At 46.0% G+C, this 144,179-nt stretch overlaps 5 protein-coding genes and 4 pseudogenes across 5 annotated transcripts; 1 reads left to right on the plus strand and 8 right to left on the minus strand.

Annotated features, from left to right (window-relative positions):
• Nucleotides 1-1,579: 1,579 nt before the first annotated feature.
• LOC123126254 (probable cytokinin riboside 5'-monophosphate phosphoribohydrolase LOGL5) lies at nt 1,580-2,797 on the minus strand (annotated as a pseudogene).
• Nucleotides 2,798-43,343: 40,546 nt separating this feature from the next.
• On the minus strand, nt 43,344-44,453 carry LOC123123922 (probable cytokinin riboside 5'-monophosphate phosphoribohydrolase LOGL5). The gene has a single exon (XM_044544577.1). It carries the CDS (start codon nt 44,324-44,326, stop codon nt 43,580-43,582), a length of 747 nt encoding a protein of 248 aa, XP_044400512.1. The 5' UTR covers nt 44,327-44,453; the 3' UTR covers nt 43,344-43,579.
• A 6,521-nt stretch (nt 44,454-50,974) lies between these two features.
• LOC123123924 (uncharacterized) lies at nt 50,975-51,682 on the plus strand. The gene is made up of 2 exons (XM_044544578.1): nt 50,975-51,221; nt 51,304-51,682. The coding sequence occupies exons 1-2, from the start codon at nt 51,067-51,069 to the stop codon at nt 51,428-51,430; spliced, it is 282 nt and encodes a 93-aa protein (XP_044400513.1). The 5' UTR covers nt 50,975-51,066; the 3' UTR covers nt 51,431-51,682.
• A 563-nt stretch (nt 51,683-52,245) lies between these two features.
• LOC123123923 (receptor-like protein EIX2) lies at nt 52,246-55,320 on the minus strand (annotated as a pseudogene).
• Nucleotides 55,321-57,878: 2,558 nt separating this feature from the next.
• On the minus strand, nt 57,879-61,881 carry LOC123123926 (receptor-like protein EIX2; annotated as a pseudogene).
• Nucleotides 61,882-68,361: 6,480 nt separating this feature from the next.
• LOC123123927 (receptor-like protein EIX2) lies at nt 68,362-70,817 on the minus strand. The gene is made up of 3 exons (XM_044544579.1): nt 70,748-70,817; nt 70,025-70,429; nt 68,362-69,233 (listed from the first exon to the last, which is right to left on the minus strand). The coding sequence occupies exons 1-3, from the start codon at nt 70,815-70,817 to the stop codon at nt 68,362-68,364; spliced, it is 1,347 nt and encodes a 448-aa protein (XP_044400514.1).
• Nucleotides 70,818-72,328: 1,511 nt separating this feature from the next.
• On the minus strand, nt 72,329-73,149 carry LOC123123928 (receptor-like protein EIX2). The gene has a single exon (XM_044544580.1). It carries the CDS (start codon nt 73,136-73,138, stop codon nt 72,329-72,331), a length of 810 nt encoding a protein of 269 aa, XP_044400515.1. The 5' UTR covers nt 73,139-73,149.
• A 1,382-nt stretch (nt 73,150-74,531) lies between these two features.
• LOC123121241 (receptor-like protein EIX2) lies at nt 74,532-88,699 on the minus strand. The gene is made up of 4 exons (XM_044541142.1): nt 88,652-88,699; nt 88,401-88,535; nt 87,660-87,809; nt 74,532-77,160 (listed from the first exon to the last, which is right to left on the minus strand). The coding sequence occupies exons 1-4, from the start codon at nt 88,697-88,699 to the stop codon at nt 74,695-74,697; spliced, it is 2,799 nt and encodes a 932-aa protein (XP_044397077.1). The 3' UTR covers nt 74,532-74,694.
• Nucleotides 88,700-126,032: 37,333 nt separating this feature from the next.
• LOC123126255 (AAA-ATPase At3g50940-like) lies at nt 126,033-127,821 on the minus strand (annotated as a pseudogene).
• Between the last annotated feature and the right edge of the window lie 16,358 nt (nt 127,822-144,179).

A 144,179-nucleotide genomic window follows, 5' to 3' on the forward strand; every position in this document is an offset into this window, starting at 1 on the left:
TTTTTGTTAGGCTAGTCATAGTGGGACTAACTTAGCTAGTAACATAGCGCACTTCGAGAAAATTCTGCTTATGTGGCAAGTAATTAATGAGAGCTGGTAACACAATATGTTACTGTAACATAGCGTTTTCCAAGACAAGATGAGTCTACGAGCTAATAAATGAAGTCATCTATGATACTACTATTATGTTACTTTGCATCACGAAGGTAGTAACTTAGACTAGTGTCCCAATATGACCAGCCTTAAGGTGACATTCAGTTAAATGATGAGAGAGAGTGGATTGAGTATCATGATATGATACCGTATCATATTAAATGGTGTACTCCCTCCGTACCGGTGCATTAGTCATCTTAGATTGTGCACCGTGACCAAGACGGAGGGGAAAACGAGATAACTTAATGTTCATTTGCTAATTAATAATCCATCTATTTTTATTTAGTCCGCTTATTAACTTTGGTCAAAGTCAAACTTTGCAAACTTTGACAAAGTTTATAAACAAAAATATTAACATATAAACAATAACAAATCAATACCATTAGATTCGTTGTTGAATGTACTTTCACATCATATACATTTGTTATGGTAAATATTTATATTGTTTTCTATAAACTTGGTCAAACATTATGAAGTTCGACTTCGGCCAAATCTAATATGCAGAGTAAATAAAAACGGAGGGAGTACCATTGTATGCAATGAACCACTATATATATGCCGTGCTAGATAGTCTCAATTCACTGAAAGCATACACGCCCCACATCTCTTATTGGTTGATTCCTTTATTCATGTTAAGAAATAAGAAACGATGTGAGAGTTAATGCACCGCGCCTAAGTGTTTTGGGATTATTTCATTTTTGCAATGTGCCTAATCCATCGATATGGAGGGAGTACTAATATGTGTCATGCATGACAATAAATGATGCAGATATGATGCTACGAATTTATGATATTGTGCATTATATTGTGGAGGTAGTATCATATGCATGATATACTAGTTTATGATACTTCTCATTGTGAGGAGTCTAAGAAGAATTGTGAGGGTGACTTGAGTAGAGTGAGCATTGTGAGCCATGCATTCTTTGGTTTCTTTCCACGTCTGGCCTGTGTTGGTTGGATACTTGGATTGGATCAGATTTGACTGGACAGCACATGAACAGCAGTACCTGGTTGGTTGGCTGCATCCTATCTTCCACAACCCCAGAGAAGGTCCCCGGCCACTACCGTTTGCTGCCCGGTGGTGCATCCACGTGCGTGAATTGCTGACCTCTCACACACATGCATGCACACGGCGCCACACGGGTAAAGCTGCAAGTTGTAGCTACTGCAGGTAGACAGGGATATGAATGAATGACTGAATGGATCCACCTTTTCCGACTGTTGGGGAGGTGGCCACATCCATCATCGATCTACCTTTTTGCAATGCAACACATAATGTGTTGTAGTACATACGTACGTGTGTGGTTGCCAAGAACCCCCGAATGGGAATCAGCATCTCCCCCAGAAATGGGAACAAAAGATACCACATACTAGCACAAGCTAGCCAAAGCAGGCAAGAACACACATTCATATACAAGTCACAGAGTAATCATCAATTGATCAATATACCAAGTAGTCTATGTCTACAAAAAGTTCATGATATCAGTATGAATACGCGTACGGTTGGTTGGATGAATATATCATCTGATGTATAAATGTATGTCAATCTTAATTGTGTAGTTGAGCAGGTAGCTCCATCCTAGGCTAGTATACAAGCCAGGCTAGCTAGCTAGCGAGAGATATCGGGCTTGGATGGTAAGCAGGTCATGGTGTCCACGGACGACTCCCAGCTGAGCTTGACGGAGGAGGCGTCGTGGTGTGCGGCACGTACTCCTCCAGCGCGGCGAGCAGCTCACTGGGCGTGGGCGCCGCCACGATGATGTGCCGCGCCGCCGGCGCCACGAACCCCTCCTCCACCGCCCTGTCGATGAACGCCAGCAGCGAGTCGTAGTACCCGTCCACGTTTAACAATCCCACCTACAGTTCACAAAATTCATTCACCTCGATCAAACTCATCACGAAAGCCAACAAAATCATCACAATTTTGCACGAAACTATACAGAAAAATATGTTCTTTGCGAGTTCATAGGGTGAGGTGACTAACCGGCTTGTCGTGGATGCCGAGCTGCGCCCAGGTGATGACCTCAAGCAGCTCCTCCAGCGTGCCGTAGCCGCCGGGGAGCGCGACGAAGGCGTCGGCGCGGCGGGCCATCTCGGCCTTGCGCTGGTGCATGCCCGACACCGCCTTCACCTCCTCCCCGCCGGGCGTCTCGCCGATCAGCTCCAGCGGGAGAACCGACCGAGGCACCACGCCCGTGACGCGCCCGCCGCCGCCGTGCACGGCGCGGGACACCAGGCCCATGAGACCCACGCTGCCGCCGCCGTACACGAGGTCGATGCCGCGCTCCACCAGCTGCTGCCCGAGCTGCACCGCTGCCGCCTGGTACGCCGCCTTCCTCCCTGCGCTGCTCCCACAGAACACGCATACCCGCCTGAACCGCGACGCCTTCTTGCCGCTGTTGTTGCCCGCCGGCGCCAGCGTTGGCATAGCCAGCGCCCCCGTCGTAGACGTCGGTGCCTCCATGGGATCTCTATCCATCGATCGCCTTGACTGTGCCGGCAGCTGCGCGCACGTACTAGCTGCTTGATGCAGGTAGAATCTAGGTGGGCGGAAGGGAAGGGAAGCAAAAGGTAGCTAAGGTGCGGTGCATATATATAGGCTGGTCTAGCTTGGTCGTCTTCCTCCTCCTCCTAGCTGCTTGGATGTTGGTATAATAAGCCTACCTGCCAGCCCAACTTAATTTTTTGTTGCTAGTTAAGCTGTAGCTAGTGGCCAGAGAGGATTCTTGGCAATCTCCTCTCTTGTCTCTCTCTGCCTTAGCACTAGTATTTGATTAATCTCCTTGCTAAGTAGCCAGCTAGCTAGTTCAGAATTAGTACGACAGACTACTTGATAAATTAGTTATTTTTTCTGCTGTCCATTAATCAATATAAGTAATAGTAAATGCACAATAACATACTGTTGCATATCTACCTATCCAAGCGTGTTTGTGTAGTGCAATTAAGGCTCAGTCCTTTTCGCGCATGATTCTACAGAATCAAAATTCTGCAAAATGCTCCCAGAATATACTTCCCCTAGAATATGCCGTCGAGTTCATTTTTGATATTACAATTTGAGATTTTAGAAAGAGTTGTGTGCTGAGAATCTGCCGCCGCAGTTTGAGATGGGCTGCATTGGGAGTCAGGTGTGGCGGCGGCGAGGTCCAGGGCAGTGAGGCGGGGCTGGCGGCGGCGTTGGAACCCTAGCGCTGGCCCTGCTCGAGTTCAAGCGATGCAAACAGATAGGGCATTGAGGCCCATGCGCTCACTCATCTTCTTCTGTACCGGACGTGGGTGGCTCGGTGGCATTCTTGTCGTAATAACCTGTTGCAACAGGGGCACTCTTTTAACTCCAAACATTTTCTTTTGAGGGATTACCCAAAATCCTGAGATTATGGAAAAATCCAACTATTTTAAAGATTTTGGATTGCACTAGGACGAAAGTAGAGGCTTTGCCAACATCAACACCATAGATAAGATAGCATAGCCACCTCGAAACCACATATCCAAAAAGCCATATGTGACAACACTAGTAGAAAACTGGGCTTTGGTCACAGGGCAATATTCACATTAGTCCCGGTTCAGTCACGAACCGGGACTAATGTAAGCATTGGTCCCGGTTCGTGCGGCCAGGGGCCTGCCGGGCCTCATGGGGGCATTGGTCCCGGTTCGTCCGGCCCCTTTGGTCCCGGTTGGTGGGACAAACCGGGACCAATGGGCCTCGCTCCTGGCCCACCACCATTGGTCCCGGTTGGTGGCTTGAACCGGGACCAGAGGCTCACCCTTTAGTCCCGGTTCATACCACAAACCGGGACTAAAGGGTTGGTCCTAGTTGCGATCAGAGTTTAGTCCCACCTCGCCAACCGAAGGGCGCTCACACCGGTTTATAAGCCCGTCCCTCTCTGCCTTGTTGAGCTCCTCTCAAAATGAAAACAGATGCCCTTATACAGGGAATTTGACCTAAATTCAGAGTAAATTTCTTTGAATTTCATAGAAATTTATTATGAATTTAGGTTGAATTTTCTCTATAGGCGCATCTATGTTTATTTTTTTATAGTAAATAAACTAAATAAACCTTAATAAAATAAATAAAAATAAATAAACCTTAATAAAATAAAATAAAATAAACTATAGTAAATAAAATAAATAAACCTTAATAAAATAAATAAACCTTAATAAAATAAATAAAAATAGCAGCAGTAAAATAAATAAAAATAGCAGCAGTAAAATAAATAAAAATAAAATAAATAAAGTAAAATACATAAGTAATTGGAAACAAAATGGAATAAAATAAATAAGTTTTTTGTTGTAAGTAGAAACAAAACAAAATAAATAAAGCAAAAGAGAAAACAAAAAACAGGGAAAAAAATTATGCCACCTACTGGGCCACCACGGCCTGAATACGACTTGAAACCCATCCATGGGCCAGGATTCAGGCCCGCAGAAGGCCCAGTAGTCCCCACAGGCAAAGAGAACAGTTAGGCCTGAAAGCCTGCTGTTGAGAGGAGCTCGAGAGGGTGGGCGCATCAGCGCTTATAAACCACTCTCGAGCTCCCTCAACTAGCAAGGTGGGACTAAAATTTTGACGCGGGGCAGCACAAGGCCTTTGGTCCCGGTTGGTGCCACCAACCGGGACTAAAGGGGGGCATGCGTACCGGTTCGTGGTACCAACCGGGACCAATGCCCCCCCTTTAGTCCCGGTTGGTGCCACGAACCGGGACCAATGAGTTTCCTATATATACCCCATCGCCACAGCAGAGCACTCCACAGTGCTCTGTTTTTTCTGGCCGGCGAGGGGAGGGCATTTGGGTGCTCTAGCTCACCTCCTATGCACATGAGGTGTTCGATGAAATGTCTGAGCCACACTAGTTAATCTTTCTCCTCTCAAAACTCGACCTCCGAGCTCCATTTTCCCCGAGATTTGTCTAGGTTTAGCGGTCCGTCACGTCCCGTCCCCGTCTTCACCGCCGTCGATCGCCCGCGCCGATCTCGTCGCCAGCACCACCGTGGTGAGCCTCTTGTTCTTATCTTCTTTCTGAAAGAAAAAAATATTCTTACTTTAGATAGATACTTGTCTAATTTTGTTACTTTTATTATTCCTTCTTATTGCATAGTGCGATGGTTTTGGTATCCGCCCCCGTCGGCCCTCGTCCTGTCTATGATTCGGATGTGGTATATATTATCTTTTTATAATTATTTGGTTCATTTATTGTTTATGACAAATATGCCGACCAACGTGACATAGATTTTATTTATCTAGGAGGTGGTTGAACCGGAAATTCCAACCGACCCTATTGTCGAAAGGTTAAATTTAGTTGAAGAAGAAAACAATTACTTGAAGGAAAAAAATAAAAAAAAATGAGTTTACTTGGACAAATTGAGTTTCCTCTATATATACCCCATCGCCACAGCAGAGCACTCCACAATGCTCAGTAACCTTTCAGGACAGACAAACAAGGGATACCACACATACACGCACTATTTAGATGACACTGAAAGTATATACCTGGACAAATGCAGGAAGAATGTGTACCTGGGCCATCGTCGATTTCTTCCGACCAACCATCAATGTCGAAAGAAAGGCAAGCATTTCAAAGGCGAGGCAGATCACCGGAAGAAGCCCGCCATGCGTACCGGTGATCACATACTTGCTATGGTCAATGATTTACACGTAATCTTTGGAAAGGGTCCCGACGGACTAGCTGTTCCGAATGACGCTGAGGGACACGCACCCATGTGGAATAAGAAATCTATATTTTGGGACCTACCCTACTGGAAAGAGCTAGAGGTCCGCTCTTCAATCAACGTGATGCACGTGATGAAGAACCTTTGCGTGAACCTGCTAGGCTTCTTGGGCGTGTATGGGAAGACAAAAGATACACCTGAGGCACGGGAGGACCTGCAACGTTTGCACGAAAAAGACGGCATGCCTCCGAAGCAATATGAAGGTCCTACCAGCTACGCTCTTACGAAAGAAGAGAAACAAATCTTCTTTGAATGCCTGCTCAGTATGAAGGTCCCGACTGGCTTCTCGTCGAATATAAAGGGAATAATAAATATGCCAGAGAAAAAGTTCCAGAACCTAAAGTCGCATGACTGCCACGTGATTATGACGCAACTGCTTCCGGTTGCATTGAGGGGGCTTCTACCGGAAAACGTCCGATTAGCCATTGTGAAGCTATGTGCATTCCTCAATGCAATCTCTCAGAAGGTGATCGATCCAGAAATCATACCAAGGCTAAGGAGTGATGTGGCGCAATGTCTTGTCAGTTTCGAGCTGGTGTTCCCACCATCCTTCTTTAATATCATGACGCACGTCCTAGTTCATCTAGTCGACGAGATTGTCATTCTGGGGCCCGTATTTCTACACAATATGTTCCCCTTTGAGAGGTTCATGGGAGTCCTAATGAAATATGTCCGTAACCGCGCTAGGCCAGAAGGAAGCATCTCCATGGGCCATCAAACAGAGGATGTCAATGGGTTTTGTGTTGACTTCATTCCTGGCCTTAAGAAGATAGGTCTCCCTAAATCGCGGTATGAGGGGAGACTGACTGGAAAAGGCACGCTTGGAGGGGACTCAATAATATGCAGGGACGGATATTCTTGGTCTCAAGCACACTATACAGTTCTACAAAACTCTACCTTGGTGACCCCGTATGTCGATGAACACAAGAACAGTCTGCGCTCCAAACACCCGGAGCAGTGCGACGACTGGATTACATGTGAACACATCAGGACTTTCAGCAGTTGGTTGGAAACACGTCTCAGAGGTGACAACACTGTTTGTGATGAGCTGTACTCGTTGTCCAGGGGACCATCTTTGACTGTATTGACTTACAAAGGATACGAGATAAATGGGAATACATTTTACACGATCGCCCAAGATCAAAAGAGCACCAACCAAAACAGCGGTATCCGCTTTGATGCAGCAACCGAGAGGGGAAAGGACACATATTATGGTTACATAGTGGACATATGGGAACTTGACTACGGACATGATTTTAAGGTCCCTTTGTTTAAGTGCAAATGGGTCAATCTGTCAGGAGGCGGGGTACAGGTAGACCCACAGTACGGAATGACAACAGTGGATCGGAACAATCTTGGCTACACTGACGAACCGTTCGTCCTAGCCAATGATGTGGCACAGGTTATCTATGTGAAGGACATGTCTACCAGACCGAGAAAAAAAAAGATAAGGAAGCGAATACATCATACGATGAGCCAAAGCGCCACATAGTTCTTTCAGGAAAAAGGGACATCGTGGGAGTGGAGGGCAAGACAGACATGTCTGAAGATTATGAAAAGTTCCATGAAATTCCTTCCTTCAAAGTCAAGGCTGATCCAAGCATCCTGATAAACGATGAAGATTATCCATGGTTACGGCACAATAAGCAAAGGACACAAGCGAAGAAAAAGTGAAGACTTTCTCTCCACAACTATTATGATGATACCATGCCAACTTTCAACCTTTTTGTAGTTCATTTGAAATGCCTATTGTAACAGATGAGTTTTCGTCCGGAATCCTGATACTTCGAAAGAGATTGTCCATTTTGTACACGAAGTGCATCCAGTTTTTGCCGTAACCTTCTCAACTTTTTAGCACATGCTATGTGGGTGAAATGATGACACCATGCCAACTTTCAACCTTTTCAGAGTTCATTTGTAGTGCTTTTCAATTTCAGGGTCATTTATAGCTCATGAACTAATAGCAAAAAGAATGAACTAAAAATAATCAATTAAAATATGCTGTTATGATCAACTAAAACAAAACTATAATATTCTTCAATAGCCAAAAGAATCAACTAAAAAGCTTTTATAAAACTCCAATAGCCAAAAGAATGTTTTTGTTAGAAACTTTAATAGCAAAAAGCATTATCATAAAGATTTTTTTTGTTAGAAACTAAAATAAAAAAATCTGTTTTTGAATAGAATCATAAAACACAGTAATATTAAGTAGCAGGAAAAAGAATCACTCCAAAATCTATTTTTATAGTAAAGTTAATCACAAACAAGTGATTCACACAAATTTCAAAGAATTCAAATTTAAACTATTCAAATTTTAAAACTAATGGCACTAACAGAAAGTTTATAATTTTTGTGACCTAAAAGCAAAAGAATTAAAAAATAAACTTTAATAAAATAAATAAAAATAGCAACAGTAAGTATTTTGTTGTAAGTAGAAACAAAATAAAATAAATAAAGCAACAAAGAAAAAAAGTGCCATCTACTGGGCCACCACGGCCTGAATACGACTTGAAACCCATCCATCGGCCAGGATTCAGGCCCGCAGAAGGCCCAGTAGGCTCCACAGGCAAAGAGAACGGTTAGGCCCGAAAGCCTGCAGCTGAGAGGAGCTCGAGAGGGTGGGCGCAGCAGCGCTTATAAACCACTCTCGAGCTCTCTCAACTAGCGAGGTGGGACTAAACTTTTGACGCGGGGCAGCACAAGGCTTTTGGTCCCGGTTGGTGCCACCAACTGGGACTAAAGGGGGGCATGCGTACCGGTTCGTGGCACCAACCGGGACCAATGCCCCCCTTTAGTCCCGGTTGGTGCCATGAACCGGGACCAAAGGCCACCGCTTCCCGCCCTTTGGGCTGCTGAAAAGAGGCCTTTGGTCCCGGTTGGTGGCACCAACCGGGACTAAAGGGGGGCATTGGTCCCGGTTGGTGCCACGAACCGGGACCAATGCTCTGAGTATATAAGAAAACACTCAGCGTTTTTCAGATTCATCTCTGCAGTTGCCCCGCCCCGACGACGCCGCCAGGCTGCCCGAGCTCGCCCCGTCGACGCCGTCGCCGCCCTCTGCCTCGTTGACGCAGCCGCCCTGCCCCGACCACGCCGCCGTCGGCCCGCCCCGACCACGCCGTCGGCCCACCCCGACCACGCCGCGCGCCCCTGCCCCGACCACGCCGCAGGCCCTCGCCGTGCCTCTGCCTCGCCCTGCCCTGATCGACCACGCCGCCGTCGCCCCTGCCCCGACCACGCCGCCGTCGCCGCCCTCTACCCGACGCGCGTCGTGCCTCTACCCCTGCCCCGACCACACCGCACCTCTCCTTTGGTCAGGCCGGCGCCGCCCCCTGCCTCCCTATTTTTTTTCACATATATATGATGTTTTTTTCCAGATTATATGTATATGTGTGAGTATATGTATGTGTGTATATCTGATTATATGTCCTCTTTTCAGATTTTTTGTTTTTTGCATTTTTATAAAAATGTATATATGTATGTATGTTCTTTGTGTGTATATATGTTCATGTATGCAAAACATAGATTTTTAGAAAAGTTTTATCTATATATGTTCTCTGATTTAGTCCATTTTAGGTTAGTTTCATTTTTAGAAAAGTTTTATATATTTAGGAAAAGAAGGAAGAGAAGGAACAAGGAAGAGAAGAAAAAGTTTTATATATATGCAAAAGTTACATTTTTAGAAAAGTTTTATATATCTAGCTAGGAAGAAAAGGAAGAAGAAGAAAAAGAAGGATAGGAAAAAAGAAAATAAGAAGAGGAAGAAAGGAGAAGAAGAGGAGAGGAAGAAGAGGAGAAATAAACAAGAAGAGGAAAAAAGAAGAAAAAGAAGAGGAGAAGAAGAAAGGAATAGAGGAGAAGAAGAAAAAATTCTATTTTTTCTTCTTCTCCTCTATTCCTTTCTTCTTCTCCTCTTCTTTTTCTTCTTTTTTTCTTCGATCTTCTCCTCTATTCCTTTCTTCTTCTCCTCTTTTTATTTCTTCTTCGTCTTCTTATTTTTAATCGGGTATGTCGTTGTCGATATACCCCCTCCCCGATAACATTATTTTCCCATGTATGTATGTCGTCGTTGTCGATATATATAACTCCCTCCCAGATAACTTCGACATGATGGACGGTCGATATTTATACCCCCTCTCGACAATGATAACTTACACCACGGGAGCACCCCCCGGCCCTCTCGCTCGACCAAAACTCTCGAGGACACCCAAACCCTAGAAAAAAACGATTTCGGTCTCCTACCCCCTCCCGCCGCGCCCCTACCCTTGAAGCGTTGCCGAGGTCACCCCAAACCCGGAATAAGCTAGGTCTACGTTTGCACTAATATATCCACCTGCTGTCATGTTTGTGTAATAATTGCCATGTTGTAATATTTGCAGAAACAATGGAACACGGACGAGACGAGCAAGCAGAAGAGGTGTTGGGGGACATAATCTTAGCCGGAGGTGATATCTTGTTGTATCTTAACGACAATGATGGTCTAGAAGAACAGGGTGAAGAAGCAAGCTACGGTGATCGAAGAGTGGAGGAGGAAAGACATGATTATGATGGCTCCTGTGACCCAATGCTGGTGCAAGAAGGAGCTCGTGGTGACGGCTCCGGTGACCGAACAGAGTCCGGCCAGGTAAATATATTAGTTAAGCCTGTGCTGACTAGCTAATTGATGCATTCATTGTTTCGGTATGTACACATATTAATTAACTCTCGTCTTTCTTCTTTTTTCTAGCCCTCCGGATCGAGCACAACTTCAGTAAAGAGACGAGGCCCAAAGAGAAAGTTGCGCTCGGATGAAAGGTTTGAGATCACAGCAATTGCGCGCGACGGCCAACCGATTGAACCCATCCGGACAAAGGATGCATTTGCTGCTCAGTGCGGGGTTCTTGTTAGGGACAAGATCCCGATCAGCATCCACCAATGGTATAAGCCTAAGAAGGAAGACCCTGAGGTGTCTTATGTCAATGATATGTAGAAAGATGATCTATGGACTGAGCTGAAGGCAAATTTCACCCTACCGCCAGAGGAGGATCCAGAGAAGCCAGTTAAAGAGCAATTAATCAAGTCTCATGCTCTTAAGAAGATGGCAGACCTAGTCAGGAGGTGGAAGAATGAGCTGAAAACGTTTGTCGACAAAGAAGAGACACCAGAATTCATCGGCCGGTATGAGAAGATCAGAGATCACTGGCCCGCATTTGTGGCCCACAAGACATCGGAAAAGAGTAAGAAGATGTCAGCGACAAACAAGAAGAATGTTGCGAAGAAGAAACTTCACCATCGCACGGGGTCAGGTGGCTACCTCAAAGCCCGGCCTAAGTGGGCCAAGGCTGAGAATGATCTGCTTGATAAAGGGATCGAACCACAGACAATGAACTGGCCAGACCGTTGCCGAACTTGGTTCTTCGGGGCTGGCGAAAAATTGGACCCTGTATCAGGGAGGTGCGTTTGGACGGACGAGCTTTTGAGAATACCAGTCAAGAGGCTTCAGCACTATATCGATGCAGCGCAGGAAGGGACGTTCGTTCCAGAAAGAGAGAACGACGAGCTCACAATGGCCCTCGGGAATCCTGAGCACCCTGGACGGACACGAGGCACGCCAGGCTCCGTTCCGTGGAAGGCTGGTTTTCCGGACGCAGGCGGTTACAAAAGCCAGGAGAGGAGGAAAAAAGTGGAGCAGACCCAAATTCAGAAGCTGCACGAAAGGGTTCAAGCGGTAGAGGAACGAGACGGCAATCGACATGCCGAAACTACCCCCGAAGCTACCCCACCATCTTAGCGGAGAAGTAGCGTGGCTTCCACCGAGCTGCTTCAGCCGGAGCATGTCTTGACGGCTCCTGCTAGCTACCCCGTGGATGCTATCACGGAGTCTCAACATTGCCAGCTTATGACGCAATGGCAGAACTTCAAAGTCAAGGCGGCTGTTGGCTCTGTTTTACCTCCTGAACCCGGCGCAACCTACCACTGCCGGCCAATTCCAGAAGGATATGCTAGGGTGATGGTGGATGAAATAACGGAGGGATTTGAGGACCTCCAGCTTGACCACCCTACCGGTGAAGGTCAGACTCGGCTGGGTTCTGCTCTGAAGACTCCATGCCTATGGCGGAAGGAGCTCATCAACCTTCCGAACTGGACGCCTCCGGCGAGTAAGGGCACTCCGCCTCCTCCTCCGGCGAGTGATCAGGGCACTCAGCCTCCTTCTCCGGCGCGTGGCGGCACTCCGCCTCCTCCTCCGGCGAGTGATCAGGGCACTCACCCTCCTTCTCCGGCGCGTGGCGGCACTCCGCCTCCTTCTCCGCCTGCGCCGGCGCGCCAGAGCAGCCAGCCTCCTCCTTCTCCGCCTCGTCAGCAAGGGCGGAAGAGACCCGCCGCCGCTCCGGCTGCTCCGGCGGGTCGTAGTCCTTCTCCTCCGCCTCGTAAGCAAGGAAAGAAGACAGCCGCAGCCGCTCCGTCTGCTCAGCCGGTGTCTAGCAGTACAGCTGCCAGAGGCGGGAGGCAATACAGATTCGGTCCTTCTCTGAAGACTCCAGAGAAGTTACCATACGAGAGGACCCTGGAGGAGAACGCGAAGATCGTGCGAGCCGAAGTGACAAACTTCTTTCAAGGGGTGAAAGCAAAGAAACATCCACCTCCGGAGGAGAAGGTAGATCTGGTGAAAGCGAAGCGCACTCTGGCTGCCCTGACAAAACCACCAAAGTCTCCGCCGAAAGGCAACTATGAGCGCATTATTGCAAAGACATTTGTCGAAGCGGAGCGGTCGGGAAGTACTGTCAGTGATCAAAGGTTAAAAGAACGACGAGCTGGGAAAAAAATTGCCCAGCTCGGCGAACAAGCGAACTAATCGTGCCCCCCGCTCAAGGTGTCTAAAGACATCGTCGCTAATGATCCGAGGATGGTGGCCGGTTATAGCAATCTTGAAGATTACCTGCCCGACGATGTACATTATGAAATCATGGAGGTGGACGAACACAAATACCATTATGGGAAGCCTCTCGTCAGAGATGAAAGATCTCTAACACCGATGATGCGAAGATTACATGATTGGTACATGAAAACCTGCAGAGAGTCTGATGGGATGCATGCGCAGCTTCCACTATATTCTCCTACAGATTAAGCTTGAGCAGGGAGTAGTAACCGTCTTAGACTCGAGACGAAAAGATCCCCAGGACTATGCGGACATGACTCAAATGCTCGAGAAGTAAGTTAAATCGATCATTATCCACCATATCAGCAACTTTGTTCATTTCCTGATATCAAGTAATTGTTTTCTTTGTCTGGCAGGGTTTGGAGAAAATTCACCACAAAAGCTCCGGGACTGCCGAAGAAGCTGCAATTTAGACACCCGAAAGTAAGTACTATAATAGCATGTTCCGCACATCTCCTAGTGATTCAAGCGCTAGTTTCATCAATACCATTTAGCATGCTTGCTTATCAGTTAGATTGCCCTCTATTTCTTGTAAAGTGGTTGTGGCAGGAACAAGGGAATGATTTCTGTGGATACTACGTTTGCGAGTCTATTCGCCACACGACCTATGAACGGGGCTACTCTGACGAACAATATGAAGTGTGTAAGCAATAACATTCACAATTTTATTTTATTACCATCATTTGTGTCGAGTTTCATTTATTCATATATATATATATATATATGTATATATATATATATATATGTATATATATATATATATATGTATATATATATATGTATTGACCCCCTTCTTCAAATTAGATCTTTCGGATGCGGGATGAACTCCTAGCACCAGATCGTATGCGAGCAATTCAAGAGGAATTGGCGGCATTCTTCCTTGACCACGTGATCGCTAAAAACGGAGAATACTATGTGGACCCTGTGTTCTTACAATTTAATTAGGAGATTATATTGTAAGAGATAATTATTGTATATATGTAGCCGGTAGTGTCAGATAGATATACGAGAACTTGTTGTTCGACCAATCTCTCGGAGAAGGAGAGGTGGTCGATATCACTTCTCTCTGTATGCATATGTTCATGACGATCTTCTGTTTCCTTCATTTGCTTACTAGCTAGCGTGTCTACTCCTCTCCATACGTATATAGTACGTAGCGTCGACCAAGCACGGAGATAAGAGAGGACACTTCTCTCTATTAATTAGCTAGCTAACACAATATATGAAACACCTAAATTAACCCCCCAAAACCCCCCAACCTCCCCCCCTTAAAAAAAACAAAAACCCCAGCCCATGAAATGCTGACGCGTGGATGCCTATTGGTCCCGGTTGGTGACACCAACCGGGACAAAAGGCCCTGCCTATTGGTCACCAACCGGGACCAAAGGCCCCCTACCTGGGCTGGCAGCAGCGGCCACGTAGAGGACCTTCTGTCCCGGTTCGTGTAAGAACCGAGACTAAAGGGTTAGGGCTTTAGTAACGACCCTTTAGTCCCGGTTCGAAAACCGGGACAAAAGGCCCTTATCAACCGGGGTAAAGCCCCTTTTTCTACTAGTGCAACCCGTAGGAACCAAAGCTGTTAGAACGTCTATAGCCGGGCGACTCAAACCCCTCTCAAACACCCGGTCTAACTGCCCTGTCAGTGACCGGTCAAAAAAAAAAGGAACCCAGACGGGTGCCTCAAACCGGCCTCAAATGCCCGAGCTGACAGACACCCGTCATATCCAGCCCAAATCTGTGGCGAATATGGTGAGGCCGGGCGCATCTGCCACATCGGAGCCGGCCATGCTGGCCCACCACAACCCCACATATATTCATCCATATCCGATTGCCGGACCCAATCCTAGCCAGTCCACTCCACTCCATTTCACTCCCATCCGCCCCCAAGCTCACTTTCGGCGATCTCAGCCCTTCTCCGGCATGGCAGGCGGCGGATCAAGTCCTCCTCAGCCAATTTGTGAACTGGGACTACATCCCAGTCGGGTTTGAGAAGGAGATGACCGTCGGCACATCCACCGTGAGTAGAATGCCTGGCAGCTGTTGGACTCGATCCACTGGGAATCTACCACGTCCGCCCAAATGGTGCGTGGATCCAGCGCATGGCGGGTCGTCGCTGCCTCGCCGGAGGCTGTGCGGTCCGTCCGGCGTCCAAACACCATGGTAGACCTGCAGCCCCTTCATTGTCGCACCAACGACGAGGCCATCCGTAACCCGTCTGGTGAAGGTATGGCACGGCGTGCCCGCCGTGCGAGGGAGGCCGCGGCAGGCGTTGGCGTGGTGGAGTCACACTCTCCAGCATCGAGATGGATGGTCTACTACCCCGGGCGCCACAGCCGCATCGTGCTGGACATGTCGGCCTCCGACCACGACGGATCCATCGTTGACCTCACATCCACCGACGACGTCCCATGTCTTACTCTACCTTGCCGGTGACCAATGCTAACACTTCGAGGGGTGCGGCTGGCCGCCGGACATGGGCACAACAGAGCCGGAGGAACTTCGCTTAGATTAGGTTTTATGTTGCATGTAATTGTATGGATTTGAGATTTGATAATTGTGATACCAATTGTGAAATGATTATTTAAGATGTGACCTATCAATGCCCGCGGATGCGCCGGACGCTGGCACATTCGCGGTCTTTTAAGGGGTAACACTTGGTGTATCCTGCTGTAGATGCTCTTGGTGCCTCATCCCAGGGGGTCGATGCCGTGATGAGGTTGGAGCCAGAACAACACTAATCGTAGCACCATCCCCGCAGGCGCATCATCGAAGCATCACCATGAGGTCATACACTCATGACGAGAGCGGACTTGCAGACTTGTCTCCGTGAGGTTGAGTTTTGTGTGACCGTGAATGCCCTAAAAAAGTATCAAATAATGCTCACACCGAGTATTATGTTAGGTGCTAAATATTTTCCACACTAGACGTTCTACTGATTGGACGGACGAATTTAACAAGACAAGAAAGGTCGATCTCTAGCCAGCCTTGAATGTCTTGTCCTGGTGTACAATGCACGGTCAGTCAAGCCAGCTGTGGATCCCAGTCTATAAATATAAATTCTTGGCTAGTTAAGTGACCCCTCTCTCACACACATAATATAAGATACTACTATATTGTGCTCGATCTGACAGACCAAACTGTTGGTTGAATTATAGAAAGGAGAAAAGAAAAGAAAGAAAGCTGGAGCTGGCTATGTCGATTGGGAGAGGACTTGAAGCCTGTAGGGGAACATTCTACTACTCAATTATTTGGCTGACTTGGCTCACTAGCAGTGTATACAACTATACTACTCGGACACGTGGCGTCCTCCCATGGGTTCCTAGTGTATCTTCCACCACCTTCGAGCTCCCTGTCCAATCAATGTAAACTATGATCTCACTCTTGTCTTTCTCGAGTGCTTAAGGGAATTAGGTCAAACTACGCGGTTTCCTCTTACTGTTTTTCAATATACAATCTGCCAAAAGAACATGAATTAAGTAATCCTTGATGATGCATGCTAAACAAGTTTTGCCATCCCTTTTGGCAAAAAAATTATACAAGCACCGGTCTCTGTCAGTTTGAAACGTGTACATGTATACATGTTTAGAAGCATAATCATGAGGGTCTTGTGTTAGTGGTGTGTGTGCAAGCACGTCTACATTACCCGCAAAAAAGAAGCACGTCCACGTTACTTATAAACAAGTAAGGAAAAATCCCCTAGAAAAAAAACAAGTAAGGAAGGAAAAGGTTACACCCTTTCACGAAAAGGAAAAGAAAGAAAAAGGTTACATCAACACACCTCGTGAAAAACTAGCTTGATAACAATATAGAAATTACTCATCATGCAAATAAGATGTGAAACACTAACTAAGTTAGTTGCACTTGATTGTAAAAATTGTTCTTAATTGTTTTTTTTTGCGGGGTCTTAATTGTTGTGGCTCGATATTCGGTGATGGAAGCAAGATCTACTCTCCTATTTGTATCGATAAATCCAGTCACTATTTGGTGGACGGCTAGCGATGCCGTCCACGTCAATAATAAAAACCACACGCTTTGTCTGATAAATTGTTTCGATTTTGCTGTTGGGGTGCATGATGTGCTGTTAATCATCTGCCCGAAAGTAATCTAAGAGCTAATTACCATAGCTTAATTTTGGTAGCTTTATTAATTCCTCGTCAAAGATTCTGTTCCGTACCATTCCTAGTAGCTAGTGGGATTGATCAGCTCAATAATGCAACAAACGTGACTAGTAGTGGTCTACGCAATCGAAGCACTTGCATACACAGTTACCTTTTGCTTTAGAGGGACAGAGACGATTAAGGGGCATATCAACATGGACGGATGGCACAAAGTCACCTATATGTATGTGTGGCTAGATGCTGTTGTTGGAGAGGGAGAGGCAATCCAACATGATTCCATCGCATCAACAACTAGTATATTCCATATTGTCGATCCAGGAAAGCCAAAACGAATAATAAGTATCATTCATATATAAGAGCACCTCCAACAGTATCTCCATTTGTCTTTAAAAACCATGAGTTGGATTTGAAATAGATCGAGAGAAGACCGATCTAGGCGAGACGTCCACCATGCGCATATAGACCAAGGGCCTATAGTCACGCAAGGCCGAAAGTGCAGGCACCCAAAAAAATTAGGAACCTCCCTTTCTTCTCCATGAAAATTGACTTCAGACAACTTACAATTGGTTCACACAAATATATTCATTCAAGTGAATCTGAATATTAACGCCGCGTCAAAAGATACTAACTCCGTGGAAAATATATATGCCACGTCAATAGATATTAATATGAGTATCCTGTTGAAATATATTGCCCGCCTCCCTCCATCAGCTCGGACTTTTGGATGAGTTACTGGTGCATGAATTCAATATGGTATCCGAGCCAAGAGGTCTTGAGTTCAAGACCCTGCCAACGCAGTATTTAAATAAAACGATTCTGCGGCCTACATTGATCCCACGTCTAAGGACTAAAATAGCCTAGACGTGAGGGGGAGTGTTGAAATATATTGCCCACCTCCCTCCATCAGTTCGGACTTTTGGATCAGTTGGCTGGAGCATGAATTCAATATATCCAACTAAAACACATATACGCACTAAGAAAAGTTATGTCAACTACTAATTGAGTAAATACAATACTATGATCCAAGCTGATGTAGACTATTGACTCCACGGTAGCATGCGTAGGTGTTGCCCAGCAATTGGTTGAGCGGGCTGTAGAACATACGTACATGTTGAACATTAATTTAGCTTCGCCTAATTTGTTTGGTGTATTAGTAGTGTATATACTCCAGGTATGCTCCGGTAGTCCTTGTTTCTTGCTTGACCAACTCCGTGGAAAATGAGCTTGCTAATGGCAGTAATTAATTAAGGCAAGTTAAAAAAAGAAAGGTTGTCCATTTCAGGCGCTGCCTGCTCAGGCCTTAACCTCAACAATGTGTGTTGACGATTATAGACTCCTGTTCATACGATGAACCAAAATTTCAGCAAACAAATTGGTCCTAGCCTGATTAAAGTATAGATGGATCGGTCAATTCATGAGTAGTTGCACTAACTTGTTGCCAACTGGTACGACTTGATGTCACCAATGGGAAATTAGAAGCAAATTACCAAGGTAAAGATGATGAACTCTGTTTCGCCCGAGTTCCACTTTACTTGGATGTTTCCACTTTCCAGGAGGGGATTAGTTACTGCATCATCAGCTACGGATTAGTTACTGATTGATCTCACCAGAGCTTGAAGCATAAAGAGGGCTGGTCTATCTTGCCTCTTGGGAGACAGGGACTGCCACACAAGTAATCATGCACAACTAAACTCTGTAAAATTGTCTGGTGAGTGGGGTGCGTGTTTGGTGTTGGACTTCTGTTTCCTTATCTTTGATAGTGAAACCCAGGGGTGACTCATATGGGAAAAACATTAATATAAAATTTTCCATTAACATACGTTCAGTGGAACCCGACCCAGCAGATGACCTCATCATTCGCTGAGCCGTTCCAAATTTCACGAGACACTCGATGGCACATCTATTTCTAATACTCTTCCCTCTGTTCCGTAATGTAGTGCATATAGATTGTTGAAAAAGTCAATCATCACAAACTTTGACCAAATTTATGTAGAAAAACATTTACATCTAGAATACCAAACTTACATCATTAGATTCATTATAAGATGAACTTTCATACTTTATACATCTGGTATTGTAGATATAAATAGTTATCTCTAAAAACTTGATCAAAATTTTCAAAGTTTGACTTTTCAAAAAATTATACACACTACATTATGGAATTGGGGGGGGGGGGGGGGGGTACTTCTTCTTGTTGAGATGACAGAAGAAGAAGGAAAAAATATTCCTACTCAAACAGTTTACAAATCTTCTTTATATAATAATTCCACCTACTGCCCCAGATCCCCGTTTCCTAGGAATATGTGTGTGTGTCATCCATGTTAGACTGAGCTATGCCACTTATGGAGATAGTAGCAATTTGAGTGTTCCTCAAATGAATTCATGTCCAAAATGTTCAAGTTCTTTTTCATTTAGCTTAAAGAAAATTCCAATTCTTTTGCCACGAGTTTTGAATCGAGGAAGATTGTAGTAATTCAGGCCAAAATTACATGTATCATCGTCATCCTAGCAATAAAAAAACTCCCTATTTCTGAGCCCCTAACACATTTCGTGAGCCCCTAAATGCTAAATGGAGGTTACCTCCCATTACCTAATCCCCCGCCCCTCACCCTCCCGCGAAAATGCCTCCAACTCCAACAATAGTCCTCGTTTCTTTGCCTATAGTTTTTATGAACCCATGGGAACCACTCGCTAGTGACTTTTCTTTATCCCCCACCAGTTCACTACCGGCTCATTTATTGTGGGAGCCCAAAGGCAGCAGATCGATGTGCGATGACGGCATTTGGTAGGATGTGAGATCGGAAAGACGACATAGGAGAAAATGCCAAAAAAATATTCCCCTAAAATGTGGGGTAGGGGCGGGGGAGACAGCCGCGCTAAAACCGACGTGAAAAAATTGTGCAAAGTTGTTTACAGATTTAAAATGGCAGGGTTGGGTGGGAGTTGACGGTTGACCATCGACACCAAGAACCGATAGTTGAAAAAATGTAGGAAAAGAACGACGAGGTTGCACCAAACTTATCTGATGTTTTGAAATCTTCAATCGAAAATATGTTTACTAAACTAAAAATTCGGAGTGAGAAGTGCAAACATATTAGGGAAGGATAAAATGGGATAAGCAGAATTGCTGAGGGTGACTTTAGTAGTGAGCATTGTGAGTCATTCAATCTTTCCACGTCTGTCAATCTGATGTGATGGTTGGATTGGATAGTACTTGGTTGGTTGGTTGGTGTCTATCCATCTTCCACAACACCACCAGATCCCCAGCCACTACCCATCAGTGTCGTTGCCTCCACGTCGCGTGAACAGGACATGTCACATGCTCAATGTAACATCCCAAATTTTCAATTTGGAATGTTATACATTAGTTCATCACTGTATATCATATTTTATTGCATTGTGGCTTGATCCTAGAAATTCTATGCAACTCAAGGACCCACGGAGAGAGTTGGGATTTTGTTATTTTCATATTTGAGTTTTCTCGAATTTTGAAAAAAGGATCGTTTGATTTTAATTATTTTCTCTTCGAATATTTCTTTTATGAAAATAAAAGAGAGAGGATAAAATGACTTCCCAAAACAAAGAAATATTGGAGATTTAATATTAAAATCAAATAAGAATTTTATTCGGAGTTTTATTGCTATTTTATTTGAATTAGGAAAAATATGCGTTTTTCAAAATTGCATTAGAGTCCCAAATAAATGTTCAACTCGTCCGGTAGACTTTTAGAGGATGGGGAAATTTTATTTCAGGATTTTTGGAGTCCGTTTAGTATTTCTTTTATTTGTTTTTCTGCGCGGAATAATTTAAAAAAAATTACCGACCTAACCGGGCCGTGTCCGACCTGGACACTAGCCTGGCCGGCCTTTATAAGCCGCGGAGGCCCGAGCCGCAGCCCCGCCACCCGTAAATCCTAGCCGCCGCACCGCCCGCGCCGCCTCCCAGCACCGCCGCCCGTCCCGAGCCCCGCCGCCGCCGGAGCCGCCTCGCCGCCGCCGCCCGACCCAGCCGCCGGAGCCGCCCGCCGCCGCCGCCGTCTCGCCGGACCTCGCCGGAGGTAGCCGCCGCCGCCGTCCTCGGTTTTCGCGAGAAAGCAGATTGTTTTAAAAAAATCCTAGATCCCCTTTTTTTATTTTTAGATCGGTTTTTTTTGGTTTATTTATTTAGCGAACGCCCGTTCGTCAGCGAACGTTCGTTCGTTAGCCTGTTCGTCAGTTTTTCTTTTTCTCGGATTTTTTGCGATTATTTTCGATCGCGATTTCTGATCCGATTTTCGTTTTAGTTTATGTTTTCGCTCGTTTATCGGAATCAGGCGATTTAAGCGCCTAGAGTTTCGTCTCGAAGCCCTGTTTCTGTTTAATCAACTTAAACAAGTTTTTACTACTGTAAAATTTGACTTCAGTCCAACTTAGTAAACGAAGCTTGTTTCTTTCGCAGTTTGAGTTTCGTTGCTTCGTTTGTTTTGATTCTTTTTGCAAAACGGATTTCTTAAGTTGAACTTTTTGGTTAGATCTTCTTATTTGAGTTTACCCGTGCATCTTTGCTTGATTGTTTATTGTATGCTTGTTTGTTTGTGATAGAGTACCCGGAGTTCGAAGCGTGCTACTACGAGTCTCTAGGTTTCACGGATCATCAGCAAGGCAAGTAACACTTTGATCATACCTCTTTACTACCCAGTTTTATTGCATTAGGTCAATCCGCAAACAATTGCATGGTTAGGATCTGATTAAATTGTGGGTTTTGGGAAGTAGATGAGGTAGTACCTATTCACCTGTTTATTATCAAACCTATAGGAGTTACTTCTACGTTGCTTACATTGCTATGCTATGCTAGTAGACGTGGTTTGGGTTTGAGTGTATTCATGATAGATGTGTGTATTGCTAATTAATGGTTAACTTAAGGTGGCAACTTTAATACACATCTGGGTGGATTGAGGCACCTGGGGAACCCAGTGTTGTCTGTATTTTTGGAAATCCCGGGGTACCGTGTGATTCTCCTATGGACTGCCACCCAGGCTCAAAGGGATCATAAGATTATTCATGCTGGAAACTTCCGTGTGCAGCCACATGCCATTATGGGCTCTGGCATAGTTGAGTAAGTTGTGGGAAACCTTTCCATGATGGGCTAGCAGATGTAGGGGATTGTAGGTGTACAGGCCTATCTATCGGTTAAGGGGACCTCTTCGGAAAGACTGTGTCTCGGTCATCCGTTTCTCAAACATTATGTAGTGCGAGAAATCCAACGGAGGAGATCGAGTCTTGTGGGGAAAAGTGCACAAACCTCTGCAGAGTGTACAAACTAATCATGGTTAGCCGTGTCCCCGGTTATGGACATCTTGAGTATCTAGTTCTTGGATTATCATGTGGATCTCATCACTTTTAATATAATTTGATTGGGTTTAATAATGATGCTTAATTGGGATTGAGTTGGGTGAACCTTCTCAATGTTTAACAACTACCATGATAGTTAAATAAAATTTATTCCTTTGTTGTAGGAAAAAATTGGCTTTCCGCAAAACATATTAACCATACAGCCTCCACCAGCCATATATGCATGTAGTGATAGCTTTATTCTGTTCATTACTCTTTTGTGTTGCCTTGCCAGCATATTCCATGTGCTGACCCGTTTCGGGCTGCAACGTATCATGTTGCAGACTTTTCAGACGACGAGTAAGGAGCCATAGGTCGTTGTCTTTCACTCAGTGATGCCGTTGGAGTTGATGGACTCACTTTATCTTCCAAGCCTTCCGCTGTTATCGTATTAGATGGCCTTAAGCCATATTTATTGTATTAAGTTCTCTTTTGAGACATTCGTTGTAATAAGTGTGTGATTGCTACTCTGTTATAAATCCTTCAAGTACTGTGCGTGTCAGCATTACCGATCCAGGGATGACACTGATGCACAAAGATCAGACTGTTTGAGGTCTGGTCGCTACAAGATGGTATCAGAGCACACGCTGACTGTAGGACACGACCACTAAGCTAAAGCCCTAGATCACTACTCTCTTCTCATTTCTGACTCCTCTCCATTTTTCTACTCTTTAGGATGGCGGACGCAAGGAACAAGTTTGCACAACCGGATGAAGACACCCCCTTTGGACGACACTTGAAGGAAGTCACTAGATACCTGAATATTGGAATACTAAGCTTCACCGGGACTTACAACGCCACATTACCAGAAGAGGAGCACTGGATGATTCAAGTTCAAGTTCCAGGAAGGACATTCACGCCAGTCACTGAGCCCATAGAGTTTTCCTTTGATGCACCAACCTGGAGTTTAGAAAAGAGTATGGCAGCCCACATCACCATTGGACACATTGGAGAAGTTTACCACAAGGATCTCAAGGATACTATCTACCAGATTTGTGGGCGCCGAGATGAGCAATGGGAGATGATCAGCACCAGGAAGGATAGATCGATTGCAGCTTTCATCCAGGAGTTAAACTAGCACATTCGCCGCCAGGAGAATCAGATGTGCGCAGGCATGACAGATTTGAAGAAGGCAATGACACGGATCACGGAGCTGGAGGAAGAACTCAAGGCTACTCGTGAAGATTATGAGGAGGAAATTGTCATACTAGTGGAGAAGAATGACGACCTGACAAGGAAGCTGGGAGTATTCATGGGAGACCCCGCGCCAGGAGGAGAAGATGACGGTTCCACTTGCCCGGAGAACTACATCATCATCGACGACACCGACTCGGACCCTGACAATAGCGATGATAACTATGTTGATGAAGCTGGAGCAGATATCATGGAGTCTTCAACCGATCAATTTTTCTAGTCTACTACCATATCAGTAGTAGTATTCCACCATGTATATAGTATAGTCTGAGCACTTTTGTAACGATAGTTCTAGGCCGATTGTATGCCCTTGCTTGATTGATTGAATGATATGTTTGTAGTTGTCTCATGTGCATATGGGTAGTGTTTTCCCCTTAGACCTCATTCTACTCTGTTTTCTCATCTTTTCTAAACCCAGCAGATGCCTCCAAGACGCGACAATGGATTTGCTTTCCCACCGGAGCTCACCCAGTTGATCCAGCAGCAAAATGGATTGATGCAGATACTTGTCCAGAATCAGAATCAGGGGAACAACAACGACGACCACCCACCACCACCACCACCTGTTGATCACTTAGCCCGTTTTCTAAGGCTGAATCCGCCGGTGTTCTCTAGTAGCACCGAGCCGATAGTTGCAGATGATTGGCTCCGCAAGATTGAAAGGGAGTTGACCACTGCAGGATGCACAGATGCGGAGAGGGTGTGTTTTGCCGCACATCAGCTTGATGGACCCGCAGCATCATGGTGGGAGATTTCATAGTCACTTACCCCATCGACACTGTTACATGGGACAAGTTTCAACAGGCTTTTCGCACTGCCCATGTATCCACAGGAGCTATGGCCATGAAGAAGCGCGAGTTTCACAACTTACGCCAAGGAGGACACAGGGTTGGCCAGTATGTTGATGACTTTAGTAAGCTAGCACGTTATGCCCCAGATGACGTCGCTACGGATGCAGCTAAGCAGGAGAAGTTTCTGGAAGGACTGAATGATGAGCTGAGCATGCAGTTGATGGTGGCAAATTTCAATAACTACCAGGAGTTGGTAGATAGAGCTCTCATGATTGAAGGGAAGCAGCAGCAGATTGACAACCGCAAGAGGAACTATGGACAAGGGAAGTATAATTCTGGAGCTCAGCAGAGACGCCGTTTCACCCCGAACTCGGGAGGACCCCTTCAGCATAACCATGGAGGTCACAATCACACTGGAGGAGGTTCGCACAACCATAGTGGCTCCAAGAACGGGAATGGTAATGGAGGAAGCAACGGATAAAACCGTTCCAACCCAGCAACGCTCGCTAAGAAAGATCTAAGCCACGTTACTTGCTACAAGTGCCAGAAGACTGGACATTATGCCAATGAATGTCCTGAAGCTAAGAATGGAAACGGCAATGGAAGCTCTGGGAAGAAACCCAATCCTTTCACCAGGGGACAAGTGAACCACATTAACGTGGAGGAGGTTGAAGCCCAGCCAGATGCAGTAATAGGTAAGTTTTTGGTTAAGTCATTTACTGCAGTTGTTCTTTTTGATACTGGTGCATCGCATTCATACATATCAAGGGGATTTGTGGATAAGTATAAACTACCCACCAAAGTTCTTAGTACGCCTATGTTAGTGAGCTCGCCAGGAGCAGAGTATATGGCAAGCCAAGGATGTTTTCAGATGCCATTGACCATAGGTAGGCATGTTTTCCCCTCAGATCTGATAAATTTTGGAGTCGCAAGGTTTGGATGTGATTATGGGTATGGATTGGCTATCGATGTATGGAGGAAACATCGACTACGCCAGTAAGACGATTTTGCTCACAACCCCAGAAGGAAGAAGGATCAAGTATGTATCCCGGCATGTGCCGAGTAGGACTCAAGTAAATTCCTTATCAGGAGTTGTACAGGAGGAAGTACCAGTGGTGAAGGATTTCCCGGATGTATTTCCAGAAGAGTTGCGAGGCATGCCACCAGATAGAGACATTGAGTTTTTGATTGAGCTTTTGCCAGGCACAGGGCCAATATCTAAGAGACCGTACAGAATGCCCGCAAAGGATTTGGAGGAAATTAAGAAGCAGATTAAGGAGTTACTGGATAAAGGTTATATTCACCCAAGTTCGTCACCTTGGGGATCACCAGTGCTTCTAGTGGAGAACAAGGATGGATCGTTAAGGATGGTTGTTGATTATCGAGGATTGAATGAGGTGACGATCAAGAACAAGTACCCACTGCCGATGATCAATGATTTGTTTGATCAGCTGCAAGGAGCTAAAGTGTTTTCCAAGATCGATCTGCGATCAGGGTACCACCAGTTGAAGATTCGAGAGCAGGATATACCTAAGACAGCCTTTACCACAAGGTATGGGCTATATGAGTATACTGTTATGTCATTTGGTCTGACTAACGCACCTGCCTATTTTATGAACATGATGAACAAGGTGTTTATGGAGTTTTTGGATAAGTTCGTTGTGGTGTTCATTGATGATATTCTGGTCTACTCGAAGAATGAAGAGGAGCATAAAGAGCATTTGCGTCTGGTACTTGGGAAGCTCAGAGAACATCAGCTATACGCCAAGTTCAGCAAGTGTGAGTTTTGGTTGAAGGAAGTTGGATTCCTTGGACATGTTATATCCGGAGAAGGAATAGCGGTAGACCCCACCAAAGTTGTCACTGTGACAAATTGGGAGGCACCCACGTCAGTTGGAGAGATCCGGAGTTTTCTTGGACTCGTAGGATACTACCGAAGGTTCATTAAGAATTTCTCAAAGATTGCAAAGCCTATGACGGAGTTGTTGAAGAAAGACACCAAGTCCAAATGGACTGAGGAATGTGAGGCCAGTTTTCAGGAGTTGAAGAAACGCTTGGTTACATCACCAGTGTTGATTCTGCCAGATCAACGCAAGGATTATGAAGTGTATTGCGACGCTGCTCGTCGAGGACTTAGAGCCGTACTAATGCAGGAGGGAAGAGTTGTTTCATATGCCTCACGACAACTTAAACCCCATGAGTTAAATTATGCTACGCATGATTTGGAGTTAGCAGCCGTAGTGCATGCGTTGAAGACTTGGAGACATTTTCTCATCGGAAACCATTGTGAGGTATACACAGGTCACAAGAGTTTGAAGTATATCTTCACGCAAAAGGAGTTGAATCTCAGGCAGAGGAGATGGTTGGAACTCATTAAGGATTATGATATGAGGTTGCATTATCATCCCGGAAAGGCTAACGTAGTGGCCGATGCATTGAGCCGCAAGAGTCATGTCAATACACTCATGACCGGAGAATTACCCAAGGAGTTAGCAGAGGACCTTCGCGAGCTATATTTGGAGATAGTTCCGAGAGGCTATGTAGCAGCGTTGGAGATACAATCTACTTTGATGGATAGGATCAGAGAAGCTCAGAAGACGGACAAGGAGATTGCCGAGATAAAGGAAAGGATGAGCAAAGGAAAGGCTAAAGGATTTCGTGAGGATGAGCACGATACCTTATGGTTTGAGGACCGCGTATATGTGCCAAATGATCAGGAGATCAGGAAGCTGATTTTGCGGGAGGCACATGACTCGCCATATTCGATTCACCCAGGAAATACCAAGATGTGTCTGGATTTGAAGGATAGTTTCTGGTGGACCGGAATGAAGAAGGATATTGCGGAGTATGTAGCAGTTTGTGATGTATGTCAGAGAGTGAAGGCAGAGCATCAGAAGCCAGCAGGATTGCTACAACCATTGCCGATACCCGAATGGAAGTGGGACAAGCTAGGCATGGATTTTATCACGGGATTTCCCAGGACTCGTTCAGGCTATGACTCGATATGGGTTGTAGTCGATCGTTTGACGAAAGTAGCTCATTTCATCCCAGTGAAGACCACTTACACCAGTGCTAAGTTGGCAAAGATGTACATGACCAGGATCGTATGTTTGCATGGAGTTCCGAGGACCATTGTATCAGATAGAGGAACCCAGTTTACCTCATAGTTTTGGAATCAGTTGCATGAAACTTTGGTAACCAGGCTAGAGTTCAGTACAGCTTTTCACCCGCAGACAGATGGACAGACTGAGAGAGTCAATCAGATTCTGGAGGACATGTTGAGAGCTTGTGCACTAGACTATGGATCTAGTTGGGACGATAATTTGCCATACGCAGAGTTCTCTTACAACAACAGCTATCAAGCCAGTTTGAAGATGGCCCCTTTCGAAGCATTGTACGGAAGGAGGTGCAGGACACCATTGTTATGGGACGAAGTTGGAGACCGACAGTTGTTTGGACCAGATTTGATTAAAGAGTCTGAAGAGAAGGTTAAGCTGATTCGCAATAGACTCAAGGTAGCCCAGTCCAGACAGAAGAGCTATGCGGATTCTAAACACAAGGAGACTATTTACGAAGTTGGAGACAGAGTGTATCTTCGTGTATCCCCACTTCGAGGAGTGAAGCGCTTTGGAGTTAAGGGAAAGTTAGCACCATGTTTTGTGGGACCATACAAGGTTTTGGAACGTATGGGAGAAGTTGCTTACAAGTTGGAATTGCCCGAAGGATTGTCAGGAGTTCATGACGTGTTCCACGTTTCTCAGTTGAAGAAGTGCCACGCAGAGATGGCTGATATCCCTCTGAGGGATACAGTGCCGCTGGACGCGATTCAGTTGGATAGCGATTTGACCTACGAGGAGAAGCCAGTCAAGATTCTCGAGTTTGCCAGCCGAGTCACACGCAGCAAGGTTATCAAGTTTTGCAAGGTTCAGTGGAGTCACCATACCGAAGATGAAGCCACCTGGGAACGAGAGGAAGACCTACGGAAGGATCACCCTCACCTATTTTCTAGCCAACCCGAATCTCGAGGGCGAGATTCATCTTAAGGGGGGTAGGTTTGTAACATCCCAAATTTTCAATTTGGAATGTTATACATTAGTTCATCACTACATTAGTTCATCACTGCATATCATATTTTATTGCATTGTGGCTCGATCCTAGAAATTCTATGCAACTCAAGGACCCACGGAGAGAGTTGGGGATTTCGTTATTTTCATATTTGAGTTTTCTCGAATTTTGAAAAGAGGATCGTTTGATTTTAATTATTTTCTCTTCAAATATTTCTTTTATGAAAATAAAAGAGAGAGGATAAAATGACTTCCTCAAAACAAAGAAATATTGGAGATTTAATATTAAAATCAAATAAGAATTTTATTTGGAGTTTTATTGCTATTTTATTTGAATTACGAAAAATATGCGTTTTTCAAAATTGCATTAGAGTCCCAAATAAATGTTCACCTTGTCCGGTAGATTATTAGAGGACGGGGAAAATTTATTTCAGGATTTTTGGAGCCCGTTTAGTATTTCTTTTATTTCTTTTTCTGCGCGGAATAATTTAAAAAAAAATACCGACCTATTCGGGCCGTGTCCGACTTGGACACTAGCCCGGCTGGCCTTTATGAGCCGCGGAGGCCCGAGCCGCAGCCCCGCCACCCGCAAACCCTAGCCGCCGCACCGCCCGCGCCGCCTCCCAGCGCCGCCACCCGTCCCGAGCCCCGCCGCCCGACCCCGCCGCCGGAGCCGCCCGCCGCCGCCGCCGTCTCGCCGGAGGTAGCCGCCGCCGCCGCCCTCGGTTTTCACGAGAAAACCGATCGGTTTTTTTAAACCCTAGATCCCGTTTTTTTTAAATCGGTTTTTTCGGTTTGTTTATTTAGCGAACGCCTGTTCGTTCGTTCGTTTTAACGAACGATTTTCACCGTTTAGCCGCAGACAGCGAACGTTAGTTCGTTAGCCTGTTCGTCAGTTTTTATTTTTCTAGGATTTTTCGCGATTATTTTCGATCGCGGTTTCTGATCCGATTTTCGTTTTAGTTTATCTTTTCGCTCGTTTATCGGAATCAGGCGATTTAAGCACCTAGAGTTTCGTCTCGAAGCCCTCTTTCTGTTTAATCAACTTAAACAAGTTTTTGCTACTATAAAATTTGACTTTTGTCCATATTAGTAAACGAAGCTTGTTTCTTTCGCAGTTTGAGTTTCGTTGCTTCGTTTGTTTTGATTCTTTTTGCAAACCAGAGTTCTTAAGTTGAACTTCCTGGTTAGATCTTCTTATTTGAGTTTTACCATGCATCTTTGCTTGATTGCTTATTGTATGCTTGTTTGTTTGCGGCAGAGTACCCGGAGTGCGAAGCGTGCTACTACGAGAGTCTAGATTTCACGGATCATCGGCAAGGCAAGTAACACTTTGATCATACCTCTTTACTACACAGTTTTATTGCATTAGGTCAATCCTCAAACCAATTCATGGTTAGGATCTGATTAAATTGTGGGTTTTGGGAAGTAGATGAGGTAGTACCTATTCACCTGTTTATTATCAAACCTATGGGAGTTACTTCTACGTTGCTTACATTGCTATGCTATGCTAGTAGACGTGGTTTGGGTTTGAGTGTATTCATGACAGATGTGAGTGTTGCTAATTAATTCTGGGTGGACTGAGGCACCTGGGGAACCCAGTGTTGTCTGTATTTTTGGAAATACCGGGGTACCGTGTGATTCTCCTATGGACTGCCACCCAGACTCAAAGGGATCATAAGATTATTCATGCTGGAAACTTCCGTGTGCAGCCACATGCCATTATGGGCTCTGCCATAGTTGAGTAAGTTGTGGGAAACCTTTCCATGATGGGCTAGCAGATGTAGGGGATTGTAGGTGTACAGGCCTATCTATCGATTAAGGGGACCTCTTCAGAAAGACTATGTCTCGGTCATCCGTTTATCAAACATTATCTAGTGCGAGAAATCCAACGGAGGAGATCGTGTCTTGTGAGGAAAAGTGCACAAACCTCTGCAGAGTGTACAAACTAATCATGGTTAGCCGTGTCCCCGGTTATGGACATCTTGAGTATCTAGTTCTTGGATTATCATGTGGATCTCATCACTTTTAATATAATTTGATTGGGTTTAATGATGATGCTTAACTGGGATTGAGTTGGGTGAACCTTCTCAATGTTTAACAACTACCATGATAGTTATATAAAATTTATTCCTTTGTTGTAGGGAAAAAATTGGCCTTCCGCAAAACATATTAACCATACAGCCTCCACCAGCCATATATGCATGTAGTGATAGCTTTAGTCTGTTCATTACTCTTTTGTGTTGCCTTGCCAGCATATTCCATGTGCTGACCCGTTTCGGGCTGCAACGTATCATGTTGCAGACTTTTCAGACGATGAGTAAGGAGCCATAGGTCGTTGTCTTTCACTAAGTGATGCCGTTGGAGTTGATGGACTCACTTTATCTTCCAAGCCTTCCGTTGTTATCGTATTAGATGGCCTTAAGCCATATTTATTGTATTAAGTTCTCTTTTGAGACATTCGTTGTAATAAGTGTGTGATTGCTACTCTGTTATAAATCCTTCAAGTAATGTACGTGTTAGCATGACCGATCCAGGGATGACACTGATGCACAGAGATCAGACTGTTTGAGGTCTGGCCGCTACACTCAAACATATGCACACGACTAAGCTGCAAGTTTTAGCTAGTGTAGAGAGACAGGGATATGAACGAATAACTGAGTGGATCCACCTTTTCCGACTGTTGCGAGGGCCACATCCATCATCATCCAATCTTTTTTCAATGCAATCATTCATTCAACAGACGAACAAACATGTGTTTGCCAACCAAAATGGAAATCAACATCTCTCCCCAGAAATGGGAAGAAAAGAAACCACATGCTAGCACAAGCCAAATTAGCCAAGAACACACACATTCATATACAAGTCGCAGAATAATCATCGATTGATTAGTAAATCCAAGATATACTAAGTACTTCCTCCGATCCATAATAAGTATCGCAGTTTTGAACTACCTTTCCTCAGTTAGTTCAAATTATGGGTCGGAGGGAGTGGTATATATCTACAAAAATTACATGGTATCAGTATGTATACGCGTATGTTTGGTTGGATGAATATATAATCTAATGTATATGTATGTCAACCTTAATTGGGTAGTTGAGGCTAGCTAGCATGATATGTCTGTCTTGGGTGGGAGCAGGTCATGGTGTCCACGACGACTCCCAGCTAGGGATGGCACCCGCAAGGTTTGGGTACGGGAGTAGCCAGCCCATACCCTTAACCATCTCATTTAGTCATACCCATCACATGTACCCATACCCGCTAGTGGATACAGTTTTTTTCCATAACCATCATTCGTCAGGATTAGTGGGTACCCGTAGGTAAAAATACCCATGTTTGCATAACATCAATTTGAGCAACACATAATCATAAACAACAACATATAATCATAATTTATAAAGAGCAACCCATAATAACATCAATACATACTTATAAATATTAACACATCATAAACATCAACACTTTCTTGTACACAACAGCACATCAAAACATCAACACATAATCATAAACAATATAGCACATAGTCATACATTTTAAGTTCACAAACTCATGACAAAGGGTAGAGGTAATCTGCCCATACTTGTTTGATTCTATTAGGGGACATGTGTATGCGGGTATGGGTTATATAATCCCATACTGTACCCGCTCTACCCAATGGGTTTGAGATTTCCCTATTTATATACCCATGGGTAACTTTTTGTTCCATACCCATACCCTAATAGGGTTTTTACCCGCAGGGTACGTCGGTAATGGATACCCGTTACCATCCCTACTCCCAGCTGAGCTTGACGGAGTAGCTATCGTGGTTCACCAGTGCAAGAAACAGCAACGAATGAACAATAACATATCTACACATCCACCTTTTCTAAAACAAATCTACACATCCACCTACAGTTGGTAAGGCTGTGTGGATCACTCGATGCATAGGCTGAGGGTGTTCCCCTCTTTTAGAAAATAAAAATCCACCTACAGTTGTTCTAGGGATGAACATGGGGTAGCTGGATAAATGTACATACACATGTGTTTATGTATAGTACAATGAAGGTTCTAAGGTGGCCGATGCTCACATGAGGTCCCAACCTTTCCACTTGTACACAAGTATATATGTCAGCTCGTGGATCATACCATTAAATCCCTGGCATGGGCCAACTACCTATTCCCTTTTCCCCTCAACTGCTTAGTTTTCGGTTTATTCTTTTTGAAAAGAAGTCTAGTTGAAATATCCACCATGGTCTAGTGAAAACTAGAAGATTGGCCAATGAATTGCTTGCACTGACATGTAGAGTATAAGGCCGAATCACCATAGTAGGTCCCGTCGATTGGTGGGACTATGTGGTGAGAAAAGACTAAGTCGCGGGTGAAGCTCACCGGTCATGGACTAGCAGAACTGGAAGCTTTGCCTACATGAACACACATATGGGATAGCAGAGCCGCCTCGAAACCACCAGATCCAAAAATGCCAAACATGATGGCGTGTAGACACCAAAGCTCATTAGCGCCTGATCACCAAAAGGGTGCCGGCCCTGCTGATCAGGGTCATGATGATGTGCTCACGGTTTATGTTGAAGTTCACAGCCAGGGCCTGCGTTTTGGTCTGTCTGCGCAAGGAGATATGCTCATGTCTCTCCTACTGACTAACCCAGTCCCTTGCCAACAGCTTAATACAGCTCTGTTCTCTACTCTGCGCCCGCTAGTGGCTGCTTTTGGGCCATGGAGCTCAGGTCTTGGCTTCCGACAGGAGTCTGTTCAGGTGGAGATGCAAGTGTCCCTTTCGGGTGGAATTATTCAGTTTTCTCAGGTTCAAATTATGACCTCTACTGATCAGGCAAGTTTGTCTGCTGCACACGCTCCTCTGCCAGTGACTTTGCTACCTGCGGCTACTCCTTTGCTCCTATCTATGGAGTCGTCTGCACACCTGGATGAGATCACCAGCTCTGATGAGATGCACCTTGATGTTGAACTCCCACATTATGCTCCGTTGGAGAATGTTGTGTCTCAACCCATGTTGACTTCTCTGTCGCTGCCTGATGAGGCTTCTCTGTCGTTGCCTGATGAGGGATCGAGCTCTCTGCCCACCAGTGCACAAGCTTTGAAACAGCGCAAAGGCAAGATGCTTGCCCCGATAGACACTGCTACCCTGCGTCGAAGCAACAGTACCAACAAGTATGATGGATTCCGGGTCACTCATGCTTCTGATGCGCGCCCTGTCAAGCCCAAGGTCAAGCCTCGAGTTATCCCTTCTGCTATGGAGATCTCTGAAGACGCCAATCCTTCTGCACCTGTACCTGTTGCCTCCAGCATTGATGATGCAGCTCCGGCATTGCCCCCTCCGACACCCATTGCCACTCTGCAGGCCATTGGTACTAATCTTTGCGCCGTACCTGCTGAAGAGCTCACCACTTCGACTCTGTCTGAAGAGTAGGTGGGTTTCTTTTATCGTTTCTGCAGTTATCTGAACTTTTATTCCCTTGATGCTTTTGCGTAATTGGAATGTACTTTGCTGGAATGTGCGCGGTCTTAATGCGCCTGAGAAACATTTAGTGCTTGGTAATGCGATCCAGGCTAGTGGATGCGCTGTGATTTGCTTACAGGAGTCTAAGATGCCCTCCTTTGATGTTGCTACCTTAAAATCTTTATGTCCCTGACGTTTTGATCAGTTTGCATTTATTCCCTCGCATGGCGCTCCCGGTGGCATCATTACGATTTGGAATAGTAGCATTTTCACGGGCAGGGTCTTTTTGCCAGAGAATTTTGCGTTAGGAGTAGAGTTCACATCCACGCAATCTAATCATTGTTGGAAGCTTGTCAATGTATATGGTCCTTGTCAAGGTGAGCCTTGCGCTACTTTTACAAGCTGGTTATTTGATTTGAATATCCCTCTTTCCGAAGATTGGCTTATTCTTGGCGATTTTAATTACATCCGTTCGCCTGATAATCGCAACAAACCAGGTGGCAGTGTTCAAGATATGTTCACCTTTAATGATTTCATTCATGAACAAAACCTTACTGTATTGCCAATCAAGGGCAGAGCGTACACTTGGTCCAATATGCAACAACAACCACTTCTTGAACAGCTTGATTGGTTTTTCACCATGCTCAACTGGACTACCTCATTCCCAAATACAATGGTGAATCCGTTAGGGAAGCCCGTCTCTGATTATACTCCTTGCTCTGTGATCATTCAAACAACGATCCCAAAAAGTAAACTTTTCAGGTTTGAATCATATTGGATTGCTCATCTTGGTTTCATGGAGGTGGTGCAACATGCTTGGAACAAACCCATTAAACACAATAGACGCTCCAACTCTGCTGCGAGAATTGGGCAAAAATTCAAGGCTGTGAGGTATGCACTCAAGCACTGGAGCAGGAAAATCTCCCGCCTAACCATTGCCATTGAAAATACTAACAAAGCCCATCTGGAACTTGACAACATTGAAGATCGCCGGCCTCTTAGTACTCCAGAGAGAAAATTTTCGCAATATTCTCAAAAAAAACCTCTTAAGGCTTCTTCAGTACCAGAAAGATTATTGGAGGAAACGGTGCACCATTAGATGGATTCAGTTTGGCGATGAGAACTCTAAGTTTTTCCAGACTGTAGCTACTGAACGTTACAGGAGGAATTGCATTATCTCTCTTAAAACTACCGATGGAGGGATAGTTGAGGATCATGCTGGGAAAGAATCCATACTCTTTGAGGCTTTTAAAGCTCGGATGGGACAAGCCAACCCTTTGCCCATGAAATTTAACTTAGACAACCTGCTCAAAGACGATGTACTCTTTGCCAACCTTGTGGCTCCGTTCACACATAAAGATATTGATGACGTGGTGGCGGCAATGCCACCTGACCATGCCCCCGGCCCTGACGGCTTCAATGGTGCTTTCTTGAAAGCGTGTTGGCCCATCCTCAAAGAGGATTTCTATCTTCTATGCGAGGAATTTCACCAGGGTGGCCTGAATCTGGAGAGCATCAAAGCTGGCTATATCACGCTGATTCCAAAGACCAACTCGCCTGACAATGTCAATGACTTCTGGCCCATCACTCTACTAAAGTGCTGTCTGAAGCTGATCACTAAAATTTTGGCCAGCCGCCTTCAGAACATTATTCTTCAAGTGGTGCATAAAAATCAATATGGCTTTCTTTGTGGAAGATCCATTCATGACTGTTTGGCCTGGGCTTTCGAACACATACACCAATGTCAAGCTTCCAAGAAAGAAATTTTCCTCCTGAAACTGGACTTTGCCAAAGTCTTCGATACCATTGAACATTCTGCAATGCTCCTTATCATGAAGAAAATGGGTTTTCCACCCAAATGGCTCGCTTGGATGGAAAGTATCTTCTCTTCCGGCAAGTCTTCTGTGCTTTTGAACGGTGTACCCGGTCGGCAATTTCATTGCAAGTGTGGAGTTCGTCAAGGAGATCCCATGTCTCCCCTCATTTTTGTCATTGTGGCCGATCTCTTGCAGTCTGCCATTAACGAAGCGCTTGATCAAGGCATGATCAGACACCCCATCCCTCCCAAAGGTGATGCAAAGTATCCGGTGATCCAGTATGCGGACGATACTATCATAGTCTTGCCAGCGTGTCTTCTCCAAGCGGCCAAGATAAAACCAATTCTTGAAGACCACGCCACCTCCATTGGCCTTAAGATCAATTTTCATAAATCCACACTCGTGCCTATTAACACGCGGCGGACACATGCAATGATCTGGCCAATCTTTTTGGTTGCACTCAAGCCAACATGCCATTTACTTACCTGGGTCTGCCCTTAGGAACCACTCAACCTTCGGTTCTTGATATGACACCATTTGTGTGCAAAGCTGAAAGAAAGATCACGACAGCTATGTCCCTCATGTCACATGCCGGAAGGTTGGCTTTGCTCAACTCGCTCATTACCTCGCTCGCCATCTATCTGATGGGCACCCTGCGACTGCCGCCGAAAATCCTTGCTCAGCTGGACAAAATACGCAGACACTGCCTCTGGAACAAAAGAACTGCGGATGGCGACAAACATAACTCACTAGCTGCTTGGCCCATGGTCTGTCGACCTAAATCTAGTGGTGGCCTCGGGATTCTTGATTTGAAGGTTCAAAATGACGGTCTGCTTATGAAATTCCTTCATAAGTTTTTCAACAAAATGGACATTCCTTGGGTGCAGCTGGTTTGGGAGACGTACTATGTTGATTCGATCCCCCATGCAACCGACATATGCGGCTCCTTCTGGTGGCGCGATCTTGTTCACCTAATGCCCATATATCCCGGTATCACTCACGTTCAAATCAAAAAGGGTACATCTGCACTTTTTTGGAAAGACAACTGGAATAATGTTGTATACGCTGATAAGTACCCAAGGGCTTTCTCATACGTCCATGATGAAGATTTATCGGTCCGAGACTTCTTGACGGCCACCACCCTGCATGAAACCTTTCAGCTACCGCTCTCCATGCAAGCCCATGATGAGCTCAAGCTATTGCAGCTTGACGTCGCGGCTGTGACTTTTGATGAGCATGACGATGTTTGGTCATATTGCTGGGGGTCGACTGTGTTCAAGACTACCACGTACTATAATTTTTCTTTCGTGATGTGGTCGCACATGTGGCTTTCTGTTGGCTTTGGCGCGACAAGTGTACCCCAAAAATCAAGGTCTTTGGTTGGTTCCTGTTGTCTGATCGCCTCAATACACGAGACATGCTAAAAAGGAGACATTACAACACTGGTTCCAACCTTGATTGCTTGCTCTGTGGTCTTCACGTTGAAGAAATGGTGGAACATCTCTTCTTCCACTGCACTTTTAGCAAGGATTGTTGGTGGCGATTAAACATCCACTGGGCTGTTGTTGGGAATAGGCTGGATCTTGTGGAACAACTGAAGACACGGCATCCTCGCAAAATGATCATGGAAATCTTCCTGGTTGCTGCTTGGAGCCTATGGAAGGAGCGCAACAATAACTACTTTAGACACATCGTGCCTTCCATGGCCTCCTGGTGGGATCGGTTCAAGTGTGACTTTAGTAACATTCAATATAGATTGCCATAGCATAAGAGACATGTGGTCTCTTCCATCTTGCAAAACCTACATCAGGACTCTTAGTGGTTGTACATTGTTAGCCCCGACCAACTACCCACCTTTGTAATTACCACCATGTAATAGTTCTATTTTTTATTTAATATATATGCAGTAGGAATCTTTCCTACTGTCTTAACCTTCAAAAAAACCAAAAGGGTCGACCTCTATGAGGTTGAAGCCAGAACAACATTATGCCTAGCACCACCTCTATCGCCGCATCATCGAAGCAACGCCATGAGGTCAACCATTCAAGAACTAACCACACACTCAACAATTGAGATCTTAGACCCCCCCCCTCTCCCACCGTCAGATCGGCGATAGAGGAGGATAGCGGATTGGTGGGCTCCTTCGTGAGGATGGATGTTTTGTTTGATTGTGAAGGCCCATTCTAAAAAAGATCAAATAATGCTGACACCAAGTATTATAGACCCATTAGGTGCTAAATATTTTCCACACTAGACTTTCTAGTGATTAGATGGACTAATTAACCAAACAAGAAAGGTCGACCTCAAGCCAGCCTTGAATGTCTTGTCCTGGTGTACAATGTATGGCCAGTCAAGCAGATGTGGATCCCAGTGCATAAAAAAAATCTTGGCTAATTAAGTGACCTCTCTCTCTCTCTCTCAAACATATAAGATACTACTACTGCTATCCGACATACCAAACTGTTAGTAGAAAGAAGAAAAGAAAAGAAGGAAAACTGGAGCTGGCTATGTCGATTGGGAGAGGAGTTGCAGCGTGTAGGGGAACATTCTATTCCTGCTCAATTATTTGGCTGACTTGGCTGACTAGCAGCATATACAACTATACTCATCGGACACATGTGGTCCTCCCATGGGTTCCTAGTGTATATTCCACCGTCTTGGATCTCCCTATCCAATCAATGCAAGCTATGATCTCACTCTTGTCTTTCTAGAGTGTTTAGAAGGAATCGGGTCAAACTACGCGGTTTACCTCTTGCTGTTTTTCATTATACAATCTGCCAAAAGAATATGAACTAAGTAATCCTTGATCATGCATGCTAAACAAGTTTTGCCACCCCTTTTGGCAAACTATGTATACAAAAGCATTGGTCTCTGTCAGTTACAAACGTGTATATGTATACATGCTTGGAAGCATAATTATGAGGTTCTTATGTTAGTGGTGGGTGTGCAAGCACGTCTACATTAATTGACATCAAGTAAGAAAAAAAAGTTACACCCTTTCGCAAATGTTACATCAACATACGTCGTGTTAAGTTATAGTTGTTGAGAGAGACAACTAACTTAATTAGCATAAAGAAGTTATTTATCCTGCAAAGAAGACGTGAAACACCAACTAAAGGAGCGCTTGATTGTACAAATATATATTAATCGTTACGGCTCGATATTAGGTGATGGAAGCAAGATAGGATCTCCCATTTGCTTCGAGAAACCAGTCACTATTTGGTGGACGGTTAAGCGACGTCGTCCATGGTAATAATACAAACAATGCGCGTTGCCAGATAAATAGTTTCGATTTTGCTCTTGTGGGATGCATGATGTGTTGTTAATCATCTGTCTGGAAGTAATCAAAGAAGTTCGGTCGGATAGCAAGGCACGATAGCTTAATTTACGTATCTTTACTATTTCATCGTCAAAGATTCCATTCTGTACCACTCCTAGTAGCTAGTCGGATTAATCAGCTCAATAATGCAACAAGCTGGCTAGTAGTAGCCTACGCAATCCAAACACTTGACTAAATAATTTCTTTTCTCTTTCGGGAGACAGAGGCGACTAAGGGGCAGAGCAACATGGATGGATGCTGCTGTTAGAGAGGGAGAGGCAATCCAACATGAACCATGATTCCATCGCGTCAAGAATTAAGAATTACTCGCTCCGTTCACTATTACAAGCTGTTCTAACCTTTTTATTTCCTGAATCGAATGTATATAGACACATTTTAGTGAGTTTGTTCACTCATTTCAATCCGTATGTAGTTCATATTGAAATATTCAAAACGTCTTATAATAGTGAACAACGGGAGTTGTATATTCCATTCTGTCGATCCATGAAAAGAAAACTGAATAGCAGTAACTGCCCTTCATATATAGGAGCACCTCCAACGATATCTAGATTTAATTATCTCTATAAAACAAGATTTAGATTTAAAATGACACAGACGAAGACATGGCCTAGCGAGACATACGCCACATGCACATAGACCAGGGGCCTATAGTCACGCAGGACATTAATGATGCCGGCATAAACCAGGCTGAAGCAAAGGCATCGCACAAGAAATATATGGGGCAGAGTGCACTCGCTTGCGGTCGCCTTGCCCAGGGCAGCTCGGGCGTCCCTACCCTAACCCTAGCGCCGCCACTCTTACTCCCCCCTGCCGCCGCCAGAGGACTTTGCCCGGCGGTCGACGACGGCAGCGGGGCTTCCTCTCGCAGCGGGGCCTGGATCTCGTGGGCACTGATGCGGGTTGTGCGTCGGCGTGCGCTAGGACGCGGGTCCTGGCGGTCGAGACGGAGATCGACTGCTGGATGGACGCGGTGGCTGTCCTTGGCGATAGGCCTTCGTCGCGATGGTGGGTGCGTGCGGGCGCGAATGGGTGTGCGCTGACTAAGGCCGGGTTGCCGCGAGGGACTTGTTCCAGCGTGCGTGCATCCTCCGGCAGGCCGGATGGACTTGTTCCAGCCTGATCTCCCCTCGCTGACGCGCGGGGCATGGAACGGTGGTGGTGATCTCGATTTTGATCGGCCTATTGGTGGTGGGTGCAGACTGCCTGCACCGACCTCCTGTGGCTCCATGACGGTTGTGGCCACCGATAGATCTTCGTGGGGGTGTACCTCTCCGGATCCGGTGCTTCGGCGATGAGATGCAAACTATGACGGCGACTTGATGCAGAGGGATGGTTGTGCAATGGCGGTGATTGCATCGCGTGTAGCTGCTGGGATTACGGAAAAGTGGTGGTAACATCACATGAGTGACTACGATGGTGGTGCATATCGAGCACCCTGTATCGAGCTCCGAGGCGAAAGCCCAGGTCTGACCTGAGTTGGTTACCTAGAAATGGCGACTATTATATGTCGTTACCTTGTTGAAGGCATTGCTCGGTTATGCTCGGACTGTTTCTTCATGAGGAAAACCTAGATCCTGTCCTTCAGTGGTTGGATCCGATGACGACGGTGTTTAAGCGTTGCTCCCTTCCTGAAAGCGTTACTGTCAAAGAACTTTGTCGTCTGTGTGTTAACATGAGATGGTTGGTGCGGATATGGTCTTTCGTGTAGTTTGCCGATCTTGGATCTAGTCACTTAGGTTTTTTTTACCACCTATGCATAGTTTTGGTCTTATATGACATTGCTATTTGCCGACGTGTTTTTTGTGTGTGTTGGTGTTGATTGTGTGCATCCTAGCTATGTAGAGGCCTGGTATGTGCTCATCGTGTTTATATCCTCTTGGTGCTTCATTTTGAGTTAATAAAATTCACCTTTTATCGAAAAAGAGCGCACTCGCTTGCATTGGGGATGAGAGCTTGCAGGCGCCAATCAGGGTCGAGGTGGATACTGCCCGTATGAATATATTTTTAATCATGCGATTGTGAATGTGCACTCTCATATGAATATAAACGTGATGACGACACATGCCTGGCCGATCATGTCAACAGCTATTAACATGAGTAACCAACTGAAACAGACACTGATTACATACTATATATGATCCAGCTGGCTGATGTAGAGCATTGACTCCATGGTAGCAACAGGCCTACGTGTTGTCCAGCAACTGGTTCAGCAGGATATACGTGCGTACGTGTTGACCATTAGTTTAGCTACCCTAATTTGTTTAGAGTATTATTAGTAGTGTATAAGTATACCCGGCGCTCCTTGTTTCTTGCTTGACCAGCTCTGTGGAAAATGAGCTGATAGAAGTTACCTAGGTAAGTTAACCATGGAGGGTTGTCCACTTCAGCTCTCGGCTTAATCTGAAGATGTATGCGTGTTGACGATCATAGACTCCTGCTCATACGTTGCACCAAAATTCCAGCAAAGAAACCGGTCCTTGCTAGCTAGCTAGATTAATGTATAGTACATTGTAATGGATGGATAGGTCAACATCGATCAGCTGTTGCACTAACTTGTTGCCAACTGTTTTGACTTGATGTCACCAGTGGGAAATGAAGCACCAATTTCCCAACACGGAGATGATGAAGTCGGTCCGTTTACTTGTGCCCTAATCAACCTGTGAGCGCGCAGCTTCTTAGCTTCTTTTGCACCCTACGAATATTCAATTCTCTCTCGGACGATTCTTATCCAAAAGTTGAAAGGTATCATCGCATCGCATCGCATAAAGGAGGCTTGGCCTATCTTGCCTCTTGGGGGGAAACAGGGACTGCGTGCCACACGTACTAAAATCATGATCAAACGCACTGTAGTAACTCTGTAAAAAGAGGGAAGAAGGGGAAACAAAGAGATATTCCTACTCAAACAATAGGGGGTGCTGATATCTCTCTCGCCCGCGCTGCAACGCGCGATTTCCGACATGCCACACTTGCCCTTTTTAGCAAGTCTGGGGATATCGTTTAAGGTAAATCCGGGCCCCACCCCCCCAGGCCCCACCCGTTGAAATCAGGGGGAGAGGTGAGATTAAGTTTTACGGGAGAGAGAGAGAGAGAGTAGGAGGGTCCAGCACTGTGCGCGCACATGTAGGCTGATGCGTCTTCGTGGGTGGGCCCATCTATCCTTGGCTTCCGACAGTGCGAGCAAACGAGATCGCTCGTTGCAATGCTCGCTCGCTAAGGAGTCTTTCCGAATGATAAGTCATGTTGTGTACATGTCTTCTATATATAGTAATTCCTATGATTGCTCCCTATCCCCACTTACTATGAAGATGTGTGTGTGTGTGTGTGTGTGTGTGTGTGTGTGTGTGTGTGTTAGACCGAACGACGCCACCTAAGGAGGGGGTGCCAATTTGAATCTTCTCCAAATTAAATCAAGTTTCATTGAGGCTCTTGAATTCAAGGTAAATTGTACTAATTCAGGTCAAAATGTGCAATTATATTAGCCTCTCTAGCAATAGTCCCCATTTGAGAGCCCCTAAAGGTTAAAGGGGGCCACCTCCAATTTCCCAGAGCCCGGAAAATGCCTCCAACTCAAGTAGTTGTCTCCATTTCTCAGCCACATTTTCTTATAACACATGGTTCAATTTTCACCATGTTTTTTTTCCTCCCGCCTCTCTCCTTCCTCATCTAGTGTCGCAACTCGGATGTGGTGGCGGAGCTTCACAGTTAGCGGATCGGTCCACGATGATGACATTGTATCGGCAATGTTGCGCGGCATGGGTGACGTCAGGAGGCTTCAGCTAGTGACTTGAAATGGGGATATTTTTAAGGTGGGATTGTGGGCCTCCCAATTTTGGAGACCTCAAAAAACTTATTTGGTGACCTGAGAGGGGGGTGGGGGCTTGTTAGCTAGCTAGCAAGAGGATAATTGATGAGAAGAATTGGTGAGGGTGACGTGAGTAGTGAGCATTGTCAATCATTCTTTGTCTATTGTGTTGGTTGTGGATAGTACTCGGTTGGTTGCTGCCGGCCTATCTTCCACAGCACCAGGTCCCGGCCACTAGTGCTGGTTCCACGGTGGTGCATCCACGTGCCTGAATTGGCCACCTCACACACGCACACCCATGCAGCTAGGATGCAAATTGCAGAGGGAAAGAGAGGACAGATGGACATGGATATGAATGGATCGGCCTCACTTGTCCCCTTCCCAACTTTTCCGATGGCTGGGGACGCCACATCCATCATCAATCCTCCTCTCATCAGTCTATCTATCCTTTTGCATTGCAATCAATCAATCAATCATGTTGCTGCTGCTGCTGCTGTGGATCCGAATCATATCAAACCCCAAATGGAAATGGGCTTCTCTCCCCAGAAATGGGAACAGAAGATACATAAACAGCACAAGTAGAATGAAAGTCAGCCAAGCACAAGCACAAGAACATAAAGTATTTGCATACGTTCAACCATACGGCCCACAGAATGATATGGATATCTAATTGATTAATCCAAGATATCTAAAGTATTTACAGAGTATATACGGATGATGAATATCTATGTTTGGTTGGGTGGTAATGGATATATAATCTAGAGTCTGGTATGTGTGTGTTTGTCAACTAATCTTGGGTTGGTGGTTTGTGACGGTGAGTTGATCCGGCCGCCGGCCGGCTAGCGCGAGATGTCCGGCCTGGGCGGCGAGCACGCCATGGTGTCCACGGACGACTCCCAGCTGAGCTTGATGGCGGATGCGTCGTGGTGCGCCGGCGCGTACTCCTCCAGCGCCGCCAGCAGCTCGGCGGGCGTGGGCGCCGCCACGATGATGCGCCTTGCCGCCGGCGACACGAACCCCTCGTCCACCGCCCTGTCGATGAAGTCCAGCAGCGAGTCGTAGTACCCCTCCACGTTCAGCAGGCCCACGGGCTTGTCGTGGATGCCGAGCTGCGCCCAGGTGATCACCTCCAGCAGCTCCTCCAGCGTGCCGTAGCCGCCGGGGAGCGCCACGAAGGCGTCGGCGCGGCGGGCCATCTCGGCCTTGCGCTGGTGCATGCCGGACACGGCCTTCACCTCCTCGCCGCCGGGCGTCTCGCCGATGAGCTCCCGCGGGAGGACCGACCGCGGCACGACGCCCGTGACGCGCCCGCCGCCGCCGTGCACGGCGCGGGACACCAGGCCCATGAGCCCCACGCTGCCGCCGCCGTACACGAGGTCGATGCCGCGCTCCACCAGCTGCTGCCCGAGCTGCACGGCGGCCAGCTGGTACGCCGGCTTCCTCCCCGGGCTGCTCCCGCAGAACACGCACACCCGCCGGAACCGCGACGGCAGCTTCTTGCGGCCGTTGCTCGCCGGCGCCGGCTTGGGCGACGTGGCCAGCGCCACCGTGGGCGTCGACGTCGGCGCCTCCTCCTGCTGCTCCATGTCTGTCTCTCTCTCGGTCGATCGACGGTGCTAGAGAATGTATATGTGCCGGCCGGAATGGGGGAGGAGAGGTGCCCGGCCGGTGTGGGCGCGTATATATAGCCTACTGTTGAGTTGCGTTGCGTTGGTCTTGGTCTTCCTCCTCCTCCTGGCTGCTTGGATAGGGACTATATGTAATAATTATCTCTGAATCTTTATCTATGTATATAGTTGATTGATTAACAATTTGTTGCTAATTAAGCTGTGGGTATTAGCTATTGTTGGCTGCAGAAGATTCTGGGCGATCTCCTCTCGTGGCTTGATCTACCTTCTCTCTTCCGAGTCAACCAGTTTGATTAAATCAATCTCATGTGCTATACATGTTCCTACTTGCAAATCAACAAAGCCATAAAGCAACTAATCTATTTATAGTTAATCATCAACCAACGCGGGAATGAAGAGATACGGAATAGTACTCCCTCTGTTCCTAAATATAAGTCTTTGTAGAGATTTCACTAGCTAGGCGGGCTACATACGAAGCAAAATGAATGAATCTACACTTAAAGTGCATCTATATACATCCGTATGTGGTTCATAGTGGAAGCTCTACAAAGACTTATATTCCCGTCGTTCCAAAATTCTTGTCTTTGATTTGTTCAAATATGGATGTATCAAGTCACATTTTAGTATTAGATACATCCGTATCTTGACAAATTTAAGACAAGAATTTTGGAACGGAGGGAGTAGTATACATCTTCTTATCTGTAGATATCTACCTAGCGTTGTTTGGTCCAGGGACGGACACGAGGGTGCTGGATAAATGTACGTACACACATGCGTCTGTGTACACATGTAGTGCACTTAAGACTCTGAGGTGGCGCCGGTGGTCCCACATGTCCACTTGTGCCAGTACCACTCCATCTGTTCACATGTGGACCCATCATTTTCACTAATTAAACCCTCGGCATGGGCCGACTATTATCTATACATTTCTCCACAACTTCTAATTTTTTTGTAAAATTTGTCACCGTCCACTCGTTGAAGCGCCTTCAATGGTTAACGGTTTAGCCGGAAACTCCCCCACCTCTCCCTCCTCGCACTATGCTTGTCATCTATCTCTCTCCTTGGTTCATTTGGCGAAACCAAGCAACGTGGGATGTTGACAAGTGAGAAGTTCGCTGCCCAACATTTTGCTGAATGCCAAACTACGATGATATGTGTCAACAAGTTGGGCTGGTGTTTCTTTTCTTCTCGGGAAAGAAAGAAAGGCTCCTAGACGTTTAGGGTTTCTCTACTGCCCGCCGCCGGCGCCGCCGATCTACCTCGTCTGTTGTGGCCTTAGGACCATGTAGGCGCGGTAGATCCCAGTCCTTGCCGGTGAGAAGGCCCCATCTTCGTTTTAGGTGTTTGTTTAGCCTGTTTAAGATTTGTGTCCTACTTGAAAAAGCGAGTTGGCGGCAGCTTTCTGAAGATAGAATAAGGCTCTCCCCGCCTAGCCCGCGTCTCGACCATGCGTCCTACGTTGAGAAATTGCACGAGCATAGGGTTGCTGAACTTGCACTTAACTAGCTAGGAGGGGCATGTCTGCTTAATTGGACGAATTTTAAGCAGACAAGAAAGGTTGACAGCCTCGACTGTCCTGTCTTGATGTGGTACTACCATGCAGGGTGTGGGTCCCAATTTTTTTACACAAGAAAAATCTTGGCAAAGTTAGATACTACTGTAGTATCTGCTCCGACAGACCAAACAGTTAGTGAGAAAGAGTGAAAAGAAATAAATAAAGAAAGGTTGGAGCTAAGCTGAGGTGGGTCTACGGGGAGAGGAGCTGCAGCTGTAGAGGGGACATTCTACTGCAGCTCAATTATTTGGGTGTCTAGAAATACTAATATACTAAAACTGGGACACGTGGCACCCTCCCAATGGGATCCCAGTGTACCGTCCCAGAACTCACTATCCAATCGATGTAAGCCATGATGTCACTCCTCTCTCTCTCTCTCTCTTTTCAGTTCTCGATCTGCTGATGTCGTGGGGGAATCGGGTCAAATTACGCGGTTTCCCTCTTGCTGTCATCTATACAATCTACTAGGACAACATAAATTATAACCTTAATCATGCATGCTAAACAAGCTTTCCCACATTTTCTGCAAATTATGTGTATATACAAGCCGGTCTCCGTCAATTACAGACATAATTATGTGCGCTTAGGGAGGCGTGAAACACGAACCTATGTTGTAAAAATTGTTAATCGTGGGGGCTCGATCTTAGGTGATGGAAGCAAAGATATAATCTTCCATTAGTGTTGGAAAACCCAGTCACTAATTGGTGGATGCCATAATAGTAAAAAACCGGCTAATTTTTTTTAAATAATACATTTTTTTAATTAATTTTCATAAATATTACGCTGGGTGAATTTTTTTCAAAAATAATACACCGTCGGCCCGCTGCAGGCCGACTGGGCCTAGTCGGCCCACAGCAGGCCGATTGGACTCCAGTCGGCCTACAGCTGGCCGAGTGGCCCCTGTCGGCCCACTGTGGGCTGATTGGGTCCTGTCGGCCAGCTGTAGGCCGACTGGAGCTAATTGGCTCGCTGTGGGCTAATTAATTTTGCAAAAAAAGTAGGCATAAAAAATATATGTTTAAAAAAATATTAATTACGTAATTAAAAAATGTTAAACGTGTATAAAAAAATGTTCCTGATGTATACAAAAAATGTACAATATATGCAAAAAAGTTGACATAAAAAATATGTTTTAACAAGTGTTAAGCATGTATTTAAAAATTGTTAAATGTGTGGATAAAAAATGGTCCTTATTTATACAAAAATATAGAATGTGTATGAAAAAAAGTTGTTAAATGTGTGTATAATTTTTTTTAAAAATTGTTAACAATTGTTAAATGTGTGTATAAAATTTGTTAACAATTGTTAAATGTATTTTTAAAAATTGTTAACAATTGTTAAATTGTTAAATGTGTGTATAAAAATTGTTAATTGTTTTTTTCAAACATATTTTTTTGGTGTCAACTTTTTTTCATACACATTCTATATTTTTTGAATAGATAAGAAACATTTTTTATACACACATTTAACAATTTTTAATCATGTATTTGAAAAAATGTCAACTTTTCAAACATATGTTTTTGGTGTCAACTTTTTTTCATACACATTCTATATTTTTTGTATAAATAAGGAACAATTTTTATACACACATTTAACAACTTTAAATACATGCTTAACACTTTTTAAAACATATTTTTATGTCAACTTTTTTGCATATATATTGTACATTTTTTGTATACATCAGGAACATTTTTTATACACGTTTAACATTTTTTAAACATATTTTTTATGCCTACTTTTTTTGCAAAATTAATTAGCCCACAGCGAGCTAATTAGCTCCAGTCGGCCCACAGTGGGCCGACAGGACCCAATCAGCCCACAGTGGGCCGACAGGGGCCAGTCGGCCTGCAGCGGGCCGACGGTGTATTATTTTTGAAAAAAATTTATCCAGAGTAATATTTATGAAAATTAATTAAAAAAATGTATTATTAAAAAAAATAGCAAAAAACCGCGAGCTCTTGTCGGAGGGATTGTTTTCATTTTGATGCTTGCCAAATGCATGCCACGTTGTCGAGAAATCTACGAAAAGAACATGAGTAAACCATCTGTTTTTTCTTGTAATTTATGAATACAGACTGACTCTTCGTCGGTTCTAGATGTCTGGCTGTAAAGATTGTTAATCGTGGGCGCCTAATTTTGGGTGCTCAAAGCATGATCTCCAGCTAGGTCCCATTTGTATTTGGAAAACCCAGTCACTAATGGGTGGACGGTTAGCGATGTCGTCATCTATGGTAATAATAACAATAAAAAACATCGTGCTTGTCGGAGGAACTGTTTTAGTCGTGCTCTCGCTGGACGCGTGATGTATGCCACAGTAATTAATGAACTAAACCCGGTCAGATAGCAAGGCACCATATATTATCTTAATGAATCCCTCGTCAAAGATCCCATTCCTGCTGGTGTCTTTCGACGATTACTACTCGATGCATACTACCCCTGATAGAGGAGCCAGATATATAGTTGGATTAATCAGCTCAGTAATGCAACAACCTAAATAGTAGTGGCCTATACGATCCACACACTTGCATACATGATTGCCTTCTTCTTTTCTTTAGAGGTGAAGACGATTAAGGAGCGGAACAACATAGACGAATGGCGCATCAAAGTCAGCTATATGTGTTGCTAGCTAGAAGCGATCGTTAGAGATGAATGGAGAGGCAATCCAACATGCATGGATCCATCCCATCAAGAACCTCTTAGTATATTCATTCTGTCGATCTAGGAAAAGGGATCTGAATACAAACAACCACTCATATATAAGAGCTAGCATGTCTAACAATATTTAGATTTAAAACAAAAGAAGCAAACAGTTGGATTTAAAATGGTGTGAGAGAGGACATAGGCCCATGGGAATGGGACCGATCCTTAGTGTCGACCTCTTGTTAATTATGCATATGGACCGGGTCTTCGTCGATTCTAGACGGTTGACTGTAAAGATTGTTAATCGTGGGCACCTGATCTTGGATGATGGAAGCTTGATCTCTAGCCAGCTAGCTCCCATTTGTATTGGCAAATCCAGCCACCAATTGGTGGACGGTTAGCGATGTCGTCGTCTATGGCAATAACAATAACACCATCATGCTTTGTCGGAGGAACTGCTTTAGTTCTGAGCTCGCGGGACGTGTGATGTGTTGTTAATCATATGTGTCACAGTAATTAATGGGCTAAACCCGGTCGGATAGCAAGGCACCATTGCTTAGTTAATTCAATTCCTTGTCAAAGATTCCATTCTGCTGGTGTCTGAGATGATTACTATAGAGGTGCTAGCTAGCGGGATTAATCAACTCAATAATGCAACAACCTGGCTACTAATGGCCTACGCAATCCAGACACTTGCATTTTCCTTTAGATCGATAGAGACGATTAAGGAGTAGAGCAATGTTGGTGGGTGGATGGATCAAAGTCAGCTAAATTTGTGGCTACTAGATTGTAGAGAGGGAGGGCAATCCAACATGAATCCATCCCATCAAGATTCTCTTGTTGCATTCTCTCATCCAAGGAAATGGGAACCAAAATACTACCAACACTTCATATTTAAGAGCTAGAATCTCCAACAATGTTCAGATTTATCTTAAAAAACAAACATTTCGATTTATGGTGTGAGTGAGAACATACTCCCATCCCATGGAATCCCATTTTATTGCTCCACCGGCATCGATCTTCCTATCCAATCGATCAACTGTGATGTCACTCCTCTACCTATTTCTCTCTAGTTGTTTCTGATCTAATTTATCTAAAGGACATAGATAATCCTCGATCAATCATGCATGTTAAACAAGTTTTTTTATTACAATTTACCTTTTTTGCAAATTATGTGTATACATGCGTGTCAATTCTAGATGCATGTATATATGCTTATGGGGGGCTTGTAACACGGATCTAAAATATATAGTTGTTCAAGTTATAGATCGTGGGTGCCTGGTCTTAGGAGATGAAAGGCGATCTCCAACTAGCTCCCATTTGAATCTGGGAGATTCAGTCACTAATTGGTGGACCGTTAGCGATGTCGTCGTTTATGGTGGTAATAGAAGTAAGAAACACCTTGATGCAACCATGATGAAGGTTGTCAGCATCTGTTTTGCACATTCATACAAACACTAGTGTCGATAGCGCATGCTCTAGCTAGGCACTGCCATTGTCGTTTGGTTTTCAATATCTTGACAAAGTGGTCGCATAGGCTGAAAAGTTGTGATCAAAAGGTGCACACTTTTTTGGGGCGTGATGATCTCTTCTCACTTTCTACGTGACGTTGCAAAACTATTGTGACGCCATGAAATTATGCTCGCGGGGAGCCTCCCCTAGAAGCTCGAAACATCAAGAAGTCTTGTCGGAGAACATTCTTTAGTTGTGTGTGCGTGATGTGTTGTTAACCATATGAGCCATAATTGTAATTAATGAGCTAGTTAAGCTCGGTTGGGTAGCAAGGCACAATATAGCTTGATGAATTAAGTTATTCGTCGTCAACGGTTCAATTCATCCTGGTGTCTTTGATGATTACTGGATCCGTACCGCTCTTAGTGGGATTAACCAGCTCAATAATGCAAAGCTCTGGCCAGTAGTGTCCTAGACAAAAGGCAATCCAAGCACTCACATAATGGCCACCCCTCTTTGTTTCTTGGACAGTTAGACAGAGAGCATGCAACATGGTTGGATGGATGGTTCAAAGTCAAACGAGCTAGCACAAGGGGCGGACGAAGGAGGAGCGAAACACACACATTTTTTATGGATGGATGGATGCTGATCTAGGAAAAGAAAGTGAAATGGAACCAAATACTCCATGCACCATTTTTTAATTCTAGATGCACCGTGTGAAGGAAAAAATAATGTAAGGAGATATAGTGAAGGTTATTTTTTGACATTATTGACCTTAATAAGTTTGTAAGAATGAACTTGGTGGCTTAGTTTTTTTTTTCATTGTTGAGGAGACCTTAGTGGCTAATTTCATTTTCAGCAATGAGTGCTCTCGTTGGAAGAGTTGATCCGCGGGCCCATCATGCCGTGAGCTCATATGGTGGCCCATACGATAGGATGGCCGACGCAAAGATCGGCGAGGCCGGCCCGGAAACCTCGATGAGAGACACCCCATCATTTCCCCTCGGCAAAAAAAAAGTATTTCCCAGAGAAGAATCAGGAGAAGTGACCGATGGAGAAAGACACGGCGGCGACGGCGACGGCGGCGGCGGCGGCGAGGGTGTGCCGGCGGTGCAAGTCGAAGTACTCGCCGTCGGGAAACACGCCGCAGTCCTGCAGGTTCCACCCTTCCTTCTTCGTCTGCCGCCGCCACGACGACCAGAAGAGGTAGCCACTCCGATCCCCACTCTCCCATCATCAATTCGCTAGATCTCGGCCTAGTGATTGACCACGGCGACGGCTGCTGCAGGTACTACGAGCTTAAGGACGGCGACCCTCCCTACGCCGCCAAGTTCTACGACTGCTGCGGCGCCGAGGACCCCGACGCCGCCGGCTGCGCCACCAGCTTCCACCTCTCCTACGACGACCCTGAGTAACGAACTAGGACTAGTATGCTTGCTTGTTCCTCTGAAGCAAACGCACTGTTCTGTTACTTTGTACAGTCAGTAGAACAAACACCCATCTGAATTTTGTGTATAAATCAGGGTTCAGAATAAAATCCTATCCTGTAATATCAGTGTTCAGAATAAAATCGTCAGAATGAATTATGGCTGTGAACAATAATTCATAACAAATTTGCTTGTCTCCAGATGTCTGAAACCTGTGAAAATGTTTCTCTAGTGAAGAAATTGCGTGTGTGTGCAGTATAGTGTGTCATGACTGAAAGGGTAAAATTAAAATCTTTCCTTTTGAGTTTGACAGCCTTTGCACAGACTAAATTCTGGCCGTCAGAAATCCTAGTCCTATTAGAATAAACATGATGAATTGGATTCAGAGCTAAGAATGGGATGTGGCAAGAGAGTTTGTCTCAAGTTTGAACCATGTATAATATTTTTCCAGTGAAAAGTCTGAACCCTATGCATTGTTTCTCTAGCGAAGAAACTGCATTTGCGCCCAGTATAGTGCATCGAATGAAGGAATCGAGCCTTGCTTTGTGTGCGCACGGGTGTTGATCTTATAACTTTGGGCACCGGTTAATTCAGTCATTGACAAACACACTCCTGGAACAGGGGTCTTGGTGTGGCCCCTGGCATTATTGATTACAAATCAACTTTACATTTATCCAAACCCTAGTCTACAACACAATCCACAAATATGTATATGTGAACTGTATGAGTACAATACTGTAACAACATTGATACATGGTAAAATCCGCACACTCAAATGATAGCAAATGGAGAACCAAAGCGAGCTAGTGATTGGTCTCAGCTTCTGCGCCTTTTTCTCTTGTCCAGGAAGCCCAGGTTAGAACCACTTGCACATAGACCCGGTCATACAAGCTGTCGCAAACCGAGTACCAATAAACTGTCCATTTCCTCTTGAACAGGAAGGTGCAGAAGACCACCCAGATACCCATTACATATCCGGAACCCATAGCGATGAAAAACGATGCCACGTCGTTTAAATCACCATGGTGTTCTGGAGTAGATGGAATTGGCTCTGGTTGTGGACATTTATGCGAGAGAGGTGGACCGCAGAGGCCTGGGTTGCCAACATAAATATATTCTGGGTCCTCAAGTGTGCGCAGTTGATCTCCCGATGGCACCTCTCCTGTCAGGTTGTTATATGAAAGGTTCAAGCGGCTTAATGATGTAAGAGCCGACAAGCTTGCAGGGATTTCACCAGACAACCTATTGTGCGATAGGTCCAGCGACTCCACTTGCGCCAAGGCGCCAATATTTTCCGGAATTTTTCCACTGAAGATGTTCCATGATAGGTTCAGGCTCTTCAATTTGACAAGAGCGCTGATATCTTTGGGAATATCACCAATAATATTATTACATGATAAATCAAGGTTCACCATGTATATGACCTCTCCTGTATATAATCTCTCTTGACCCTTTGTGACAACCGTGAAATTCTCGGTATAGGTGACCAATTCATTAGGGCCATGTTCCCATTCATCATTGAAGCCAAAAGCACGATGGGATGCATCACCACCATCATCATAATTATCTCTTGTTGCTATCATCCCTTTGCAGTTAACAATAGATTTTGGTATGCTACCAGTTATATTGTTGTAGGCAAGGTCCAAATACTGAAGCTTGACTAGCTTCGTCAGCTCCTCCGGAATGTGACCACAGAACATGTTCGATCGTAGTCGTAAGAAAGCCAACTGTGGCAATTTCTCCCGAATCCATGTTGGCAAAGTTCCAACGAAATGGTTGTGTGCAAGATCAAGAAAGACGAGTTCTTGGCAGTGTTGGAGAAATGAAGGAAATTCACCGGAGAGATTGTTGTTTCTTAAGCTTAGGTTAAGAATACTCATACTGGTCATGTTTGTTGTGGATGTATTAGTAGAGCAATCAGGAATTGGTCCATTTAGCTTATTTCCGGAGATATCCAATAGTATTAGTGATCTCATTTTGCAAATGAAGAGGGAATGGTGCCAGATATGGAGTTATCAAATAAAACTAGTTTCATTAGATTCGGCGTTCCAAAATCTAGTGGTAGTGGTCCATCTAATTTATTTCTACTAAGATCCAAGTCACTTAGACTAATGGGAAGCTTAGGTATTGTACCATTGAACTGGTTAGAACCAAGATCAATTGCGGTTGCTCCCATAAATTCTATTGTAGATGGAAGAGAACCACTAATTTTGTTATGTCCCATTTTTAGAGTGTACAATGTAGAAGCCGTTATCCAAAACCAATCTGGAACCGTGTCGGATATGCTTGTGTTTGAGATATCAAGATTGTCTAGACTAGTTAGCCATCGAAGCCACGGTGGAAATTTAGGCCCGAGAAGGCATGACCGAAGTTCAATATTTGTTAGACTTGAAGGAGGAACCCATGTCGAATTCACTGTGAGGGTTAAGGAATTATCAGAGAGCCACAACCACTCCAAGCTTTCTAGTCCTGATAAATGACCTTCATGTATGAAACCATCCAAGCTGTTGTAGCCCAGGTCTAGGTAAGTTAGCTTTGTGAGCTCTCCTATCCAGAGTGGCATAGGACCGATGAGCTTGTTACGACTGATATCAAGGTAGATCAAATTGTTAAAGGGTTCTAGTTTGGTTGGTAGTCTCCCTGTCAAGTTGCTGGAAGCTAGAGACAAGTATGTCAACTTATTCCATGAACAACTAGGCAAACGCTGGAAGAATTTTGTTATACTTCCATTGATGTTGGTTTCATGTACAAAGAACTCTTCCAAGCTACATATGTTCTTCAGGTTTGACGGTATCATGCCAAAAAGGTTATTCGATGATAAATCAAGCTTTACTATCGAGGTCATATTACCAATCTCGTCCGGAAATTGGCCATAGAAACCATTCGATGAGATATATAGATACTTGAGGCTAGTCAAATCCCAAAACCAGTTGCGTGCGATATGTGTATGGAAGCCATTGGCGGAAAGGTCAAGGGTTTCGAGAAAAGTTAGATTTGAAAGCTGAAGTGAAGCAGAGCTAGTTCTAAGATTGCAATTGATAAGATGAAGAACTTTTAGAGATGGAAGCATGTTCACCACCGGAAGCCAGTGAACAATTGTAGTGAGGTTCGTGCCGCTCAGGTCCAGGTGCACAAGGGATGTTAACTGTGACAACCAGGTGATATCCATAGAGTATGTGGTATTGAAATATTCCGAGTTGAGATTTAAGTATTGTAAGTTGGAGAGATTACCCAGCTGCGGTGGTATCCTTCCTATGAAGCTTAAACTCGATAGGTCGATATATCTCAACTTGTGGAGAGAACCCAAGAACTCTGGCACTTGCACCCCATAGAACCCATTGCAGCTAAGATCAAGATACTGTAGATGTCGTAGACCAAGCAAAGAGGAGCTGATGTTGCCTCCTAGCACTTGCGTCCACGCATCGCTGTTGGGGTCACAACCATGGCCCTGGAGATCGAGCTTGACGACATGGCTGTTTCTGGTGCTGCAGTGGACGCCCTTCCATTTGCAACACTCATCACCCTTCCATGATGAAAGGAGGTATGCAGGGTCCGAGAGGCCTGCTTTGAAGCCGAGAAGTGCAGACCTCTCACTAGCGATACAGCTTGTGACCGTATGGTTTGGATGTGTGTGAGAAGATGATGATGACTGTACAAAGCTCTTGCCTCTGGTGAACAGGAGAAGTGCACCAAATATCACTATGTGGATGGAGAGTAGAACCTTGTCCATTGGTGCTTTTTCAATGGATCTATGTTCTTCTTGCTATAGGATGCAAACTCCGTGTCATGATATATATAGTGTAGATTATCCCATGGTATATATCTCGTTTTCTCTTGAAAATAAATGAGAAACTTTAAGCATAGTATAACTGAGATTCCTGCGACACTGACCTGACAGAAATGTGACTACCCCTGGAGAAGAAATTTGAACCGGCGAAAAGGACACTGGTGGCCGTTCTAGATCGTATTCTGTTCACGTGGTCAGCAAGTTGCCTTTCTTTTTCTTGGAGTACTGATTGATGGAAGTAATGAGCGCAACAGCATGCTTCTTCCGTTCGTAGAGTACCGTTGATATGGTTTCCAATATGCATATTAGATCGCTATTTTTTTATAGATATTTAAGTAGAAGTTTTTATATTCTATATTCATGACAAACTTGCTAATATATGTTTCATCTTGTCAATCTAATTTGTCTGTGCATATTAATTAGTACTCCCTCCGTAAACTAATATAAGAGCATTTAGATTACTATTTTAGTTATCTAAACACTCTTATATTAGTTTACAGAGGGAGTATATAGTCACATTTAGAAAAGCTTGACTGCACAGTAACATAGTTTGTATCTTTTAGTTTTTCAGCTTATACAAGTATATATTTGGTCTGCATATTAGTACCATCTAGCGAGCACCCGAACGACGACTTGGACCTGACGACTTAGATCTCATGACTTGGAATTCCAGACGACCGAGACATCGATTAATTGACTCAAAATGATGGTAAGGTGTCACCAAAAGTGCCTTGCCAGATGTGTTGTTTTCGTCCCCTTCTATTCTTCACATGCACCGCACCATACCAACAAAGGCAGAAGTTGTTTGTGTGAAAGCGTCTGAACCCTTGGTATTATTTGTTTCTCTGGTGAATAAATTGTGTCTGAACGCAGCATGTCTGAACCCTGAGCATTATTTGTTTCTCCGCTGAGCGAATTGTGTCTGGGCACAGAAAGTGAAAGCATCAAATTGAGTGATTCAGATCAATTTTTGCGTTGTACGCCTGTAAGTTCGGCCATTGTGGCTTGTTGGTTGGGGGTAATTCCTATCTATTAGTATAGTCACAAGTTAGAAAAGCTTGACCGCATACTAACATAGTTGGTGTCTTGTAATTTTTCAGAATATCCAAGCATACTGACAGAAAGGACTAACATAGTTGGGGGTAATTCCTATCTATTAGTATAGTCACAGGAACGATGACTTGACTTCCAAACGATTGAGGCATGAATTGACTCAAATGGATGGAAAGGTGACACCGAAAGCGTGTTGCCAACTGCGTCATTCTCACCTTCGTCGGTTCTTCCCGTGCACCGCACAGTACCCGATGAGGCGAAATTGGTTTGTCTGAAAACGTCTGAACCCGGGACGTCGACTTTGGTCAGATGACTTGGAATTCCAGGCGATTGAGGCATCAATTGACTCAAATGGATGGTAAGGTGTCACTGAAAGTGCCTTCCAGATGCGTCGTTTTCGCCCGGGCCCGCGCACCTCACCGTACGCGACGAGGCAAAATTGGTTTGTGTGAAAACTTGTGAACCCCGAGCATTGTTTGTTTCTCTTGTGAATAAATCATGTCTGAACGCAGCAAGTGAAAGCATCAATTTGGGTGATGCTGATCAATCCTTGTTTTTCCTTTTTGCAGTTGTAGTACTCGAGCAGCCCTCCCGATCGAATTAATTGTGCACAAGGAATTACTTGTTCTTCTGCCTGTGATCGATCTACAAGTCCAGTGTCATGGTCGTCTCCTCTGAAACAAAAGTGGTGTTCCGGCTGTGCGAAAACTGAAAAGAAAGTTTGAACCCTGTCAGTCATCTGGATTGTGTGTAGAAATCAGGGTTCAGAATAAAATCATATCCTGCAACATCACTCGTGTTCGACACCCTGTAATATCAGGGTTCAGAATAAAATCGTCAGAACAAATTCTGGGTGTGAGCAATCCTACCTGAACAGACAAGCTGCATTTGCATTCAGGCGATTTTGCTTGTCTGAATAAGTCTGAAACCTGTACAATAATGTGTTTCTCTAGTGCAGTATAGTGTGTCGACTGAAAGGTAAATAAATACTTTCCTCTTTTTGTTTGACACCCTTTGCACAGACTAAATTCTGGCCGTCAGGAAATTCTACTTCTATCTGATTCAGAGCTTAGAATTTGCACATACTAAATTCTGGCCGTCAGAAATTCTAGTTCTATTTGATTCAGAGCTTAGAATGAGATGAGGCAAGTATAATATTTCTCCAGTAAAAGTCTGAAGCCTGTACGTTGTTTCTCTAGTGAAGAAACTATGTCCGCGCCCAGTATAGTGCATCAAGTGAAGGAAAAAAAAATCGAGCCTTGCTTTGTGTGTGCACGGGTGTTCAACTTATAACTTTGGGCGCCGGTTAATTCAGGAATGGACAGTTTGACACACACACCCAGAACAGGGGACTTGGTGTGGCCCCTGGCCTTATTCATTCCAAATCAACTTTACATATCCAAACCATAGTCTACAACACAATCCACAAAAGTACAATACTTTAACAACGTTGATACATGGCAAAAATCGCACACTCAAATTATACATGGGAATATTGTGATAACATTGTCAATAGTATCTACTCCCTTTGTCGAAAAATAGTATCTACTCCCTCTGTAAATAAATATAAGATCGTTTAGATCACTAATATTTCTTTACAGAGAGAGTATCACTTACGTAATCGTGTTTGAAATTTGCACAAACTTGATTATGTCTGTGGGTAATTCTATGCCTACCTGAACAGACATGACACGTTTGCATCCAGGCAAATTGGTTTGTCCGAAGTTTGAAACCTGTAAAGTGTTTCTCAAGTGAACAAGTATAGAGTCGGCGTAGTAAAATCCTGCCCTGTAAGGTCACTCGTGTTTCACACCCTTTGCAAGGCCTGAAGAACACACCTATCCTACCCTGTCATAAACTCTGGCTGTCATAAATCCTACTCCTGTCTGAGCACACCTGATGAATTGCTCAACACCAGTTAATTTAGGCCTTGACACACACACCCGAAACAGGGGACTCCTTACAGCCCCCTGGCATTACTCATTATACAACGACATTACATACTCAAACCTCACTCCACAACATAATCCTCAAAGAACACATCTGTGAAGAGTACTACTACAATGAGTACTTTAGTAACATCCATAATTCAAGGTAAACTACTTGAAGAAGTTTGAACCATGTATAATATTTCTCCGGTGAATAGTGTTAAACCTGTACATTGTTACTCTAGTGAAGAAACTGTTTCCACCTCTTCTACGACGGTCGACGACCCCAAGTAAAGAGCTAACTAGTAGGCTTACCTGTTCCTCTTCTGAATAAACATGATGAACTGGATTCAGAGCTTAGAATGAGATTTGGCAAGTTTGTTTGTCTGAACCATGTATAATGTTTCTCTACTGAAAAGTCTGAACCCTCTATATTGTTTCACATGTGAAGAAACTGTGTTGGCGCCCAATGTGAAAGAATAGAGCTTTGCTTTGTGCGTGGCTGTGGGCGTTCAACTTATAACTCTGGGCATCGGTTAATTCAGGCATTGACACACACACACCCCCGAAACAGGGGATTTGTTGCTGCCCCTGGCACTATTTTCATTAGATATCAACTTTACATACCCAAACCTTGGTTTATACGGCACAATCTTCAAACATGTATATCTGAACTGTACTAGTACAATACTTACACATCATTGATACATGGTAAAATCCCCATACTCTGCATAGTACCAAACAGAGAACCAGAGGTATCTAGCAATCGGTCTCGGCTTCTGCAGTTTTTTCTTTTGTCCAAGAAGACCAGGTAACGGCCACTTGTACATAGACCCAATCATACAAGCTGTCGCAGACCGAGTACCAATTAACTCTCCATTTCCTCTTGAACAAGAAGATGCAGAAGACTACCCAGATGCCCATTACGTATCCAGAACCCATAGCAAAGAAAAATGAAACCTCATTGGTTACGTCGTCATGGTGTTCTCGAGTAGCTGTACTTCGCTTGGGTTGTGAACAATTCTTTGAGAGAGGAGGTCCACAAAGGCCTGAGTTACCAATGTAAATATATTCTGGATCCTTGAGTGTTTGAAGTTGATCTCCAGATGGTACCTCTCCCGTCAGGTTGTTATAGGACAGGTTCAACCAACTTAATGACATAAGAGCTGATAAGCTTGGAGGGATTTCACCAGACAACTCATTGTTGGATAGGTCGAGTGACTCAACTTGCACCAAGGCACCAATGTTCTCTGGAATTTTTCCACTGAATGTGTTCCATGATAAATTCAGGTTCTTCAATTCGACAAGAGTGCCTATTTCTTCTGGAATGTCACCACTAATGTTATTACAGGATAAATCAAGATTCACCATATACATGATCTCTCCTGTATATAATCTCTCTTGACCCTTTGTGACTACCATGACATTCTCGGTATAGGTGAAATCATTCAGGCCCATTGACCATCCATAACCGAGAGCACTATAAACTGCATAATCATAATCATCTCTTGTTGCTATCATCCCTTTGCAGTTAACAATAGATTTTGCTATGCTCCCTGTTAAGTTATTGTAGGCAAGATCCAAATGCTGAAGATTAACTAGCTTTGTAAGCTCCTCTGGAATGTGACCATAAAACATATTTGATCGCAGCCGTAAGAAAGCCAAATATGGCAATTTCTCCTGAATCCATGTTGGCAAAGTCCCAAAGAAATGGTTGTGTGAAAGATCAAGAAAAATGAGTTTTTGGCAGTATTGGAGAAATGAGGGGAATCCACCCGAGAGGTTGTTGTTTCTGAGGCTTAGATTAAGAATATTAAGACTATTCATGTTTTTTTTGGATGTAGAGCAATCAGGCATTGTTCCGGTTAGCTTATTTTTGGACATGTCCAACAGAAGTAGTGATCTCAGTTTGCACAACGAAGAGGGAATGGAGCCAGAGATGGAGTTGTCAAATAGAATGAGTGTTACAAGCCTCGGTGCTCCAAAGTCTAATGGTAATGGCCCAACTAAATTATTTCCACTAAGATACAAATCCGTCAGATTAATGGGAAGCTTAGGTATTGGACCATTGAACTGGTTAGAACTGAGATCAATTGCAGTTGCTCTCATAAATTCCATTGTAGATGGTAAATAGCCGCTAATATTGTTATGTCGCATATTTAGAGTTTTCACTGTGGAAGCCAACGTCCAAAACCAATCCGGCACCGTGTCAGATATGCTCGTGTTTGAGATATCAAGATTGTCTAGACGTGTTAGCCATCTTAGCCACAATGGAAATTTAGGCCCGAGAAGGCATGACCGAAGTGCAATATTTGTTAGACTGGAAGGAGGAACCCATGTGGAATTCATTGTGAGGGTTAAGTAATTATTAGACAACCACAAATACTCTAAGCTTTCTAGGCCTGATAGATGACCTTCATGTATGAAGCCCTCCAGTTTATTGTCGCTCAGGTCCAATTTAATTATCTTTGTGAACTTTCCTATCAATAGTGGCACATGACCAGTGAGCTTGTTCATACCAAGATAAAGGTTCCTCAGATTGCTCAAGGGTTCTAATTTGGTTGGTCGGATTCTTGTGAAATTGTTGGAAGGTTGATGCATGTATTTCAACTTATTCCTTGAGCAACTAGGCAAGCGTAGGAAGAACTCTGTTATGCTTCCACTCATGCTGTTGTTACCTACATCAAATTCTTCCAAGCTACATAGGTTCTTCAGGTTTGATGGTATCATGCCCACAAGGTAATTTGATCCCAAATCAAGCTCTACTATGGAGGTCAGATTACCTATCTTGTCCGGAAGTTGGCCATAGAAACCATTGCCTCCAATATCTAGATACTTGAGGCTAGTTAAACCCCAAAACCAGTTGGGTGTGATGTGTCTAGGGATGTCAGGTTTGAAAGTGGAAGTGAAGCAGGGCTAGTTCTAAGATCACAACTTCTAAGAGAAAGAACGTTCAGAGATGGAAGCATGGCCACAACCGGAAGCCAGTGAACAATTGTACTGAGGTTTGTGCCGCTCAGGTCCAGGTACTCAAGGGAAGTTAACTTTGACAACCAGGTGATATCCTTGGAGTACGTGCCAGCAGCATAGGCGAGATTTAAGTATCGTAAGTTGGAGAGATTACCCAGCTGCGGCGGTGTCCTTCCAATGAAGCTTGAGTACGACAGGTCGATGTACATCAACTTGTGGAGAGAATCCAGGAACTCAGGTACTTGCACCCCATAGAACCCATTGCAACTGAGGTCGAGATACTGTAGATGTCGCAGGCCAAGCACCGAGGAGCTAATGTTTCCTCCTAGCACCTTCCATCTCACATCTCTGGGGAAGTCGTCACAACCAAAGCCCCAGAGATCGAGCTCGACGACATGGCTGTTTCTGCTGCTGCAAATAACGCCCTCCCATTTGCAGCAGTCATCGCCCTTCCATGATGAAAGGAGGTTTCCAGGGTCCAAGAGGCCTGCTTTGAAGCCAATGAGCGCAGACCTCTCATCGGCGATACAGCCGGTGGCCGTGTCGTTTGGATGCGAAGATGATGAGGATGACTCTACAAAGCCCTTTCCTTGGATGAGCAAGAGAAGGGCACCTAGTAGCACTATGTGGATTTTGGAGAGTAGGAACTTGTCCATCGGTGCTTTTTCCATGGATCTACGCTCTTCTTGCTGTAGCATACACACACGCCATTTGTTTGTTATATACAGTGGATATTATTCTACAATATACGTTTCATTTTCTCCTGAAAACGAAGGAAAATCTCGAAGTGTCATATTATAGAGATTTCTGTGATGCTGACCTGCCATAAATTTGAGGACAACTTAGAGGAGAAATTTCTACAGGTGAAAAGGATACTGTCGGTCATTCTAGACCGAATTCCGTCCAGGTTCAGCAAGTGTACGTCCTCTCTTTTTCTTTTAAGATACTGCAGTTTCCAAGCATTTCCAAATCACCGAGACTGCTGACTGACTGAGGAGCACAGCAATGACGAGCTGGGCAGGGCCTCCGGCCGTATCCTATGAGAAGTGAGTGAAAGCACCAGGGCCACGTACATACCTCAAGGTGAGTGATGCAGATCAATTATTGATTTTCAGTAGTGAGTAGTCCTTGAAAACTGAATAAAACTGTTGCTTATTGATGATTTGGTGTGGCATACAAGAGTATATAAGAGGGTACAAACCGACTTGGGGTAGGGGTACAAAACTGACTTGGACTAGAAGTCATATACCATAATGACTACTCTAACATCCCCCCGCAGTATCAACGGCAGGCTCGACGACGTTGAGACTGAAACAGATATCTTGAAACGGCTTAGTAGGCAGTGCCTTGGTGAAAATGTCAGCAAACTGAGCCGTAGAGGGAACATGAAGCACCAGAACCTGACCAAGAGCAACCTTTTCACGAACAAAATGAATATCAATCTCAATATGCTTTGTGCGTCGGTGTTGAACTGGATTGCTGGTCATGTAGACTGCTGATATGTTGTCACAGTAGACAATAGTGGCCTGCTCAATAGGCCTGTGTAGCTCGGAGAGTAACTGCCGAATCCAGATTGTATCTGCAACAGCATGTGCCACAGCGCGATACTCAGCCTCGGCCGACGAACGTGAGACTGTAACCTGTCTTTTCGAAGACCAAGAAATCAAATTGTTACCAAGAAAAACACAAAAACCGGAAGTGGACCTTCGAGTGTCAGGACAACCAGCCCAGTCTGCATCAGAGTATGCGGTAAGCGAGTTTGGAGAAGAATTATTGAGGTGGAGACCATGATTGAGAGCTCCTTTTAAATACCGAAGAATGCGTTTAACATGATTATAGTGAGGAACCCGGGGATCATGCATATAGAGACATGCTTGTTGAACAGCAAAAGAGATTTCAGGACGAGTAATGGTGAGATATTGGAGAGCACCTGTTAGGCTACGATAGAGAGTAGGATCGGAAAAGGGTTCACCGGTAGCCGAAAGTTTAAAACTAGTATCGATAGGAGTGCGAGATGATTGACAGTCAAGCATACCAGCACGATTAAGAAGATCAAGAATATACTGGCGTTGGGAAAGAAAAAGGCTGGAGGAATCTCGAATAACAACAATGCCTAAGAAATGATGAAGGAGTCCTAGGTCAGTCATAGAAAATTCAGATCTAAGAAGAGAGACAATATGATCTAAGAACTTTTGAGAGGAGGCGGTAAGGATGATATCATCTACATAGAGAAGTAAATAGGCAGTGTCAGAAGTTTGATGATACACAAAAAGAGAGGTGTCGGAGAGAGATGGAGTGAAGCCTATTGTTTGAATGAAGGAGGAGAAGCGTTGAAACCAAGCTCGTGGGGCCTGTTTAAGACCGTAGAGAGATTTCTGAAGAAGACATACATGAGTTGGAAATGATGGATTTTCAAAACCCAGAGGTTGCTGGCAGTAGACAGTTTCTTGAAGGGAACCATGGAGGAAAGCATTTTTAACATCAAGTTGGTGAATGGGCCATGAAGAGGAGACAACAACACTAAGAACGGTGCGAATGGTGCTAGGTTTAACAACAGGAGAGGAGGTTTCTTCGTAATCAATTCCTTGTTGCTGAGAAAAGCCACGACAAACCCACCTGGCTTTATATCGTGAGAGGCTCCCATCGGAGTGGAACTTTTGGCGAAAAATCCATTTGCCAGAAACAATATTTGTATTGGGAGGACGAGGAACAAGTTGCCAGGTGTTGTTTTGAAGTAAAGCATTATATTCTTCTTGCATGGCAGCGGCCCAATTGGGATCAAGTAGAGCAGTTTTGTAATTCTTTGGAAGAGAAGTGAGAGATACGGAGGTATGAAGGTTTAGGCGGTCTTGGGGTTGATGAAATCCTGATTTGGCCCTAGTACGCATGCGATGATCATTAATCGGGGCTGCTGTAGGAATAACACGAGGGGGTAAGGTGGGTACTGGTGAGTCCGGCGCAGCGGAAGAGTCGGACAAAGGAGTAGGGCTGGATGGTGGAGTGGGAGCAGGGCTGGGTGGTGGAGTGGGAGTAGGGGCCGGGGGTGTTGGGGAGGGAGCAGGGGTCGGGGGTGTTGGGGACGTCTCGGGTGGGGTGAGTGTATGGTTGGGATTGGCTATGGTGGGTGTTAATGGTGGTGGTGATAAGTTGTGTTCGGCAGGTAGGGGAGTATATAGTTGGAAAGGACGGGGAGAGGGGGTGTTTGCGGAGCTAGGGGTGTTGGATGGTGTAGTAGTGCGTTGTGAGAAAGGAAAAATGTGCTCAGCAACGTGACATGACGAGAGACATGAACGTGTCCGGTGTGAAGGTCGAGACAGCGATAGCCTTTGTGCTCGTCAGAGAAGCCGAGAAAAGCACATGGGATAGAGCGTGGTGACAATTTATTTGCAGAAGTGGCGTAGGCATTGGGAAAACAGAGACAACCAAAAACACGAACCGCGGAGTAGTCGGGGTGGGAAAGAAAGAGGGAATAATAGGGAGTAGTGTTGGGTTTAGTTTTAGAAGGTCGAATATTTAGAAGGAAGGTGGCCATGTGTAGGGCTTCAGCCCAAAACTTGGGAGGCATAGATGATTGAATGAGGAGAGTGCGAACTATATCATTGAGAGTGCGAAGAGAGCGTTCTACTTTACCATTTTGAGGGGAGGTGTAGGGACATGATAATCTAAGCAGGATGCCATGTTGTAAGAAGAAAGTACGATTTTTAATGTTATCAAACTCGCGACCATTGTCACATTGGATAAAGCGAATTGGGAGGAAGAAGTGAACAGACACATAGCGTTGAAAATTAAGGAAAAGAGAATGGACCTCGGATTTGTTGCGTAGAGGAAAAGTCCAGACAAAGTGGGTGAAATCATCTAGGATAACAAGGTAGTATTTAAAACCCGAAACACTTGCAATGGGAGAGGTCCATAAATCACAATGTATTAATTTAAAGGGATAAGTGCTACAAGAACTAGAGAAACTAAAGGGAAGACGCACATGTTTGCCTAATTGACAAGACTCGCAAAACACAGAATTATGAGAGTCCCTATTACATGGTATGGTAAATTCACTAAGCATAGAAGCTAAGATGGCGGGGTTGGGATGGCCCAAGCGACGATGCCAGAGATCGACAGAGGCCAGCATGGATGTTGGAGGGGTGGCGGCAGGAACTCCATTAAGAGAATAAAGATCACCGGAGCTATTGAAGCGAGCGATCTCGGCCTTGGTCAGGTAATCCTTCACAGATAAACCAAAAGGGTCAAATTCAGCCGAAACTAGATTGTCGCAAGTAAATTGGCGAACAGAGATAAGATTTTTAATGAGGGTGGGTGCAACTAGAACATCGCGAAGTAAAAGAGGTTTGGTGGAAGAGGGAAGTTGAGCCTGACCAACACAATATATAGGAATAGATGATCCATCTCCAAGGATAATGGAAGGGAAAGGAGATTTAGTGCAAGAAGATAACCAATTACTAGATGCAGACATATGACTAGATGCCCCTGAATCAAACATCCAATCCGTACCTGAGTTTCCTTGTGCAGCAAAGTTATTCATGGCCTGGAGAAAGGCAGCTTGATCCCAGCTCGGCGTTGCAGGTGAGGGTGGCGTCGGAAGCAGTGCTGGCGGATACGATGGTGAAGGCAGTAGGGCCGGCTGGGGAGTGTAGTAGGCATTGGCCGGCTGTGGTGGGGGTGGCGTCGGGAGCAGGGCCGGCTGAGGTGTGTAGTAGGCGCCGCCGTCGATGCTGTAATGACCATAAGGAGCATACGTCGGGGCGGCGTGATAGGCATTGGCCGGCTGTCGGGGGTTGAGAACCCCGGGAGCACCAGTAGGCGGCCGAAGGCCGGGTTGCCAGGCACCTGAGTATGCCGGCGGAGCACCGAGGGTGGACGGAGCGGACCAGGGCATGGGCCATGCTTGAACAAGCCCCGTCCAAGGATCATGAGGAGGCCGCCATGCAACCGCAGATGGAGCACTGGTGGGTGGTGCAGGACTCGGTGCTGGTGATGTCGTAGGCGGAACCGAACGAGTGGACGGCGGCCTGTAGATAGGGTTTTTGTCGCGGTAGTTCGGACTAGGACGCCAGCCTGGGGACGGCCCGGCGGCAGGAGCCGGCCTGGAAGGCGGCGCTGGTGTAGACGACAGAGGAGGACGAGCCGCCGCAGCATGAAAGACCTTGGGGCGAGAGTCCTTGCGAGCTTGTGTTTCCGCCGCGAGTTGTAGCAAGGAACGAACTTCAGCGAAGGTAGGAGGGGGCCGTATCATCGGTATGAACGAGGCTTGCTTGTCAAAGTCTTTGCTGAGGCTGACGACGACGATATTGATTAGCTGTGAGTCGCTAACTGTATCGCCGAGTTCGCGGAGCTCATCACCAATGGTCTTAACGCGCTGGCAGAACAGGTTCACCGGGGCGTCTCCTTGCACCATATTGCGAAGCTCGGAATGGAGAGCGTTTTTCCGAGCGTCGGTGTTGCTTTGGAAGAGCTGACGGAGGGAGTGCCAGATGTTGGCAGCGGTGGCGCCGTCGTGATCGAGCATGTTGAAGATCTCGGTGGTGATGCGGGTGTAGAACCACTGGACGATCGCGAGATCGTCTTTCAACCATTGCGGATCGTCGGGGCGGGGAAGACAGTTGGCGGCGACATGCGAGCGCAGGTTGCGGCGGCCGAGGTGGAGATCGAAGAGATGTCTCCAATGGTAGTAGTTGTGGGCGGCGAGATCAAGAACTATGGGGATGTAGGGGCTGACGTCGGAGATTGTGTCAGCAAGAGATATTGGTGCGGCGAGGATGGGTGCAGGGTAGTTTTGTGGAGCTATGGTGAGGGCCGAGAGAGAAGCGGCCGCGGCTTTGGCAGCCTTGGCGATGAGTGCGGCCCAGCGCTCGAAGTAGCCGGGCGGCGGCGGCGGTGGCGTTGGCGGAGCCATACCCTAAACCCTGGGACCGGTATCTGATACCATGAAAGCTGAATAAAACTGTTGCTTATTGATGATTTGATGCGGCATAGAAGAGTATATAAGAGGGTACAAACCGACTTGGGGTAGGGATACAAAACTGACTTGGACTAGAAGTCGTATACCATAATGATTACTCTAACAGTCCTTTCAAATTATTTGCGCACAACGAATGAGCTCATCAGGCAAGCATCATTTCTTTTGCGGTTCAGTGGTTGCGATTGCGATGGATGTGCACAATCAATCAACCTCTTTGATCCTGAATTTCATGAACCTGCTATTTACAACGACACAGCAAAGTTGATTGATGAACTGTCATTCACTCACTCACTTGCAGAAAAGAGAGGCTCAAGGACGGCGACACGCCGTACATGGCCAGGTTCTATGACTCCTGCGGCGCCGAGGACCCCGCCGCCGCCGGGTGCGCCACCGCCTTCCACCCCTCCTACGACGACCCCGAGTAAAGAGCCAACCAACTACTAGTACTACGCTTACCTGTTCCTCTTCTGCCAGTGCCTCCTCTATAACAAACGCAGTGTTCTACATGTCTAGCCTGTGACTCTGCACATTAAATCAAACACCGTGCAAGTGATCTCGATTGAGTGAAGAATTCAAACAGTGCAATCAACATAAAAAATCCTGTCATGCAGTAGTCTCACTTGTGTTTCACTATCTGCACAAACTTAATTGTGGTTCATTCAGGCAAGTTAGTTTGTGATGAAAGAATCTGCTGAAACTGAAGTAATTGCGGCTGCGCCCAGTATAGTGCGTGGGGTGAAAGAATCGACAAAGTAAATTCACTTGTGTTTGACACCCTTTGCACATACTTAATTATGGCTGTCAAAAGTCTGAGCCCTATTTGAACAGACATGATGGGTTGGATACAGAGCTTGAGAACAAGATGTGGCAAAACTAGCTTGTCTGAAAAACTCTGAAACCGTGCATTGTTTCCTTAGGGAAGAAACTGTGTTTGTGCAGCGAATGAAAGCGTCGAGCTTCGCTGCTGCCTGTGGCTGCACACCTTATACAGCTTTCGTGGCTTATAACAACTTCACACATTGACACACACACCCAGAACAGGGGACTTGGTGCTGCCCCTGCCATTATTCATTGCACATCAACTTACATATCAAAAGCTTACTTTACAGCATAATCCTCAAATTTATGTATCTGTGAGCAGTACTTAATAACAACGATACATGTAAAGCCACACACTCTACATAATACTAAATGAAGAACCAGAGAGCTAGTTGCCACTCTCAGCTTCTGCAATTGTTTCTCTTGTCCAGGAAGCCCAGGTAACGACCACCAGCACATAGACCCAGTCATAAAACTTGTCGCAGACGGAGTACCACTTAACTCTCCATTTCCTCTTGAACAAGAAGGTGCAGAAGACTACCCAGACGCCCATTACATGTCCAGAACCCATAGCGATGAAAAACGATGCCACGTCGTTCAAATCTTCATGGTGTTCTTGAGTAGCTGGAATTGGCTCCAGCTGTGAACATTTCTGTGGCAGAGAAGGACCGCAGAGGCCCGGGTTGCCAATATAAATATATTCAGGGTCCTCAAGCGTTTGCAGTTGATTCCCTGATGGCACCTCTCCTTTCAGGTTGTTGTAGGACAGGTTCAACCGACTCAATGATGTGAGAGCCAATAAGCTTGGAGGGATTTCACCAGACAACTCATTGTGTGATAGGTCGAGTGACTCCACTTGCGTCAAGACGCCAATATTCTCTGGAATTTTTCCATTGAATGTGTTCCATGACAAGTTCAGGTTCTTCAGTTTGACAAGAGCGCTGATTTCTTCGGGAATATCACCAATAAGATTGTTACAGGATAAATCAAGGTTCACCATATATACGACTTCCCCTGTATATAATCTCTCTTGACCCTTTGTGACTACCGCGGAATTCTCGGTATAGGTGAAATCAAGACTAAGTAATCCTTCATAAAATAAAGCAAAATGAATTGCAGAATATTCATAACCCTTATCTCTCGTTAGTATCATCCCTTTGCAGTTACCAATCCATTTTGGTATGTTGCCTGTTAGGTTATTGTAGGCAAGGTCCATGTACTGAAGATTAACTAGCTTTGTAAGCTCCTCTGGAATGTGACCTTAAAACATATTGGACCGTAGTCTTAAGAAAGCCAAATCTGGCAATTTGTCCCAAATCCATGCTGGTAAAGTCCCAAAGAAATGGTTGTGTGCAAGGTCGAGAAAGAGGAGTTGTCGGCAGTATCGGAGAAATGAAGGAAAATCACCTGAGAGGAGGTTGTTTCTCAAGCTTAGATTAATAATACTCATATTTTTTATGTTTGTTGTGGATGTATCGGCAGAGCAATCAGGAATAGATCCTGATAGCTTATTTTCAGAAATATCCAACAGGCGTAGTAAACGCAGTTTGCACAAAGAAGAGGGAATGGTGCCAGAGATGGAGTTGTTAAATAGAATAAGTGTTTGTAGATTTGGTGCTCCAAAATCTAGTGGTAGTGGCCCGTCTAAATTATTCCTACTAAGATCCAAGTACAATAGAGTGATGGGAAGCTTAGGTATTGGGCCACTCAAGTTGTTAGAACTAAGATCGACTGCAACTGCTCTCATAAGTTCAATTGTATATGGCAGAGAACCGCTAATTTGGTTTTGTCGCATATTCAGATAGTCCAACGTGGAAGCCATTATCCAAAACCAATCTGGCACCGTGTTAGATATGCTTGTGTTGAGATATCAAGATATACTAGGCGCGTTAGCCATCTAAGCCACAATGGGAATTTCGGCCCGAGAAGGCATGAACGAATTTCAATATCTGATAGATTGGAAGAAGGAACCCACGCCGGATTCACTTTGAGGGCTATAGAGTTATAAGACAGCCACAACTTCTCCAAGCTTTCTAGGCCGGATAAATGACCTTCATGTATCAAACCAGAGAGGTTATTATAGCTCAGGTCCAGATCAATTAGCTTTGCGAGATCTCCTATCCATAGTGGCAAAGGACCGGTGAGATCGTTAAAGCTGAGATCGAGGCTGATCAGATTGCTTAACGGTTCTAGTTTGGTTGGTAGGCTTCCTGTCAAATTGCTCACAGGCAGAGATATGTGTGTCAACCTATCCCATGAACAACTAGGCAAGCGTTGGAATAATTCTGTTATCCTTCCGTTGATGTTATTTTCGCCTACAAGGAATTCTTCCAAGCTACATAGGTTCTCCAGGTTTGATGGTATCATGCCCACAAGGTTATTCCCTGATAAATCAAGCGTTACTATCGAGGTCATATTACCTATCCCATCCGTGAATCGGCCATAGAATTGATTATCTGCGATATTTAGATACTTAAGGCTAGTTATGTTGGCAATTATGATAGGAAGGGCTAAGGAAGCTAGTCAAGTGGGTGGCCTGGTTCCTCACCTCGTTGATGGAGGTGTGTCCATCCTTCAGTACGCCGATAATACAATCATCTTTATGGAGCATGACTTGGCAAAAGTGAGAAATATGAAGCTGGTGTTATGCCTATTTGAACAATTGACCGGGTTAAAGATTAACTTTCACAAAAGCGAGTTGTTCTGCTTTGGTAGAGCCAAAGACGAACAAGAGGCATATAGGCAATTGTTTGGGTGTGATTTGGGGGCTTTACCTTTCACATACTTAGGAATACCAATCCACCATCGTAGGCTGACAAACAGAGAATGGAAGGGCAAGCTCATGTCATACGGAGGCCGATTAATTCTGATAAATTCGGTTCTCACGAGTATGCCTATGTTTCTTTTGTCGTTCTTCGAAGTCCCAGTTGGAGTAAGGAAAAGACTGGACTTTTATCGATCACGATTCTTTTGGCAGGGTGATGAACTAAAACGAAAATACCGTCTAGCCAAATGGGATATCATCTGTAGACCGAAAGACCAAGGGGGCCTTGGTATCGAGAATCTTGAAGTTAAGAACAAATGTCTTCTCAGTAAGTGGCTGTGGAAGTTATCTAGTGAGACTGATGCCACTTGAGCGCAAATTCTCCGTAGCAAGTATCTTCAGACCAAAACTTTGTCTCAGGTGACAGTAAGGCCGACTGACTCACCTTTTTGGAAAGGGCTTATGAAAGTCAAATTATCCCTGTTTAATAGGACAAAGTTTATTGTTGGTAACGGTGCTAGTACGCGATTCTGGGAGGATACTTGGCTCGGAGACACACCCCTAGCCATCCAATACCCGTCTTTGTATCGTATTGTTCAACGACGTGAGGTGTTCGTTGCAACGGTATTTCAATCTATCCCCCTTAATATTCAGTTCAGAAGGGTACTAGTGGGCAATCGTTGGGAAGAACGACTCCGTCTAGTAAGTAGACTGATGGAGGTTCATCTTTCTCAACAACCCGGTGAATTACGCTGGAAGCTTACTAGGTCCGGAGTATTTTCAGTTAAATCAATGTATGTTGATGTTATCAATTCAAACCCGATTCCTAGTTCCAAACATGTTTGGGCTGTCAAAGTTCTTTTGAAAATCAAAGTGTTTATGTGGTTTGTCCATAAACAAGTTATTTTAACCAAGAACAACTTGACAAAGCGTAATTGGACAGGACCTACTAGGTGTAGTTTCTGAGATCGGGATGAGACGATCAAACATCTTTTTCTTGATTGCCAGCTAGCCAAAGTTTTATGACGGAGGGTCCATATTGCTTTTAATATTACTCCACCGAATTCTGTCAACACGTTATTTGGAACATGGCTTAACGGGATAGAGCCCGATTTAGCGAGACATATTCGCGTAGGAGTCCGCGCCTTGTTGTGGGCTCTCTGGAATTGCAGAAATGATTTGTTTTTTAACAGGACAACACGCATTCATTTTTTGCAGGTTATTTTTCGAGCCACGGCGTTGATCCGTTCGTGGTCGCTACTCACTCCGACGGAGGCCAGGGAGCGTTTGGTTACTGGATCTATCCGCTGGGAGATGGTAGCTCGGGATATCTTCAACCGGTTTGGATGGTGGTCATGTAATAGGATAGACAATTAGTTTACCTATCTATCTTTTTGCCCGCCGGTTGTGGTGTCCTTTATTTGGCTAGTTTGTCTTCTAGCTTTTTTGGCTCTGTGTGAGCTCTCTCTTTTTTATTTTTATTTGGAGACTTTAAGACCTTGTTGGAACCTATTTATTTGTTTAATAAGAGGGCCGTATGCATCGTTCTGATGCAGAGGCCGGGGAGTCCCCTTTTCAAAAAAAAAAACTCCTAAAACCAGTTGGGTGTGATATATGTACGGAAGTTATTGGCAGAAAGGTCTAGTCTTTCAAGAGATGTCAGATTTGAAAGCTGAAGTAATCCAGAGCTAGTTCTAAGGAAACAATTGCGGAGGTAAAGAACTTTCAGAGATGGAAGCATGTTCATCACCGGAAGCCAGTGCACAACTGTACTGAGGTCCACAAAGGTCAGGTCTAGGTGCTCAAGGGAAGTTAACCGTGACAGCCAGGTGATACCATTGGAGTATGTATTAGAAGCGAGATTTAAGTACCGTAGGCTGGAGAGATTTCCCAGCTGCGGTGGTATCCTTCCCGTGAACATTGACATAGATAGGTCGATGTATCTCAACTTGTGGAGAGAACCTATGAACTTTGGTATTTGCACCCCATCGAACCCATTGCAGCTGAGGTTGAGATACTTTAGTTGTTGCAAACCAAGCAACGAGGAGCTGATGTTGCCTCCCAGCACTTGCGTCATCGTATCGTCATTATGGTCGCAACCATGGCCCGGGAGATCGAGCTTGACAACGTGGTTGTTTCTGCTGCTACAGTAGACACCCTTCCATTTGCAGCAGTCATCACCCTTCCACGATGAAAGGAGGTTCGCAGGGTCCAAGAGGCCTGCTTTGAAGCCGACAAGCGCGGATCTCTCGTGGGCGATACAGCCGGTGACTGTATCGTTTAGATGGCAACATGATGATGATGATGATGATGATGATTCTATAAACCCCTTTCCATGGGTGAGCAAGAGAAGGGCAGCTAATATCGCTACGTGAATGTGGGAGAGTAGAAGCTTGTCCATTGGTGCTTTTGCCATGGATATATGTTTCTTCTTGATGTAGGGTACAAACCGCGTGGTTTGCTATAAATTGTGTATATTATCCAACAATATACGCTTCATTTCCTGATGCTGACCTATCATAAATGTGAGTACATCTTGGAGGAGAAAAATCTCGAAGAGTCGTATTATTGCGATTTCTCTGATGCCGACCAGCCATAAATGTGAGTACAGCTTGGAGGAGAGATTTCTACAGGTGAAAAGGATACGGTAAGTCATTCTAGGCCGAATTCCCGTCCAGGTTCAGTGAGTGTATTCTCCAAGCATCTCAAAATGAGTGAGACTGCTGACTGAATGAGGAGCACAGCAAACGACGACCTGGGTATGATGACTTGGAATTCCAGGCATCAAGGTTGTTTTCGCGTTGCCGTATACGGCAGGGCCTCCGGCCATACCTTCTGGGAAGTGAATGAAAGCATCAGAACCACATACATACCTCAAGGTGAGTGATGCAGATCATATCCTCTCGAATTATATATTTGTGCACACGTTGACGCCCCAGAGTAACCAACCAACTAGTACGCTTGATTCTGTCACTATGTACAGTAGTTAAAAAGAACCAACCAACATAATAAAAATCCTATCCTGTAACACCAATTGTGTTTGACACTCTTGCACAAACTAAATTCTGGTTGAGAGTAATCCTAGTCCTATCTTTCTGAACAAACATGGTGACTATGCATTTATTTCAGTAAAATTTGTTTGACTGAACAAGTCCGAAACCTGTACTAGTGTCAGCGCCCAGTATAATGCGTCGAGTGATTTGATCTTCACAATAAAACCGTTTTGCTACAATTTCCTTTGTGTTTGACACTCTTTTACATAGTAAATTCTGTCTCTCGGAAACCCTAGTCCTATCTGAACAGACACCAGAGATATGGGTTGGATTCAGAGATATGCCAAATTAGTTCACATGAAGAAGTCTGGACCCCTGTACGATGTTTCCCTAGGGATATGCGAAATCACGTCCACGCCCGGCATAGTTCATCGATAGAAAGAATCAACATAGTAAAATCCTACACTGTAATATCACTTGTGCAGACTAAATTATCTATGTCAGAAATCTTAGCCGGAGTCGCATGTGGTAAATTAGTTTCTGAAAAAGTCTGAACCCCGACACCCCGTGCGTTGTTTCCCTAGGTAAGAAAATGTCTCTGCGCCCAGTATAGTGCAGCGAATGAAAGTGTCGAGTTAGGTCTGCGTGCGCAAACCCAGCCAAAGGCTGCTGCCTGTGGCTGTTCACCTTATACAACCTTAATTTGTGGTACTAGCTTAAAACTTCGGCACGCACGCCGACAACCGTTGCAAACTTTGGCCACCAGTTAACTTCACAGATTGAAACACACACACCCGGAACAGGGGACTTGGTGCTGCCCCTGGCATTATTCATTACACATCAACTTTACATGCCCAATCCTTATTCTAAGGCACAATCCTCAAATACATATCTGTGAAAAATAGTAGTACAATACTATAAATCCCCACACCCTACATGGTAGAAAATGGAGAACCAGCGTGAGCTAGCGATCGTTCTCAGCTTCTGTGGTTTTTTTTCTAGTCCAGGAAGCCCATGTAACGGCCACTTGCACATAGACCCAATCACACAACCTGTCCCAGATGGAGTACCACTTAACTCGCCATTTCCTCTTGAACAAGAAGGCGCAAAAGACTACCCAGAGACCCATTACATATCCAGAACCCATAGCGATGAAAAACGATACCTCATCGTTTAAATCTTCATGGTGTTCTCGAGTAGCTGGGATTGGCTCGGTTTTTGAGCATTTCTGTAAGAGAGGAGGACCGCATAGGCCTGGGTTGCCAATATAAATACTAGTTGGATCCTCAAGTGTTTGCAGTTGATCTCCTGATGGTACATGTCCTGTCAGATTGTTATAGGACAGGTTCAAGCGACTTAATGATGTCAGAGCCGATAAGCTTGTAGGGATTTCGCCAGACAACTCATTGTGTGACAAGTCCAGCGACTCCACCTGTGCCAGGGCGCCAATATTCTCAGGAATGTTTCCACTAAAGCTGTTCCATGATAAATTCAGATTCTTCAATCCGACAAGAGTGCTGATTTCTTCGGGAATATCTCCAATAAGATTATTACAAGATAAATCAAGATTCACCATATATATGATCTCTCCTGTATATAATCTCTCTTGACCCTTTGTGACAACTGTGGAATTCTCGGTATAGCTGATCAAGGCATTAAGAGCAGTTGTTGATTGCCAATTTAAAGCATCATCGAAATCACCACCACCGCCGTCATCTCTTGTTATCATCCTCTTGCAGTTAACAATAGATTTGGGTATGCTTCCTGTTATGTTATTGTAGGCAAGGTCCAAATACTGAAGATTCACTAGCTTCGTAAGCTCCTCTGGAATGTTACCATAAAACATATTTGAACGCAGCCGTAAGAACGCCAAATATGGAATCTTCTCCCAAATCCATGTTGGCAAAGTCCCAAAGAAATGGTTCTGACCAAGATCAAGAAAGACGAGCTCCTTGCAGTATTGGAGAAAGGAAGGAAACTCACCAGAGAGGTTGTTGTTTCTCAAGCTTAGATTAAGAATATTCATGCTTGTGTTGTTTGGTGTGGATGTATCATAGGAGCAGTTAGGAAATGGTCCAGTTAGCATATTATTGGAGATATCCAATAGACACAATGATCGAATTTTGCACAAAGAAGACGGAATGGTGCCAGAGATGGAGTTGTCAAATAGAATAAGTGCTTCTAGATTTGGTGCTCCAAAGTCTAATGGTAGTGGCCCGACGAAATTATTTCTACTAAGATCCAAGTTAGTCAAATTATTGGGAAGCTTAGGTATTGGGCCATTGAACTGGTTAGAACTGAGATCAATTGTAATTGCTCTCAGAAATTCCATTGTAGATGGCAAATGACCTCTAATTCTATTCTGTCGCATATTCAGAGAAGTCAACGTGGAAGCCGTTATCCAAAACCATTCCGGCACTGTGTCAGATATGCCTGCGTTTGAGATGTCAAGAAGGTCTAGACGTGTTGGCCATCTAAGCCACGGTGGAAAATTAGGCCCGAGAATGCATGACCAAAGTCCAACATCTGTTAGGTTGGAAGGAGGAACCCATGTTGAATTCATCGCGAGGGCTATGGAGTTATTATTGAATAACAACATCTCCAAGCTTTGTAAACCTGATAAGTGACCTTCATGTATGAAACCATGTAGGTTATTGTAGCTCAGGTTCAATTTAGTTAGCTTTGTGAGCTCACCTATCCATAGTGGCACAACACCAGTGAGATTGTTACCAGCTAGATTAAGGTGGATCAGATTCCTTAAAGGTTCTAGTTTGGTTGGTAGGCTTCCTGTCAAATTGCTGAAAGGTAGATTCAAGTTTATCAATGTATCCCATGAACAACTAGGCAAGCGTTGGAAGAATTCTGTTATGGTTCCATTGATGTTGTTTCCATATACAATGAATTCTTCCAAGCTACACAGGCTCTTCAAGTTTGATGGTATCATGCCCACAAGGCTATTTTGTGATAAATCAAGCCATACTATGGAAGTCATATTACCAATTTCGTCCGGAAATGGGCCATAGAAACCATTCCGTGAGATATCTAGATATTTAAGTCTAGTCAAACCATGAAACCAGTTGGGTGTGATACGTGCATGGATGTAATTGGCAGAAAGGTCAAGTGTTTCAAGAGAAGTCAGATTTGTAAGCTGAAGTGGACCCGAGCTACTTCTAAGATCGCAAGTGCTAAGACATAGAACTTTTAGAGATGGAAGCATGTTCACCACCGGAAGCCAGTGAACAATTGTACTAAGGTTCGTGCAGCTCAGGTCCAGGTGCACAAGTGAAGATAACTGTGACAACCAGGTGATATCCGTGGAGTATGCACCCGTGTTAGTAAACCCAGGGTTGAGATTTAAGTATTGTAAGTTGGAGAGATTACCGAGCTGCGGTGGAATCCCATGTTGCAAGATTGAGTATATTTTTCTTAGCTTTTTTGTCGATAGTGGATCATATTAAAGTGTGTGCTCAATTTTTTTTTCGAAAGGGGGGCTCCCCGGCCTCTGCATCAGAATGATGCATACGGCCACTTTTATAAAAAGTAAATAGGCTCAACAAGGTCTTGCAGTCTCAAAACAAGTAATAAAAGCTCACAAAGAGCCAAAAAAAGGCCAAAAAGCCACAACCGGCTGGCACAAAAAAGATAGGAAAACTAATTGCCTATCCTATTACATGACCGCCATCCAAACCGGTTGAAGATATCTCGTGCTACCATCTCCCACCGGATAGATCCAGTAACTAAACTCTCCATGGCCTCCGTCGGAGTGAATAGCGACCACAGACGGATCAACGCAGTGGCCCGGAAGATAACCTGCAAAAAATGAATATTTAATGTTCTGTTAAAGACCAAATCATTTCTGCAGTTCCAGACTGCCCACAATAAAGCACATACTCCTACGCGGATATGGCTCGCTGTTTCGAACTTTATCCCGTTAAGCCACGTTCCAAATAACGTGCTGACAGAGCTCGGAGGAGTAATGTTAAAAGCTATGGGCACCGTCCGCCATAGAACCTTAGCCAACGGGCAATCCAGAAACAGGTGCTGGATAGTTTCATCCCGATCGCAGAAGCTACACCTAGTAGGTCCTGTCCAGTTACGCTTTGCCAGATTGTCTTTAGTTAAGATAACTTGTTTTTATGCACAAACCACATAAACACTTTGATCTTCAACGGAGCCTTGACTTTCCAAACATATTTGGAACTAGGAATGGAGCTAGAATTGATAACATCAAGATACATTCATTTAACTGTAAACTCCTCAGTCCTAGTAAGCTTCCAGCGCAGCTTATCGGGCTGTTGAGACAGCTGAACCTCCATTAGTCTAGTCACTAAATGGAGCCACGCTTCCCAACGATTGCCGACTAGCGTCCTTCTGAATTGAATATTAAGGGGGGTGGACTGAAGTACTGTTGCAACGTAAGCATCACGTCGTTGAACAATACTATAAAGCGACGGGTATTGAAGCGCAAGGGGTGTCTCTCCTAGCCAAGTATCTTCCCAGAATCGCGTGCTAGCGCCATTTCCGACAATAAACTTTGTCCTATTGAAAAAGGCTGCTTTAACTCTCATGAGCCCTTTCCAAAAAGGCGAGTCCAGCAGCCTCGCTGTCACCTGTGACAATGATTTGGACTGAAGATACTTACTACGGAGAATCTGTGCCCATGTGGTCTCAGTCTCAAAAGATAACTTATACAGCCACTTACTGAGAAGACATCTGTTCTTGACTTCAAGATTTTCAATCCCAAGACCCCCTTGGTCTTTTGGTCGACAAATGATATCCCATTTGGCAAGTCCGTATTTTCTTTTTTAGCTCATCACTCTGCTAGAAGAAACGGGATCGATAGAAGTCCAGCCTTTTCCTTACTCCAACTGGAACCTCGAAGAACGACAAATGAAACATAGGCATACTCGTGAGAACCGAATTAATAAAAATTAATCGACCTCCGTATGACATGAGCTTGCCCTTCCAACAACTCAGTTTCTTCTCAAATCGATCCTCGATGCACTTCCATTCTCTGTTTGTGAGCTTACGATGGTGAATTGGTATACCTAAATACTTAAAAGGTAACGTCTCCAATTCGCACCCAAACAATTGCTTATAAGCCTCTTGTTCGTCATTGGCTCTTCCAAAACAGAACAATTCGCTTTCATGAAAGTTAATCTTTAACCCGGTCAATTGTTCAAATAAGCATAACACCAGATTCATATTTCTCGCTTTCGCCAAGTCATGCTCCATAAAGATGATCGTATCATCGGCGTACTGAAGGATAGAGACACCTCCATCCACTAGGTGAGGCACCAAACCACCCACCTGACCAGCCTCCTTAGCCCTTCCTATTAAAATTGCCAACATATCAACTACAATGTTGAACAAAATAGGAGACATCGGGTCACCTTGTCGCAGGCCCTTATGTGTCTGGAAATAATGACCTATGTCGTCATTCACCTTAATTCCAACACTCCCTTTTTGTGTGAAAGATTCTACCTGGCGTCGCAAGGCTTCATCAAAACCTTTCATGTGTAAGGCCTGTTGAAGGAAAGGCCATTTGACTTTGTCGTACGCCTTCTCGAAATCCACATTGAAAACCACTCCATCGAGAGTAATCTCTTTAAACACAGGGACCCGCCAACTTCCTCAATTCTCCTATTCCTATTGTCCAAAAAAAATCAGTTTTTTCGTCTAGTTTATCTCTCTGTGCAGTAAAGAAAATACCTCAAGTTCCCTCAAAAAAAAAACCCCTCAAGTTCAGGCCAGGATGCAGAGGTCTTTCTTTTTATTTAGCTCAGCACTCTTTGACTAGTCCTCCCGATTTAATTGTGCAGAAATAATCAACCCCTCCCGATTTAATTGTGCAGAAAGAATCAACCAAAGCATCATTTCATTTGCGGTTGAGCGATTGCGATGTGCACGATGAACCAGGTATGCACTTTCCTTCACTGTAACCACTTGATGAAATGAAGTTTTAACTTGAGTAGTATGTCTAGTCAGGTCCAGCAAAGTTCGTGTGAATAAACTAAACAATTCAGTAGTGCTACTCTTATCGGACTAATTCTTCATTTCTTCAGTAGTGGCTCTGGCGTGAGCACAACCAATCAACCAGTATGTAATTTCCACATTCAAAAAAGAAATGCAATTTCCGTCCCATGTGCACAACCAATTTGATTCTGGACTTCAGGAACCTGCTATTGCAACAACAAATAATGCTACTATGGACTAACCTTTCCCCTTGAGTAGCGCGGATTCAAAATAATCTTTTATAAGGAACAATTAATTACTGTCATTTGTATTACTCTTTAAGAATAAAGATAATGAAAAAAGTAAAAAATAAACTTACACACACCTTTGCACTAAAATTGTACTTTTGTAGTATGCAAACAACAATCATATACTAGTGTAATTTTTGCGCATATTGAATAGTATGTATGTGTATACATTTACACTCACTAACATCCAAAAAATACCTACAAAAGAAAAAGTAAAACCAACCAATAAAGAAAAACAAATAACAAAAGAAGAAACACATAAAAACATAAAAACAGAAGAAAAAAATAAAGGGAAAGAGGGCTGGGATGGGTTGGGCGGTACAGATAATGGGCTTCAGCCCTGTAGCAATCAGTTAAAAAAACCAAACCAACTGATACAACAGCCTAGAAAAGAACAGCACGAATCTCAGAGCAAAAATCAATGGGCAAGAAATTGGCTGACCCAAATTCAAAATTCAGGCGACTTACATATAGCTAAAGTGGAAGAAATTAAACAATCCAATCGACATAACAAAATTCCTATCATGTAGTATTTCTTGTGTTGGGCACCGAATAAATTCTGGCTGTGAGTAATCCTAGTCCTACCTGAACGAACATAGTGCGTTTGCGTTCAGTACGCTTCCTTCTTCCTCTTCTGCCATTGTCATGCTAGGTTTCTGCAGTCTGTCTTTGCTGTGAGTGATGCAATTGCCAGATTCGTGTGCCCCGGGCGAAAGCCACAGAGCCATCTCTGGATTGGATGATGACGGTGTTTTGATGCCGTCTCTACCCCTTGAGACTTTGTTTTTAGAGCCACAGATCCGCTGTTGGTAGCTTGATGTCTGGGTTTGAGTGCTTGTTGGGTTGTTTGAGTGTAGGATGGTGGCGGTGGAAGTGATTTGTTGCAGTGACAATTCCCTGGTCATTCTGGTGCTAATGGTTGACCTATCACCTGGGGGCTTGTGGCAGCGGTGAGGTCTCGGAGTTCGGTGCCCTTTGATGATGCCTGAGGTTTGGTAGCCTTGCATAATGTTCTGGTTCTCTCTATTTGTGATGGTGGTCGTGGTATGGCCCAGACGAGATGTAGGACTGTCTCAGTGGAACATTGCCAGTCGGCACGATCTGGGACTCTCTCCATCTTGTCGTGGCCAGGCCGTGGGAAGCCCTTCGATGGTGGCTGCGACCCTCCTAGTTCTTCAAGGCGTCGAGTGATCACAAGGCAGCAGGTGACTTCTTCTCTACGTCTTCTCGGTGACGTATCTCCTTTCGACTGATGCAACAATACTAGTTCCCGCTCTTCTCGGTCTACCTATTGGTGATGAGGGCTAAGCTCTTGGTGTTGGCTGCTTGCCAAAGCTCATTTCAGGTTCTCCTTTGTTCTTCCTTGTACCATCTGGCGTGTGTGTCAAAAAAAAACTCAGTTTTCTCAGTCTAGTATGGATTGTGTCCTGGTTTATATAAAGAAGAAACAAATCGAATCAGCAAAATAAAATCCTCTCCTGATACCGATACTAATGTTTTTTTGGTTTGTGTGAAAACTTGTGGTTGTGCTCCCCTCTGAACAAACATAAGGGGGTTGCATTCAGAACTGAGGATGATCGATGAGATGTGCCAAAAAAGAGTCAATTACATCACAGGTGTCTGAACTTAACGAGGAAAGTCAGTTTGGTGCTAAAATTTATGGCATACATTGAACCGGTGACAAAACTTGGCTTGTGCGTTCATCTACGGTGCTAATCGCGTTTGTATACGCATAGAATGATGACGAGGCTCGCCAACATGGCGTGGGACCCAGTGTCAATGACTGGAAGGCACATGCAAGGGCGTGTGCCTCGGTTTTTTGTGAAACCCCCTGGAATTTTATTTTACTCACAAAAAGACACGCAATTTTTTTCTTGAAAAAACAAATGAAACGTTACTATGGCACTTGGGCCCCTCCAGTCAGGGCGGAAATTGGGACGCAAAATATTACTGCACACAGGATCGAACACACGACCTGTCCCTGTCTGGCTGGCCAGGTCGGCCACCACACCAAGCGGTGCGGATCCAGGACCCAGGCGGGGGGGGGGGGGGGGGGCTGGGCCCTGATGATGAATTACTTCGTTGACTGTAGCAAAGCGCGCACTGTAGCGACATTGTAGAGGAACTGTAGCAGCATGGGCCCTGGGCTTGGCCCAATGCTGGGTCCGCCCCTGACACCAAGTATCACTCCCGGTCCAAAGACGATTTGTATCCTTAATGGATGAATATAAACGTTTTTTTAGGCAATGGACTGAATATAAACGAACACGCACATAAGGCTTAAGTGTGCAGCAGTCACCGCTGCCCATTTGCAGATGTTAGTTTTTCTTCCTTTCCTAGAATTCTGTAAAAATATCTAAATTAATAATAATATTCATACAAATGTTCACCGCAACCCATCTCGTTTATGGTCGATGTAGGGGCTGTTGTGCCTAGTTAAACTGATATATGGTGTCGCCAGGTTTTTCGTCCTGCAGTGGGTAATCTCGATGGCGAGTGCTCACAGTGGGTTTCCCGACGATGCTCGAACCCGCTCCCTCCTCTCCTATCTCTTTCTCTGGACTGATGTATTTCCATTATGTCACAGTAATGGAAAGGGGTTATGCCCGGTTTAAAAAAATATTTGCAATTATAAAAATTGTTCTTATTTAAAAGAATGTTCATTTTATTCGAAAAACATTCACATGTTATCTAAAAACATATAACTGAAACAATATTTATGAATTATAATAAATGTCTTTAAGTATAAAATTATTATTAATGTATTCAAAATATATTCATTTATTTTTAGGCTATATTAATGTGTTCACCAGAAATATTCGTGTATTCTCTTTACGAGACATATTATTATTTATAATAATGTTCACGTAATTTAAAGAAAAATCTAAAATTAAAATAATAAATATGATTTTTGTTAGTATTTACGAACTAAAAAATATCATGTGAAAAATGGTCCGCGGCTGCTGCTGCCCATTTAAGCCCGATTTTCGTGCTCGTATATGGTAATTAAGTTTGTCTATCCCAGTTAGACATGAAGCCAAACTTGGAGGGCTGGCTAGCATGGACCGCATTTTAGGTTAAGGTCGCCGGTATGTGGCGTGCCTCCTCAGCATCATTTGCGTATATAAACGTGATTTGCATCGTAGATGCACATTGAAGACAAGTTTTGTCACCGGTTCAATGTATGCCGCAAGTTTTAGCACCAAACTGACTTTTCTCGCCAACTTCAGACACCTATGGTGTTATTGACTCGCCAAAAAATTTAGTTAGTCTGTCTGAAAAAAGTCTGAACCCAGTGCAGCCAGTGTAGCGCAGCAAGTGGAAACATCGAGCTTTGCTCTGTGTTTCTAACTTTCAAGCTACTACAAACATATACCTCAGGTCCAGGGATGCAGAAACTTCTTGCTCTCTAGTTCAGCACTCGAGTAGTCAAAAAAAAAATGTTACATCAACTCGCTGCTCATGATCAAACATCAGCCAAAAGGTGATATTTTTTTGGCGGGGAACATCATTGCAGATACTCATCACTTGAAATAGTTGACCAAACCTGCCGCTTTGGTCCAAAAGGTTGTGTTATTAAGGGGAAATTTCATATCACGTAGTATCTCGCCTTGATCAAGTCTGCAGGTGCAGGTATGATCCTACCTCCGCATATGAAGCTGAGATTCTAGCATGCATGGATTGCACTTGTGTATTCCATGACAGAGTAAGAGTAAATTGTTGCTGTCGAGGAATACAACTTAGGTCCTACTGCCGTATGAGGACCGTAATGTGTCTTTGTTTGATTAATACGGAGCAATATAGTACTTCATTTTGCAGCCAAAAAAATAACAAAAAGACTTGACTTCTGACTTACTGATGAGCACACCAACGACGACCTGGTTGTGATCGATGACTTGGAATTCCAATGCCCAGACATCAAGGCCGGGTTGTTTTCTGCGTTGATTCCTCCAGAGTGCCTTGCCGTATAGGAGAAGAAAAAAGATGCTATGCTGCAGCAAGTGAGTGAAAGCAATTAATGTGAAGGATGCACATCATCAATTTTTTTTTTCGGTAGTGGTAACTTGTAGTCCTTTCAAATTACATTTTCTAGGGGAAGTCCTTCCAAATTTTACTGATTCGTGCTACCTATGTGTCCTTTGGTTCAGGTCAGTACAGCAAATTTGGGCCTCATGTGACCCGTCCCCGAGTCATACATGAAGGTGTTCGTCTTTATTGGTCACATTGATTCAGGTTGGTTGTCTTCCTAGCACCTTTTCGGTACAACTAGTTCTCCCCACCCGCAAAAAAAAAAAAATAGACACAATTATTTTCGGAAAGAATATATTTACATGTTTCCAGCAAACTATATTTTTATTGAAAATATTGTCAAGTTCATATAATTAAATGAAAAATAAGTTGTTTAGGTCAACCCTTTAGTCTCATTGTGTCACAATAAATATTTTAATACCACGAGTGGGAAAAAAAGTTCAGATAGAAATATTTTATTTTCCCCTAAAAAATATATTTCATTGAGAAAAATGGTTAAGTTCTTGCAAATTAATTGCAAATAAGTTCTTTAGGTCAACCATTTGGAGTCCCATTGTGTCATAATAAATATTTTATTACCACAATGGATAAAAATGTTCACATAGAAATTTTTTATTTTCCCTAAAATTTTGAGAATATATACATTACTGAAAATAATTGTATTCACATATGGAAAATGTTCTACCCAATCTACGAAATGTTCATATATTTGCAAAGATATCTAACACATACTCCCTCCGTCCCATGTTGATTGTCTTTGAAATGGATATATCTAGATCTATATTATTGCTAGATATATACGTTTGATCGGATGCTGGAGGAAGAAGACTTCGGCACCCCAAGGATATGAATGTAATGTTATTTTCTGTTTAAGTGTTTGTAAGGACCTGTGATGCTTAATATATGGCTTCAAACCCTTTTGAAAAAGAAAAGAAATCGTCCATACGTTTTAGGAAAATATTTGTACAAGAGGGTTGTTGGTGGTTGGATGTTAGAAGTTGGGGTAGGCAAGTAGGCACAGCGAGATAGTGAATCTAATGGATGGCGCCTATATAAAGCTAGCCAGCCCACAACCCATCAGTATACTACACCCACGGCAAGTTTTTTTTTGAACCAAAGACCGTAGAACAATCGTTCTACGATAAATTTCATTCAAAAATAAGCAAAGTTCTGTACAACAAAGTAAAGAAAATACAACATCCCGCCATCTAACCAATACCAGCTCTAGGAAAGTCCATGAGAAATTAAGTTAGATTTGTTGGAAATATGCCCTAGAGGCAATAATAAATTGGTTATTATTATATTTCCTTGTTCATGATAATCGTTTATTGTCCATGCTAGAATTGTATTGATAGGAAACTCAGATACATGTGTGGATACATAGACAACACCATGTCCCTAGTAAGCCTCTAGTTGACTAGCTCGTTGATCAATAGATGGTTACGGTTTCCTGACCATGGACATTGGATGTCGTTGATAACAGGATCACATCATTAGGAGAATGATGTGATGGACAAGACCCAATCCTAAGCATAGCATAAAAGACCGTGTAGTTCGTTTGCTAGAGCTTTTCCAATGTCAAGTATCATTTCCTTAGACCATGAGATCGTGCAACTCCCGGATACTGTAGGAGTGCTTTGGGTGTACCAAACGTCACAACGTAACTGGGTGACTATAAAGGTTCACTACGGGTATCTCCGAAAGTGTCTGTTGGGTTGGCACGGATCAAGACTGGGATTTGTCACTCCGTATGACGGAGAGGTATCTCTGGGCCCACTCGGTAATGCATCATCATAATAAGCTCAATGTGACTAAGGAGTTAGCCACGGGATCATGCATTACGGTACGAGTAAAGTGACTTGCCGGTAACGAGATTGAACAAGGTATTGGGATACCGACGATCGAATCTCGGGCAAGTAACATACCGATTGACAAAGGGAATTGTATACGGGATTGATTGAATCCTCGACATCGTGGTTCATCCGATGAGATCATCGTGGAACATGTGGGAGCTAACATGGGTATCTAGATCCCGCTGTTGGTTATTGACCGGAGAGGCGTCTCGGTCATGTCTGCATGTCTCCCGAACCCGTAGGGTCTACACACTTAAGGTTCGGTGACGCTAGGGTTGTAGAGATATTAGTATGCGGAAACCCAAAAGTTGTTCGGAGTCCCGGATGAGATCCCGGACGTCACGAGGAGTTCCGGAGTGGTCCGGAGGTGAAGAATTATATATAGGAAGTCAAGTTTCGGCCACCGGGAAAGTTTCGGGGGTCACCTGTATTGTACCGGGACCACCGGAAGGGTCCCGGGGGTCCACCGGGTGGGGCCACCTATCCGGGAGGGCCCCATGGGCTGAAGTGGGAAGGGAACCAGCCCTTAGTGGGCTGGGGCGCCCCCCATGGGCCTCCCCCCTGCGCTTAGGGTTGGAAACCCTAGGGTGGGGGGGGGGGGGCCACTTGCCTTGGGGGGTAAGTTTCCCCCTGGCCGCCGCCCCCCCCTTGCAGATGGGATCCAGGCCGGCGCCCCCCTCCCAGGGGGCCTATATATAGTGGGGGAAGGGAGGGCAGCAGGATGACAGCCCGTGGCGCCTCCCTCTCCCCCTGCAACACCTCTCCCTCTCGCAGAAGCTTGGCGAAGCCCTGCCGAGACCCCGCTACTTCCACCACCACGCCGTCGTGCTGCTGGATCTCCATCAACCTCTCCTTCCCCCTTGCTGGATCAAGAAGGAGGAGACGTCGCTGCTCCGTACGTGTGTTGAACGTGGAGGTGCCGTCCGTTCGACACTCGGTCATCGGTGATTTGGATCACGACGAGTACGACTCCATCAACCCCGTTCATTGGAACGCTTCCGCTCGAGATCTACAAGGGTATGTAGATGCACTCCTTTCCCCTCGTTGCTAGTATACTCCATAGATGGATCTTGGTGATGCGTAGAAATTTTTTAAATTCTGCTACGATCCCCAACAAGATTATCTGTAATCCATCCTCTGAAAGCCTCTCTGTGTTTCTCTTTGGTTCTGAGAAGTAACAACTTGAGATCATCTCTGAGAAGATTTCTCCATGCTTGAACTGATGGATTTTGAGCTTTGAAAATTTTAGAGTTTCTCTGCATCCAAATGTGCTAGCAACCCATGGTGCTGATGCTCATTGCGAACTGCTTGGGTAAATGGATTAATAACAAATTTATTTCATCGAAACACATTGATGCCTCTGACTTTGGAAGGCACAATTGAATCCCAGCATTGCAGAGCAAAAGGGCAGTCCCAGAGGAGATGAAGGCTGGTTTCCTCACAAGAACAGTTACAAAGTTCACAATTGTAGCTTGGCAAATGGAAATGCTTTCTAGAGAGAAGATTTCTGACATTTACTCTGTCATGCAATAGCAGCCATAGAAAAATCTTATATCTTAACATAGCAGCACTTTTCCAAATACTCTTAAACAGTGGAGGGCTACCTCTTTTCCTTGCAAATGACCATACATTTGGATAGCAGAGAATCCATCATTCTGCTTGTTCCATGGGAAGCACCATTTGTCTAGTGAATTATTCAGATGGGTAGCTTGCAAGATGGCTGAGAGTTCTTGAAATTGCTGGTGTGCTTGAATGGATAGTGGAGTAAAAAAATGTTCAGATACCTCCTCCAAGCCTTTGATTTTCTGAACTGAAATTTGCTCATGTCTGCTGAAAGAGAACAGCCGTGGGAATCTGTCTTTCAATATGCCCTGATTCCAGTTGTCAATCCAAAATCTAACAGTGTTCCCAGATCCTAGCTTGGGGACAGCAGCCTGTCTAAACTCAGGCACTAACTTTAGAATACTTTTCCACCAAAAAGATCCTTGTGGGTTAGTGGAAAGCATTCTGTCTGGATAATAAGCCTGCCAAATCAATTTGACCCAAGGAATATCCTGTTGATTTAAGAATTTATGGACATGTTTCACAAGTAAACATTTGTTGTGACTGGCAATATCCAAAACTCCAAGACCTCCTTTTTCTTTGGGCTGGCAAACTTTGTCCCAAGCAATCAAGGCAGTGCCTCTGTCTTCCATTCCATATTTCCTCCAAAAGAAATGCTTGAGATATTTTTTAATCTGCTCCATGACACCAGAGGGCAGTGCTAGTGTACACATGAAGAAAATGGGCAAGTTGTAAAACACAGACTTAACCAGGACCAGCTTGTCCCCATATGATAAGAGGGAGGAACAACCAGCAAGCCTTCTTTCAATTCTTTGCATAATGGGCATAAAATCCTCAATCTTTGGTTTGGAGAGACAGAGAGTTAAACCCAAATATGTGAAGAGGAGAGAGCCAACTTTGCAACCCATAATGTTAGCCAATTCCAGCATTCTATCATTTGTAGTGTTGATGGGAACAATTACTGATTTTTCATAATTAACCCTCAGGCCAGTGAATGTGCTGAAGTACATGAGCAAGTTTTTGAGCTGGTGTAATTGAGCAGCACTAGCATGCATGACAAGGACTGTATCATCTGCATACTGAATTATAGGAAAATCCTGATCAATATTAGCATGCAGAGGAGCAGAGATCAGATCATTCTTCATTGCTTCATTAAGAATTGTTTGGAGCAGATCAACAGCTATGACAAACAGTAAAGGTGAGAGAGGATCACCTTGTCTGACCCCTCTTTTACAGAGGAACTGTTTTCCAGGTACACCATTTAGCAGCACTAAAGATAGCCCAGAAGAGAAAATCATATCCATCCACATAATGCACCTAGGTCCAAAGCCCCTAGCAATGAGAAGTTTCTTGATAGCTTCATGCTCAATCATATCAAAAGCTTTCTCAAAGTCCAATTTCAGAATAATTAAATCATGTCCTGATTGATGACATTGGTGAATGAATTCATATGACCAGGCCAAACAATTCTGAATTGATCTCTTCTTAAGAAATCCATATTGATTCTGATGAACCAACTGTAGGATGACAGTCTGCAGTCTATTAGCCAGAAGTTTTGTGATGATTTTGATGGAGCAGTTGAGCAAAGAGATTGGTCTGAAATCATTAGCATGCACAGGAGCTTCCTTTTTTGGCAACAGAGTAATAAAAGAAGAGTTGATGCTTTGCAAGTTTAAATTGCCATTATAAAAATCTTCAATCAGCTTGTAGAAATCACCCACGGCAAGTGAATTGAAAGGCCAGCAAATAAGCATAGGCAGAAGCTTAGCAATGGCCATCACCAAGCTTGCGGTCGTTGCCATGCTTGTGATACTACTGCATGTGTCCATGTTATGCGCCGTGGCACAGCACCACGGCGTGATGACGCTGAACGGGTTCGAGAAAGGCCAGGAAGGCGGGGTGCCGTCGGAGTGCGACGGCAAGTACCACAGCAACAAGGAAATGATCGTGGCGCTGTCCACCCGCTGGTACGGGGGCGGCCGCCGGTGCCTGAAGATGATCCGCATCACCAGCGAGCAGAATGGGCGCGCCGCGCAGGCCAAGGTGGTGGACAAGTGCGACTCCAGCAACGGATGCAAGGACAGCATCGTGGACGCCTCCGCCGCCTTGTGGAAGGCGCTCGGCCTCAACACCGACATCGGCGAGGTCCCCGTCACCTGGACTGACACCTGAAACTATGCATCGATCCACCGGTAAGCAGCGGCGGGCGACCGCAAAGACGGCAGTGCTAATCGGTGCAGTCATGTCGAGTACGTATATACGCATATGGCAGAATAAACTACCCGTATGGATAGCAGTGCGGGTTTACGGAGTAAGTATCTTGTAATTTAACTAGTCGGTGTTTTCTGTTGTGCAATAACCCGACCTAGGCTATGCTGGAGTATTGTACTACTCTCGTACTGTATTACGGAAGAAGAAATGCTAGCTCTTCAGCAGTCTTCACTAAATATCTCTATCTGAGTTCATCTTTTGTGCTTGTGTACATTTTCTAGATCGTCCACTGGTGTAGAATCGTCCTATGCGAACGGTTAAAAACCCTTTTCCTGACACAGTTTTGAACCGCTGCATTGTGAAGGTGTGCGATAGGAAGGTTCATCGCTCACGACATGGATTAATAGTTTGCGATAGCTCCTTTGATCACGTCTGTGATTGGGATTTCGGAGAGCTATCACAAACAATTAGGCAGAAGAGGTCGTGTGAGATAGGGTGATCTATCACATACGCCTTTCCTGCTGAAAACGTTTTGTGGCCTGGCAGTATATCATAAACGTTTTTCTAGGAGGACATTGTTTGTGGTGATTCATTGATCCCAAATGCTCATTTTGTAGCAATTGTGTGTTGCTAGTGGTCATCGCCCACTGTACTTAATATGTAACTGTGTGCAATGCAATGACCCAATTAACATGTTTATTAGCCTATTATTATTAATCCTTCTAACAGGCAAATCCACATTTTATATCGAACAAATGTTCACCATGATTTCTTATCGGAGACACGATATATTTCATATCCATGTACTAGCCGCTAGGATTTTATAATTGACATCACGGTACATTATATAACTAGCTAGTTCACCATAACAAAATACACTACATAGCTAGTTCACCTTAGCCAGGTGCTCCTCCAGGATTTGGGGGCCAGCGCGCATGACAATCATGGCGACCTCATTCGGCCGTGCGGCCACAATCTGCTTCTACGCGGCCAAATGATTCTTGGGCTCCCGGCCATGCAGCGTGGACCATATTGACGTCTGGCGAGGGTTTGGAGGATCGGTTGATGATTTAGATGACATGTGTCACACCGGCAGTTAGACCATGTAGGATGGAGAAGGAGAAGGAGAAGGAGGAGGATGACGAGGAATGAATTACCTGACTAGATCAACGAGGCAAGCATGGAGAGGGGCTTTGCTGGCAAGGAGGTCCCGCATCAAGAAGGGTATGAGCTTGAAAAGGGGGAAGGAAACGTGTGAAATGTGGCTTTTGGTTGGAGAGAAAAAGGGGAAAAGGTAGATGTTGGCACGGCTCACGAAACATTTCTTCTGAACAATGTGTCATGAGACACAATTTCTTCTGAACAATTATGTGTGAAAGCTTCTCATCGCAAACGATTCTCATTCTTTGCCCGTGTGCGATGATTTAGAACATACAAATTTTGGCATGAATTTTCCTAGTTATAGTGATCATCCACATCATCACATAATTTAATGATAGTTGCTAATTTGAGTAAACAAAAGAGTCAACAAGATGGCTCATACTTACTTCATCAAGCAAGTTAACTAATTAAACAAAGTTACAAGAACTAAACATAGCTCTAAGAAAAGACATGCGCTCTACCAAAGACTACCAGTACATATAATTTAACAAAGCCACCGGCGCACCATCCTGTGCATCGCAGTTGACCGATGAGATGTTGATGACTTGTCCGGACATCATGTCTGAGGGGGAACACTCCGTGTCCCCTAGGCTGAGCTCGTTGTTGTCGTCATAATCATCGAGCACTACATCGTCGTAATGCTCGAAGTGGTGGCGGCGCCAGAGCTTGCGCTGGTACTCCACCGTTGAATACTCGATAGACCACCGCATCTCTTTCTCCGCCTGACGCCCTGACCAATGCCCTGAGGATGCTGCTGCTTTTGTTATGAAAAGCCCTACCTTCACATGTTCTTCAGATGGATGGATGAATTGCACCTGTCTAGCAGAGTTAGTCCAGCTAGTTTAGACTCATACGTGCCGGTTAGGGCAACTCTAATTCATCCTCAACCATTACAAGCAATGCAGACTTTCACCCGGATCCGATCCAATCCGATCATAGGAGAAGCTGCCTGTTTTAATTGTTCCTATTTGTTCAAAGTAATCCTAACTGACTCTGCTCAAGGGCAGGCAAAACCAACACACAATAGTCTGAACTCTCAACCCTACTTGCTTCTCTGCTGCTCCACAGTGCACTAGTTCCTTGTACCATGTAAGAACTTGTGCAGCTTTTCATAGCTGGCAGCCTCAAGTCTGAAGCCAGCTCTGTTGCAGTTTGTTATCGATAGATAATTACTACTACTCGGTCCAACAATATAAGACGTTTTTGCAAACTATGTCAGCTTGCAAAAACGTCTTATATTATGGGATGGAGGGAGTACAAGGCAAGAAGATATTTACAAACCAATCTCTTCCCCGAAACCCAACTATAAGTAAATACATAAATATCTTGACAAAAATGCAGCACTCTGCTGGTGAAAAACAAATAGTACTGTTTCTTTGGAGCAGGTGAGCAATTCAGTCTGCTGCATCAGTGACGGCTAAAATGCCGTGATTAACTATTCAAACTATATATTCCGCATCGTGGACGGGCAACAGATGCAGTGCTCATGCATGAATGCAATGTAATTAAACATAATATATCCTAGAGTTTATGATATGATGCTAAAGCTCATAGGCCAGCAGCTTTTTATTCTAGCGACCATCAGAACAGAAAACTCCGTGCACACTGCAATGAATCCCTTTTGAAACAATCTATCCATCCTGGAAAACAAGTGCAGCTTGTTGTTAGCTTGGTTGCAGTTTGTCTCTGAACTTAAACCTGTTAGTTAATCCATAAATCTCACAAGGCAATAATTCCTTACTAATATTTGTTGCAATCATCATACCATAAAATTAAGTCTGAGCCCTGCACACTGCTTAAACTTAAAAGCAACCTAAAAGGGCCATCTTTGTTTGCTATGCCGCAATCTGGAAAGCCAAAAGAAGAAGCTGAAAATCAAACTGTTTCCTGAGTTCTGAAGCCTTTTTTTTACTGAAACTCAAACCGAACTGTTCCCTTAATTCAGAAGGCTGTTACTGCATCTGTACTGTAGTGATGCACATAATAAAGTAGGAGTAGTACTTAACCCACCCAAGCTATGAATGAAATCAGTCACCATATCTATTATCATGAGATGGAAGGCATGAACCACTCCGGTGGCGGCCAGCTCCGGTGCCGCCCAAGGCCCTCCACCTTCTCCAGGCTGCCATCCTTGAGGCTGAACGCCCGGACGGCATTGTAGTAGTGGCCGCAGGCATCCTTGTATGCGCACGGATCATCCTCGGTGTAGTAGACGCAGCCGGCATGTCAGCGCACGACCTGCCCTGACAGCCAAGACCTAGGGGGCTGCCACGGCAGCGAGCCATGTCACCAACGACGGCCTGGCGGCAAGGCGAATCAGCAGCAGGCCCAAGAGGATAGCGCAGCCCAACAGGAGATTCATCGGGCCGGAATGGGACCGCTGAGCCCATGTCGCACCGGCGCCTACTTACCCCTCACGCGCAAAGGAAGAAACGAACGGCGGCTCTCCCCTCCTCTGCTTTCCCCACCTACCTTCCTTCTTTCCCAAGAACAACGAGAAGCTGAGTGTAATTCGAATTGAGCCTTGTAGCTGTAATAGATCGACCTGGTACCTAACATCCTGGTATCAGAGACCTCACACCACCTGATCCGCTGCAAATCCACCCTGGAAACCCGTCCCCGCGTCCACGCGCGGCAGGTCCTTCTCGCCGCCATGGATCCGGCGCTCAAGGAATATCTCGACAAGCTTCACCAAGATGTGAAGAACGACTCCGCCACCGTCCTCAAGCAGCTCCAGGCGCAGACGTCCCAGATCTAGAGGCCCGCTTCACCAAGCTGGAGACCACGGTCGCCTCGCTTCAAGCGGCCACGCCGCACTCGTCGAGTGGAGCGGCGCCCCTGCTTCCAACTCCGCCGCCGCTCTCCGCCGCGCGAGGAAGCCTCCACGGGCCCAGTGGCCACGGCGATGTCAATCTTACCGGGGGGCAGCCACCGGTGACCTTGGAGTCACCGGGGGTACTCCCGGTCACGGGTACGCCTTCCCTTCCACTCGTTCCCTCCTATCCACCTCCCCTGTCGTCCTCTGTTCTCGCCACCATGGGACAGCCACCACCGCCCGTGAATTTTCCCTTATTCACCAGCGAGAACCCACAACTCTGGAAAACTCTCTGCGAGCAGTATTTCCAGATGTTTTCAATTCCAGACTCCTATCGCGTACCAATGGAAACTCTCAATTTCTCCGGTCCGGCAGGGATCTGGCTGCAATCCGTTCAGAAAAAATTAGTTGGCCTGGACTGGGAGGCCTTTGCCTCTCTTCTCTGTACACGTTTCGGGCGTGATAAACACCAGATGCTTATCCGTCAGTTCTACGCCATTAAACAAACCACCTTTGTTGCTGATTTTATCGAGCGATTTGAATCTCTGATGAATCATTTGATTTCATACTCGGAATCTACTCACCTTTATTTTTTCCTAACACGTTTTGTTGAGGGACTGCGACCGGACATCTGTGCCGTGGTGCTCATACAGCGCCCACCAGACCTGGACACGGCGTGCTCTCTGGCCCTACTTCAGGAGGAAGTGGCCGACGGAGAGCCATGCTACGGGCGTTTTCCGCATGTTAACCGCGGCCAAGGCCAAGCTTCCAGGACGGCGTCACCACCATTCCTTGGGCGACCTGCCACGCCTACAGCCAATTCTGAAGATAGGCGCGGTACTGACGCCGCCCGAGCTACATCCGAAGTCAGCAAAGTGGCCGCACTCTGCGCATTCCGGCGCGCTAAGGGGCTTTGTTTCAAGTGCGGCGAGAAATGGGGCAAAGACCATGTGTGTCCGCCTACAGTTCAGATGCACATTGTAGATGAACTGCTCGCTATGTTCAGTATCGACGAAGCCTCATCAGAATCACCACCAGACTCGCCAATCTCTGACGAAGAAAATTTATGCACTCTGTCCTGGCAAGCTGAAGACGGTACATCAGCCCCTGGTGTTCTGCAGCTCCAGGCCTGGGTACAAGGGCATGAAGTTCTGCTCCTGGTTGATTCGGGCAGTTCCACCTCTTTTGTGGACAGCTCTTTCGCGTCCAAGCTCTCGGGTACCACTCTGTTGGCACGGCCGTGCCGTGTGCGCGTTGCCGATGGCGCCACTATTCCCTGCACTCACTATATCCCTGACTGCTCCTGGATCGCGCATGAGCACGAGTTCAAGATTGATTTCAAGCTTATCAAGCTCGGTTCATATGACGCAATATTGGGGATGGATTCGTTACGCAAGCACAACCCTATGAATATTGACTGGATCGAGCAACACCTGACAGTCACAACACCAAGCGGCCAACTAAAGATGTCAGCGGTTTCATCTGATCAGACACAATGTTCCTTGATCTCTGCCCTTGAACTGCTCAAAGCTTGCAAACAAGGCTCTGTCGCTCATGTTATTCACCTCAATTCTCTGGATGGGAGCAGCACAACTGACGCACCAATCCCAACTGAGGTCCTGCGCCTGCTAGAACAATTCACGGATGTCTTTGAAGACCCACGCAGCCTCCCACCACGACGCGAGTGCGACCACAGGATCCCTCTGATGGCGGGGGCTCAACCAGTCAACTTACGGCCGTACAGATACAAACCGGAACTCAAAACAGAGATCGAGCGACAAGTTCAAGAACTCCTCGACGCCGGCGTGATCCAAAAAAGTTCAAGTCCTTTTTCCTCACCAGCCTTGCTCGTCAAGAAAAAAGACGGCTCCTGGCGCCTCTGCGTGGATTACTGACGCCTCAATTCTATGACAGTAGTCAGCAAGTACCCAGTGCCTATCATTGATGAGCTCTTGGACGAGCTTTCGGGCGCCAAGTGGTTCTCTAAACTCGATCTGCCCGCCGGTTTCCATCAGATACGCATGGCAGAAGGAGAAGAATACAAGACGGCTTTCCAGACTCACTCAGGGCATTGGGAATTTCGTGTCATGCCGTTCGGTGTTGCTGGAGGACCGTCGACCTTCAATGGTGCCATCCACACCACCCTCCGTCCGGTGAACGGCGTCTGCGTCATCTCTTTCTTCGACGACATCCTCATATTCAGCAAGACTTTGACAGATCACATACAACACCTCAGGCAAGTTTTGCAACTACTTCGAGACGATCACTGGCAAGTAAAGCAGTCCAAGTGTTCGTTTGCCCAAAACCAGATTGCATACCTCGGCCATGTCATTAATGAGCACGGTGTTTCTACCGATCCCGGAAAAATTCTGACAGTTCAGGAATGGCCGACCCCCACCTGCGTTAAGGAGGTGCGTGGGTTTCTCGGCCTCGCTGGCTATTATCACAAGTTCGTCCAACATTTTGGAATCATTGCCCGACCGCTTTTCAAACTCCTCAAAAAGCACCAGCAGTTTGTTTGGACAAGTGACACACAACAAGCTTTTGATACTCTGAAACTGAAACTAGTCTCAGCACCAGTCTTACAATTGCCTGATTTTACCAAGAAATTCACCATTGACACGGACGCGTGTGCCTATGGAGTGGGAGCAGTTCTCCAACAAGAAGGGCACCCCATTGCTTACATGAGCAAGCCTCTGGGCCCCAAGAACAGAGGCCTGTCCACTTACGAGAAAGAATGCATGGCAATTCTGATGGCAATTGAACAGTGGCGTCCTTACCTCCAGACGGGCGAGTTCGTTATCCGCACGGATCAACGCAACCTCGTACACCTAGACGATCAACACTTGTCCACTCCCTGGCAACAAAAGGCGTTCACCAAACTGCTTGGGCTCAGATACAAGATCTGCTACCGACCGGGGGCGACAAACTCAGCAACTGATGCGTTGTCGCGTCGCACACCGGACGCCTCCATCACAGCCATTTCAGTTTGCAAGCCTGCCTGGCTGGACGATATTGTGGCCAGCTACAAGACAAACACTCAAGTGCAGCATATCATCAGTGATCTGGACAGGCGACCAGATCCCAAGAAGCGCTTTCAGATGCGCGATGGGCTGATATACTTTAGGGACAGAATCTGGCTTGGGGGCTCTCCTTCTCTGCAACAGCGAATGCTCCGTGCCTTCCATGACAGTACAATGGGAGGCCACTCTGGCGTGCCCATGACCTACAGACGCCTCCGCCGGCTATTCGCCTGGCCCAAAATGAAAGAGCATATCAAACAATACGTGCAATCGTGCTCTGTTTGCCAGCAAGCCAAGCCGGAGCGTGTTCGCTACCCCGGCCTGCTTGAACCTCTTCCAGTCCCAGATGGTGCGTGGAAGGTGGTCACCATGGACTTCATTGACGGCCTACCCTCTTCGGGCAAGTTCAACTGCATTCTTGTTGTGGTCGACAAGTTTACTCGCTACGGCCACTTCCTAGCTCTCAGCCACCCGTTCACGGCAGCTAAAGTGGCTCATTCTTACCTGGAGAACATCTACAAGCTGCACGGCCTTCCTGAAGCGATAGTCTCTGACAGAGACCCTGTGTTCCCCAGCAGCTTTTGGCGTGAGCTGTTCAAGACTATTGGCACCGAGCTCAACATGAGCACACCATATCACCCGCAAACAGACGGGCAAACAGAGCGCGTTAATCAGTGCCTGGAGATTTACCTCAGATGCTTCACCCACGCCAACCCGAACAAGTGGCACCGCTACTTGGCTCTTGCAGAATTTTGGTATAACTCCAGTTTTCACTCTGCTCTCAATACTTCACCTTTTGCAGCCCTCTATGGACATGAGCCACGACATTGGGGAATCGAGGCCGCCTCCACTTGCAAGCTGCCGCAGCTCAAAGAATGGCTCGAAGAGCGCAAGCACATGCAACAAGTCCTAGCGAAGCACCTGCATCGGGCACGTAATATCATGAAGAGCCAAGCTGACAAGAAACGCTCCGATCGCTCCTTCGTCGTCGGGGACTCTGTCTTCGTCAAGCTGCAACCATATGTGCAGACAACGGTCGCCCGCCGCTCCAACCACAAGCTCTCCTTCCGCTACTTCGGGCCCTACAAGATCGTCCGCATGGTCAACCCCGTCGCATACGAGCTCGAGCTGCCAACGGCGCCAAGGTGCACCCCGTCTTCCACGTGTCGTAGCTACGCCGAGCCTTGTCCCCTGCTACTCCGATCGAGACGACGCTGCCAACCCCAACTGAAGATCCTCTGACTCCAGTCGAGATCATCAACACAAGATGGCGCCACACCCCGCAAGGGCGACGCGAACAAGTGCTCGTGCGCTGGTTTGATCCCTCCGTCCTCGACGCCACCTGGGAAGACGCCAAGACGATGCAAGACCGCTATCCCTCTCTACTGGCTTGGGGTCAAGCCAGCTCTCAAGGAGGAAGGGATGTCAGCGCACGACCTGCCCTGACAGCCAAGACCCAGGGGGCTGCCACGGCAGCGAGCCATGTCACCAACGACGGCCTGGCGGCAAGGCGAATCAGCAGCAGGCCCAAGAGGATAGCGCAGCCCAACAGGAGATTCATCGGGCCGGAATGGGACCGCTGAGCCCATGTCGCACCGGCGCCTACTTACCCCTCACGCGCAAAGGAAGACGCATCCAGAAGGATCATAACGAACAGCGGCTCTCCCCTCCTCTGCTTTCCCCACCTACCTTCCTTCTTTCCCAAGAACAACGAGAAGCTGAGTGTAATTCGAATTGAGCCTTGTAGCTGTAATAGATCGACCTGGTACCTAACACGGCAGTGGCAGAGCTAGCAGAAGATCTCAGGGGGGCCAAACAAGAAATACACATCTTTGGGGGGGGGCAAATTGCTAAACTCTCCTTAATTTAACCCTCCAAAAAAATTCCTTCAGTAATTAGGCCAGGGCTGGGGGTGCAGTGGCCACCCCAGGACTGCATGTAGCTCCGCCACTGGCAGCCAGGCCAGAGCTCTGGGTGCTTCCTCGTGGACACGCAGAGGGAACCCTTCGCCCTAACAAACAGAGTGGCTTCGGCCGATGTCGTCCGTCTCCTTCCACCCTTCCTTGCCCGCGTTGAGGACCTGCACCATGAAGTAGTAGGTCCGTGTACCCCAGCGCTCCTTGAACTCCATGAGCACGACCATCAGCCGCCCGCCTGGTGCCGCTACCAAGTACTTGCGGTGGTGCGGGTGGGCCGGCAACTGCAGGTTTGGCGCGATGCCCACCGCACTTGTGAACACGCCGGGTGCATCGGCATCACAATCTTCCCACGCCTCCACTTCGCCGGAGTATGTGATTGAGTAAACCTGCCCTTGTGGTAGACTGTTGACGTATAATGTGTTGCCTAGTCTCTTCCATCAGATCGGTCTTTTGGTTGCATTGGCTAGAGCGTGCACTTCTACATGGTATCGGAGCCAAGAGGTCTTGAGTTCAAGACCCTGCTGGCGCAATTAAATTGCAGCCCACTTTCGGTCCACGTTTAGGCCTGAGGGAGCCACACGTGAGGGAGAGTGTTGACGTATAATGTGCTGCCTAGTCTCTTCCATCAGATCGGTCTTTTGGTTGCATTGGCTACAGCGTGCACTTCTACAGGCATCCTCGACGCCGTTGTGCAAGTGGCGTGGAAGCCTCCACGTATCGGCCTCCCCCGTGGCACCATGATTAGCATGGCGATGGCGGCGGTGTCGGAGAGGACAACCTTGTGGTAGAGCGAGCGTTGCATCTGGTCGGCTCTCAACGTCATGGTGCCGTGAGGGTACGGCGGCGGCCCCCTGAGGAACCACATCACGTCGAAGGTGAAGTGGCTGCGCCCGTAGTGGACGTCGAGGCAGGGGATGGTGTAGATGGCCGGGAGCACGCGCCGCTCGCCCGTGACCGGGTTGACGAGGCGCAGCCGGGCCCGGTCGTCGGCGGTGATCAGCCACCCGCAGGAGGATGAGGATCCCAGAACGGAGTGGCCGCGATCCAGGGCACGCGCGGCAGCGGCGCGGCGGTCGGCGAGGGAGAAGAGCTCCGGGGCGTCACCGCCTCGCCGGCCAGGACGAGACACGGCGCCTCCGGCCTAAACGCGTCGCGAGAGGTGCGGAAGGCCGCGGCGAAGGCCAGGCGGTCGACGAGGTTCATCCGGCCGTGGATGCTGGATAGCATATCTGGCGGGAGGCCGGCGGCGCCGGCGACGACCGACTTTGCTCGATTTCGCCGCATCGGAATGAGAAGGATGGATCGGGGGATCGCGATCGAGATCTAGGTGTCCGGATTGGAGATCAACGGTTCAAAAGTACCGACCTAGCTCCACCTTCCGCGTCTCCGAATCTCTATCGGGTGAGAAACTGCAAAAGACAAAACATGCCCAAGCTAAACAAACTTCAAAAGGTTTTGGAGTTGAAAACCCATGAGCACAACAAGCGTCTGACTTTTCAAATTAATAACAGAAATGGTAGCTGGCGAATGTTCGCCAGGAACAAGTGGCATTTCGAACGGTTTTGATGGCATTTTTAGTTATATGTGGGATGACGGTTTATGCCAGAAAATGCCAGGTCACTCTAAAGAAATGGTCATCCCACACACAACTAAAAATGCAATGAAAATGTTCACAAATGCGACTTCCTGGTGAATGTTCGCCAGATAAGAGGGTCCATTAATAAAGCCCTGAACTACGTAAGCACAATCACAGATAAATATGGCATACGATGCACTATAAATTTGTTTATTGTTGGCATGGATGGTATAGTTCTTTGGGCGTCGCTTGTGCCACCTCCGTGTCCTTCCTCTTCTTAGATGTAGTCACAGCTAAAAAAAGATGGACCATTTGAAGATGTAGTCAGCGGTATGACGAGGAATAAAACCTTCGACAGCAAGCTTGTTAGGGCATGGCCAATGCATAGCCCTAGGAGATGCCCCGGAGGCCATGTATGATCGGATATCAGAAAAAGTAGGTTCGTATGGTGTTGCGGGATCCTCGGCAGGAGCCGGGTGCTTGGGAGAAAAAAGTATAGTCCGGTGCATAAAGCTGAAAAAGTTGACGTGGAGGTAGGGATGCATGTGTAGTGGGAGTCTACTTTCTATTATTTGATAATGGCCACTTGTAGTAGTTTGCATTGGGAGAAGAAAAAATCAATATAGATGCATGAAGCTATTTTTTGTCATGGGGCATCTGTATCCATATGCCACCATTGTACATACCCTATTGACTACTTCATAAATGCCAGAAAGGGTTGCGAACACCCTTCAAGAGATTATAAATTATTGCCCGAATAACCCCATGAGCAGATGGATGGCTTCTTCAAAGTCAGAATGGTTTCAAAGAGCACCCGAAGCTCTCCCTGATACAATTCCAGAGAAACTTGGCCGGCGCATTAGAATAAAATGTGGTTAGCATCTTACGGTTCCTGACAAAGCGCACAAGTTCTGTTCTTAAGACCATGGTGTTTCTGGAGACGTAAGCCTATCTCGACTATCTTGCCACCGAAAGATGTGATTTTTAACGGAACTGGCATCACCAGCAATTATTTGGTATGTTGAATGGGGTGGACATCGACTAGACGATTATATAAGGATTTGACCAAGGAACTACCGGACATTTCCAGATCGAAGAAAACCTTGTCTAGCTCGTTAGAGCCTCTTGCTCGAAGATATCCGGGCGGGCGGCTAACACAAGAGCTCATGGTATTTGGTGTAGAGTGCCGCCTGATGTCTCTCTCATTTCCGACCATAGAACTAACCCCCTAACAAAAGATATATTTGCATTTTCTATCATGTTTCATATCTGAGCTCCTCTCTTATGTGAATAAAAAAAGGAGTCGGGCAAAAATCCATTTCTGCACCCGAGCTCATCTGCACCCGCGCCGACGAAAAAAATCAAAACAAATTCTAGAAAAATTTAAAAAATTACAAATAAAATTTGTGCGGTAGACAATTTGATGCGTGAGGCCCGCTCCAAATTTCAAGTCATTTGGGCATATGAGCAGCTCTCAGCAAAAAGACAAATTGGGGATCTGTAAAAATGTTTACTGTTCATGTACTATTTTGGCCCGAAATGTCCTTTTTGCTAAGAGCTGCTCATATGTCCAAATGATTTGAAATTTGAAGCGGGCCTCACGCATCAAATTGTCTACCACACAAATTTTATTTGGAATTTTTTGAATTTGTTTTGAATGTTTTACGATTTTTTTTCTAACCGGCTGTAGATGAGTCTGGGCACCAAAACGCCCTACTCGGAGTCGGGGAACTATTCATCCTTTAGAATTGGAGCCCAAAGGCAAGAGCTATTTTAGGAAGTTTTCCAAGCCCACATGGTAATCAGATGTTTGGAAATAAAGACCCCTAGCGCCCCTTGCGCTTTAGGGACACACAAACATCCTCCCGACGAACGGACCATGTAGTATTTCGTTTAAGCAAATAGTCGTTTTGGAGGACGACTCTCTCGGGTCTTGGTATCACCCTCGTTTGTTTCCCTTTGGATTCCCACCACGCCTTTATTACTCCTTGTATTCTCGCTTTAGAAACCACCATCCTGTTGCGTATAAGGTTGGCGTATATCACAGCATGGCCCATGTCTGCTATGCCGGCTGTTCGTACTTGGAACTCCAAACAAATCGTGCACCTAGCCGCCGCCACAACCAGGCGACTAGGGAGGCGGATCTTCTTCCACCGATCTCCACCGGTCAGGATGTTGGCCCCCTCACCCTCCGGCTGCTGCTTCGGCAGCAGGAGGGAGGGGGACCCCTGTCGTGGAATTGTCACGGCAGATGTCCTCGTGTTAGGACTTAAACGTGGAGCCATCGCCGCTAGGAAGTTTAAAGGGGTTAAACGGGACAAGGAACACGAGGGTTATACTGGTTCGGCCCCTTACGGTGAAGGTAAAAGCCTACGTCCAGTTGAGGTGGTATTGCTTAGGGTTTCGATGACCAGGGAGCTTAATCGCTATGCCCGGTTCTCGATCTGTTTTTCTCTCCTCCTGAACCGCCGCCGGGTCGTCCCTTTATATAGAGAGGTTGACGCCCCGCAGCTCTCAGAGTCCTGGCCGGCTTATAACAGTATCCGGCTCGGACTCTTAATTACCCTTGCCTTACATTACAAGTCTTGCCATAACGGCGGGTTATCACTACGGGCCTTAAGCCGCCTCCGGGTCTAAGCCCATTATTGATCCGCCATCCTCAAGCTTGGCACTGGGCTTCGCGTGATGACCATTATGACGTAACCCGGCCCCTCCTGGGCGGGTGAATTTAATGGTTATATCCACAACATTAGGCCCCAGATTGATTTGAACCGGTTCATGTCAATCTTCAATCCTTCTGAAAGAAAATCTTCCGGCTTCTGCTTGTGCGAAAGTTATAACCCGCCGTGACGTCATCTTCTGTTCTTGGTAACCCGCCGTGACGTCATCTTCCATTAAATTTATTTTTTATTCTGTCATATCGCAACGGATCTTATCTTTAATGACCATCCCAAAAATCGAGGCGTTTTTGTGGCGAGATAATCACGTCTTGGCCTCCTCGTTTCTCGCGCCCACTTATCAGTCACCCTTATAAATAGGCCCGGCCCATAAGCCTTCATTCACTCCTCTCTCCCATCGTCTTCCTCCTCTGTCGCCCGAAAGCTCGAGCTCCGCCGCCGCCGCCGCGCCCCCGGTCTTCCTCAACCTTGGCCGCTGCATCACCCTGAACTGATCCAGAGAAACAGCGGCGACCTCCGCATCTCATCAGCGCTAGTAAGTCCTTGCACCTCCCTACAGTAGATTCGCATTAGGGTTCCGTAGTTCGTCCTCTGTTCTTCACAGTTCGTCGCCATTTCTTCACAGTCCTTCCTACACGGCCCCCTTGGATCCAGAAACCATATAGAGCTCGTGCGGCTGTGGTCTCGCACCCATTTTCAACAATAGCATGTCCCCTTTACTTGCAAAGATATCTTCTTAGAGCTCATGAACTTCTCTGTGTCAGCTTTCTAGGTCTAGAATTTTTTTCTTTCTGGACGATTATTTGATCCAAAATAATTACTGCGATCTGTGAAACTTGTTTGTGCCACACTTAGTCAAAAATTGCATATGTTAGCTATGGCGGCTCATATCTCCGGCTTAAAAGAGGCCAAGCGCCGTGAAATTTCCGGCTCATTTATGATAGAGTTTTAAATAACTTGAATGACTCATGATGCCCGCAGCGGCTTAGCTAACCCGACACAATTAGCCATATGTCATTAGGCCCCTTCATAAGTCGCCATCTTGAATACTGAACTGTAATCTTCCTCCGGCTTATATTTGAACCGGACATTTCCCTTTGTCATAGGCTTTCGTCTTTCACAATGCCGCCCAAAGCTCCCAAGGCACCCATTACGTGCAACTGGATGAGATCCAATGTTACTGATGATACCTTAGCTGATTTCGTGAAGACGGGTTATCTGCCTAAGAAGGAGGTCATGTCTTATCGTGCCCCTGACCCGTCCGAAGAAAGACCTCAACCAAGAGATGGAGAAGTTGTGATATTTGCTGATCACATGAGCCGGGGCTTTGCTCCGCCCGGCTCAAAATTCTTCAGAGACGTTCTGAACTTCTTCGATCTGCGACCTCAAGACATTTGACCCAATTCCGTGTCGAACATTTGGAACTTTCAAGTGTTTTGTGAGGTATACCTTGGAGAGGAACCCAGTCTGCTACTCTTTAGGGAGTTATTTTACTTAAACCGCCAGAATGAGTGCGCCAATGGGCCTACCTTGGAACTTGGCGGAATCTCCATTCAACGACGGAGAGATTGCCTCTTTCCTTATGCTGAGCCGCCAAGCCACCCAAAGGACTGGAACCAGACATGGTTCTACTGCCAAGATACTTCTCCGGCTGATGAGAACCCTCTGCCCGGCTTTCGTGCCCTGCGTCTGGAGCCAACTCACCCCCTGCCAGACAAACTATCTCAAGCCGAGCGTCAACCACTGATCCCCACCATCAACAAGATTAAGGCTCTTCTGGGAAACGGCCTTAACGGCGTTGATCTGGTCCGGGTTTGGATTTCTTGGCGGGTGATTCCCTTGAGCCGCCGCCCCGGCTTAATGTGTGATTACACGGGCCGGAAGGATGATCCTCTGCGGCATAGCCCCAACGATCTACCTGAGGACGTCGTGGACGACATGACCAAGTCCCTCTTGAACGAGAGCTTAGCGGACTGCGGGAGGACCGGCTTAAGCCCCTTCTGCCAGGCTAACCCGGCTCCGGCGGTAAGCTACCAATCTGAGCACTTGACTTTCCATTTTAACAGTTTTCGTTTTAACCTCAAGGAAACCTTTATTGCATTTTTCCAGGCTAATGACAAGTTCTGGAAGGTCAAGTATGACCATGAGGCTTCTAAAAAAGCCAGGAAGGCTAAGAAAGCCGCCAGGAGAGCCGCTCCCCGCAAGAAGGGAAGTAAGCCTAGCGCCTCAGAGCTGCTTCAGTTGGATGATAGCTCCGAGTCAGAGGTAGTTCTTGATTCTTTAGGCTCTTCTTTTGTTTTTCATCTGTTTTTAACCACCTTATTGACACTAATTATCAGCAGGATGATATCGGAGCGAGTAACCCGGTGATTGAAGAGGTAACTATACTTTCCTCCGACTCGGACCCCTCACGAAGGCTGAAAGTCCGAAGAGTAACCCGGAAAGTAAGATTTTCGCATCCTTTAGCTTATCAAGATCCTCAATTTCTTTTGAAGCAACAGATTCATAAGAGCCGGAGGCAAACCCGGGCCAGCAAGGATGCAGACCTCTCCTCCGGCTTACCCGAAGCATCAAGAAAGCGCCGGACCGAGGTTATCTCCAACTTATACCCTTTTCATCCTTTAGCGGGCGTCACTCGTCAACCACTCAATTCGTCTGATTCAAACTATCAGGAAACTTCACCTTCATCCGGTGACTCCATGCAATCCAACTTGCCGGCTTTCAAGACCGCACCCGGGTAATGATAATCACCTCATTTTGTGCTTATCTTACTTATGTTTTTTGTACTAACCTTTTGACTTTTAGTGCCCAAGCCAAGCTCAGCAAGAGGGCCAAGAAAAATAAGCCGGTCGAAGAGCCGGACTTAACTGAACCCAATGCCTCTGCCTCTGAGCCGCCATCTGCACCAGCTCCGGAAACCGCCGCCTCAACTGAAGAACAAATCATGGCGGGTTCTGTCAACCCGGAGATTCCCAGCTCAGCTCAACCGGCCGATGACCCGGATGTGGTGATTACCCGGACTGAATATGTTGAGCCGGGAAGACCCACTGTGCTGGCCAGATGCTCTGCCAAAGAAGAACTGCTGGAGCGCCGCAAGGCTAGACTGGAGATCACTGACTATGCTAACTTGAGCATTGGAGACATTGTTTCTGGTTACATTGGTCAAGTGCACAATAGCCGGGACCTAGAGATTGATATGGTGAAGCAGATACAGCAAAAATTGGAGGTACAACTCTCTTGCTTACTCCATAGTCATCCTTACCATGCTAGCCCCCAAGTCTATTACTTATGATAGAATATGTTGTAGACTTAATTTCCGGCTTACCTTCATGAACCGGCAATTGTAAATAGAATCTTTCAGCATACATTAGCCCCCAAGTGCCAAGTGTCTTTGCTTGCAAAGTGCTTGGGACTTCAATGTTGCATAATAATCACTCACACTGTAACCCGGAATTTGTACAGGCTGCCTGCAAGAAATTTGAATCTGAAATCGCTGAGCTGAAGAACCGCCTGAAGACTCGGGAAACTGAGACCCGGAAGGCCAACGCCAAATTTGAGTTCAGTGTTGCTGCACAAGAAAAGCTGAAGAAAAAATTTGAAACAGAAAGAAAGACTTGGGCCGAGGAGAAAACTGCTTTGCTCAGCCGGGCCGAACAAGCGGAGGCTGCTCTGACTGAGAGAACCGCCGAAGACTCCGGCTTAAAGCGCCATGTGTCACAGATGGTCGCCGCAATCTTCGGTAAGTCATTCTGCAAGCTTTTCACAAGTTTACATTCTTTATGTCTTATAAGTCCCACAATTGCCATCAGCTCACCTGACCTTGTTATACAGGTCCCAGAAGCTCCAACCTTATGTCTTATGTGTCACAGATTGTTCTGACCAAGTTGAAGGCTGTTTACACCTTGGTGGAGCAACTCTACTCCGGGTCACAGCGTGCGTTAGCCGTTGTGGCTCTGTCCAATGAGGTTCTGACTCACCTGGCGGACGTACTCAGGCGGCTTGCCGTTCTTCCTCAGCGCTTCCAAGAGCTAAGACGGGCCTCTGCAAGAGCCGGAGCTATAGCTGCTTTGAGCCGGGCCAAGGCTTTTCTCCCGGAGCTAGACCCGGCCGACATCGCTCTTGGATACCCCAGCCTGAAGGAAGATGGCACCCCCTTTGACCAGAAAGATTTCGCTGCCTGTGTAAAGAGCGTGCGCCCGGTGGCCACCCTGATTGGGAATGACACCGACCTTACCAAGTATCAGCCGGGCTATGACGCGGAGAATCAGAGGATCCCCACTCCACGCTATGAAGCAATCAGCTTGATCCCTCCGACTTGTAAGCATACCTTCGCCCCAGAAGTTGACCCGGCCGGGTTAATTGATGACGAGGCTCAGTTTGAAGCTTTGAGCGGCATTGACTGGAAATCATCAACCTTCCAGGTCATGGAATCAGCCGGAGGAGCGGAGAGGGATGAGCCGGAAGCTTCGACCCAACAAGCACCTTGATTTTTAGGCGGCTCATGGCTACACCTTAAAACAATGCCTCACCTTTTGGACTCGGGGAGTCTTGTAATAGAGTAGGACAAACACTTAATTTTGTCGTGCCATCGTGCACGTGTTGAATGCTTAACTCCATTTAGGCTGCTTCTTCATATTCCTCCGGGTTATAATTGATCATTTATTTTCCTTAAGTTTGAAGAACTGTCTTTAATTGTTCTGCATAGAAAAATAAATCACAAGTCTCTAGGCGGCTTACCGCATGGAGAGTCACATATCTTACACTTAACCCGGAACATAACCAAGGTCATAAAAGACCGGCTCCGGCTCTCAACCATATCTGGTGCTCCGGCTCTCAACCATATCTTCAGGATAACCACAATATCCTACCTGCAAACTTTGCAAGTATATGTCCGGTTTATGTAACCCAAATAATGAGGTTGAGAACTCAACTCCGGTTCACCAGCATTGATAATGCTTTATTGTGTGCTAGCAACATTGTTAATCGAAGTTAAGCCGGCGGAGCAAGAACTGCCCTTGCACACTGTTGATATGACCAGAAGAACTTGTTGCAAATCAGAAGATCAAAACTTAGGGGCTTCCGGTTCGAATACGACCAGAGAACCGTTCCAAAGGGGTTAAGCTAAGATTCGAATGCAATCATATAGCCCCCAGTGGCTGTGGCGTTGCCGATCAAGAGGGTACCGACAGCTATGTTCTCTTTGGTTCGAATACGACCCATGTTTGAACAGGAAGCCCCCAAATGACCTTGAGAGTTGTTTAACGACGCCGATTCGAATACGATCCACGTCGGTTCTCAAAGGGGGTTGAGCTATGATTCAAATATGATCAAGAAAAACTCCCCAATGAGCTCGGCGATTTGCCAATCAAGTGGGTATCGACAGCTATGTTCTCTTTGGTTCGAATACAACCTATGTTTGAACAGGAAGCCCCCAGTGATCATATTGGTAACGGCCAGATGCGGATACGATCGTAAGCCGGACCCACCTCCAAGTGACCATGTAATGTTGTAATGGAAATGACACATTTACCTTTGGAGGAAAAAAGGACAGAGGTCCTGCTTTATTATATATACATGGCTATAGAAATATGTACATTATGAGAGCCGGTGGCTCAAGTGTAATAAGGCCGAAGCTGAGCTATGTTCCACGGCCGACGGGTCTCTTCCTCCGACTTGCGTGAATCTTTGTGCTCCCGAACATCGATAATGTAGTATGACCCGTTGTGCAAGTTCTTGCTGACCACAAAGGGCCCTTCCCAAGGCGGGGATAACTTGTGTGCATCTGTCTGATCTTGGATGAGCCGGAGCACCAGATCACCTTCCTGGAAGACCCGGGACTTAACCCGGCGGCTGTGATAACGGCGCAGGTCTTGTTGGTAAATCGCCGAGCGAGCTGCTGCCACATCACGCTGTTCGTCCAACAAGTCAAGAGCATCTTGGCGCGCCCGCTCATTATCCGCCTCAACATAAGCCGCCACTCGAGGCGAGTCATGACGGATGTCGCTGGGGAGGACTGCTTCCGCTCCATAAACCATGAAGAAAGGCGTGTAACCCATAGATCTGTTAGGAGTAGTATTGATGCTCCATAACACGGAGGGTAACTCCTCCACCCAACAACCCGGCGTCCGTTGCAAAGGGACCAAAAGCCGGGGCTTGATGCCCTTCAAAATCTCCTGATTAGCTCTCTCAGCTTGACCATTGGATTGAGGGTGAGCCACTGATGAAACATCAAGTCGAATATGCTCTCGTTGACAAAACTCTTCCATGGTGCCCTTAGACAGATTGGTACCATTGTCAGTTATAATGCTGTGTGGAAAACCAAAGCGAAATATCACCCTTTTCATGAACTGAACCGCTGTGGCCGCATCACACTTGCTAACTGGCTCTGCCTCAACCCACTTTGTGAACTTGTCAACTGCCACCAAGAGGTGGGTCTTCTTATCCTTGGACCTTTTAAAAGGTCCAACCATATCAAGCCCCCAGACCGCAAATGGCCAAGTAATTGGAATCATCCTCAGCTCCTGAGCCGGCACATGAGCCCGTCGTGAGAACCTCTGACAACCGTCACATTTACTGACCAAGTCCTCCACATCAGCATGAGCCGTCAGCCAATAAAAACCATGACGAAAAGCCTTGGCCACAAGGGATTTCGAGCCGGCATGATGGCCACAATCCCCCTCGTGAATCTCACGTAAAATTTCTTGACCTTCCTCAGGGGAAACACAACGCTGGAAAGTTCCAGTGACACTGCGACGATGTAGCTCACCATTGATAATTATCATTGACTTAGACCGCCGGGTTATTTGTCTGGCCAAAGTTTCATCCTCAGGCAATTCTCCCCGGGTCATGTAAGCCAAGTATGGTACTGTCCAGTTTGGGGTAATGTGGAGAGCAGCCACCAACTGTGCCTCCGGGTCAGGGACAGCCAAGTCTTCCTTTGTAGGCAACTTAACAGAAGGGTTATGCAAGATGTCCAAAAAAGTATTAGGCGCCACCGGCTTTCTCTGAGAGCCCAGCCGGCTTAAAGCATCAGCCGCCTCGTTCTTCCTGCGATCGATATGCTCTACTTGGTAACCCTGAAAGTGTCCAGCAATGGCATCAACTTCGCGGCGATAAGCCGCCATGAGAGGGTCCTTGGAATCCCACTTGCCCGACACTTGCTGAGCCACTAAATCTGAGTCGCCAAAGCACCTTACCCGGCTCAGCTCATCTCCTTAGCCATCCGAAGACCATGGAGCAAGGCCTCGTACTCAGCCGCATTGTTAGTACAGGGAAACATCAACCGTAGCACATAACGAAACTTGTCACCTCTAGGGGAAGTTAATACAACTCCAGCCCCCGAGCCCTCCAATTGCCTAGACCCGTCGAAGTGAATAGTCCAATATGTATTATCCGGCTTCTCTTCAGGCACCTGCAGCTCTGTCCAATCGTTGATGAAATCCACCAAAGCTTGAGATTTGACAGCAGTGCGTGGCACGTATTTCAGACCATGAGGCCCAAGCTCTATAGCCCACTTAGCCACTCTTCCTGTGGCTTCTCTGTTTTGGATGATATCTCCTAAAGGAGCAGAACTAACCACAGTGATGGGGTGACCCTGGAAATAATGCTTAAGCTTCCGGCTTGCCATGAACATGCCATAAACAAGCTTCTGCCAATGTGGATACCGCTGCTTGGACTCAATGAGTACTTCACTGACGTAGTAAACCGGCCGCTGAACCGGATACTCCTTACCCTCTTCCTTGCGTTCCACCACCACAGCCACACTGACGGCTTGTGTGTTAGCGGCTACATACAGTAATAAGGGCTCCTTGTCAACCGGAGCAGCAAGAACTGGGGGCTCAGCCAGCTGTCTCTTCAAATCCTCAAAGGCAGTATTAGCAGCATCATTCCAGACAAAGTCATCTGTTTTTTTCATCAACTGGTACAGTGGCATGGCCTTTTCCCCCAAACGGCTTATAAACCGGCTCAAAGCAGCGATGCGGCCCGCCAGACGCTGGACGTCGTTTATGCACGCCAGCTTAGCCAGAGAGGTGATTGCCTTGATCTTTTCCGGGTTAGCTTCAATGCCTCTGTTAGAAACCAGGAAACCCAAGAGCTTGCCTGCGGGAACACCAAAAACACACTTGGCCGGGTTAAGCATCATCTTATAAACCCGGAGATTATCAAAGGTTTCTCTAAGATCATCTACCAGGGTCTCCTTCTCCCTGGACTTAACCACGATATCATCCACATAGGCATGAACATTGCGCCCAATCTGGTTATGAAGACAATTCTGCACACAACGCTGATAAGTCGCCTGCGCACTCTTGAGTCCAAAAGGCATAGACACATAACAGAAGGCTCCAAAGGGAGTGATGAACGCCGTCTTCTCCTAGTCCTTAACTGCCATTTTAATCTGATGGTATCCAGAATAAGCATCCAAAAAACTTAAGCGCTCACAACCCGCCGTAGCATCAATGATTTGATCAATACGGGGGAGAGCAAAAGGATCAGCCGGACAAGCCTTGTTTAAGTCCGTGTAGTCCACACACATCCGCCAGGTGCCGTTCTTCTTGAGCACGAGTACCGGGTTAGCTAACCATTCTGGATGAAAAACTTCAACAATAAACCCGGCCGCCAAGAGCCGGGCCACCTCCTCACCAATGGCTTTCCGCCTCTCCTCATTAAACCGCCGAAGGAACTGCCTGACCGGCTTAAATTTCGGATCAATATTGAGAGTGTGCTCAGCGAGTTCTCTAGGTACACCTGGCATGTCAGAAGGTTTCCATGCAAAAATGTCCCTGTTCTCACGGATGAACTCGATGAGCGCGCCTTCCTATTTCGGATCCAGATTGGCACTGATGCTAAACTGCTGAGATGAGTCACCTGGAACGAAGTCAACAAGTTTAGTCTCATCAGCTGACTTAAATTTCATTGCCGGCTCATGCTCCGTGGTCGGCTTTTTCAAAGACGTCATATCTGCCGGGTCAACATTGTCCTTATAAAACTTCAACTCCTCTGTTGCACAAACAGATTCTGCATAAGCCGCGTCACCTTCCTCACACTCCAAGGCTATCTTTCTGCTGCCATGAACCGTAATGGTCCCATTGTGACCCAGCATCTTGAGCTGCAAATATACGTAACACAGCCGTGCCATGAACTTGGCGTAAGCCGGCCGCCCAAATAAAGCATGATACTGACTTCTTATCTTAACCGCCTCAAAGGTTAATTTTTCCGCCCTGTAGTTGTACTCATCTCCAAAAGCCACTTCCAGCTCGATCTTACCAACTGGATATGCCGACTTACCAGGCACCACACCATGGAAAACAGTATTGGACTGGCTGAGGTTCTTATCAATCAACCCATACGACGGAAGGTCTCATAATAGAGGATGTTGATGCTGCTGCCTCCGTCCATGAGCACTTTAGTGAATTTATATCCCCCCACCTGAGGAGCCACCACCAGAGCCAGGTGACCCGGATTATCAACCCGGGGAGGGTGATATTCCCTACTCCACACAATAGGCTGCTCAGACCATCTTAAATAGCGTGGAACCGCCGGCTCAACAGCATTCACAGCCCTTTTGTGAAGCTTCTGATCTCGCTTGCACAGACTGGTGGTAAACACATGATACTGTCCACCATTGAGCTGCTTTGGATTGGTCTGGTATCCCCCTGCTGCTGCTGCTGATGACCCTGGCCGGACTGCTGATTAAAGCCCCCTTGAACATTCTGAGAATTGGAATTTGAACCGCCGCCCGGGCCATGAAAGCCGCCGGCGCCTGAGCCGCCGCCCGGGCCATTATTGCCATTGAAAGCATTGGAATTTTTAAAGGCCTTCATGATTGCGCAGTCCTTCCACAGATGAGTGGCCGGCTTTTCCCTAGAGCCATGCCTTGGACAAGGCTCATTCAACAACTGCTCAAGCGTCGGGCCTGACCCGCCGGCGCGGGGAGGTGGTCTCCCCTTGCGCCGGTGGTTGTTACCCTGTGAACTGGCGTTGGCCACAAACTCCATACTGCCATCAGCCTTACGCTTGTTACCTCCCTGGTTCGCCGGGTTATGCTGGGGGCCCTTGCCATTGCCATTCCGTTTTCCCTTCCCTGTCCTTTCATCATCCGACGCGGGATCCTTGGTACTATCAGAGTCGGCGTACTTAACCAGAGCCGCCATCAGCGTACCCATATCGTTGCAATCGCGCTTGAGCCGCCCGAGCTTCATCTTCAGGGGCGCAAAGTGACAATTCTGCTCTAACATTAAGACTACAGAGCCGGCATCCATCTTATCAGATGAATGTATTATCTCTTGACCCGGCGAACCCAATGGGTTGTAGACTCACCCTCCTGCTGCTTACAGTTAGTCAAATCCACAATTGACATAGACTGCCTACAGGTATCTTTGAAGTTTTGGATGAACCGGGCTTTCAGTTCAGCCCAGGACCCAATAGAGTTTGGTGGCAGCCCCTTCAACCAAGTGCGGGCAGTTCCATCCAACATCATGGTGAAGTACTTGGCCATTGCTGCTTCACTAACCTCCAGCAACTCCATGGCCATCTCGTAACTCTCGATCTAGGCTCCGGGTTGTAAATCAGCCGTGTAATTAGGCACCTTCCTAGGTCCTTTGAAATCCTTGGGCAGACGTTCATTGCGGAGAGCCGGCACCAGACAAGGGACACCCCAGTCCTCGTAGGTATACCCGCATCGATAGAAGCCGTCGGATAAGCCGGGGGTGGCTGGTAAGCCATCAACTGAGGCGCCTGCTCCGCCTCTTGTCGTGCCCTGTCTTGATCTACCGCATGAAAGGCTCCGTTATGAGCCGTCGGATAAGCCGGGCCATGGCCAGGAGGCAAGTCATTGCGTCAGACGTTACTTGAGCCGGTCGCTGAGACCATGTGTCTGCTATAACTCGGGCTCCGGCCTGGACGAGGGGTTGAATGAATCCTGTCCCGGCTATAAGAATATGCCTCCTGCTGCGCCAGAGCCGTCTGAAGGAGTTCTCTGACCCGGCGGGTTTCAACCGCCGTTGGAGAGTCGCCATCGATTGGGAGAGCCGCCAGTCGCGCTGCCGCGGCGACCATTTTTTCCAACGGGTTGGCATAATGACCCGGTGGTATTGGCACATACTGAGGCGGGGCAGCGTTCGCCCGAGGTGGTCCCATCACTTGGGGCTGAATTGATGTTCCAGCCCCGGGCGCCGTGACCTCTGGCGGGTTACTGGGCCCTGCACCAGGCATGTTGAAGAGGTTTCGAGGATCGTAAACCGGAGGGAGTCGAGATTGGGCCTTTTGATGCCTCCTTCTCATGACCTCATTGGACGCGTTCTGATCCATCGTGAGCCGGAAAGACTGTGCCTGAATCAACTGAGTCTGGGCGTCGAGAGCCGCCCTCTCCGCAGCCATCCTGATCCCTTCCGCCGCTAGATCCTCCTTGGCTTTTGCTAGATCCAGCTTTAACTGTGCTACCTCCGTGTCATGCTGAGCTTGATCTGCTGGTGTGACCGTGGCGGTTAACAGGGCCGTCATCTTATCTGTGAGATCCATCAGCACCTGAGCCGGCGAGGGCACAGGGCTTCCTGCCCCGGCGGCGGGGTTTTGAACAGGTTGTGCGCCAACCATGAAGATTCCAACCCGGCTCGGCAGCTCAAAGGGGTCCGGAATACTATCGTCATCGGAACAACCCCTGAGCCTGTCGTCTTGAAGCTGATATAACGAATCGGTCTCCTCTGTGGATGACTCGCCGTCAGAGCAAGCGGCCGTCTCATCACCAGATCCAGATCCTTCAGAGAGCTCTCCGTGGACGCATCCCACGAAAGCACGCTTCAAGGCAGGCAAAGCCCGGGCGGGTCGTGCACGTTGAGCCGTCTCGATGAGATCGGTGCAGAGGTCCGGCTCAGGGCCCGGCTCACCAATCTTGCCAATAAAGACATGAATTTCGCCGAAGGGGACCCGGTACCCGTACTCAATTGAGCCGGCGTCGGGGCCCCAGTTTGCATCGTCGATGTAGAGCTTGCCGCGACGACTCTTGGTCATCCGGCCCACAGCGTATCCCTTGAGCCCTTCGAAGCTGCCCTTCAAGAACTCAAATCCACCGTGCGCTTGCCCCACGGTGGGTTAAACGGGACAAGGAACACGAGGGTTATACTGGTTCGGCCCCTTACGGTGAAGGTAAAAGCCTACGTCCAGTTGAGGTGGTATTGCTTAGGGTTTCGATGACCAGGGAGCTTAATCGCTATGTCCGGTTCTCGATCTGTTTTTCTCTCCTCCTGAACCGCCGCCGGGTCGTCCCTTTATATAGAGAGGTTGACGCCCCGCAGCTCTCAGAGTCCTGGCCAGCTTATAACAGTATCCGACTCGGACTCTTAACTACCATTGCCTTACATTACAAGTCTTGCCATAACAGCGGGGTATCACTATGGGCCTTAAGCCGCCTCCGGGTCTAAGCCCATTATTGATCCGCCATCCTCAAGCTTGGCACTGGGCTTCGCGTGATGACCATTATGACGTAACCCGGCCCCTCCTGGGCGGGTGACTCTAATGGTTATATCCTCAACAACCCCGTTTCTCCGTTCTGTAGTTAAGGTTTGGATTTGTAGCTCGTGGTGCATCGTTGGGATGGTGGGAGCGGCGCCCGAACGAATAAATCTGTCTGAACTCCACTCCCACACTGGCGGTGCTCATCATGGCGGCGTCTCGGAGTTTATGGCATCGTGTGTTTGCCGATCCTTCAGATCGGCGGCATTAGGGTTCATGAATGGTGTCGGCGAGGCGGCGGCGGTGGCTCCATCAGGTGTGTCTCTCCTTCTGCTCTGTCCCCATTGCTACGGCGTTATCTCTGACGTCATGGTGGAGCAGGGAGGTTTTGTCGTCCAGGAGTACGCGCAGACGGTTGTCTACGAAGTGACAGCTGGAAGATGGTGCATCTTGTGCTGAGTTTGTGTTTGAAGGCTGGCAGTTCTGGTTTCCTCCTCCGGCGTCATAGTCGTGCGGTGGTGTCAGTTCTGGAGTTCAATGGCATGTCCGGGGACATGTTTTTTAACACAATACTATTTTTGAGGTCCGTAAAGCTGCTGACCAGCGATGGAGCCGCGTCGAGCTCGTGTGAAGAGGTGATCTGTCTCCTTTTCCTTAGAGGAGAGGGACAGGCGCCAGTATTTTGGATACGATTATTCTATCTTTCCAGTCATGTAATGTCGATGTTTACGTGTCTTGTAACTGAATCTTTATTTTATTAATGAGACACGTATTATCATGTAAAAAAAATCATGCACCATGAGTTGGTAGGTGTTGAGCAGGTACATGGGCCATGCACAGGAATCTTCCATTACGTCCCCTTAAAAACATATTTGACATAACCAAAACATTAGTACTTTTTTATGTAAATAAACAGCAGTGATTAAATCATGCTAAAAAAACAGCAGTGATCAAATCATGTTAATTAATTATTTTCCATTTAGCATGGCCCCTGGTTAAAAGTCGAGGTAAATTTTGGAAAATCAACGTAAGCAGCCAGATTCAAAGTTTATCCCGGCCGGCATCCAGTACAGGAGCCTCACGCACATTCAGTACCTAGCTAGAATATAATTTTTTTTAAAGTGAGATTATAGTTAGGTATTTTTTTTTTCGAAACAGAATATAGTTAGTTGTAATTAGTTCAGTTTGTTTAGGGTTGAAAAGGGATCATCACTTAACCATCATCGCCAACTGTACGAGACCCCGCACATATTCTCCATCGGATTCCTGCATCACCGTGAAAAGAAATCCCGCGACTGGTTTTTTAATATTTCACTGGCACGACGCGGTGGATTAGCTGATCATTCATTGTGATGTGGGGGTAGTCTGGGAGGAAAGCTCGGGCATGTCATGTCATTAAACTAGTTGAGCACTGTTTGTGTTCCTTCGCTTCACCCGAACCCTGTACTCCTACCTCGAATTAAATCTGACACGTTCTGTTCTGACTCAATACAATGTTGTATACCACTGGTGTGTTAGACGTATTAGGGTTTGGAACAATGCTCGATACCCTTGGTGGGTACGGCTGTCATATATTTATAAGAGAGAACCGTACAAATACAAGTTGTGTTACAACACGTATATCTAATATATACTTAGTCTAACACCCTTCCTCAATCTTAACTATGTCCTGAAACACTCAAAAGGTTAAGATTGCGACGACATCCTTCAAAAGAAGGCAAGGGCAAGGGTTTAGTGAAAATATCAGCAAGCTGATCCTTCGAAGAAATAAACTTAATCTGAAGGAGCTTCTGAGCAACACGTTCCCTCACAAAATGATAGTCAACTTCGATGTGCTTCGTTCGGGCATGAAATACTGGATTGGACGAAAGGTATGTTGCACCGATGTTATCACACCAAAGAACAGGCGGCTGAGTTGGGGAGACCTTCAACTCTCGAAGCAATGACTACACCCACATGATCTCAGCTGTGGCATTAGCAACAGCTTTGTACTCAGCTTCGGTACTACTCCGGGACACCGTAGCTTGCTTGCGAGCTTGCCAGGCGATCAAGTTAGGCCCAAAGAACACAACATGTCCCCCCTGGATCGCCGATCATCAGGACAACCAGCCCAATCGGCATCAGAGAATGCTGAGATCAGTCCAGAACGCGCAGGCTGAAGATGGAGACCATATGACCCAGTGTGACGAACATAGCGCAAGATGCGCTTAACAGTTGACCAGTGAGAATCACGTGGTGCATGAAGATACTGGCACACACGGTTAACTGCAAATGATATGTCTGGTCGAGTAATGAGCAAGTACTGCAGTCCACCCACAATGCTGCGGTACTCTGTGGCATCCTCAGGAGCAAGCAAGTCACCAGCAAGAGCTGTCAGTTTGTCTGTAGCAGACATGGGAGTCGTAGCAGACTTGCACTGCAACATACCGGCACGACGTAGGAGATCCTGAGAGTACTTCTTCTGAGTAAGAGTCAAGCCACCATCAGAATGAAGAACCTCTAGGCCCAGAAAATAATGCAGTCTCCCAAGATCCTTAACAGCAAACTCAGCACCAAGAGAGGACACAAGCCGGTTTGTAGTAGAAGCAGACGAACTGACAAGGATGATGTCATCAACATATATCAGAATGTACATAGTCACCTCAGGTCGCTGTAGAATAAACAGAGACGTGTCTGCTGTAGAAGGAACAAACCCATGCGCACGAAGAGCAGCGCCAAGACGGGCATGCCATGCACGCGGGGCCTGCTTCAAACCGTAGAGAGCTTTGACAAGACGACATAAATGATGTGGCTGAGCAGGGTCAACAAAACCTGGCGGCTGACACATATAAACCTCTTCTTCCAGAACTCCATGGAGAAAGGCATTCTGAACATCAAGCTGTCGAAGCGACCATCCGCGAGTAACAGCCAAAGAGAGAAGAACACGAATAGTAGTTGGTTTAATAACAGGACTGAATGTGTCTTCATAATCAATGCCATACCGTTGTTTGAACCAGAGGTGGCGCTGGAGCTGCCATACCAGAGGAGCCACTATCCATCAGCGGCGAGGAGGACGCACCGGCGGGCGAGTCAGCAGGCGCATCCAGTGGCACGGTCAGGGTCAGCGAAGACAGACCGGGCGTGATCGGCGTCGACGGACCAGGCGACGAAGACTCGGTGACCTGCGAGGCCTCCGGCTCAGGGGAGAGCGCCGCGGGTCCAGCCAGCCCGGCCGACAGCTCCGCAGGTTCGGCGGGCCCAGGCGACAGCGAGGCCGCCGGCCCCGGCGACTTGGTCACCCCGTCGGATCCTCGTGCATGGGGCATGCACGCGTGATCGACGTCGGGGTCAAGCGGGGTAGTGGCGGGGGCAGCCTCGTCGAGCGCCTCATCCGGCGTGGCAGCAACTGGCGCAGTTGTGGCCATATCATCATCCAGAAGCTCAAGTCGAGCGCCTCGTCCAGTCCCTGCACCATGGTTAGGCAACAACAGAGGAGAATAGGCAGCATCCACAAATTGATCAGGCAAAACTGGAAAAGAGTGCAACTCAGTGACGGGAGTATTGGTGGGTGATGTGAGTGTGGAAAACGGGAAGACAGTCTCATCGAACACAACATCACGAGAAATGTAAACACGATTTGACAGGATGTGAAGACACTTGTAACCTTTGTGGAGAGGACTGTACCCAAGAAACACACATTGTTTAGATCGATACTCAAGTTTATGCTTATTGTACGGACGAAGATGCGGCCAACACGCACAGCCGAACACTTTGAGGAGGGAGTAATCTGGAGTTTCATTAAGCAACACTTCGAGTGGAGACTTCATGTGAAGGCGTCGTGTGGGAATCCTGTTTATCAAAAAACGGGCAGTAACAAAAGCATCGCTCCAGAACCAAAACGGGACAGAGGCATGTGCAAGAAGTGTCAGGCCAGTTTCAACTATGTGACGGTGTTTGCGCTCAGCTGCACCGTTCTGCTGATGTGTATGAGGACAAGACACATGGTGTGAGATGCCAAGCTTCTGAAAGAAGGTGTTAAGGTTACGATACTCACCCCCCCAGTCTGACTGGACATGGATAATTTTGTGCTTAAGCAATCGTTCAACATGTGCTTGAAATTGCATAAAGACATGAAACACATCAGATTTGCGCTTAATAAGATAAATCCAAGTAAAGCGACTGAAAGCATCGATGAAACTGACATAATAGTTGTGACCACTAACAGAAGTTTGGGCATAGCCCCACACGTCTGAAAACACAAGCTCAAGAGGAGCCGTGACAACACGACTCGATACAGAAAAAGGCAACTGATGACTCTTGCCTTGTTGACAAGCATCACACACTAGAAACTCCTTATTACTCGACTCAACAGGAAGATGATGGCGATGAAGCACATGGCGCACAATGGGAGTAGCGGGGTGGCCAAGGCGAGAGTGCCACTGCGACGACGACACCCGAACACCACTGAAAACTTGAGAGACTCGTGGCACATCAAGTGCGTATAAGCCGTCGCGAGCTCGACCACTAAGAAGAACGTCCCTCGTGTCCCGGTCCTTAACAAAAAAATGGAAAGGGTGAAACTCAACAAACACATTGTTGTCACGAGTTAACTTAGGAATCGAGAGTAAACTACGTGTGACTGAGGGAACACGAAGGACATCAAGCAGATGCAAGGTTTTAGTGGTACGTGAAAGAAGAGATGCCTGACCAACATGTGAGATGGGCATACCTGATCCATTGGCCGTGCGGACCTGATCGTGACCGGTGTAGGGCTGGCGAGTGGCCAGCTTGTCAAGCTGACTCGTCAAATGGTCCGTAGCGCCCGTATCCATGTACCAGGCAGGATCCACCGAGTATGAAGGAGTGAACCCGGGATCCGGTGTAGCGAGAGCAGCTTGCTTCTCATTGCCCTTCCCATTTTTCCCAATGCCAAGAAAATCTCGTTTAAAGCGACGATGGCAGCGAGACGCCAAGTGCCCCTCGATGCCGCAGAGTTGACACTCAACCCCACCACCACATGCCTCGCAGTGGAGCCGCTTGCGGCCAGCCATCGGAGGTGGAGCGGGCGGACGGGGCTGGTTGCCTGAGGTTGGCGGCGCCTTCTGCTTGGCACCGCGGGCGCCCCCGCGGAGAGCAGCGTTCACAGAAGGGCCCTCCGTGTAGACGCCAACGGAGCGGCGAGCAGCGAGCCTCTGTTCGGTGTTGAGAAGGCGTGCATAGAGATCGCGAGGCGGCATCGGTGTGTCATGTCCATTAATGTTTTCAACGAGAGAATCATAGTCCTCATCAAGCCCATTGAGAATGAACGAAGTAAACTCCTCATCACGAAGAGGCTTCCCAATAGACGACAGTGTATCAGCCAAACTTTTGACCTTGTTGAAGAAGGCCGTGACGGAGAGGTCATTTTTCTTGACCTCACCCAGCTGGTTACGAATGGCAGAGGAACGGGCCAGCGATTGCGAGGAAAAGCTGGAGTCGAGCGTGGCCCATGCATCCCTCGACGTCGCGGCAAAGACGACCATGCCAGCCACGGATGGAGTGAGCGACGACTGAATAGCACCCAGGATGGCTTGATCTTGAGCAGTCCACCGACGATGAGCAGGGTTGGGGACCATGACAGAGCCACCATGGGACGAGGGTACCGGAACCATAGCCGAAGGGCACGGCAGGGAGCCATCAACATATCCTTCAAGGTAGTGGCTACGCATCAGCGGCAACACTTGAGCGCGCCACAGGGGATAGTTATCAGCAGAAAGCTTCACCGTCACTAGATGGGCTAAATGAAAAGGCCCTGGTTCGGCCATCGGCGCGGAGAGCGGCAGATCAGGCGGCAGACCAGGCGGCAGGACAGCACTATATGGGATTAGTGCATCGGCCGATGGTTGTTGATGATGGCCATAAGCCGCCGGGGAGTGCGCACCATACGGGAGCGCAGGAGGAGCGGCGTACATCTGGGCAGCGGCGTAGGACGTCGGGGCGGGAGCAGCATACGGCGCATACGACGCAGCCGACGGCGCGAGGTAGGGCGCCGGGTACGGGCCGCCATACGGCGCCTGGATGGGAGCGCCATAGGGCCCCGAGGCCAGCGGCGCATCGTGGTACGGGGCCGGGGCTGGAGGACCACCGTAGGCCGGCTGCCCATTGGCGCCGTAGGAGGCCGATGGTGGAGGCGCGCCCCGCGACTGGATCGGGGTGGCCGCGATCGGAAGCGCAGCAGGCGACCGAGGCGGCGGCAGCATGGCGGGCGATCGCTGTGGCGCAGGAGGTTGTGATCCCGTCGCAGTAGATCGGGCCCAGGCAAGTGGAGGCGACGCCAGGAACGGCGACTCCATCGCCAGAGTGGAGAGAGGCGGCGCGGCGGCGGGGGCCGGCGCGACGGCAGCAGAGGCGGCGGAAGCGTGACGCGGATCGAACGCGTCGTCTGATACCATGTTAGACGTATTAGGGTTTGGAACAATGCTCGATACCCTTGATGGGTACGTCTGATACCATGTTAGACGTATAAGAGGGAACCGTACAAATACAAGTTGTGTTACAACACGTATATCTAATATATACTTAGTCTAACATGGTGTGATGCATAACGAAGCCTGGACTGTTTGTAAAGTCAGCATGGACAACGGCACGGGAATCACGATCCTTATACGAGCGGGTGAGATAACGTCAGGTGCCCGTCCGCTGAAAATGCGCTCTGTTCGTTTGAGGGCATTCCCTTCCCAGAATAACTGGGATCGAACTTTGTCGAATTGGGTTTGAGTACCGTCGCATAAAAGGGACATACTCATCGCATGAGGAAATTGATGTGAGGCGAGTGTTGGCAAGGATCAGCCTCGGCCTCGAGGAGGGAAGTTGGCCTTGCCAAGGGTCAACCCTTTTTTTCAACTTTATCATGCGTGGTCGGATGCCATTCAGAATTGTTTAAGGTTTTGTGAGGCATAGGGATTTCAGGTAAGTGATTTCTTTTAACACAGTACAGACGCAAACGCTCATACATACACACATACATTCATCTCTATAAATGCACGCACGCACACCCTATCACTATGAGCACCTTCGAGAGACTGAGCCAGCATATCATCTTGAGATTTACGAAGCCAACGTAGGCGCCTCGTCATCGACGGGCGTCTCCTCCCACTGGAAGCGCATCGCCGGAAATCCTGGAATAAATTCAGGAATAATAATGCGACCACCAGGACTTAAATCCTGGTGGGCTGGGATACCACTGTCCCTCTAACCATCCAACCACAGGTTGGTTCGCGATATGATGGGGAATGAAGTGAGATTGCAGTTAAGGAGGTTGAGAATCCTAACACCCTCAATATGGTGTACCCCAAGGAAATCCTAAGGAACCGCTAGGGATTAGACTACTGATCCTAGCATTCCATCAGACCATCGCATCACCGTAGATTAGAATGCTTCTCCTCGTTGGATTAGTATGGATGTGGGTCCTCTTCTCTAGGTAGTTTCCATGTGATTGTTTTCAGAGTTAGTTGCACCATAAAATCTTGGTGGAATAATTAGCATTTGAAGCGTGGGTCCACAGTTGTTTCCATGTAAATTGCTCTGTCAAAGTAACAACATGAGAAAATCAAGCGAGGACAAAGCTACAAAATTATGTATTTCCTTCTTTCTACTTTTCGTATTCACACATGTCGTACAGGACTAAAATTGCCTTGAACTACTCCTAGAATTTGCTTCCTGTACATGTTGAGTTTGCTTTGGTCTAAGTATAAATTTGGTTTGCATTTAGTGAAAAATGCTTCAATTTGCTTCTATTGGAACATATGTAATTTCTATTCTTACTCCACGTTGCTTCTGACAATACCCAAATTTGCTTCAATTCAAGAATAATACGCTTCCATATTTTTTTCAGACTTCCATTAGTCATGGTGCTTCCATATACTGCAATCATGTATGTTTCCATATTCTCATGATGCTTCATTCTTTTGCATACTTGTTTCCATCATATGATAAGCATGCTTCCAACACTAGAAGTAATTCGCCATGACTCAAAATCGCTTCTTGCTCCAGATCATCATTCATTTTCTGCTATGAAGCATGTGTGACTGTATATTGAAGCACAATTTTGTTATGGTTGAAGCATGAAAATGTAGTATATTGGTGCATTTTGTACGCTAGTGAGCCATCGAAAACATAGTTTGGCAAATGTTGTAGCAACAACAAAAGAATTACCACCAACATTACCATGGTTGTGTAAATAAGGAAGCAAACAATTTGGAAACATAATGTAAGCTGGAAACAAACTACATATGATTTCAAATTACGTGTGTGCAACTAAAACAAAGGAAGCAGACAACAGGCAGTAGGAAACTTGATACACGGACCCAGAAGCATTATTGTATATGTGACAACAAACCACACATACTCACTCTAAGGTGCAGAGCCGGTCATGTTCAATTGCATGAAGAATCAGAGAAGATGCCGACTCGAACAAGAGTACTGTGCAGAGGTATGTCTTGGAGGAAGATGTTGCCGCCACCTACACTAGCAACCTCGATGTCGACGGCCCACTAGGGCAGTGGAGGCCAAGAGTCATCGTTGTCGTTCGGCCATGTGACATGCCTTCGCTCCAGAGAAGGGTCGGTGCACAATAACCTGCAATGTAAACCACGTCGCAGGCTAGAATCGTCGGTGTGCCTCCATGGCGCCTGGTGTGCCTACCACCCGCTGGTGAAGGGCACTGTAGCTGCCTACTAGCGACGGTGTGATCATATGGTGAGCTGCGACTGGTTGAGAAGGGGCCATGCCACATGTCGTGTTGAAGGTGGAGCGCTGAACAATGTCGAGCCCCCGAAAAAAACAACAACATCGAGGGGCATGGTCATCAGCGATGCAGTGGAGAGCAACAATCTATCCGATTTGGGAGGAAACTAACCGACCTGGGAGGAAGGTGTGGGATTAGGGGATGATGATCATAGGCATGCTTTTTTCCGCTGGAGTAATATAGGTGGTAGGACCAACATATTGTTGGAGCTTCTCAGCCATACAATTGAAAGGCAATCAACATGAGAGAACTAGTCAGAGGATCTTAATAGGTCAGACGTCTGCCTATAAGACTTTCCAAATCCCCATACAATTGAAAAGCAATCATCGTGAGAAAACTAGTGTGGGGATTGGAATAGATCAGACATCTGCCTATGAGCGTTTCCCAATCCTAAGGGCATGTATAATTGTGCTATTTTAAAAGTGTCATGTAAGATGAATGTTGAGTTGGAGGAGAGATAAACCACAATAAAAGGTTTGCCTTCTCTGAACTAAGAGATGATCTCTAACTATGAGAAATAAGACTAAGAAATAATCCATTGTACATCATTTTTTATTATCTCCTCTAGATTATGTGGCGGACTTAAGATAAAGCTGTCTTATCAAGCATTGTACATGCCCTAACAATCCTAAAAACCAAAAAAGAGATCAGAGCCTAAACTATTTGGAAGCACATATGAAATATAGAGTATATCAACATAGAGTAAATTAGTAAAGGCGATATTGGTTTTCCTTCCCAGAGCATATATGGAAAGCTTAACTAACTGCAGCGAATAAAGTACACTACCTTATACAACTCAAAAAAAAGTACACAACCTTTATTGAGATGGCAAATCAGTAAAGGCATAATTTACCTTTATTAAGATGGCAAAGTACTTTTATTTTGCCATGGCAAATTTACCTTTAGTGCAATAGCAAATTTAATTTAATTTTGCCACGGCAATTTTACTTTATACCATGGGAAAATTATTTTTAGTGCCATGTCAAATTTACTCTACATCCATGGTAAAATTACTTTCATTCCTCCTGGTAATTTTTGCTTTTACGGACCATGGTAAATTTATTTTATGAAACATGTCATTACACCTTTTTTGTGTTCTACACGATGGCAAATTTAAACCACATTTTTTTGTCTTCAAGTATATAGCAAGAATAGCTTACAAATTTTACACTCCTTATATTCTGGAATGGAGGGAGTATAAAACAACTTTTGCCATGTCGTTCCTGTAGTTTTTTGCCATAAAATTGAAATCATCGTAAACTTATAAGGCATCATTGCATGTATCGTGTGTTGGCCATGGCATTAGTTTGTTGCCATGGCAAATTATTGGGATCATGGCAAATTTTATTTGTTTCATATGCAAAACTATATACCTTTTGCCATGGACATTTGTGGTTTTAGTTAAAAATGGCATGGTGTTTTGCAATATGTTTGCCTGGATCAAACGACGCAGAGGGGGAGGTCGGGTGGGGGCTGAAAAATTCCTTTATATATAAATCATTCTTTTTTTTGCGAAACTTATATATAAATCATTCGTTTTTGTTTTGCAAGGTTTTCATATATTTTTTTCTTACTGTTTTGGTTTTTTTGGACTTCTTTTTAGTGCAACAGTAGGTAATTGGGTTGCGCTGGCCTTTTTCGTTTTTGAGACTGCTCCTGTTCCAGAAGGGCCAGCAGGAAACGTTCGATTTAGAGTCGCTCCCATTTTCGGTTAATCGGTTTGATCATTCGATCGGTCTGGGAGCTACCCAGATGGAACGTCAATATTGTGTTTTAACGTACGTACATTCTGATGTCTAGTTAAGGTACATTGTAGTCAAAATTGTACTACAACTAGACGTAAGGCGGCCACCTCGCTTATGCCTAATATATGCAGTACTTTCTTCAACCTTGTGTTTTAACATACTAGACGTAATTTTGTCTACTATTAAAGGAGAGTTCATTGATCATTTGGTTTGGTTTCGTCCCTCCACACAAAATCATGTCATGCATGAACTCAATTAAAATAAATAATTTTTTTTATCAAAAGCTCAACAAATAATCAAAACTTTCCTTGCCTCCCTATTCATATCCAAATCAAATCAAATCTTATCAAACCTCAACGAAAGCAAAAATTTCCTTGTCTTTTCCTATCTAGACTAAAATCAAACCTTACCAAAATCTACAAATATATATAATGGGTGTACTGACAAGATTAATATTGAACCACTAGAATTGTTATGTATGACCGGTTGCAACACACAGAGGCAACTTGGCGACTCTGCTATCCCGTTATTATGCCGTCGTTCTGCTTGTCGTTTGTTTTGCTTCTCCTTGCTTTGAGGAATTCCATAAGCACACGCAGCGCAGCGTCGACGTCTTCACTCCGCAGCAGCATCTCGGACACCTCCGCGGGTGTAACCTCCACCGCCGCAAGCAGTTGTTGAATCTCCGGGAAGAGAGCGTGGTCGTCGACGAGGTGATAGTTCCGGGCCAGCGTCCTGAAGGCCTCCCAGCCACAGTGTCCCATGTAGACGTGCATGTCCATGCGGCCCGGGCGTAGCAGCGCCCGGTCGAGGCGGTCCTTGTAGTTGGTGGTGAAGACGATGATGCGCTCCTCGCCGGTCGTCGACCACAGGCCGTCGATGACGTTGAGCAGCCCCGAGAGTGTCATCTTGTTGCGCTCCCGCCCCTGGAAGTATCCTCTTGCTCCGACGTCGCCGTCCTCGTCTGTGTCGGTGTAGTCGGTGTCGGCCGCCTGGCGTAGCTTGCCATCTTTTTCCCTGGACATGGTGTCGAAGCTGCAGTCAATGTCCTCGATGACGAGGATGGACTTGTTGGGCATGTCCATGAGCAGCCTCTGCAGGCACGAGTTGTCGTACACCCCGGAGAGGTCAAGGTCGTAGAGGTTGAAGCGGAGGTAGTTGGCCATGGCGGCGACCAGGCTGGACTTGCCGGTCCCGGGCGGGCCGTAGAGAAGGTACCCGCGCTTCCACGCCTTGCCGATCCGCCGGTAGTATTCCTTGCGCTTGAGGAAGCGGTCGAGGTCGGCCATCACGGCCTGCTTCATGGCCGGATCCATGGCGAGCGTGTCGAACGTGGCCGGGTGGTGGTGGTTGATGCCTCTCCAACTCGAACTCTCGTTGAGAAAGATCTTTAGCGCGCGGTCTCGCAGCCGCAGATCCTCCGCCGTGGACATAATGAAGGGCACGTACTTGTCGAGCGCCGTCTCCGTGTGCTCCGCGTCGAAGCTGAGCTCCAGGGATTCCTGGGCCCGACTCTTGCCGTCGTTGCCGCCGTTCTCGATGGACGTCCACCGGAACTCAACGCCTTGGAAGGTGTCGGCGGTGGAGCCCCCGTTCTCCATGCTCAGGAGCGTGCTCCAGCTGGCGCTCCCGCCGGGCTCCTTGTTGCGGGTGCGCGAGAGGCAGAGCCGGCTCATGCTCTGCGGGTTGATCTTGGTGGCCAGGTACGTGAGCGCCGCGTCGAACAGGTCGTTCTCGTTGTACCCGCCGCCGAGGCTGATGCCGCCGAGCACGCGCCGGATGACAATGGTGTGGCGCTCCTTCTTAGGAGCGCTGTAGCGGGAGCGCACGAACGCGGCGCCCCAGCGCACCGCGGCGCGCAGCTCCTCGGGCAGGAGCTCCCGCGCCATGCCGCGCGCCAGCATTGCGTACGCGCTCACCGTGCCGCCGTGGCGAGCGCCTTCTTGTACGCGTCCACCACCGTTGCCCCCTCCGGCGACGACGCCATGCTGCTTGTCTTTGGCAAGTACTCCATGGCTACGTACCAAGGACTTGTTTCGATCGAGTTGCGTCGCCTTGTGTTGCCAGTGTACGTCCTCCCCCTTGATTATTTATACTAGTATTGCAGAAGAAGAACCAACTTGATTGATTCTACCCGGACTCTACAGATCACAACGCGGATGATACGGAAACGGCTCTACGAGCGACCTGGCCTCCACACGGACTTTTACTGGGCCGGGCGATTTCTACTGGGCCGGTCGACGGTACTTCTTCCTATTCCTCTGTTTTTTGTCTTTCCTTTTTTTGACAAAAAAACAATAACGTCACTCGAAATCACTAATCGCAAAGACCGCTCCCACCTTGTCAGGTTATGACAAGTGGCGCGCTCAATGTGTGCCACTTGTCGCAACCTGCTAGTTTTCCCTTTCGTAGATCCGTTTATTCAAAATGTCTTATCTCTTAAACCGTGCGTTCAAATTTCGAACTGTTTTCACCGTTCGATTTCTTGCATCGATATCTTCAAAACTAGATCTCACGTTGATAAGTTTTGACGAACTTTTTTTTCACAAAAAAAGCCGGACGAAAAAACTTAACCGGGAGCATGGTTTTTTTCTTTTCCGAAACAGGCACGACCGTGCCTCTCCTAAAATCACAACCGTGCCACTCGAGGAAGCAAAACTGTGCCTCTCGTGAAAGAAAAAAATAAACAAAAAACACATTATTTTTCCGTTTTCGAGAAGGTACGACCGTGCCTCTCGCGAAAGAAAAAAATAAACAGAAAACACAAAATTTTTATTTCCGAAAGGCACGGTCGTGCCTCTCGCGAAAGCAAAACCGTGACTCTCGCGGAAGCAAAACCGTGCCTCTAGCAGAAGAAACAAAACAAAAAACGTGTTTTTTTTTCGTTTCCGAGAGTCATGGTCGTGCCTCTCGAGAAATAAAAAACGTGCGTCTCGCGGAAGCAAAACCATGCCTCTGGCGGATGAAGAAAAGAAAAACAGAAAACATGTTTTCTTTCAGTTTCCGAGAGTCATGGTCGTGCCTCTCGCGAAAGCAAAAAATGTGCCTCTCGCGGAAGCAAAAACATGCCTCTGGCGGATGCACAAAAAAATAGAAAATGTGTTTTTTCCCGTTTCCGAGAGTCATGGTCGTGCCTCTCGCGGAAGCAAAACCGTGCCTCTAGCAGAAGAAGGAAAACAGAAAACGTGTTTTTTTTTCGTTTTTGAGAGTCATGGTCGTGCCTCTCGCGAAAGAAAAAACGTGCGTCTCGCGGAAGCAAAACCATGCCTGGCGGATGAAGAAAAGAAAAACAGAAAACATGTTTTCTTTCAGTTTCCGAGAGTCATGGTCGTGCCTCTCGCGAAAGCAAAAAAAAACGTGCCTCTCGCGGAAGCAAAAACGTGCCTCTGGCAGATGCAATAAAAATAGAAAATGTGTTTTTTCCCGTTTCCGAGAGTCATGGTCGTGCCTCTCACGGAAGCAAAACCGTGCCTCTAGCAGAAGAAAGAAAACAGAAAACTCGTTTTTTCGCGCAATTTTTTTCCTGAATTTGTTTTTGTCTAAAAGTTAACGAAGACCGGTGGAAAACCGAAACGTTGAAAAACACCGGGAAAAACTGTTTGAAAAGCCAAAAACGCGTGCGGAAAAATAAAATAAAATCCGAAGGGAGCGTCCAGAGCGCGACACGTGGCGGGTGGCCGAGAGCGCGCCAAGTGGCACTGATCGTTGTGAGGCTCCAGAAGGAGCGCTCCATAACTAGTTGCTCCCAACGTCACTTGATATTCTTATATTGACCAGGCCGTGTTATGAGCTATGATACAACGCAGGCCACAAACCAGTTCCGTTTGCCTCTCCCTCAATTTTTTTCCCGTCCACTCCTTCCATTTTGCTCAACAGAAATCATCTTTTGTTTCCTTCATAAATTGAAAACCTTCTACAACTCTGCATCCAGTTCACTGCTATTAAGTAAAGATCATCATGTAAAGAAAGAGAACACTTCAATTCAGCACCATAATAATAGGCTCTCTAAAACAATTCTACCAATAAGACAAAATTAATATGTTTTATGTTTGAGAGCGTTGAGCTCGCAAGATGGGTCTTTTTGTGACATGCTTCTCTCCTCGTATGGATTAGACATTTTGCTATTTCTCATGTGATCGAGAAAATGGTTGTTTCTCATGTGAACGCCGGTACTAAGAACCATTTAATCTAGTCAGTAACAATTCTTCAATCTCTTTATTTTTAGAAGAGAACTGTTATTCAAGCCAATACAAGGGATAACAACATCTTGACCTAACGTCTATCAGCATTCTCAGTCGAATTATATGGATGATCACTCACTTAGAACTATTTTGCATTTTTCTATCTCTTGTTATGTTTCATTGCAAAACAATTCTCTTGTTACATTTTTTTTCTCTTGCACCAAGTTAAATCCTAGTATGTTGAATGCGCTACAACACGTGAGACTCATTTAAGCAAAAAAATAAAGGATAAAGGCAACATATTGAGTATTTGGTGACAAGCCCTAGAAAGCATCAAATTTTTTTGCGAGAAAACTTCCAATGTATTCATCTTCAATCATGGCAATACAACGGACACCAAAAATAAAAAAAATTATATCTAGGTCCATAGACCACCTAGCGACGACTACAAGCACTGAAGCGAGCCGAAGGCGCGCCGCCGTCATCACCCCTCCCTCACCGGAGTCGGGCAAAACTTGTTGTAGTAGACCGTAGGGAAATCGCCGTGCTAAGGCCCCATAGGACCAACGCAGCAGAACATCAACCGCCGCTGATGAAGAGTAGCGTAGATCGGAAGCATCCAACCTGAAGAAACACAAACGTAGAAGAACTATGACCAAATCCGAGCAAATCTACCAAGGATAGATCCGTCGGAGACACACCTCCACACGCCGACCGACGATGCTAGACACATCACCGGAACGGGGGCTAGGCGGGGAAGACCTTATTCCATCTTCTGGGAGCCGCCGCCGTCTCGTCTTCCCGAGCAGGACACAAACCCTAACAAAACTTGAAGAGAGCATCAAATTTTTTATTTGTATGTACCTAATCATAAGCTAGAAACCAGTATGAGAATATATCCGAGACAATATGCTCTATTAAGATATTTACGGATACACACACATTTATATATAGACACTATGTCCATGAGATTATTACAAATTAATCTGCGAAAAATATTTCATTTTTTGGTTCTTCCTTATTTTCTCTAACATATATGAGGATTTAGTTTGAACATCTATTGTTTGCGGAACAATTTGAACATCGACACTATAATATGCAGTGTATTGGAGATAGAAAAACTAATATAATTTTCTCTATAAACACGGTTCAAATTTATCACAGTAGATGCATATTTTTCATGAAGATTTGCTATTGCATTATAAGACACAAACATTAATATTTCAACATTATCATCTGATTAATTATCACAATTAACTTAGAGAAAAGTACTCAACTCGGATAAAACATATCATCTGAGTATCATTTATGGTCTGATAAAAAAAGGTTATAAGTAAATATAGAAGTTCGGTATAAGTATATCTAATTTATTTCTTATTCGGTTTGGGGTAATTTTTTTTATTTGATCGTACCTAGAGGTGACAGTGATGATGGGTGAGAGAAATATTGGTTGATTGATTGGTGATTCTACCCGGACTCGATCACAATGGTTCTATGCGGATACAATCTCGAAAATCTTTACAAACTCAACACACGCACGACACGGAAATAGGACAACAACTGGGCCCAGCGATTTCTACTGGGCCTTTCTTGTCTTGGCTACCTAGGCCGACTGAAAGACATTGCCATTGTGCACCACCACCGCTGCCCCCTCCGGCGACGACGACATGCTGCTTGTCTTTGGCAAGTAATCCGTGACTACCAAAGGGGGCTTGTTTCGAGTTGCGTCGTGTTGTGTTGCCGGCATTCTCCCCCTTGAGAATTTATATTGCAACAAGAACCATAACAGATTGATTCTTCCCTGAGTAGATTAAAACAAGAACCATAACAGATTGATTCTTCCCCGAGTACGCGGATACAAACTCAACATGTGCACGCCACGGAAACGGCTCTACGACAAGCAGTCAGAGGCTAGCGAACCAGGCAAGGCAGACCCGTGCGAGCTACTGGGCCTTTCTTGTCTTCGCTACCTGGCCCGACTGAAAGGCATTGCCATTGTGCACTAAGAAAATACCTAGATGGCAAATTTGTGTAATTAAATGTTTTAAAAAGGGAAAAATCTACAGAAAATTGCGATCTTCCAATACAAAGAATTATAAACTGTAAAATGTTGCCCTGCCATGGTCCATGGCAATTCTAAGGGCAATATTTTATGTGCAGAACATGACAAATTTTGAAAAATGGTTCGGCTGTTCACATCACATTCTTTTAGAAAATAAGTTTTGTAAAGAAAAAACATGGAAAATTTGCATTGTCCAGTATGAAAATAAATAAATTAACTACACAGCAAATACCTACAAAATGTGGCGAACAAAACAAAATCTAGTTGCCAACCCTTCTACAATGCCCACTAAGAAGATCAGTTATGACTTGTAGATTGACCATGATGTAATGCAAGTATTTGCCAAATTTGCCATGAATGTCTACATACAGAAAAAGATCTTTGATAGATTTATATATTCTTGAGCAAAAAATCTAGGCTTGGCATGATTTAATGAACATTTGCCAATAATAGAAAACTAAAAGTAGCAATTGTACAACTATGCAATTTGCCATATTCTTTGAATCAACTTAGCAATGGATGCATCCCGCAAAAAAAAAACTTAGCAATGGGTGCAAAACTTGCCATAAATTTTATTTGTGCTTGTGAGAAGGCAGAAAGTTTCCATGTTGATAAAATATCGTAGTATGTAAAAAAAATAACCATGGTATGTTAAAAATTGCCATGCTGTAATTAATAAAGTTGCCATGATCTAAGTAAAATAAATTTGCCATGGTGAGTCTACTAAATTTTCCATTGTAAGTCAAATATATTTTCCCATGGTGAGTCTAATAAATTTGCCGTGATCGAAGACCAAAAAATGCTAATGTAAATTTGCCATGATGCATACATATGATACTACATGCCATGATGCTCTAAGTTCGAAAATTTTCTAAAATTTACAAAGTTTTGGAAGCAAGGAATATGTTTTGAAATTGTCATGTGACCATAAGAAACAATTTTCAAAATGTTCTATTGTGTGACAAAAAAATTTGCTAGCGTTGTTGTGTGTGGAAAACAAAATTCCTATAATTTTTCATGGTACATAAAGTTTATTTGCCATCGTCCATAAAAGTTTGTAGAGCCATGACACTTTAATATGCTCTACAACATGTCAAAATCCTTTTATTGTTAAGGTCCCATGGCAAATTTATGAAAATTATTCTCTCATACATGGCAAAACTGGCAAAAATGTCTAAAAGTCACATGGTAAATTTTGGAAATTCATTTCCTAAAGTAAACATGTGCAAGTTTGCCATGATGGTAAATTTAGTGCAAATTGCCATATGTGAGAAATAAAAATTCTCAAATTTGCCAAGTGACCGTACAAAATGTCTTCAAAAAGTTGAATGATATAGAATGTAATTTTCCCTAAAATTGCCATGATGTAGTTCAGCCAAAATTGCCATGCTGGAATCCAACAAATTGTTGTAATGGTCACAGAACATAAAAAAATTTCTCTAAGAAAAAATAGATCAACTAAAATATGCTTTAAAAATTGCAATGGCATTGAAATCGACCACTGTTGTGAAAACATTGTCATGGTCCACTGAAAACATTGCCACAGCCTACAAATACACTATGCTAACAAATCACTCTCACCTCTTATATGTTTACTTGATTCAAGTGGAATCATAATTCAAGCGAGCGCGGCAAAAAAGCAGTACACATCATGTTATCTACCTCACCAATTTGGAAGGGTGGGGACGCAAAGGGAGCATATGAATTTGCCGCCGTGGCATTTCACATCGCCTGAAACGCGGCACACACAACTTCAGGATGGGGGGAGAAGGACAGGACGCCAGAGACGCCGGTGGCGGGTAACCTAGAGGAGCACGAAAGTGTCCTGGATTAAGCCCGTCACCGGTGACAACGAGCGTGGTCCCCTCCTCGTCCTGCTCGAGCTCCCCTTGGAGAGCCACCTGCTACTTGTATATGCGTTGGGATTTCCCCGAAGAGGAAGGGTGTGATGGAAATATGCCCTAGAGGCAATAATAAGATGGTTATTATTATATTTCTGTAATCATGATAAAGGTTTATTATTCATGCTAGAATTGTATTGACCGGAAACTTAAATACATGTGTGGATACATAAAAAAACGGTGTCCCTAGTAAGCCTCTACTAGACTAGCTCGTAGATCAAAGATGGTTAAGGTTTCCTAACCATAGACATGAGTTGTCATTTCATAATGGGACCACATCATTAGGAGAATGATGTGATGGACAAGACCCAACCGTTAGCATAGCATATGATCGTTCAGTTTATTGCTACTGCTTTCTTAATGTCAAATACATGTTCCTTCGACCATGAGATCATGCAACTCCCGGATACCGGAGCAATACCTTGTATGCTATCAAACGTCACAATGTAACTAGGTGATCATAATGATGCTCTATAGGTATCTCCGGAGGTGTCTGTTGAGTTGGCATGAATCGAGATTGGGATTTGTCACTCCGTGTATCGGAGGGGTATCTCTAGGCCCTCTCGGTAATACACATCACAAGAACCTTGCAAGCAAAGTGACTAAGGAGTTAGTTGCAAGATGATGTATTGCGGAATGAGTAAAGAGACTTGTCGGTAACGAGATTGAACTAGGTATAGAGATACCGACGATCGAAACTCGGGTAAACAACATACCGACAGACAAAGGGAATTACGGATGTTGTCATAAAGGTTCAACCGATAAAAGATCTTCGTGGAATATGTAGGAGTCAATATGGGCATCCAGGTCCCGCTATTGGTGATTGACCGCAGAGGTGTCTCGGTCATGACTACATAATTCCTGAATCCGCAGGGTCGCACGCTTAACATTCGTTGACGCTAGAGTATTATTGGGATATTTAACGAGTGGTAACTAAATGTTGTTTGGAGTCCCGGATGAGACCCCGTATGTCACGAGGAGTCTCGGAATGGTCGAGAGGTAAAGATTTATATATGGTAAGTCATATTTTGGGTTCCAGAAAAAAGGTGCAGTTTTTTCGGCATTGTACTGGGAAGCTTCCAGAAAGTTCCGGAGGATCCGGAGGGGTCTGAAGTCCACAAGTGGATCCACCACGGCTCAAGGGCTAGCATGGGCTGTGGGGAGGCGCCCTGGCCATATTGGGCTAGGCGCACCAAGTCCTTAGAAACCCATGTGGCTAGGCAAGGCAAAAAAGGAAGGAGTCCTAGTAGGAATAGGATTGGACTTGGAGTCCAAGTCCTCTCCCCCTTAGCTGCGCCCTACGGCATGGAGGGGCTGTTTCCCATGCCCCTCCACCTATATATAGAGGGGAGGGGTGCCCCAAGAGGACACACCAAGCCCTTGGCGCCCCTCTCTCTCTCTCTCTCTCTCTCTCTCTCTCTCTCTCTCGTTACTCCATAGTTCCACCGCCTCGTCCCGGCGACGCTTAGCGAAGCGCTGTCGGTGCTCCACCACCACCATCACCACCAAGCCGTCGTGTTGGTTGTGATCTTATCTACTTGTCCTCTCCCACTTTCTGGATCAAGAAGGAGGAGACATCATCGAGCTGCACGTGTGCTAAACTTGGAGGTGTCGTCCGTTCAGCACTAGATCGGTTGGGTCGTGATCGGATCGCGAAGAGTACGACTACATCAACCGCGTGATAAACACTTCCGCTTAGCAATCTACAAGGGTATGTAGATGCTTTCCCCCTCTCGTAGCTATACATCTCCATGGATAGATCTTGGATGTGCGTAGAATTTTTTTGTTTTCCATGCGACGTTCCCCAACAGTGGCATCATGAGCCAGGTCTATGCTTAGATGATATGCACGAGTAGTACACAAAAAATTTGTGGGCGGTGATGTTCATACTGCTTACCACCAACCTCTTATTTTGATTTGGCGGCATTGTGGGATGAAGCGGGCCGGACCAACCTTACCTGTCCACGCACAGGAGACTGGTTCCACCGTCTAACATGCAACTTGTTTTGCATAAAGGTGGCTGGCTGGTGTCTGTTTCTCCTACTTTAGTTGAATCGAATTTGACTACCGCCGGTCCTTGAAGAAGGTTAAAACAACAAACTTGATAATCACCATTGTGGTTTTGCGTAGGTAAGAACGGTTCTTGCTAGTTGCCCGTAGCAGCCACGTAAAACTTGCAACAACAAAGCAGAGGACGCCTAATGTCACAGCCCTAGCTCATCCCCTGTTGTCATTGCTTGATCATCATGTCATCATGTTTTAAATTCAAATGAATTTGAATTGGCGATGTTCAAACCCTAGCACTAAATCAATTCAAATAGGGTTGAATAAAATCTTTTTCAATAAAACCAAAATGTCCCTAAGAAAAGTTCATGATTTCTGGTTAAGGTAGAATCCTCTGCCAAAAATGATGAATATATTTTTAGGTCATTTTTGGATTTTTGAATTAAATCACAACTATTTGAATTGGGGCTTTTAAATGCTATATATATTTTCAACAGCTCCAATAATTCTGAAACTTTTGTTGGAGCTCTGGAATTATTCAGTTAGAATCCAAAAATATTTTCAGAATTTACTAGAATGGTTTAGTACTTTTACTAAATCAAAACAGAAAAAATAAATTAGAAAACAGAAACTAATTTGGAAGCGGAGAGAGAGAGACAAGAAGATTAACCTGGCAGCCCACCTGGCCTAGCACTGTTGGCCCAGCCCACCAGGGGCAAGGTTGTCTTCAACCTTGTGCCCACTAGCAAGCCAGCGCACGCGTGCCCGTGCACCACCTCCTGCTTCGCGCTGGCGAGCTCTCCCTTTCCCCCTTCGCGCCACGGAGACGTCCAGAGACCTCTCTCACCTCCCCCGCACTCACTGCTCTCTCTCCCCTCCTCTGTTTCTCTCTCACGCCCGCGACCGAGAGCTGCCGTTGCCGCGGTCCGCTGTCACCGCGCTCACCGATCACCCCTCACTCCACTGTCGTGTCCAAGAGCTGCGCGGCACTGCCCCACGCCTCTCCACCGAGCTACGCAATCGCCGGACAAAGTGACGCCTCGCCATCGAGCTCGACCCCGCCACCTCTGTGCCGAGATCGCCATCGCCGTTACGCCGCTGTCCGGACCTCCCCGAGCTCGCTGAGCGGCCCTACCGACTCCGTGTGAGCCCCTGCTTCGTTTCCCCCTAATGCCATGCTCAATTTTGAGCTCTAGCCGCCTCCTACACCGGAGCCGAGACGCTCTGCCGCACGAGCACAACGTCGGCGACACTCCGGTGACCTTTTGGTCATGCGTCGGTGTGCAACGCGTTCGCAGCTTCACTTAGTGTAGTGCAAGAGCTTTGGTTCCCTCGTTTGCATCCCGTAGCACCAAAGCCGCGAGCTCCCGAGCGCCAGCCGCCGCGGTTGAGCTCACCGCTGTCGACTCCGTCCACCTCAGCTCCGGCCGAGCCCACCGTTGGACGTGCCATCACCATAGCTCTTCACATAGCCCGCCCGCGCATCGAATGGTGCACTCTAGGCGATTTTCGAGCCACGCCGCCATCTTGGGCCTCGCCGGTGGTTTAGCCCCGGTTGACCAGGGATTTGACCCCCCTGGGTCACTGACATGCGGGGCCCTGTCCTCCTAATCACGTAGTTAGGGTTAGTTAATTTAGGATTAGCCACAAAGTCACTGACATGTGGGCCCCAGTGTCAGGTTTGACCTGGACCGCCCCTGTTGACATGCTGACATCATGCTGACGCAATTAAGAATTTTCTGGATTAAAAATAATTCAGGAAATTCCAGGAAATGTTTAAAACTTCAAAAAATCATAGAAATTAAACCGTAACTCCAAATGAAATAATTTATAGATGAAAAATTATCAGAAAAATCCAATCTATCCATTGGTACTGTTTTCATGCATGTTTGAACAACTTATACCTGCTGCTCAGGTCAAACCAATTAAATGGCATTTGAATAATCACATATGGAGTTTCAATTTGAATCTTGTATTCAAACCAACTCCATTTAAATTGTTGCAAGCTACATTAGCCAAAATCACAACATGTTGCCATGTCATGATCATGCACCATATTGTTGCATTGCATTGATTGTGTTCCTTCTCTGTTGCCGGTGTTTGTCCCCTCTCAGTATACGTTGTTTCGACGATGTGATCGATGACACTGGTGAAGACACAGTGCTATCTTCTAAAGTGCCAAGCAAGCAAAACTCCCATTGAACATTCCGATACAATCCCACTCTCTCGCTCTTGCTCTCTTTTACTGCATTAGGACAACAACGTTTCAACTGTTACATGATGCGGTAGTTGAACCCCTTTCCTCTGCATGACCTGTCATTGCCACAGTAATTAGTAAAAACCCACTAGCATGAGTAGGAGTTGTTTGAGCCATGATGTGCCTACTCATTCATGCTTGCTTGTTATGCCTGCTATGCTTAGAGTTGCGTCAGGTCTGATTCATCTAGGATGGATTGGAATGGTGTGAACATGTCCTACTGTTGAGAGCTAAGTGTGTGAACATGATTTGGTAAAAGGTAGCGGTGAGAGGCCATGTAGGAGTACATGGTGGGTTGTCTCATTGAAACCGTTCTCAGGAACTGAGTTCTGTGTTTGTGATCCAAGAACAGCTACTACCATACATTGGGCCCGAAACCCATGCACCCTCTCAGTTTATTGATCGCCTTGTCCGCTGTCCAAGAGTTGCAAGTAGTTTATGGTTTTTGTAGTATTCTGGAGGCCGTGCGCATCACTGACCCTAGGGGTGGCCTGTGATGCGGCAGGTACGTGGCCCGGTGTACCGAGACGCCCATTTGGTGAATATGCCCTAGAGGCAATAATAAAGTATTTATTTTATATTTCCTTATATCATGATAAATGTTTATTATTCATGCTAGAATTGTATTAACCGGAAACTTGATACATGTGTGAATACATAGACAAAACACCGAGTCCCTAGTAAGCCTCTACTAGACTGGCTCGGTTAAGTTTCCTAACCATAGACATGTGTTGTCATTTGATGAATGGGATCACATCATTAGGAGAATGATGTGATGGACGTGACCCATCTGTTAGCTTAGCATATTGATCGTTCAGTTTTATTGCTATATCTTTCTTCATGACATATACATATTCCTTTGACTATGAGATTATGCAACTCCCGGATACCGGAGGAATACCTTGTGTGCTATCAAAGTCACAACGTAACTGGGTGATCATAAAGATGCTCTACAGGTATCTACGAAGGTGTTTGTTGGGTTGGTTGTTGGGGAACGTAGCAATAATTCAAAATTTTCCTACGTATCACCAAGATCAATCTAGGAGATACTACCAACGAGAGAGAGGGAGAGGGAGTGCATCTTCATACCCTTGAAGATCGCTAAGCGGAAGCATTACAAGAACGCGGTTGATGGAGTCGTACCCGCGGCGATTCAAATCGCGGAAGATCCGATCTAGCGCCGAACGGACGGCGCCTCCGCGTTCAACATACGTACAGCCCGGGGACGTTTCCTCCTTCTTGATCCAGCAAGGGGAGAGGAGAAGTTGAGGGAGAACTCCGACATCACGACGGCGTGGTGGTGGTGGAGCTCATGGTTCTCCAGCAGGGCTTCGCCAAGCACTACGGAGGAGGAGGAGATGTATGAGGAGGGAGGGGTTGCGCTTGGGGAAGGGGTGCGGCTGCCCTCTCCCTCCCTCACTATATATAGGGGGAAGGGGGGGGGAGGAGGCGCCCTAGGGGAGGGGCGGCGGCCACAGGGGAAACCCTGGATGGGTTTGGGCGCCCCCACCCATAGGAAACTTGCCTCCCAAGCCAGGAGGGGTGGCTGCCCTAGGGGAGGCGCCCCCACCTCTCCACGTTACGTGAGATGGGGTGGGAAAGGCGCACAGACCCTTAGTGGGCTGATGTGCCCCCTCCCCTTTGCCCATAAGGCCCCCCAACGCTTGCAGGGGCCTCTGAAACCCCTTTCGGACACGCTGGTCGTCACCCGGTACCCCCGGAACGATTCCGGACTCCAATACCCTTCGTACAATATATCGATCTTCACCTCCGGACCATTCCGGAGTTCCTCATCACGTCCGGGATCTCATCCGGGACTCCGAAGAAACCTTCGGTAACCACATACTATTTCCCATCACAACTCTAGCGTCACCGAACCTTAAGTGTGTAGACCCTACGGGCTCGGGAGACATGCAGACATGACCGAGACGTTCTCCGGCCAATAACCAACAGCGGGATCTGGATACCCATGTTGGCTCCCACATGTTCCACGATGATCTCATCGGATGAACCACGATGTCGGGGATTCAATCAATCCCGTATACAATTCCCTTTGTCCACCGGTATGTTACTTGCTCGAGATTCGATCGTCGGTATCCCAATACCTCGTTCAATCTCGTTACCGGCAAGTCTTACTTGTTCCGTAACGCATTATCCCGTGACTAACTCCTTAGTCACATTGAGGTCATTATGATGATGCATTACCGAGTGGGCCCAGAGATACCTCTCCGTCATACGGAGTGACAAATCCCAATCTCGATTCGTGCCAACCCAACAGACACTTTCGGAGATACCTGTAGTGCACCTTTATAGCCACCCAGTTACGTTGTGACGTTTGGTACACCCAAAGCATTCCTACGGTATCCGGGAGTTGCACAATCTCATGGTCTAAGGAAATGATACATGACATTAGAAAAGCTCTAGCAAACGAACTACACGATCTTGTGCTATGCTTAGGATTGGGTCTTGTCCATCACATCATTCTCCTAATGATGTGATCCCGTTATCAATGACATCCAATGTCCATGGTCAGGAAACCATAACCATCTATTGATCAACGAGCTAGTCAACTAGAGGCTTACTAGGGACATGTTGTGGTCTATGTATTCACATATGTATTACGGTTTCCAGTTAATGCAATTATAGCATGAACAACAGACAATTATCATGAACAAGGAAATGCAATAATAACCATTTTATTATTGCCTCTAGGGCATATTTCCAACATGTGGAACCCCCCTCCACGGTTTACTCCTCCGGTCATATTCACTTAGTGCTTAGGCGAAGCCCTGCGTGGGTCACTTCACCATCAACGTCACCACGCCATCGTGCTGACTGAACTCTCCCTCGACACTTTGCTGGATCAAGAGTTCGAGGGACGTCATCGAGCTGAACGTGTGCAGAAAGGGTTCGACTACATCAATCGCATGATAAATGCTTCCGCTTAGCAATCTGCAAGGGTATGTAGATGCTCTCCCCCTCTCGTAGTTATGCATCTCCATGGATAGATCTTGCGTGTGCGTATTTTTTTTTGTTTTCCATGCAACATTCCCCAACAGGGTGATGTAGTATCACTACAAGAAAACACTTATGTGATGATATGTGTTTGTCACAGTAGGTCACGTTTTCTATCACGCATGTGCATGATGATTTTATGATAGAATAAAGATAGTCATACATGTGATGTCGTAGAAGTGTTCCATGACAATACTCAATTTATTGTCACGGAAGTGTTCACTTCCGTGTTGATAAATGGCGCGTCATGGAAGTGTTTTCGTTAACGGTAACTGACACGTGGCATCCATCGCAATGGGTCACCATTAAACTATCGGGTGCCGGTTTTGGATCTGATACCCGTTAACATCCCGAACCAATGGCGATTTTCCACGTGTAAAATTCCCATTCGTGAACGGAACCACGAGTCAGCTCGGCGTTGCATCAGATGTCATTCGTCCAATGGACAAGACGCGCCAATAAAATGTCGACACGTAGAACGGCCCAACAGTAGCCCATTTAAGTTAAAAGGGCTAGCCCAGCCAAAGGCCCAAAAGATTTTGTCAGATACTAGTGGACTGTCCCGTTAAGAGCTTGCCATGTTCTGGGCAAAGTTACGGCCCATATCATATCTAGCCCGTTAATAGTACACTGTGTTCTTGGGCCCATTAAAAGGCCCGGTTTGTATTCCGTCCTGTTAAAGGGCCACTGAACAGTTTGACCCAGTTCGGCGCAATGTTGTTTTGGCCTATTAGCGGCCCTTGGTGCAATTGGGCCATTTTTAGCCCGGTTTCACTTTCGGGCATTCAACGACTATGCTGCATTTGGGCCAATTTCTGGTCCGAAGTGACATTCGGCCTCTTAACGGCCTGTGAAAGTGCGTTATATCGACTAGAGGGGGGTGAATAGGTCATTTTTACAAATTCTTCACTGAGGAAATACAACTTGAGGAATTTGCTAAGTAACAAACTACAAGCAGCGGAATAAGTACTCATGTGCATGCATAACAAGACAGTAGCATGGTCATCATGATGAAATGAAACATACACATAGCATAGGTAGCGTGTAGACAGGATAAGCAGGCAGAAGATAAGATGACTGAAGGAATAGGATTGAGGAAATTGAGAAAGTCTTCAGTCAAAGTCTTCAAATAGTATCGTTCAAGTACGCAGCAAGTATGCGAGGAAATGAAAGAGTCGAGGAAATAGAACTAGTAGCTCGGTGAAGACAGTGATTTGGTAGACCAGTTCCAACTGCTATGACAGTTGTACGTCTCGTTGGAGCAGCTTTTTATTTAAACCAAAGGACACACACTCCCAGGACACATAGTCCTTACTGTATTCTCCTTGAGCTAAGGTCACACAGACCTCGCCCAATCACTCGTGGTAAGTCTTCAAGGTGATTTCCAAACCTTCACAGACTTGGTCACCCGGCGATCCACAGTTCCTCTTGGATGCTCTATTCCTTGACGCCTAACCATCTGGAAGATACAGAGTCTTCAAAGGTAATAAGTGTCAGTTCCACACAGGAACAATCTATTCAGTGATGCTCAATCACTTTGGGTTTTAGGTGTTGGGGTTTTGGGTTTTTCCTCACTTGATGATTTTCGCTCAAAGTCCCCGGAGGATGGGATGCTCTCAATCACAAGTGTCAGTTTCTCTCAAAGCAGCCAACCAGCTAGTTGTTGTAGGGGGCGGCTATTATAGCCAGGGAGCAGCCCGACATGATAAGGTATAAATGCCCATCAATGATATGACCGTTAGGTGGATAAGATATTTGGGACAGCTGGCGCTTACCACAGCAACGATCGGAAATTTGAGCTCTCAAATTCCTCAGGGCTATCATGTTCCTCACTTGTAGTCAATCCGCACTAGCGAATTCCTTACTCCTCAGTCAGAACAAATTCCTCAGAGAACAGAAGAACTTCGTCTCTGTCATTGAAGAAACTGACTGAACTGTATGAGATTTCCAATGGCTTCACTCGAAAGGATTGGGTATATGTAGGCTTTGAGTTGAGCATCACTTGGAAACTTTTCCTTAGTTTTATCTCGACCCCCTTTAACAGTACGGTGTTTCCTATGACTCAAAAAATAGAAAAATAAACTATGAAAACAAAAGTCTTCACGCTTCATAATCCTCGCATCAATATCAAAGTCTTCAAGGTCACACCAATTTCCTCATTTTCAAAGTCTTCAGGAAAACTAAAGTCTTCAACTGAAGACATTCATTTTTAGGGGTCAACTTTCTTCGTAAATATCAAACTCCTCATAGATTTGTAGAACATGTGTACACTCACAAACACATTAGTCCCTTAACCTATAAGTATTCAATACACAAAAATCACTAAGGGGCACTAGATGCACTTACAGCCTGTAATCTTCGTGGATAAATTTCATCCCACCTGACTATCGACCTGTTAAAGGCCCGTGATATAGTTGGGCCTAATTATGGTCCGCTTTGCATCTGGCATGCTTACAGCCCATAATGTGATTAGGGCAACCAAGGCCCGAGATAAATTTTGGCACATTAACAGACCGTCATGTAATTGGGCCAATCATGGGCCGAGGTATATTTTGGCCTGTTATTGGCCCGTGAATTGTTCGACACAATTCAGACCCAGTCTACTTTTCAGCTTGTTAAAAGCACATGGTATTTTCTGGCCCAACTAAGGCTCGCGGTTTACTCATCCTGTTAAAGGTCCGAAACTACTTTGGGGGCCAATTTACGTATAGGCCTGCTAATGACCTGAGATTATTGTGGGCCCATGTTTTGGCCCATATATACCGAGCTATATGTCGGCCCGTTTGCGTAGCATAATTTTTTTTATATACTGCTGACAGACCGATAATGTTTTGGCCCATTGGCCTCTATCGAAGATTACAGCCTTTTCAGAGAGCGATGATAGCATATACAGTAATAAATTGTAGCATAGTGACTAAGAATAAACCTAGACTATACAATAAGGAAATTACGCAATATTACATCCACTGGGCATCAAAATTC

The sequence above is a fragment of the Triticum aestivum genome, chromosome 5D (genome assembly GCF_018294505.1).
Source record: "Triticum aestivum cultivar Chinese Spring chromosome 5D, IWGSC CS RefSeq v2.1, whole genome shotgun sequence".
Lineage (NCBI taxonomy): Eukaryota > Viridiplantae > Streptophyta > Magnoliopsida > Poales > Poaceae > Triticum > Triticum aestivum.

Coding starts and splice junctions, on each gene's coding strand:
- LOC123123928 (XM_044544580.1), bottom strand. CDS start 73,138: ATGGACAAGCTTCTACTCTCCCACATTCACGTAGCGATATTAGCTGCC.
- LOC123123922 (XM_044544577.1), bottom strand. CDS start 44,326: ATGGAGCAGCAGGAGGAGGCGCCGACGTCGACGCCCACGGTGGCGCTG.
- LOC123121241 (XM_044541142.1), bottom strand. CDS start 88,699: ATGGTGTACCTGGAAAACAGTTCCTCTGTAAAAGAGGGGTCAGACAAG. Junction 88,536..88,651: donor TAAAAGAGGGGTCAGACAAG/GTGATCCTCTCT, acceptor AATATTGATCAG/GATTTTCCTATAATTCAGTA. Junction 87,810..88,400: donor GGGTTAATTATGAAAAATCA/GTAATTGTTCCC, acceptor GAGTTTAGACAG/GCTGCTGTCCCCAAGCTAGG.
- LOC123123924 (XM_044544578.1), top strand. CDS start 51,067: ATGGAGAAAGACACGGCGGCGACGGCGACGGCGGCGGCGGCGGCGAGG. Junction 51,222..51,303: donor CGCCACGACGACCAGAAGAG/GTAGCCACTCCG, acceptor CGGCTGCTGCAG/GTACTACGAGCTTAAGGACG.
- LOC123123927 (XM_044544579.1), bottom strand. CDS start 70,817: ATGAGCTTGCCCTTCCATTCTCTGTTTGTCAGCCTACGATGGTGGATT. Junction 70,430..70,747: donor TATTCCTAAGTATGTGAAAG/GTAAAGCCCCCA, acceptor TAAATATCGCAG/ATAATCAATTCTATGGCCGA. Junction 69,234..70,024: donor CTCTGGTTTGATACATGAAG/GTCATTTATCCG, acceptor ATATGTTTTAAG/GTCACATTCCAGAGGAGCTT.